Source organism: Salvelinus alpinus, chromosome 10 (genome assembly GCF_045679555.1).
Source record: "Salvelinus alpinus chromosome 10, SLU_Salpinus.1, whole genome shotgun sequence".
Classification (NCBI taxonomy): domain Eukaryota; kingdom Metazoa; phylum Chordata; class Actinopteri; order Salmoniformes; family Salmonidae; genus Salvelinus; species Salvelinus alpinus.
Window position 1 is genome coordinate 23603034 of NC_092095.1, and position 144179 is coordinate 23747212.

The 144179-nt window shown below is 42.4% G+C and overlaps 1 protein-coding gene across 1 annotated transcript; it reads right to left on the reverse strand.

The window, feature by feature from the left end:
• Positions 1-2286: 2286 nt before the first annotated feature.
• LOC139531744 (activin receptor type-2B-like) lies at positions 2287-66092 on the reverse strand. Its single transcript, XM_071328507.1, has 11 exons — positions 65685-66092; positions 16418-16625; positions 14067-14173; positions 12670-12818; positions 11809-11955; positions 11578-11721; positions 10885-11033; positions 9462-9576; positions 9065-9203; positions 8736-8866; positions 2287-2611 (listed from the first exon to the last, which is right to left on the reverse strand). The coding sequence occupies exons 1-11, from the start codon at positions 65731-65733 to the stop codon at positions 2417-2419; spliced, it is 1533 nt and encodes a 510-aa protein (XP_071184608.1). The 5' UTR covers positions 65734-66092; the 3' UTR covers positions 2287-2416.
• Positions 66093-144179: the final 78087 nt, after the last annotated feature.

The window sequence follows — 144179 nt, forward strand, 5'->3', positions numbered from 1 at the left end:
TCATCAATTGAGAACAATTTCATAAAAATATGACTATGCTTTAAAAAGTTAGAACGCTATAAATCGAGAGAGAAACTAATTTGGAGATGCGTTGCTTTGTATAAGGAAATTCAATGGTATCTCATAGTTCTCAATTAGTCTTTTCTGTATAAATGCTTTCTTCTTTTTTTTTTAATAGAGGAATGGGATAAGTCATTAAAATACATTTTAAAAGCAATGACAAACCCAAGGTATATCATGGGATATGCAAAAATATTACAGGTGAGACACGGTGGTGGTGGTTGAATATTAGTTTTTTGGGAGAAAAACCGAATACAAGGTTCAATGTCCCTTTAGGTAACGGAGAGGGAAAAAATAGTTGGGGGGAGCCAGCACAAATCATGAATAATGCCTAGGTGTCATATATTGGGAGAATTCTACAACTGTATACAGCTATTTACACTATTTTCTTTCATTTATACAACATGTTGTGGTAGCACTATTTTTCCAAAACTCCCTAATCATAAAAGCCAAAAAAACTCACATTAAAATATACTTAATACAAGTCAACACAACTAACAAAATATATAACAGAACTCATACACATAGAAAAGTCTGAGGTATTTCTGGTTTGAGGTGGTCTGTGGTTCATTAATGTTTTTTGTTTTTTTTGCGTTTCGTTTTATGTTTTCTCTCTACTAGATGTTATTGTTCACCTCGGAAGCCTTGTACGTTGGTAGACATGACTTTTGCTGTTTTATGCATGTTTCCTTTACTACTGAGAGTTGCACGTGTAATGCACAGAAAAAAAGGAACAGACATATATCATCTTTGAGTTGAAACAGCAGCATTGTGGACATTCACTGTTACATTATGGCATACGGAAATGTGGTTTCTTGCGTGCCACTTTTAAGACAAAAAGAGTTCCATGTTCGTTTTCAGTTAATTTTTTTCCTTCTAATGAACGAGAATGTGTAACTAATCGTAATGAAGTTAAGTTTAAACCGCTTGTTACGCTCAGTGCCCTGTCGAAAACGGTTCTACAATGCAGGACCTACCCGGTCCAAACTAAGTTTGGTCCCTGTGTGAAAGAGGTAAATAACAAAGGGACCAGGCAGTGATGATTCAACTGTATTCCCTCCCGCTCAACACTAGTGAAGGATATAGGCTTTTGCTGAGGCCTAGGATGGGCCTCTGGAGAAGAGTCTAGGTCCTTAGCTCCCAATGTCCAATATACTGACTGAAATAAAGGAGAAGAAAAAAACGGAACAAAAATACATTTAACTCATTTTCAGATGTTTACGGCTGAAACTTTTTATGGTCTTAATCTCCATCCCTCTTCGCTACACACACACACTCAGTCACTCTCACTGCACAAGTAGTCACACGCAAACACACACACACACCCAAAATGCATACATATCTTCACCAGGGTCTTGCACCGATTGTGTTTTTTGTAGTTGTTTGGGCACGTTCCGTGTTGACTCCATTTTGATCTCAGATAAAAAGGCTCTAAACCAAGTCAGAAAAGCCCCTCCCACTAAAGTTTGCCCCCTCCGATCACTCAAGGGCGGCGGTTGTGGCTCTCGCCCTACTTTATGGGACGCGTTGCGATATCACCTCAAATCAACATCTCCTGCCCCTTGAGACTGGTTACCTGAGAAGTAGTTCCATACCAAATGCACTATCCAGATGATGTGATGTCCAATCTCTGAATGTAAGCCATTTCCTTTTGAACTTTTCAACATTCACTCATAAGAATGCTGTAGCCAACCCCATCCATAGTCACCAGTCTGAACACAGAAAAAACCTAAAAGAAATGAGTCCAGTTGTTTTCCACTTTTCCCTGTGTTCTAGAGACACCCGTTAGTTCCGAAGGTTTGTATGGGACACGCTGTCGGAAAGGAAATGTTTTCTGAAAACTAAAATCCCTTGAGGAAGGTTAGTTGTGTGTAACAGTCTTAATGTTCCTACAAGGTTTTTGCAGCATTGTTGTATTGTCCAACGTGGTAGATGGTTGCTTGGTTGGTGGGTGAGTTGGTTGGTTCTGTCACAGGCAATCCTGTCCAGAAGACAGAAAAAGAGGAATAAACTAAACCCAAAGAAACTGAGAGCTGAAAACATCTGAGGTACCTGCACCTTGTCAGCATTCATAAGTCGGCACCTGAATGCGCTTTTGAGATGTCCATTTAGCTTTTTTTGTCCTTTATTGATAAAAAAAAAACAACAGTATCGAAGAAGTGTGCTGGTAATAGTGATCCGATCGGAAATAAAAAATAATAATTAATAGAAAAATAAATGTCAGGATAAAATAGCAGCTGCATTCATGTTTTTTTCTGAGGCTTTTTCTGAGGCTTAAGAAGAAGATGACGACGGTGGTTTTGTATGCTTGCTTGTCGCTCTGCGTTGGGAGGGTTGGTGGTGGTCGGGTTGAGACTCAGATACTGGACTCTTTGGGTGGCAAGTCCACGTTGGTGACAGAGGTCACCATGGAGACCAGGCAGTCCGAGGTAGGGGGGCTGGTCAGCCGGCGGATCTGCGAGATCCGCTCCTCCACGCAGCCAGCAGAGAGGCGCGCCTCCGCGTCATGGTCCCAGCACTCCTCTATCGTCTCACACATCGACTCCAGGCCCTGGGAGACACATCAGTTAGGACAGGAACTCAGCACTTAGCAAAACCAATCTGTTTATTTAGTGTTATTTAAGTGTTTATTACATGTATTAACATCTTATTCAGTGTTTGTTAGATGTATTAAATGTGTATTAACAGGACGGGGGCGTAGTTATGTCGTTGAACTGAGCGGACATGTTTTTAGTGCTCTCCTGCCAATTTCGGCTAAACTTCTTTTAATCTCTTATTTTAAATCCTCGTCACAAACAGCAATTTTCTTGGACAATGTCAGGCATATCTACATCCATTATGAATTGACTTAAACACAGTCCTCCTAAAACAAGAAGAACATATCACATCGACAACGTGGTCCAGGTTAGACCAGTTAGCCCTGCTAATTCAGCCAGCTCTACTAACCCAGTTAGCCCTGCAAGCTCCTCACACCACGTGTCCGACATGACAACCAACGATGTAGACGACCTAAACCAGAACCAAGGGGTTTTGGAAGCAATCTTTGCCATGAGGGCAGACTTTTTAATCAAACTCGAAGGTGTCCTAACAGGGATTGGTGAGGTTAAACGTGACCATCAAGACTACTTCACGCGCATGGACAAATCAGAGGAACGCATTAGCATGGTGGAAGTTACTGTCGTCCCTTTCAAATCAATGACCGTAAAGTTGGATAAACAGGTCGCGTACCTTACTTCAAAACTAAGCTCACTCGAGAACCACCACAGGAGGTCTAATTTGAGACTGGTTAATCTACCCCAAAAAGTGGAAAAAGGTAACGTAGTTGCAAGAGAGAGAGAGAGATGGCTTACCGAGGCATTGGGGCCGGACAACTTTCCGGACCCCCTGCGCATTGAAAGAGCCCATCGCTTCAGGTTCCTACAGGCCCGAGAAACCACCCCTCTGAGTCCTTATCATTAAGTTTCTCAACTTTGTGATGCAGAAAGCCAGGTCTATGTATGGGCAAGGTGATGTACGGGGACCAAGAGATCATGTTCTTCCCTGACCTATCCGCGGACCTGCACCAAAATAGAAAAGGCTACGATGGGGTGAAACGCCAGCTCAGGTCCCTCAACATTGCCTTTGGAATAGCCTTCCCAGCTAAACTACGTCTGACTTACAATCGACGGTCACACGAGTTTGAATCTCCCTCTCAAGCCAAGGCGTTCATCTGTGGCATACAATGTGAATCTTCTTCCTAGTCATGTTGCCGCTGTGAAGTTTACCACCACTCTGGACTACGGAGAATTAAACCACCTTGGATTATGTCTGTTGGCAAGCTAACTAACATTAGCTAATCTATTAGTTGCTACTGTAGTACTGTAGCTAGCAAAACAGTTAAGTGAATAATATGGCGAGCTAGCCCACTCAGTTTCCTTATATTATTTGTAGACTATGTGATCATCAGTTAGCTCAGTTTGTTCTATATGACAGGCGAGATAGCTGTCCATTGAGCATTGGACGTCATGTTAAGTTTAATTATGTTAATCGCTCTCTTCCATTGGATTACATAAAACACTAAAATGTCAGACAAGATGCTTAGCTCCATGTCAACGGACACATCGGGACCTTATTCATCCTGGACCACAGAGAAGCATCGGGACTACTTTATATGATGACTTAAGTTTCAATCATATCCTTGGACTAAAATTATTGATGATCACGTGCAAGCCTGACATCAACATCATGTGCAAGGGTCTTTTGGTAACGTAGCACATATTCAATGGTATCGCTTTATCTCAAGTGTCCTGTTCATTTCTGATCTTTGATACTTTTTGGGGGTTTATAAACTTACTATGGCATACTACGTTAACGCTATATGTATGGGCCATTTTGCTACTTGGTAGCTACTAGCAGCAGACCCTACGTTGTGGATCATCTACAACTATTTTGGACTGTCCATATTGTAACGTTAGTTAGGGTTCACTAACTAGTGTTACTGTTTTAGGTGGAGCTATTCTTCGCTACTTTTCAAACAAATACTACGTGATATTTCACATATCTTCCTAGATATGCCTTTTTGTGTGATATTTCACACAACATCTTGCAAGATATGCCTTTTTTGTTCATGAGGAGTAATGGCCGAGAGAAGGCAGGAGACACTGTTTTGTTAAGCGTCACATTGGTTAGACCGCTCCCTGTAACGGATCAGTCGTCCGTTGGGTGTCTCGGTTAGGGAGACAAGGGAAGACAAGGGAATGGGGTTCAGTATTTTCCTGTTAGGATATATTTATGTTCTTTCCAACAGATCTTTACATATTTTCCTCACTACAAAATATTAAGGCGGTCCTTGTGGTTACTAAACATATTTTAGATATGCCTTTATGCTATAGCTTTTTCCATGTTTACATCTTTGGTTAAATGACTTCAAATGTAAAACTGAAATGTACTTTGTGGAATGTCCATGGAGTAAACTATCCAAGCTTAAAAGGGTTATTACTAGGTTTAAACAACTTCATTCCTGTATTGTGTTTCTACAAGAAACTCACTTGTTGAAGGATGACCTATTTAAAGTACGCAGGAGGTGGCAAGGGCAGGTAATAGTATTCCGTTTCTTTTCTCATTCTCGTGGTGTTATGTTTTTTAAAATTCTGTTCCGTTTCAAGTGGATAATATTATAACTGATACAGCTTGTAGATACATTTTGATACAGGGAACTCTTTTGAATGATCGTATTAATCTGGTTAATGTTTATGGTCCTAATGATGATAATCCCAAATTCTTTGAGAATGTTTTTCTATTGATAGGACTTTACCAGGAAGGGAGTCTAATGGCAGGGGATTTTAATTGCACTTTTGATCCTCATCTAGATCACTCCTCTTCACACTCGCAGAACTCAGAACCCGAGTAAAAAGGCGTATTCATGTTACTCGTTGACATTTAAATCATATTCTCGTATAAACAACTTTTATGTTTCTTGCTGATTGCTTCCCAATGTAGCAGGAAATGGATATGATGGTATTGTTCGGAGTGACCATTCCCCTGTGTCATTATTCTATAGGGATACAAAACTAGTAAAAGGATCTTCTAGATGACGTTTGCATCCCAGATGGTTACAGGACCAAGACTTTTACCAGTTTCAAATCAGATGGACAGCAAAATCTGAAAATTCGAGAGGGAAGCTCTTTTGGATAACTCAGAAGACGTGAACAAGGAATTATTTGTTCTTAAAGCTCAGTATGAAGAACTTCCCCCCTCAAAGGCCACAAACAGCTTAACGAGGCTGAAGCAGTCCTATGATCAAGGTGGAAAACCTGGTAAATTGCTTGCCTGGTGCATTAAGAAGAAGTTAAATTCAGACAGAGCCATTAATGCAATTCATTATTTACAAGGACAATTATCAATGGAGCCTGTAGAAATAAACCAAACATTTGGTTCCTACTACGACACACTTTACAACTCTGAATCTCCTGAGAACTTAACTAATCAGACATAATTTTGGGATGGTCTTGATTTTCCCTCTATTTCAAAAGACACAAAATTAGATCTGGAAAAAGTAATTGGATGGTGTTGAAATATCTGATGCTATTTCAAATATGAATGGAGGTAAAATGGCAGGTCCAGATGGGCTCCCAATAGATATTTAGAAGATATTTAAGGACAAACTTCTAGGTCCACTTTTGGATATGTATGCTGAATCCTTTCAGCAAGGTTGTTTCACCTTTAATCACTCTTATGCTGAAGCGTGATAAAACCCAGACAAAACGTGAAAGTTAGACCAATTTCTCTTCTGAACTCCGACTCAAAAATGATTGCTAAAGCTTTAGCCAGGAGATTGGATAGAGTGCTCCCATATAATACACAAAGACCAAAATGGCTTCGTGAAAAACCATCAAGGTTTTCACAATGTGAGGAGAGTACTAAACATAGTGCAGTCCCCTGATACTGCCATACTCTACCTTGATGCAGAGAAGGCATTCGATAGAGTTGAGTGGTCTTATTTATTTGAAGTGCTTAAGAGATTTGGGTTTGGGAACTACTTCTGTAAATGGATTAAGATATGATATACAGACCCCACTGCAGAAGTTGACACTAACAACTTGATCTCACAACCTTAAGTTTTTTCAGGGGACGAGACAAGGATGTCCAGCCAGTCCAGGATTATTTCCTTTAGCTTTGAACCCTTTGCAATTGCAGTAAGGTCCCACCCGTCAATTAGTGGAATTATAAAATCGGATTTTGAACATCGAGTGGCCCTGTATGCTGATAATACTCTCTTATTCCTAGCAGATCTAAAGAATTCTCTCTTCTCTCTCCAATTTAATTTATAACTTTGGGCAGTTTTCTGGGTTGAAAGTTAGTAAAACCAAATCTTCTATCCTTTTCCTCAACAAGCAAGAAAGACTGCATCCAGTTGTACAGCATCCTTTGGTGAATAGAGAACAAGGTTTCACTTATCTTGGTATTAAAATCACACCAGAAATAAGCTCCTTGAGTTCAACAAATGATGAACCCATGGTAATGAGTGCAACAGAACCCATCAACAGATGGACATCATTGCCTAGATCTATTATTGGTAGAATAAATATCATTAAGATGAATATCCTGCCCAAATGTTTTATCCATTTCAATAAATTCTTCTGGCTCCTCCACCTTTTTATTTCTCCCAAAGTTCAGAAAGATACTTCCAAATTGTATCTGGAACAACAGAAAACCAAGGTTTAGACTTTCTCTTCTTTATTTGACCTATGACAGAGGGGGGTTGCAACTTCAAACCTACAGTGGTATTACTGGGCTGCAATGTTTTGGTTCTCTAAGAAACCATACTTACCCTGGCTGCAGACTGAAATGCTGTACACAAAAGGCTTAATTTTGGATGGATATTTGTACTCTGCTCCATTTAAGAAGCTAAAGAAGAATACTACTAATCCCTTTTTAACAAACACCATAACTATATGGCACGAAGTACAGAAATATCTGGGCCAATCCCCTGTATTATCCAGTTTTACACCAATTTGGTGCAATGACAATTTTACACCTTAAAGAATGGGCAAGAAAAGGTATTGTTAAAGTAATGGATTTATACAATGAAAAGGGGCTCATGTTTGAAGAACTAAAAGGTAAGATTTAACTTAACACGAAAGCATTTTTTCAAATACTGACAATTGAGAAGCTTTATTCTTTCCAGTCTACAACAATCTGCCCTACAACCTCCTTTGACCACTTTAGAAACGCTCTCTGTTAATATGTGTTATGGGAGAGGTCAGATGACATCATTATATGGGAAAATGGTAGCTACACATAAAGACAACTCTGATAGTAAGAGACTTCAGTGGATACAAGATATGCAGGAAGATATTTCAGCAGAGGACTGGGGTATGATATGCTCTAACGCTCAGATACAGAAACACCTGCCTGAGATTGCTGCAATACAATTGGATAATGACAACATATATCCCACCCACGTTAAGCTCCACAAAATTAACCCTAATACCCCAGACCTGTGTGTTAAATGTAACACGCATTTAGGCACCTTGTTTCATTGCCTGTGGGAATGTGCTGAGATACAAATGTTTGAGCTCAGTACTGCACTATATCTCTAAGGTTACCTCTACCCCAATACCATTAAGCTCTCAACTTTGCATCCTAAATCTTTACAGAGGGAATATCTCTTTACATAGGAGAGAGAAGAAAATGGTTGAACTCTGTCTATTACAAGCTAGATGTTCAATTTCTCTCCACTATGTCAGTTCCCCATCACTTGGTCATAATAATTAACGTCAAGCCTAGCTCTTACAAAATGTACTTATATAGTAAAAAAGAAAGCACCAGAGTTTTTGCAAACCAGTGATATTGTAGAAGCATTGAATTATAAACCTGTATATTCTTTATTTTTTAGGTGAATATTGGCTATAGTCTAAGCGCATTCTGCGACTACATATTATACTTATGCATTTTTATTTTTGGAAATGTGATGACTTCATTTTTTTTTATTTGTCTGAATGTTTGGTGGTTATGTTTTTGTCTCTTTGGGTTGGGGGGGTGTGTGTGAAAAAAAGGCAACATGTTTACGCACTCAAGTCATGCCTGGGTGACATATTGTGGGAAATGTGAATCAAACTGTACTGCTTTAAGTACTGTACATCCCAGTATTGACCCACTGCTCTCTGCGTTGGAGACAGAGCTGGCATACTCACAGCGTGTTTGAGCCAGCAGTCCTTGAAGACCGGTCTCATCTTTTTGTGGACCACCACCTCCTGTAAGTCCTCCAGGGACGGGTGCTGGCCGATCTCCTCCTCAAACGGCAGCATGTACTCATCCACTGGGCCTGACCAATCAACACAACAGCAACGTGTCTTAGCACGGAACGCCTTATAGGCTATGCTACATCGTTACCCATAAGCTATGCGTTCTCATTTGTCTATTACACAGCATTAAAAGGTCTCATCCTGATTCCAATGTGGTATGGTTGCTGATAAATCGCAGAGTAGGATCCTGTGTGTGTGTTTGCGTGTATATGACTCACCGTCGGCCGCCTTGCAGCGCGACACCAGCTCCCACAGCACCAGGCCCATGGCGTACATGTCTATCCTGAGAAAGGCGTCCCGCTGGAAGTTGATGGCACCTTCCAGGACCTCCGGCGCCATGTAGCGCCTGGTACCCACCTGGACGACAGAGATAGACGGACAAGATACTGTCAGACTAGGTCCACTACGCACACAAACAAACAAGTGGACGTACACACACACACTTCCTTGTCGTGTGAGTATGTGGAGCTAACTTTAAAACAGTGTCTCCATGATGTTCCTTGTTCATAGTTAGTATGATACATTTTCACAGCTTAAATGGCTCCCTAATTCATGTACACTAGTCAAAAGCAGCTAACCCTTGGGACGCAACCAGACTGATGGTAGCCCACTCACCTGGCCGTGAGTGTCCCCTGGGGGCTTGCCCGGCTCGAACCGCACCGCCAGCCCAAAGTCCCCGATGATGGCCGTCAGGTCCGTCCGCAGCATCACGTTCTTACTCTTGAAGTCCCTGGAGGGGAGAAGGAAGAGAGGACGGGGGTTCATCGACAGTTTTCTTTTTTACCCAATCAATTAACATCGGTGATTGGCCTGAGAGTTTCCCCCCCTGACTTGGGATCAGTTTGCCCTTTGTCAAGCCTGAACTTATCCTGAACTACACACAAATAAAGCCCACCGAGAACGGTCCCGTCTAGACTTATGGCCCGGTTTGATTATAACTGAATTGAAGTGTATTCTCAATGGAATAAACTGTAAACAATTTTGATGTCCTGCAGAAAAATAAAATTGCAGTCCAGAGATTTGAGTGCAATAATAATAATAACAACAGACTCCCTCAGGGTTAGATGCCTCCAGATTGCAGAATGAAGACACAGGGGACCGCAGACAGAACAAAGATTCAGCATAAACATCAATACGCTATAGGATTAACCTCAACTTTACTTAGCCAGATAGGTCATTGAGAAAACAAAAAGCTGCTTGAACCAGGCCAAGTCTAATGTTTCTCTCTCTCTTTTACACACACAGATTTTTGAGTTCGGTTCGGTTTCGTTTTGATTCTTTAAAAAAGAAATCAAGTTTTCGATTTCAATTATTTGTTTAACATTAAATGCACAATGCATTGTGGGTTGAATGCTGTAACACAGAATAAAACAATTAATGGAAGTCCCAAGATGGTAGTGACTGCTCATCCCTTATTAACCATAATTTATTCACATTACTTTAATAAAATATTTCAGTTTTGTATATTACATTTGTTTTACTTGACTATTTCATTCCAAGTCATCTCATCTCTATAGAGCTGCTGCCTATGCCGTCTGACAAAATACCCATTTTGTAGTTCTTCAACATGATTAAGGCATACTTTTTTTATGACAGCGGAATACCAACTATCAATCACTTGGATCATGTATTTTCAGATAGAGATGCCTCGAAGCAACAGCTGCTCTCTATATCCCCTCATAATCTTGCATTCTCCAGCAGCAGTCGTAAAAGAAACAGACCGGACAAGTATATGCGCAATGGATTATGGTCATTGTAGTTAATTATCACAATTTATGTGTTAAACTTCGTAGAATATTGGCCTGTTGGAAACTACAACTCCCTTCTACATCGCACAGTTCAGGCTGGATCTAATTTATCTCTAGAGAAACTGTGCAATGTCTGTATTGAGCTCACAGAAAAGTATCAAAAGAAATCAAATTCAAATAATTGAGCCGACGTCGCTCAAGTAGTTAATTTTTTAAAATAAATAATCAACATTTCTGTTAATCGCTCAGCTCCAAAACACACACCTAAGTGCTGAACTCGTGTGCCTTACCTGTGAGCAATGGCCGGTTTGGGTCCCTCTCCTTTGTAGCGAGGCACGTCTTCGTGCAGGTAGGCCAGCCCGCAGGCCATGGTCTCAGCGATGTGGCACTGCTCAGTCCAGCTGATTGCATTTCCTTTCAGATAGTCCGTCAGGGAGCCCTGGAGCATAGACAGAGAGACACACACGCCGCGCGCATACACAGAAAAAGAGAAAGAGTGAGAAAGTGGCGCTGTTAACAACTAGCTACAGTAAGACATCCCCAGAGCACACTAAATAGCTTGTCAATGATTGAACTGGGAAAAATACAAGTGTACTCGACTGCAGAGACAGGGTTCACATCGTTTATTGTCCGAGAAATGCCAGCCAACCCACTGTGGTCAGTCAAATTGAGTGTTATTAAATTGTAGCAAACAACTTTCACGCTACTGAAAATTAAACAGCGAGGAAAATTAAAAGGCAATAGCTCTCGGAGCAACAAAACGCAGCTTCCTCCGTGCCAATAAATAAATAGTGGATCTCTGTAGCAAGCCTGATACGAAAGCCTAGAGAACATTGCTAAAGCTCAGTGGCGGGACCTTGTGAAGGCTAACTGATATAAACGTATGTCCCAGACCTACAGCTGGTTTAATACTTCTTATACCCCAAACCTAACCTCCCCACACCTCCTAACATCTCTCCCTCCACCCCAGTCTCGCTCCTCACCCTCTCGTGGAACTCAGAGATGAGCCACAGCTCCATCTCCAGGTTGGTCCCGCGCTTCTCGGCGGCGATGTAGCGCAGCAGGTTCACGTGCTTCATCCCCGGTGTTAGGAACACGTCCCGCTCGTTCGTCCACGACTGTTTATCCTGTTGGAGGACACACAAACAAAGAGGTGTTGTTACACCAAGGCTTCAGAGGACACAGACAGTTGAATCAACCTTTCAGCAACTTACCTGAATGGGGAAGACCTTGACAGCCACGTATTCGTTCATCATCTGGGCCTTCCACACACAGCCGAAGCGCCCCCTGGCCTTAATCTCCAGCAACTGCAGGGGTTTGAGACCCACCAGGGGGGAGGGAGGGAGAACTAGGCCAGGATCCTGGTAGATCAAGAGGTCAGAGGTCAGTACAGGTAAACACTGGGTCATTATATTCAACAAGGTTATGAGGATTGATTGCCACTCACAACATACTTACAACTTATATAATAACTGGATCTTTTATATCAATGTAAAATATGAATTATAATACTCCGTTTCAAAACAGTTAAAAAGAAAAACAGATAAGCCTTTATGCACAATGGCTTGTGTAAAGTAGATGTACAGATACTGACAACTGACAGTAGTAAACTAACAATGGTCCTATAGGTGGGACCTATATCACGCCAGTGGCACCCGACTACCTCTAGATGGAGCCAGTCGTTAACAGAGGTCCTGTGTGGCCTACTTTGCAGCTTTGGTGCTACTAACAAGATGGCCTCCGAAAAACAAGGGATGAAAACGGCAAGAGCGAGAGAATACAGGAGTGAGAAACCACAAACTGGAAAGAGGTAGCACCACAGAAGATAAGCAAACAGCTCTACAGACAAAGAGAGTCAACAATACTGACAGACAGGAGGACCACAGTAAGTAGTAACTTTACTTTGATTTTAATCCTCAATTATTTGTTTTCTGTGTGTATTGTTCCACTCAGCTGAGGGAAGTCTACATGCACTTTAAACATGTCAAATAAATTCAGTCATTCAAAGATGAAAACAGAAGAGTGATGGGAAGCAAAAGTGAAAGATACGTAGCTAGGGAGGGGAATTGGCCGACCTCATTGATGTCCACATGGCCATAGGGCGGCTTGCGGTGGCGGTACATCCAGAAGGCCAGCAGCAGGGCCATGGAGAGCATGGTGATGGGCAGCAGTGAGTAGACCAGCACATTGAGTAGTGTGGGCATGGGGGGAGGCGACTTGATCACTGGCGGTAGAGAGAGGGACAGAACACAGTGTTACCCAGCGGCCATCGAGGAGCAAGGGGGGGGGGAGAAAAAGAGAGAGAAAAGATGGGAGGGAGGGAGGGGTGAGAGCAGAGAACGGGAGAGGGGGGGGAAAACAATGAGGGAGGGTAGAAAGAGGAGAGGAGGGAAGGATAGGGAGAGAGAGGTAGATTGAGGGAGGGTAGAAAGAGGAGAGGAGGGAAGGATAGGGAGAGAGAGGTAGATTGAGGGAGGGTAGAAAGAGGAGAGGGAAGGATAGGGAGAGAGAGGTAGATTGAGGGAGGGTAGAAAGAGGAGAGGGGAAACTGGCAGAGATATAGGAATAGTTAGGCACACACTATAGTTTTTTCCACCCTTCTAAGCCAAGCTTTGGCTTTAACACACACAAATACGTTTGCTGCCTGTCTGGATGTCTGTGTGCTCAAGAAAATCTGGAGAGGAAAGGGAGCTGTAAAATATAAGAGGTGCTATTCTCCTGGGCAGAATTGCCCCTAACTTTTGGAGCTTCAGTCTGCAAACAGGCGGTGTAATTCAATACTCGTGTGGCCTCTTGCACATTTCTGTCCATAGTGTTTAAGATCCTACAATACCCCACTGTGAGGACCTTTCGGGGAACAAAGTCAATACTTAACCCTGGGTGAGGCCCGTGGAGCTTCCAACTCGGTTTAAAGCTGGTATAGGTCTTACACGGATGTCAAATATAATATCAACTTACTGGGTTTCACATCACACCAGGCAGGGTTAGAATACCAAGTTAACATACCAAGATGTCACAGCAAAGCAGGTGATATTGGCTCGAGAAACAAATGGAGCGAGCAGTGATTGGGAAAATCAAATATTCCAAAATGACGACAAGCTAATTCAGATATGGGTCAATTTAACATCTACATTTGACTACCCCTTGACATCTGACCCCAGACAGAGAAGTACAGGAGTGATCAGGGGTGCGTTCCAGAAACACAAATTCTACTCAGGTCTGCAAAAGACTATCAGATCTTAACAATGCCTTGAGGTGTTTTAACGTCTCAGGAACCCAATCATATATGGATCTTCTGATCTGCACAGGCCGGAGCAGAATTTGTGTAGAACATTGCAATCGAGGTGTAGCCATAGAAATGTAATTAGTAGCACAGACTTTTCCTTTCGTGCTCTGTGACGGTTGGACCTGCGGCCCCATCTACTTTCTATGGGTGTAAAACAAAGAGGTAGAGTCCTACAGGTTCACTTACTTGGTCCGTTGACATCAGGCAGGTGAGTGAACCTCTCGTTGCAGAAGTTCCCCTCGCAGCAACAGAAGAACACCTGAGGATTCTCCTCTGTCGCCACACACTCTTGCCTGAGAGAAAGAACGGGAGATTACATTTAATTGACCGTCAAAGGGGAAATGTTTTGGTCTAGGGTAGCGCCTCCGCTTTCTATTGACTTCAGTAGTTCAGAGGGAATGTGGTTATACCCTATGACGGGTCGTGTTCAGAACACCATGAAAAGCAGTGAAACAGGAAGGTTCTACCTGAAACTGTCCAATAAGAAACTGTTCTTAGATTTTCCATTGCCAGACGTTTTAAAAAGCTTGGCTACAGTGTGCCCTACTGAACATGACACCAGAGACAGAACTAGAGCCTATATGACCTGCTCAGACACCTAACTAACCCTTAGCTAACCACCCCCCTCCGTTCCCTTCCCTCGCCATGCAACGCTCACACTATTGGCCTTGGTCTCTGATGCGGGGCCCACAGCGAAACGACTTATTGACCTCTGTGGAGGACAGGACTGGAAGGAGGGAGAGGACTGGCGGTGTCGCCATGATTCTGCTGGCGCCAGGCACATCGGCAGCGTCGGGCCATGTCAGCAATGTGGCGGCCTGGCGGGATATTGGGCAGTGTCCTCTCTCCTCAGAGAGCCAGAGCCAATGGCGAGGCCAGCCAGTCGCCCCTGACAACACTGAAAGGAGGCCAGGATTAAGGGCTGCTTAGCCTTGTGAGAGTCTCCTCAAGCTGTCCCGATATGAACTCAAACTCCCACAAGAAACATGCTTGTAATCGTGATGGAATTTTAAGATTGACATTTGAAGACATCATTGTATGTCTAGAGAAGCAGGATCACACTGAGATAACTGTGGCCTCCAGGATCAACTTAAATGCTTTACCATTTCAATGCGTTTATATCAATACATTCGAGGAACCTGGATCTTCGATCCCGCAGGGTATTATGTACACAATTAATTCAGAGCAGGTCGGACCACCTCACTGGTGCCGGCAAAGTAACATCCCTTTACCTAAGTCTAATCTACAACAGTCGTGAGCGTTTAAAAAAAGCTTTCAGACTTAAGCCCGTCACTCAACACACTTCAGTGTTCGGTATTTCAAACATGCACCGGAGACCCTACTCGTCTGCTATTTTAACAAGTGGTGACCTCTAGTTTTAAGCAACCTCGGATTGCTGCCGTTGCGTTTCAAGATCAGTCATTGTTGCTGGCCCACTTTCACATGATGAGGGATCGGGGATTCGTTTCATAGATAGCGTCCCACTATAATAAAGGCTAACACAGCTTTAGAATTGAGCTTTTAGAAAAAGGTCTGGTTAAATACCTCAAAACAAAAGCTCTTAATGCATTGGTACCTTGGCTGTTTTCATTCAACACTACAAAACGTTTTTCAGCTATTATACAAATATCCTGCCGAAACATTTTAGAGTTGATCATTCAAACCGTGTACACATCCACACAACATTTGTCTCGCTCTGTAAACAATGCAGTGGATTGGTCCTAGTCAAAACTTAAGGCACTTTGCTCCTCTCTAATGTGTATCTGGGGAGAAGTGACTGTATTCAAGCTTCTTATCCGGATCCATTTATTCAATGATTTCTCTTGGTCTCGGGAGCAAGGCCGGAAATAGATTGCAATGGCAGCAGGCAAGTGGTAGAAAAATCTAACGCACCACTCCGCCTGACTTCTCCCGAGACGTTATCGAGCACCTACGGGACCCGCCAGGCGCGGGATAATTGAATATTCCAGTTTGACGGAGAGACATTTAATATAGAGTCCAATAAAGCTTCCGATAAATGAAATGAAAACAAAAAAATGACGGTAATGCGAGCAAACGTCAGAGACAACCTTGTGTGAGTTTGCACACACATGCCAACTGTGAAGTCAATGCAGGAATGTGTGAGTGACAATTCCAACTGTGTTTTAATGTTTTATATATGGTGATATCTGATGTTTAGATTAATAGTCATTATCATACTCTAACATTTGTTGAGCCTTTGATCACACTGGGAAAATGAAAACATTTGATACCAACCATAGAGGACACAGATTCTACCTCAGCTCCACACCAGGGCCTGTTTTGATTAAGCGTCTCAGAGTAGGACTGCTGATATAAGATCAGTTGCCACCTTTAGAACTTAATGAATACTGTTATATGGGCAGGGGGGACCTGATGCTAGATCAGCACTCCCATCCCGAGAAACTCTTTGTGAATACAAGGACCCCTAATATTTTAGGCGGAGGAAAGCAGTGTTTACCGAATGTACAATACAGATTTATTAAATAGTTGATAGGCACAATGGTAGGAGATTCTACCTGTCATAACAGTTGAAGTCATCCAGCCAGCAGCCCTTCTTCACCAGCTCTATGGTACCCGAGTTGTTTCGCCATGAGGCGTAGCAGTGCGACCGCTTGTCCTTCTCACCCTCGCAGCGCTCTACCCCACTCTGGTTGGTCTTCTCGATCTCATAGTTGATGTTATAGAACAAGCACTCCTGTGTGTCCACCTCTCCATGGCTTGGTCCTGTCACAGAGACAGAAAGACGAGGTGCGTTAGTTTGGTCAAGTATCATAGTGGCACTGTTAACCCAGGTTAAACACACCCTGTAACTAACTGATGGTTAAACACACCCTGTAACTAACTGATGGTTAAACACACCCTATAACTAACAGATGGTTAAACACACCCTGTAACTAACAGATGGTTAAACACACCCTGTAACTAACAGATGGTTAAACACACCCTGTAACTAACAGATGGTTAAACACACCCTATAACTAACAGATGGTTAAACACACCCTATAACTAACAGATGGTTAAACACACCCTATAACTAACAGATGGTTAAACACACCCTATAACTAACAGATGGTTAAACACACCCTATAACTAACAGATGGTTAAACACACCCTATAACTAACAGATGGTTAAACACACCCTATAACTAACAGATGGTTAAACACACCCTGTAACAAACAGATGGTTAAACACACCCTGTAACAGATGGTTAAACACACCCTGTAACAGATGGTTAAACACACCCTGTAACTGATGGTTAAACACCCCCTGTAACTGATGGTTAAACACCCCCTGTAACTGATGGTTAAACACCCCCTGTAACTGATGGTTAAACACCCCCTGTAACTGATGGTTAAACACCCCCTGTAACTGATGGTTAAACACCCCCTGTAACTGATGGTTAAACACCCCCTGTAACTGATGGTTAAACACCCCCTGTAACTGATGGTTAAACACCCCCTGTAACTGATGGTTAAACACCCCCTGTAACTGATGGTTAAACACCCCCTGTAACTGATGGTTAAACACACCCTGTAACTGATGGTTAAACACACCCTGTAACTGATGGTTAAACACACCCTGTAACTGATGGTTAAACACACCCTGTAACTGATGGTTAAACACACCCTGTAACTGATGGTTAAACACACCCTGTAACTGATGGTTAAACACACCCTGTAACTGATGGTTAAACACACCCTGTAACAGATGGTTAAACACACCCTGTAACAGATGGTTAAACACACCCTGTAACAGATGGTTAAACACACCCTGTAACAGATGGTTAAACACACCCTGTAACTGATGGTTAAACACACCCTGTAACTGATGGTTAAACACACCCTGTAACTGATGGTTAAACACACCCTGTAACTGATGGTTAAACACACCCTGTAACTGATGGTTAAACACACCCTGTAACTGATGGTTAAACACACCCTGTAACTGATGGTTAAACACACCCTGTAACTGATGGTTAAACACACCCTGTAACTGATGGTTAAACACACCCTGTAACTGATGGTTAAACACACCCTGTAACTGATGGTTAAACACACCCTGTAACTGATGGTTAAACACACCCTGTAACTGATGGTTAAACACACCCTGTAACTGATGGTTAAACACACCCTGTAACTGATGGTTAAACACACCCTGTAACTGATGGTTAAACACACCCTGTAACTGATGGTTAAACACACCCTGTAACTGATGGTTAAACACACCCTGTAACTGATGGTTAAACACACCCTGTAACTGATGGTTAAACACACCCTGTAACTGATGGTTAAACACACCCTGTAACTGATGGTTAAACACACCCTGTAACTGATGGTTAAACACACCCTGTAACTGATGGTTAAACACACCCTGTAACTGATGGTTAAACACACCCTGTAACTGATGGTTAAACACACCCTGTAACTGATGGTTAAACACACCCTGTAACTGATGGTTAAACACACCCTGTAACTGATGGTTAAACACACCCTGTAACTGATGGTTAAACACACCCTGTAACTGATGGTTAAATACACCCTGTAACTAACTGATGGTTAAATACACCCTGTAACTAACTGATGGTTAAACACACCCTGTAACTAACTGATGGTTAAACACACCCTGTAACTAACTGATGGTTAAACACACCCTGTAACTAACTGATGGTTAAACACACCCTGTAACTAACTGATGGTTAAACACACCCTGTAACTAACTGATGGTTAAATACACCCTGTAACTGATGGTTAAATACACCCTGTAACTAACTGATGGTTAAATACACCCTGTAACTGATGGTTAAATACACCCTGTAACTAACTGATGGTTAAATACACCCTGTAACTGATGGTTAAACACACCCTGTAACTGATGGTTAAATACACCCTGTAACTGATGGTTAAACACACCCTGTAACTGATGGTTAAACACACCCTGTAACTGATGGTTAAACACACCCTGTAACTGATGGTTAAACACACCCTGTAACTGATGGTTAAACACACCCTGTAACTGATGGTTAAACACACCCTGTAACTGATGGTTAAACACACCCTGTAACTGATGGTTAAACACACCCTGTAACTGATGGTTAAACACACCCTGTAACTAACTGATGGTTAAACACACCCTGTAACTAACTGATGGTGATGGTTAAACACACCCTGTAACTGATGGTTAAATACACCCTGTAACTAACTGATGGTTAAACACACCCTGTAACTAACAGATGGTTAAACACACCCTGTAACAGATGGTTAAACACACCCTGTAACAGATGGTTAAACACACCCTGTAACTGATGGTTAAACACACCCTGTAACTGATGGTTAAACACACCCTGTAACTGATGGTTAAACACACCCTGTAACTGATGGTTAAACACACCCTGTAACTGATGGTTAAACACACCCTGTAACTGATGGTTAAATACACCCTGTAACTAACTGATGGTTAAATACACCCTGTAACTAACTGATGGTTAAATACACCCTGTAACTAACTGATGGTTAAATACACCCTGTAACTAACTGATGGTTAAATACACCCTGTAACTAACTGATGGTTAAATACACCCTGTAACTAACTGATGGTTAAATACACCCTGTAACTAACTGATGGTTAAATACACCCTGTAACTAACTGATGGTTAAACACACCCTGTAACTAACTGATGGTTAAATACACCCTGTAACTAACTGATGGTTAAACACACCCTGTAACTAACTGATGGTTAAACACACCCTGTAACTGATGGTTAAACACACCCTGTAACTGATGGTTAAATACACCCTGTAACTAACTGATGGTTAAATACACCCTGTAACTAACTGATGGTTAAACACACCCTGTAACTAACTGATGGTTAAACACACCCTGTAACTAACTGATGGTTAAATACACCCTGTAACTAACTGATGGTTAAATACACCCTGTAACTAACTGATGGTTAAACACACCCTGTAACTGATGGTTAAATACACCCTGTAACTAACTGATGGTTAAACACACCCTGTAACTAACTGATGGTTAAACACACCCTGTAACTAACTGATGGTTAAACACACCCTGTAACTGATGGTTAAACACACCCTGTAACTGATGGTTAAATACACCCTGTAACTGATGGTTAAATACACCCTGTAACTGATGGTTAAATACACCCTGTAACTGATGGTTAAATACACCCTGTAACTGATGGTTAAATACACCCTGTAACAGGGGTAGGCCACTAGATTCAGCCGCGGGCTTATTTTTGTCGGAGAGGATGGTGGGGGGGGCATACTATAATTATAATAATTTGTACACTGCAAATTGACAACTAAACCCAAAAATAAATCGAATTTGAAAATAATAATTTCATACTTTGATACACAACTCACTTTTGGCTGAATTCCTGGTTATTTTACAGTCCTTTTTTATACCAAAACACATTGCTGTGTTTGGTACAACCTTTTCCGAAGTTCCACATCCAGACATAAACAATCAAAAAGATGCTCTCCCTTTAAATACAACCAAATATGCAAGTCAGGATTCAGATATTATACAAATATCAGGACCCTTCAAAAATCACAGATGACCTGTAAAACCACTCAACCACTGTGTGTCAATGGGTTTTTGTTAAAAGAAAAGTTTGCTACTGAAGCACTCCAACCGAGGCAAGGGATTCTCCGGTATCACGTAGTGTGGTACAGTAGCGGTGATTTCTGTGGCGGTGGTGGGCGTGTTTGATGAGGACATGGCTCCCGGCACGGCGCCACAAATAGAAGCACCGGAGCCACCACCACCCTGCGGCGCAGAGAAACTTGTCTCAATTTCCTCTTTTGTTAAAACAGCACTCGAGACGTTACTCACGCCTTATTTTCATAACGGGGCAGAGGGTTGACATTTTCTGATCATGAAAGCGGAGTACGTGCCGAAAGAGGTAACGAGAGAAGTAGAGTAGTTTAGGGGAGAGAGGAAAAGAGAGTGAGAGTACACAGTAGGCTGCAACAGACTGAAGGCAAGTGCAGCGTTTGCCAGCACACAAAGCAGCATCAACGCGCCTCAGAGAAGAGGGAGGGTTTCATCATCATCATCTAAAGCCACGACTGATCATCAAAGAGCGTGGCCGGGGGAAGTGAAGGGACAGACCTTTGACCTCTGATATTCTCTGCTACCCAGAAAGTGAGGTCATTCAGATACCCTCGTCGGTACAGAAACACAGAGCTGCATTTTTCTTTGACAAAGAAACACCAGGAGAAAAGGGTCCATAATCAGGGGATATCTTTACATTATGTTTTTGATATTGTACAGGATGATTTTATGCATTTGAGTTTTTACCACATGCTCAATAATTTGACAAATATGAAATCCCTAGTTTTCTTGCATGCACTAATCATTTTTGGATTCCCTCCGGATATATTGAATCATTAGTATGTGGACATCTTATTTTCTCTATATAATGACAAATACTGACACTAAGCCTACAAGGTATAGTTTCTCAGCACATACAATGCATATGCACTTGACTGAGGTCCATATCAGGATCTTGATATGCATGTTAGAATATTCTACAAATATGTAAGCGGGTGCATGCGCATCAGGTGCGTATCTCACCCAAGATATATCCCTGCATGTAGAAACTGTCCCATTATAGAGCATATCCTAGCGCCGTATATAAAATGAAGGACATGAGTATCTGGAACATCCTTATATCCTTACTCCTTAGATCTAACAAAAGGCCAGATATCCAGACATATAAATTGAAGATACACCCTGATATTGGCCATTTACACCCAGTGAAAACTGAGCCGTTTTTCATTGATAGAAGAAACTTGCTGAAAGAAGAACACATTAAAAACCTGTTGCAAACCAAATGAGCTTGAGTGGTAAAAGCGACCTTTTTCAGCACCCAAAAGCCATTTTACCAACCTTTTGAGACCATTGTTGACAAATCTTCACTCAGCTCAAATGTTTAACAGCCAGTGGCATTAGCAGCCCATAGCAACAATTTGGGATGTGCATGAGTAATCGAGGACTCAAACAGACATCAAAGCTTGATCTTTAACCAGCAATCATATTTTTTTCACCAAATACTGTAAAACTATTTGGTGGATTGTGCTTTGAGGCTGCCTGAACGGGCAAGTGAAATTGTCTTGAAAACAACATTCCATTTGCTTGGACTCTAGTTTTCCGTTTGTACATGTGCATTTGAGGGGCACAACAAAAAAGAAACCAAGCATCACAGTTCTTCTCCCTAAATTCCCCTTTCCCCGTCTCGCATTCACGTCACTGTGTTCCGACCGTTTCCTCCACACACACACACGCTTGTGCTGATTGCGCACACAAGCTACCGTTAGGCCTACAAAAATAAATGCCTATAAAAACGTATCCGATGGGATACACAAGCTACATTCCTTGCCAAATGACGACAGTTTTATCACAAATTCAAAATGTACTGGTTGACTGAAGTAAGGAAATATGTGTTACAACAATGAGCTGCAGTTTTGGATTCATTGCGTCCGTTCTATTTTCCGCTGAAGCTACTTTGCGAACGGCTAGTGTCTTTTAGAATTGGTTAGCCTAGGCTATAACCCCCCTAAACATAGACATGCAAAAACATTAGTTTGCTAAAGACAAAGAGCGTATTTTCATCAGAATCATTAAGCCTAGGCCTACTCACCAAACAGATGTCATGGTCGTAATTAATCCCCATGCAGTATTCAATGTGGAATTGTTCATCAATTTAGAAAATTCCCAGAATCAAATATCTGTATAATCGAAAAGACAGAGACTATGGTTTGTGACCCAGATTTATTTTTCTTTCAACTCGCCAAATTGAACCCCAATTCAAAAGGTCACTGAGAATAACAGTTCCAGGCAGGAGATGCTCATCACTTCTCACTGGTAACTTCTTTCATTTGGAAAACTATTCTGTTCCATTTTATTCTGTTATATTACTTATTTTAAACTATAAAATAGGTGTATCTTGACTGTGATAAGGGCTCAGAAAATGAGAGCGTCTTGTCTGCTAAATTAATAAAACAAGGCTATGCTATTGCACAGCCATAGGCTTCAACAAGCAAATGCCACTGCTGAGGTTACTGCCAAATATATTTATAACTAACCCATGATAGTTCATCTGTGTCGTTTACAGTGGGAGAAAATGAAGCATAGTGGACAGAACAAGCAAGGTGGGTAAAGCCAAGCATGAGCTCACAAGATCCTATTGGTGTGTTGTAGCATGTATTTGCATATTTCCATTTGGGAATCAATTTGTCCTTGCACTCGATCTAAACAGAATTTTTTTAAACTCTGGCAAAGCGTCTGTGTTCGTAACAGATTTTAGTTTTGGGAAACAGAAAAATGTATTGAGATAAGATCTCAATGAGAAAATTAGCAGAATGTCGGCGCAGTGTCAACTAGGTCCATCCTCTCCCACTACCCGCAACTAGACTTATTTGGTGGTGAGAAAACATTCTAAAAGGATGCTTCAGCTTTGTTGCCCTTGTGATGTGTCTGGGTTACCCTTTCTGTCTGTGTTGCTACCTTTTTGAAGATTATATTCTATCATGGTTATACAACCAGTTGGATTTTACGGTTTCAATAAATGTATCTTAAACGGCACTTGCTTTTTTATTGACTGAATATATGGCAATTTTACAATTAGGAATTGTTATCTGTACTAGTTATGATACATTTGGCACTGTTGCGACCTGTTGGCATATATACTGAACAAAATATACAGGCAACATGTAAAGTGGTCCCATGTTTCATGAGCTGAAATAAAAGATCACTGAAATGTTCCATATGCACAAAAAGTTAATTTCTCTCATATTTTGTGCACAAATTGTTACATCCCTATTTCTCCTTTGCCAAGATAATCCATCCACCTGACACGTGTGGCATATCAAGAAGCTGATTAAACATCATGATCATTACACAGGTGCACCTTGTGCTGGGGGGACAATAAAAGGACACTAAAATGTGCAGTTGTGTCACACAGCACCACAGATGTCTCAAGTTGAGGGAGAGTGCAATTGCAGGAATGTCCACCAGAGCCGTTGCCAGAGAATTGAATGTTCATTTCTCTACCATAAGCCACCTCCAACATCGTTTTAGAGAATTTGGCATTACGTCGAACCGGACTAAAAACTGCAGACCACGTGTAACCACACCAGCCCAGGACCGCCACATCTGAATTCTCCACCTGCGGGATCGTCTGAGACCAGCCACCCGGACAGCTGCTGAAACTGCATATTTTGGTCTGTAATAAAGTCACGCCCACCTCCCCAGTAGGTGGGCTTGGCTCCCAAATGGGTGGGCCTATGCCCTCCCAGGCCCACCCACAGCTGTGTCCCTGCCCAGTCATGTGAAATCCATAGATTAGTGACACATTTATTTCAAAATGACTGATTTCCTTATATGAACTGTAACTCCGTAAAATCTTGAAATTATTGCGTTTATATATTTTTTCCATTATAGATAAATGTGCACATATTTGTTTCACGTGTGGGACTTGTGCTCTAAAAATATATGTATTTTTAATTTGAGTACTCAACCAAAATGTTAGTATTCAAACAGCCACAACATTTCAAATGCTCATCCCAGCAACAATCCCCGCAGGCATAGAGGCCTCATCTCCGCATTTCCTGGAATATTACAATTGGCCGCTTGACAAGGGTGGCGTATCCTTGCCTTGGCAGAGGAGTGAAAGGTCATCAAGGAGGACTACCCCGGTGGTGTGTGTGAATGGAGAGAAAAGAGAAAGAAAACAGTGCTCCTTCCAAAAGAAAACAGTCCAAAAGAACAGCAGGAAGGAGAGCTCCTCTTCCCCTTCCCGCTGGAGCGAGGGAGTGAGAGAGGGTGAACGAGAGAGAGGAGCAGTGTTTACTATACAACACAAATTTGGCATCGCCGACCACGGCAGATGTTCTTGCCAATCTGTGCATTACTGTCGCTAGGCGACGGGAAATGTGGGAGCATACGACGTCGCCCCACTCCCCCAGACAAAGCCCTATTCAACCCCTCATTCACACACACACACACAGAGAGAGAAACACACATACGGTGTACATAAACACTAACGGCAGAAACACACAAACCCCGGGATCAGTGTGAGACTGGAAATGGAGCTCGATGCCAATGTCCTGTTCGTGTTGCTGCACGACGGGTTGAATACTTAAAACCCCGCTGCCTCAGCAATGGACCCTCATCAACATTCAGGAGCTGAATTTACAGGGTTCCATGGGGATATTAAGGCTAATGGCAATAGCAGATGTCAGGAGCAACAAAAGGAAGTATGCACTCAAAATGCCGCTCCAGACACTGGGCCTTTGAGGTGCACGTTACAACCACTGATCTCCCCCTTTACATTATGTGGGCAATATAATTTTACTGTTACCAGTTTTTCTGGCCCGCGTACAGTGGGGCTGGCAACAGAGCTTTGAGCAGGCTAATTCACGACAGTATGACATAACCAAAAGCTAAAAAAAAAAACTATAATATTTAAAGTTAGTGCTGATAATCATTGGTGGTCTTAAAAAGAAGACACTGTAAAATTTGGACGCCGTAAAAGCAAAGTAAACTAAGCCCAGGCCTCACTAGAGAGAGATGCTAGAGAGAGAGGCCTGCTGCTTCCTAGTCAATAGAAAAAGAACAGTGGATCATTAGAGCCAGCCAAACAGCTTCACCCTACTTCAGGAACAAAAGAGAAAACCATCTGTTCTAGCACATCTTCAAAACAGAACATCTTGTTCAGTACTGACTGCCTGAAATGGAGCGACTTAGCAAAAACAATCATTTCCCCAGAAAGACGGTGCAATATGTCAGTACAATGTTCAATCTTAGCTATACAGCAGCATTTTGAAGGGGGTTTGTGGCACCAATCTGAAATGGCCGAACCAAACACTGCTTTTCATCCACAGCAGTTGGCGAACTCTGGAGCGAAATAGCCACTGGTTATAGAGCAAAAACGCAATCAGAAACCAATTCACACTCAACTGAGGCAAATTCCCTTCGAATTCCACACAGTCATGAAGCCAAAGTAGAAGCTCTATATCCAGTTTCCCAGAAGCACAGGGGGCAATTGCAAAATTCTCAGTTAAATTCACTTATTTTCCAGTTCTCTTGTCCACATACCACACTATCAATCATCAAGGCTTGTTGAAACTTAACTACAATAACACAAACGGTTGACTCACTTATAGGTAGATGAGGCATGCCAAAAAATAGATTCATCGGCTTAAATTCACCAAAGTGAATAGTGCCAAATTCAAAGATCACAGTAAAATGATTGCATTCGACTCGGAGGCACAACAATATAGACCTAAACATTTGCCACCCATGCTTACTCGCCATCCAAAGAACTGTTAGAGGGTGAGAAGAACAGCTCAGTCTAGATATCACCATGTGAAATGAACCAAACGTGTTTATCGGAACCAAAAGGCCCGAACTAAGCTGTTTCACATGGGGCTGGGAATTGCCAGGGACCTCACGATATTATCACGATACTTAGGTGCTGATACGATATGTATTGCTATTCGATAATGTGATTTTGTTGCGATTCGATGTTCCAAACGTATTGCTCACCATATGTCTGCTGCAGAAGGACAAGTGGAGCCATGAGAAAATGATCATTCATGGAAATAAAAAAGTGCTGAAAACAAAATCGGCTACCTATTTAAAAAGATGGAGAACAAGCTATGACGGAAAAATACTTGAGTTTTGGTGCAGGTACAGCCAACTAACGCAAAAATAATATTGCGATAGAACGATACGATATAGAGCGTCAAAAATAATAATCCCGATATGTAACTTATACATTTCTCTCCCATCACTAGTTTCTCGGCTACAGGCCTATTCCTAGGAACCCTGTACCATCACAGCAGGGGAAGAAAAAGCAGTGGGTCTCCAACGCAGACTTCCATAAAGACGACTGGGCGGTTTGTGGGGAGGAGGAAAAAAGAACAGGGAAAGTCAAACTCATTTCATATGGCTCATAAACGGCGTCATTCTGCACCACTGTGCACACACACGGGGTCAGAACAGAACGAGGCACAACTGCGAGCAGTGCTCCCGCATTCCTTGCAAGTACCTCAGTGTGTAATTAGAAGCAGAATTTGGCAAACCACAAGGAGACAGCGGCAAACGCTTTATCACACAAAACATATTGAGGTCTTCTCAACTAGGCTCCGAGGCTTGTTTGCTGTATAAACAACAGAGGAATTATATTACGGTGCGTGTTCATTTTGTTGGGGACATCTGTAGCCCCGGAATGCGCTATGACTTGGACGTGGAATTTGTTGGGGGGGGGGGGGGGGGGGGTGGGCGTTACGATGGCTGGGTACTCGAAGCGTTCACCCTAACAGGATAGACTACATGAGTATCACAACACTTGTGAGACAGGGAGCTTAGGCCTACATTTCCCGAACCAACCGGATAACTTTGATAACAGACCTACAAAAAAAGAACATGCTGTATGAAAAATATACGTACAACAAAGCCTATACAAGACACTGACGCATGCTTCCAGGGAAATAGGTCTCAATATCTGTAGCAAAACAGTCATAAACACACCACTAGTTGCTACCAACTTCATTCATACTTAAAATGTCAGTCTTGTTCAACAAGCAAATGTGAGTCATATGTACAAACATCTACAGTTGGACAATAAGCCTTGGGGAACTCAACCATGCTTTGGATGAAAATCTTTTATCAAGCCAATAAATTCCTACAAAGATGGTCATTACCTGCCGTTGAGTTGTTGACTGTGCTAATTGTCTTGCCTCTGGCTAACAGGGAGCCTTGTATGCAGGCCTAATCTTTACTTTTGCGAGAGAGCGAGCGAGAGAGCAGCCCTTTGAATTGAGAGAGAGAGAGAGACAGAGATTATGTTGGATACACAATCTGTCATCACTTCTCTTTCTCTGGCTTGGGGTTTGGCATGGTGGATGGGACCACATGAAAAGCCTGCGGTTCACCCACTATGGTTGAGACTCTTGTCTGCCCGAGTTCATTTCTAGGCCTTGAGCCCAGGCGCGTGGCTAGAGCATTGTCCTCTCACCAGCAGAACGCAAACATTCTTGCAGCTTCACTGAAATAACATTACATTACTCAACAATGTACAAGAGCCAAGGATAATAAAATGTACACAATATTGCTGAGCTAGAATATGAACAAGGTCCTGGGTATTTTGTAAATAAATAATGTATATGCCCAAATATACCCTTATAGTGCACAAATATACCCTTATAGTGCACCATTCCTCTACACTCTCCAATGGGCTTTAAATGTACAAATGAGGCACCTTGATTGATCTTATATAATTTCGGCAGCATTGAAGAGCACAGAATTTGCTTCTGAGGCACATTAGATTCTAACTAAAGTAGCTACAGTGGGACTAGCATAGCTCTACACAGGAATGCCTAGGGCAGGTTTATCACTAATAAGAATGCACATACGTCACAATAAGAATGAGACATTAACAAACCAAGGCGCATCCATATATTCTCATATATTCTCAGCTCAGAATTGAGCTGTGAAGCCTTGACAAAATCCTGGCAAATTCTTGGGTGCCAAAACATGACATTTATTCTCTAACACTATGCTCAAACCAGACGTTCGAAAAGCATTAAACATTTATGGCAATTTAGCTAGCTAGCTTGCAGTTGCTAACTAATTTGTCCTGGGATATAAACATTGAGTTTTTATTTTACCTGAAATGCACAGTTAATCCAAACATAAAACGTTAAACCGAATCGTTTCTAGTCATCTCTCCTCCTTCCAGGCTTTTTCTTCTTTGGACTTCATATGGCGATTGGCAACTAACTTTCATAATAAGGTGTATTACCACAACCTACCTCAGTTCATCTTTCAGTCACCCACGTGGGTATAACCAATGAGGAGATGGCACGTGGGTATATGCTTCTAAAAGCCAATGAGGAGTTGGGAGAGGCAGGACTTGCATCGCGTTCTGCGTCACAAATAGAAGCAACTTCGATTTTAGCGCCTGGCAACGCAGACGCTCGTTGGCACGCGCAAGCTGTGTGGGTGCAATGATTGAATAACATGTATGTGTACATTTATTTTGCAACGCACTTGACGCGTCTGGTTTGGGCAACATGTAAGGCAGTGGTTCCCAAACTGTGGGGCGTGCAAGTGGTATTAATACATTTTTATTAATACAACTCAGTCTGGCTTCAACTTACTCTTGAAAGTTGTAATAGTAAAATGCACAAGGTGCAATTTTGAAATTGGGTAGTGCGCATTATCAATTTCCCTCTTGTCAGTCATTGAATACCGTAGAGCAACATTTCCCAGGACTAAAAACTTGTAGACCCTATAAAACTAAAGCTCCTACTCAACTCTTACTGATAGCTTAGCCGAGGCCTAAATACCAAGGTCATGTTCAGAAGGACACACTTAAGCAAAACATTTTGAAACTGAAAAAGAAAATCTGTGTTATTATGGAACAAGTTCAGTCATTTTCCATACTGAAAACAACCAAATTGTAAAACAGGGAGAGTTTCTGCATCAATCATTGGCTTTATCAAACGCTGATCTGCATATATCATGGAGATTAAGATAAATTAGAAATGTGTTCAGACGAGAAAGCCACATCAATGCAATGCACTATCTGGATGAAAAATGTATACCAAACCAATACAAGCTTTGAACCTTAAAATAGATAATTTTTTGACTTTCATCAGCTTTCTTCGGCACTATTGAAGGCGTGTCAGAACAGTAAAGACTAAAACCTAAGATGTATAGCCTAGTTCCTCTGATCTATAAGGGTACCAGTTGAACGACTAATCAATTAGGACATATATTAAAAAGGATAGTAACCAAAATTATGACATTTACCATGAAAGGAGTTTGAACAAGGAGAGATGGTAATCCACGCTTTGGTTTTGCTTACCTAACCATGGTCACCAACTGCTAACTTTAGCTTTGTTAAGCCAAAGACCAATAAAAGTCAATGTACCCAAAATTAACATGTTTCTTAAGTAGGCCTATCTGAGAGGGATTGTGCAATGCAATGACTTGGTTAGAAGACACACTGAATTGTCTGAAATAGGCCTAGTATAATACTTAAGGCTTCCAAAGGGCAGGCATTGAAATCTAAGGACTCATAAAACAGATATTAACACATTGGCCGCTGTTCTATCCTGCCGAAAAAAGCAGAAATCCCGCTAGCTGCATGTTATTCATGTCGTTGTTCAGCCACGACTCGGTAAAACATAAGTAACTACAGTTTGTAATGTCCCGTTGGTAGGATAGACGTGATCGTAGTTTGTTTATTTTATTATCCATTGATTGTACGTTGGCTAATATGACCGATGGTAGATTACCCACTCGCCATCAGATCCTTACAAGGCACCCAGGCCTTCGTCCCCGATATCTCTGTCTCTTCCTCCTAAAAATGACTGGGATGAGGGCCTTGTGTCGTGTGTCTGGAGTAAATCCTTCGTGCCCGACTCGTTAAAGGAAAAAATTAAGTATTCTTCCAGTATGGGGTGAGTAAGCTCTTTTCGGTCATAAGAGACGGCGGCAGAAACATTATGTACCAAATAAGTTACAAAAAACAATTGGCTAGAGGATCGTAAAATGGCAGCCATCTCCTCCGGCGCCATTACTGGACTTAACACCCTAAGTCGATGTCCATACCCAAACGGAAATCTAATTAGCATAATAAAATACCCATCAATAGCAGTCTGTTTAAGCTAGAGATACCATTGTATTTGCATAAGCTGCGTCTCAAGCCACCACATCCGCCAATGGTGGCCTTCCGGATCTGCGGTGGAAGGTGGCTGAGCTACAGCAGTGTTTGTCAGACAATGAGAAATCCAGAAATTCGGTCTTCTCATGAAAACGACTGTGGCGTCTTAACAGTTTGGCCTACACTCTAATGAGCCCGCTATGGAATGACGACTCACAAACACAATGGTGTTCTCCGTTTTGCTCGGTACTGCCATCTTCTGTCTGTAGCATCCAAACATTTTGGGCTACACACTAATAAGATCCCTCTATGGAAAGGTGAGACTCTCGCGACAACGTACACTACCGGTCAAAGGTTTTAGAAGACCTACTCATTCAAGGGTTTTTCTTTATTTTACTATTTTCTACATTGCAGAATAATAGTGAAGACATCACAAGTATGAAATAACACGTATGGAATCATGTAGTAACCAAAAAAAGTGTTAAACAAATCAAAATATATTATATTTTTTGAGATTCTTCAAAATAGCCACCCTTTGCCTTGATGACAGCTTTGCACACTTGGCATTCTCTCATCCAGCTTCATGAGGTAGTCACCTGGAATGCATTTTAATTAACAAGTGTGCCTTGTTAAGTTAATTTGTGGAATTTATTTTTCTTAATGTGTTTGAGCCAATCAGTTCTCTTGTAACAAGGTAGGGATGGTATACAGAAGTTAGCCTTATTTGGTAAAAGTCCATATTATGGCAAGAACAGCTCAAATGAGCAAAGAGAAATGGCAGTCCATCATTACTTTAAGACATGAAGCTCAGTCAATACGGAACATTTCAAGAACTTTGAAAGTTATTTCAAGTCCAGTCGCAAAAACCAAGCACTATGATGAAACTGACTCTCATGAGTACCGCCAAAGGAATGGAAGACCCAGAGTTACCTCTGCTGCAAATGACAAATTCATTAGAGTTACCAGCCTCAGAAATTGCAGCCCAAATAAATGCTTCACAGAGTTTAAGTAACAGGCAAATCAACTGTTCAGAGGAGACTGTGTGAAATCAGGCCTTCATGGCCAAATTGCTGCAACTAAAAGGACACCAATAAAAAGAAAAGACTTGCTTGGGCCAAGAAACACGAGCAATGGCCATTAGACCGGTCCAAATGTGAGATTTTTGTTCCCAACCGCCATGTCTTTGTGAGACGGTGAACGGATGATCGCTGTATGTGCGGTTCCCACCGTGAAGCATGGAGGAGGTGGTGTGATGGTGTTTGCTGGCAACACCATCATATTTAGAATTCAAGACACACTTAACCAGCATGGTTACCACAGCATTCTGCAGCGATACGCCATCCCATCTGGTTTGCGCTTAGTGGGACTATCATTTGTTTTTCAACAGGACAATGACCCAATATTTGACCAAGGAGAGCTGCATCAGATGACCTGCCCTCCACGATCACCCGACCTCAACCCAATTGAGATGGTTTGGGATGAGTTGGACCGCAGAGTGAAGGAAAAGCAGACAACAAGTGCTCAGCATGTGGAAACTCTTTCAAGACCGTTGGAAAAGCATTCCAGGTCAAGCAGGTTGAGAATGCCAAGAATGTGCAAAGCTGTCATCAAGGCAAAGGATGGCTACTTTGAAGAATCAAAAATATATTTTGATTTGTTAAACACTTTTTTGGTTACTACATGATTTCATATGTTGTATTTCATAGTTTTGATGTCTTCACTATTATTCTACAATGTATAAAATAGTACAAATAAATAAAAACCATTGAATGAGTAGGTGTGTCCAAACTTTCACTGGTACGTTACATATATATTTTATACCTAAAGGGGTCCATAAATTCCATATCAAATAGCTAAATTATCCTTGGTATGAGATTTTTTTTTTTAAATCCATATGTTAGTTTATATAGCTCCACAGAGCACAAAAAAAACCAAGCAGCTCAGAACGAGAGATGGCTCCCATAAGGAAGAGGTATCTGTGCCGTGAAATGCCGACAGGCTACATATTGAAATGCCTGCAGGCTACGTATTGACAAGCCTGAGAAGAGCATTTTTCCAAGCCATTTGCTTACTGTCAGACCATTGAAGAGCTTGGCGAAGTGGGTCTGTCACGTAAGCTGCGCGCTACTGTCATGTAGGTAAGTGCTATGTCCTTACAACCAATGTGACGTAGACATTCAGAATGGTGAAAGCTTATAGCCAGGCTATTATATAAATAAAGCACATATTGTTTGTGCTTATATAAAGCACAAATCGTAAAATGTGCCCTATATCAATCCTGTATATTCTTATTTCCATCCTAATGCTATTGTAAAGCAGGGGGTATGAGGTGCAATAACAAAGCAGTTTTGTCATGTAATCTGACATTGCCACAGGGTCATATTTTCTAGGTCTACGAGGAGAAGCTCAGAGCTGTTTCAGGTGGCTTTTCACAAGGTGAGTTGCAGAAGGGGGGGGGGGGGGGATCTTCCTGCTCCAGTTAGCGGGTCTGCAGGGCGTGATGGGGAGATTTTCCTCTCTCTGTCTTCCCTCCGGCAGTGTAAATAAAGCACTCCATAAACTCCCGGCCTGCCCTGGAATTCCACGCCCACTTAACTCAGCTGCCTCCCACGCCCACCACTCACTCCTTTGTGGTGTTCAGCCTTGCTTAACTGGTCCTGGCCAAGTCCCATCTCTCTCTCACACCAACACACCACACACACACACACACACACACACAGGGTCTATTTCTCAGCCCTGTCTGAGCAACTGGAGAAGTCCAGTGTTGTTCTTGGCAGATGCAGCTACCTGAGCAGAGAACACTTCCTTCTCTGATCCCCACACTGAGCCAGTCACTTCCTGCAGAGGAAACTGGGCCACTGGATGAGGTCAAAGGGTACTCACTTGAGAGTTATGTTTACTTCTGGGTGCCTAGCTAATAAAACAAGACAAGCCTAAGGCAACAATTGCACAGACAAAAAAACAGTGCTGCAAATTGCGTCACTCGATGTATGACACGTCCTCAAAGCACTAACATACAGTTTACATGCGGAAAAGATCACCCACGTTGCAAAATAAATGTACACATACGTTATTCAACAATTTCACCCAAACTGCTCGCATCAGCGTACCCCGGCGCTAAAATACAACTTGGTTCTATTTTAGACGCTTGAAGCGTTGCATGTCCCACCTCTACCATCTACTCATTGGTGTGTAGCCACATGGGTGATTGAAAGATGAACGAGGTCCACACTCCTGTCCAGTCGGTGGCGGTAGTGCACCATAAAGTTGGTTGCCAACCACCATATAAAATTCACAGAAGAAGGACGGACAGATTCATCAAAAGAAAAAACTAACCAGGTTCCCCCTTTTGTATCTGTGGATTAAGTAGAGAACACACTATTTTGTATGACTCGACATGGGTCAAAATTCTACAACTATCCAGCAAAATTTCAGGTAAAATAACAACCCAATGTTTATTTCCCAGGACAAATTAGCTAGCAACAGCAAGCTAGTTAAATGTCCATGTATGTTTCGACCTGTCCCCAAATTAATATATAGTTGACTCACATTTGGTTTTAGTATTTTAACATGAGTGTCATGAACGCGTCTGGTCGGGATAGAAAGAAAATAAACATGTGCACGTGCAGAGCCAGTCTGGTCAGCGTGTTAGACTACACGGAGTGTACAAAAACTTTCACCTTGACTCACCTGGTCAGTCTGTGTCATGGAAAAAGCACAGAGTTTTTGAAACTCACTGTATATGGAAATCAGTAGGGCTTAGTTTCATTTTGCACAAGCAGCAATGCTTTTGGTTCACTTAATTGTAGTCCACTAAGGAGAGATGCAAGTGAAATACCTATTGATTTGATCCTTTAACATGCCAGTGGTCACAATTTAACATCTAGGGGAGGATTGCATTAATACAGCTGTACAAAACTGCTGAAAAAAGGTGAGTGCTAACAGTTACTACACATTAATAGGACAATGCAAGGTAAGAGTGAAGCTAAAATGTAGGTCTACCTGAGAACCAAATGATTAAAATAGACATGGAAATCAGATACCATACCATGCTCACTCTACAATCAGCAGCCTTTGAATTAAACACAGCAAGCAATAAGAACCTGCTTGCATAAGAGTTTTGATAATCATTGACAGTTCCAGCTCTAGTCTTACTACAATGCCTTAACGGCATACAGCGAATCCATTCATCAGCACAGCAGGAGAAGTTCATTACAAACATCTGGCCTTTGAGGGCTGCTCAGAGGAACGACATGGAGCAGGGGAAAGCAAATGTGTAATTGATGAAGAAAAGCAAGAGGAGTTGTGTACACTGGACTGTATTGTCAGCTGGGCAGAAGAGGATGCCACTGTTGCATGGCCACTAGGCACATGCAACAGTCTAATTAGACACAGTCTAATTACTGTTGCAGAGCTGGACCTGTTGTGGTGCCTTCCACAAAAGATGCTGAGACATTCCATTGTTTTATTCTTGAATTTGCCATCAACACTTGTTGTGGGCCATGGTTTTATAGAGTATCCTTGAGCACCATAGGCTATGCATGAGGGACCATATCCATCTGCTGTAAGAACCTTAAGTCTGTGTACAATCAATGAAGAACCACCACTTGGAGACAGTTGTTCATATACAGTGCCTTCGGAAAGTATTCAGACCCCTTGATTTTTTCTACATTTTGTTACAGGCTTATTCTAAAATTTACACCATCTTTTTCCCCCCCCTCAATCTACACACAACACCCCATAACGACAGCATTATGCTACAAGCTTGGCACAGTTGTATTTGGGGAGTTTCTCCCATTCTTCTCTGCAGATCCTCTCAAGCTCTGTCAGGATGGATGGGGAGCGTTGCTGCACAGCTATTTTCAGGTCTCTCCAGAGATGGTCGATCGGGTTCAAGTCCGGGCTCTGGCTGGGCCACTCAAGGACATTCAGATACTTGTCCCAAAGCCACCCTTGTGATGTCTTGGCTGTGCTTAGGGTCATTGTCCTGTTGGAAGATGAACCTTCACCCCAGTCTGAGGACCCAAGTGCTCTAGAGCAGGTTTTCATCAAGGATCTCTCTGTACTTTGCTTCGTTCATCTTTGCCTTGATCCTGACTAGTCTCCCAGTCCCTGCCACTGAATAACATCCCCACAGCATGATGCTGCCACCACCATGCTTCACCGTAGGGATGGTGCCAGCTTTCCTCCAGACTTGACACTTGGCATTCAGATCAAAGAGTTTAATCTTGGTTTCATCAGACCAGAGAATATTGTTTCTCATGGTATGAGAGTCTTTAGGTGCCTTTTGGCAAACTCCAAGTGGGATGTCATGTGCCTTTTACTGAGGAGTGGCTTCCGTCTGGCCTGATTGGTGGAGTGCTGCTGAGATGGTTGTCCTTCTGCAAGATTCTCTCATCTCCACAGAAGAACTCTAGAACTCCTTCAGAGTGACCATCGGGTTCTTGGTCACCTCACTGACCAAGGCGCCTTCTCCCCCAGATTGCTCAGTTTGGCCGGACGGCCAGCTCTAGGAAGAGTCTTGGTGGTTCCAAACTTCTTCCATTTAAGAATGATGGAGGCCACTGTGTTCTTGGGAACCTTCAATGCTGCGGAGACGTTTTTGGTACCCTTCCCCAGATCTGTGCCTCGACACAATCCTGTCGTCTTGGAGCTCTACGCACAATTCCACAGAAGTCCTGTTTTTTGTTATGCACTGTCAACTGTGGGACCTTATATTAGACAGGTGTGTTATTTTCCAAATCATGTCCAAATCATGTCCAATCAATTGAATTTACCACAGGTGGATTCCAATCAAGTTGTAGAAAAATCAAGGATGATCAATAGAAACAGGATGCACCTGAGCTCAATTTCAAAACTCATAGCAAAGGGGCTGAATACTACTGTAAATAAAATTTCAAAAAACCTATTTTCACTTTGTCATTAAGGGGTATTGTGTGTACATTGCTGAGGATTTATATTTATTTAATCCATTTTAGAATAAGGCTGTAAGGTAACAAAATGTTTATAAGTCAAGGGGTCTGAACACTCCCCGAATGCACTGTACTTAGTACAGTATAGACAAGGAGCTCCCCTTGTCTCCCAAAAAATTATTCCAAATTGACTGATCCTCAGAAGCAAGGAAAGAAGACTTTCAGGGTCTTCAAAACTGCAGCACGAAACAAACAGGGAAGCATTTAAAACGGCATTACAGTGGGACTCATTGGGTTAAAGGCAGTGTAGCACTTATTTCTCAATGCCAGAAACACATGTAATAGTAACTTAGAGCACCCCAAAAAGAAATTGCCAAATTACAAATGTTTTAAATCAAATGTTATAATATGTTGTTTTAAAAGTAGGGTTCAAGGTTCTCCAAATCAACTCCACCCACAATGTCCCACATGATGAACAAAACACTTAAATACATTAATGAGAATGAGGCGGGCAAATTCTTATTTCGCCTTTATTTAACCAGATAGGCCAGTTGAGAACAAGTTCTCATTTACAACTGCAACCTGGCCAAGATAAAGCAAAGCAGTGTGACAAAAACAGAGTAACACAGGCTAAACAAACGTACAGTCAATAACACAATAGAAAACTCTATATACAGTGTGTGCAAATGTAAGATTAGGGAGGCAAGGCAATAAATAGGCCATAGTGGCGAAATAATTACAATTTAGCATTAACACTGGAGTGATAGATGTGCAGATGATGTGCAAGTAGAGATGCTGGGGTGCAAAAATAAATAACAATATGGGGATAAGATAGTTGGGTGGGTTATTTACAGATGGGCTGTGTACAGGTGCAATGATCAGTAAGCTGCTTTGACAGCTGGTGCTTAAAGTTAGTGAGGGAGATATGAGTCTCCAGCTTCAGTGATTTTTTCAGTTTGTTCCAGTCATTGGCAGCAGAGAACTGGAAGGAAAGGCAGCCAAAGTAGGAGTTGGCTTTGGCGATGACCAGTGAATTATACCTGCTGGAGCACGTGCTACGGGTGGGTGTTGCTAAGGTGACCAGTGAGCTGGGGGTAGAATTGGGTATCTACTCGATAATCTGCGAGGCACATTTCATCCCTGAGAACTTCGAATATCAATGGAAGGAGGGATTCAGCAATAAGTTGTTTCTCAAAGTGGATGCTGTCCCTACCATCAATGTGGCTTCTAAGAATCTCAAAAGAGCCAGTAGCACACCAACAGAGACCGTGAGATTAGAAGTGAATTGGGTAAGTGAAAGAGCCATTTTTCTACCTAACCTTAGCTAGCTATAGCACATTTAGCTCACATCTTCCATCTAAATAACACTGATAAAACTAAGCAAATGTAAACATGTCTGACAGCTGTTGGTAGCCAACTGCTGATGCTTACATCATTTATTGGAAAGGAAATACAGAAATCTCATTTACATAAGTATTCACACACACACACACACGAGTCAATACTTTGTAGAAGAACCTTTGGCGGTGATTACAGCTTTGAGTCGTCTTTGGTATGTCTGTACAAGCTTTGTACATCTGGATTTGAGGATTTTCTACCATTCTTCCTTGCAGATTTTCTCAAGCGCTGTTCATTTAGATGGGGAGCAGCAGTGAACAGAAATCTTCAAGTCTTTCCACAGATTCAATGGGATTCAAGTCTGGGCTTTGGCTAGGCCAATCAAGGACATTCACATTCCTGTTCTGAAGCTATTCCAGTGTTGCTTTGGCTGTATGCTTGGGGTCATTGTCCTGTTGGAACATAAATCTTCACCCCAGTGAAGGTTCTCATCAAGGATTTGCCTGTATTAGGCTCCATCCATTGTTCCCTCTATCTTTACCAGTCTTCCAGTCCCTGTCGCTGAAAAGCACTCCCATAGCATGATGCTGCCATCATCATGCTTTACGGTAGGGATGTGGTTAGATGGGTGATGCGCTGTACCTGTTTTTCTCCAGACATGGCGGTTTGCGTTCAGGCCAAAGAGTTACATTTTTGTCTCATCGGATCACAGAATCTTATGCTCTCAAGTCTTCCATGTGCCTTTTTGCAAACTCCAGGCGTGCGGTCATGTGCTTTGTTCCCAGGAGTGGCTTTAGTCTGGCCACTCTCCCATAAAGCCCAGATTGGTGAAGTGCTGTAAAGACTGGTGTCCTTCTGGAAGGTTTGCTCATCTCAGCCAAGGAATTCTGTTGTTTTTCCAGAGTGGTCATTTGGGTTCTTGGTTACCTCCTTGAACAAGGTCATTCTTGCCTGGTTAATATGTTGGTTTCACAGGTCAATAGTATTTAATTAATAATGACTTGCTTTGTCTCTAAATCTGGGGGACTTACACAACGAGAAGCATAGTTTTTCCTACTTGTAGAATAGCCTACCTGTACCAAAGGTGATTCGCTGAATACAAAACTTGAAAACATACAATATTAATTTAAAATATTAGAACTCGAGTGGATCTAACAAAACACATCCAAATAAATACAAACTATAAAAGGAGAGGATGATGGTACAAATAGAAAACTATATTTCTAGAGGTTGATAGTTTTACAAAGCATTTCAAGTGAAATTAAAGACCATAACCTGGAAAGAAGTAACAAGAAACTGCCATCCATCCAAGTTTTCAAAATGCTAAGTAAGAGTAGTCTCTTGAGCTAGTTACCAGACACTGCAGAGCTAGGTGGTTAATTAAACTGACCAGAATTTATGCAACACACCTGCAGTGGTGTAAAGTGCTTGAGTAAAAATACTTTAAAGTGCTACTTAAGTAGTTTTTTGGGGTATCTGTAATTTACGGTTTATATTTTTGACAACTTTTACTCCACTACATTCCTGAGGAAAATATGTAATTCTTACTCAAGTACTTTTCCCCGACACCCAAAAGTACTCATGGAATTTTGAATGCTCAGGCAGGACAGCAATATGGTCCAATTCACACACCTATCAATATAACGCATTGTTATCCCTACTGCCACTGATCAGGCGGACTTACCTAACACAAATACTGTGTAAATTATGTCAGAGGGTTGGAGTGTGCCAGTCTGTCCTCACATAAAAAAAAGAACACTGTCGTTTGGTTTGCTTAATATAAGGAATTTGATGTATAGCGTTTACTTTAACTCAAGTATGTCAATGTAGTACTTATACCACCACTGTACATTTAAAACCAGATACTTTTAGACTTTTACTCAAGTGAAGTCATTTTCTATTAAGTTATCTTTACTTTTACTCAAGTATGACAATTTAGTACGTTTTCCACCACTGTAAGGTTCCATATAAGGCAAGGTATAAGAGCTTTTCATCAGGTAGAAGGTTGGCGTTTGTCATTGTGAAAGAAAAGCTAAAACTAGGTCTAGCCTACAACGTGGGCCCAGCAAATGTCAACTGCTTTCTGTACATTAATGTCAAGGCTAGAGTGCAACCTTTCCATGAGCTCCATAGAAAAGGTAAAAGGAGTAGCAAGAAACTACTTTCGACCGGTTTCTATAAATTGATGTCAGCAAGGACCAGTGGAAGGAAAAAGGCCAATGAAAAAGTCATGGGCTTAGGACTTATTGAGCGGGTTGTTTGCGTTGCCTAGAGAGTGCAGGTTTATACTGACATAAAAAAAGGTACAAATAGAACGTTGGAACACTTATCTTTTTGGACCCATTCTTGTCAGGGAAAGCAGGTGACCAAAACAACAGACCTTATAAGATTAAAAAATATCTTAAAGTGTTTCAACCTCATTCTTGCAACATTTGTTCTGAACATTACCAACAGCGCCAAACACATGTTCAACCAAACCATATCTTCATATTCTCTTTTCCAGAAAGATATCACGCAAGTTTTGTATAGGTGCAAGATCGAGTTGTTCTGCTGAGAGAAACTGAATAAGATTGTGAGGTTGGAAAATAACATTGTGGTTCATTTATGAAATAACTGAATCGAAAAGCCGATTTAAGCTCCGCTCACAAAAGCTCCATTCTGTTTTTCAATATCCTCCTAACAGAGAAGGCCTAGGCCCTTCTCATCACTATGGAGATAGGCTTACATTTAAAACACGCAATTTCCCTGAACGGAGGCTTGACTATACCCCTGAATGGAAGCCTATGGCTGTAGAGTTAGGAAAAGTCACCTTTCTCACACGGTGAATAGGCGGTGGTGACAATGACAAGCGATGCAGCTCCGATGTAGACATTAACTACGTGGAGGTTTTTCACACAGAAAAAACGAAGAAGAAAAAAAGGATTCTCCTAACCATGCTATACAAAACCCATCAACGTGTCTGATTCATCTTTGCCAGATGCATTCAAGTAAATAGTCTGAAAACTTGCATTCCTTTCCTTTAAAAAAGACAGAGATGCTCTGTTCTGTCTCAAAAAACCCAGGCCCAGAACAAGGTTTGGGCAATGAGGTTCCATTGAGCAGTTCATCTTCAAATCCATATGATCAAATAGGGTCATTTGCATGTGTGTGTGACCCCACGTCTGATGACAGCAAAGTGTGTTAATGACATGAATATGGTCATTTTGCATGATAATATACACCTCAGACACATACATCTGGCAAACCTACCATACATCTCGACGTTACATGCACCCCAAAGGTTTATCCAAGTAAAATAGTCATGCTTCATATCTTAAACAAAAGTTTCAAGAGATTAAAACTTTGATAAGATATACATATATCTATAAATGGTATTTTCTGATATATTGAGAAGGTATTTTATAATTTTCTATAGCCCTAGTCCTGTGTACAAAAAATTATGAACACTTGCTCTTTCCATTACATAGACTGACCATGTGAAAACTTTGATGCCTTATTGATGTCACTTGTTAAATCCACTTCAAAATCAGTGTAGACGAAGGGGAGAAGACAGGTTAAAGTATTTTTTATTTTAAAGAAGGATTGTGTATGTGTTACATTTAGAGGGTGAATGGGCAAGACAAAATATTTAAGTGCCTTTGAACGGGGTATGGTAGTAGGTAGAGGTTGACCGATTAAATCGGAATGGCCGATTAATTAGGGCCAATTTCAAGTTCATAACAATCGAAAATCAGTAATTTTGAACGCCAATTTTGCCGATTTTTTATTTATTTTTTACACCTTTATTTAACTAGGCAAGTTAGTTAAAAACACATTCTTATTTTCAATGATGGCCTAGGAATGGTGGGTTAACTGCCTTGTTCAGGGGCAGAACGACAGATTTTTACCTTGTCAGCTCAGGGATTCAATCTTGCAATCTTACGGTTAACTTGTCCAACGCTCTAACCACCTGCCTCACGAGGAGCCTGTCTGTTACGTGAATGCAGTAAGAAGCCAAGGTAAGTTGCTAGCTAGCATTAAACTTATCTTATAAAAAACAATCAATCATAATCACTAGTTATAACTACACATGGTTGATGATATTACTAGTTTATCTAGCGTGTCCTGCGTTGCATATAATTGATGTGGTGCGCATTCGCGAAAAAGGACTGTCGTTGCTCCAACGTGTACCTAACCATAAACATCAATGCCTTTCTTAAAATCAATATACAGAAGTATATATTTTTAAACCTGCATATTTAGCTAAAAGAAATCCAGGTTAGCAGGCAATATTAACCAGGTGAAATTGTGTCACTTCTCTTGCATTCACTGCACGCAGAGTCAGGGTATATGCAACAGTTTGGGCCGCCTGGTTCATTGAAAACTAATTTGCCAGAATTTTACGTAATTATGACATAACATTGAAGGTTGTGCAATGTAACAGGAATATTTAGACTTATGGATGCCGCCCGTTAGATAAAATACGGAACGGTTCCGTATTTCACTGAAAGAATAAATGTTTTGTTTTCGAAATTATAGTTTCCGGATTCGACCATATTAATGACCTAAGGCTCGTATTTCTGTGTGTTATTATGTTATAATTAAGTCTATGATTTGATAGAGCAGTCTGAGCGATGGTAGGCACCAGCAGGCTCGTAAGCATTCATTTAAACAGCACTGTCGTGCGTTTTGCCAGCAGCTCTTCGCAATGCTTCAAGCGGTATCGGCGTTGAAAAATCATAGTCGGTCGACCTCTAGTAGTAGGTGCCAGGCGCACCGGTTTGAGTGTGTCAAGAACAGCAACGCTTCTGGGTTTTTCATGCTCAACAGTTTCCCGTGTGTATCAAGAATGGTCCACCACCCAAAAGACATCCAGCCAGCTTGACGACTGTGGGATCCACTGGTCAACATGGGCCAGCATCCCTGTGGAACGCATTTGCCACCTTGTAGTCCATGCCCCGACGAATTAGGCTGTTCGAAGGTTAAAAAAATACAATTTAAAAAAGGGTGGGGTGGTATCAATATTAGGAAGGTGTTAATGTTTTGTACACTCAGTGTATATGAATGGATGAAGGTTCTGAATTAAGCTCACATTGCTGCCTATAATTTTGAGGATACCAGAAGACATTTGTTCTAGCATTGAAGCCCGCCCTAATTTAACTCGCATAACCCTTGGCCTACTCGAGGAAACCCCAAATGATAGCAATTAGCAACCCCAACGTTACTCAATTGCGCTCCGACAATGACTACGCAGGCTAAGGATATACAAAAACAAGACAGCGCCTCTTCCCATTCATAATGCCCCCCGTGTGGTTCAGTTGGTAGGGCACGACGCTTGCAACGCCAGGGTTGTGGGTTCGATTCCTACAGGGGACCAGTACGAAAAAAGTACACACTCCCTACGGTCAGTCACTCTGGATAAGAGTGCCTGCTAAATGACTTAAATAAGTAATTTTTTAAAAAGAAAACACAAGAAAAATGAACCCCCCCCTACCCCCAAAAAGCAGCTCTTTACTACGCCACCTCCAAAAAAAAACACTCCCCCGCCACACTACACTCAGCCAGGCCCTGGCCGGCAGCCAGCTGGATGCCAAAAAGGACTTTTCCTTCTGCGCTGCGCTGCTCCCCCTCATTCAGATACTAACTCCAACACTCTGCTATTTATAGATGCTGGCAAGACACCAACCACAACTCGACCACATAACCACGGACCAAGGCAAAAATAATAATAATCGGGGTCAAGAATACATATTAAGAGAGAGGGACAGGGAACGGGAGTGGGCGGGAGGCCTGCCAATGGAGCAGTGGCACGAGGCGGTGTGAGGGAGACGGTAGGGGAGGGATTCTGAGGCCAGCCTGTTTCCAGAGAGAAGAGAGAGGGGGATACGGGCAGGCTGCAGCCATTGGACCGCACGGTTCCCTCATTCCCGTCAAAAACCAACAGGCATCATGGTCTGCAGAGAGCACCTTCCAGGTGGAATCTCACGTGTGAGTAGTGGGGCTCTGAAACTAGGTCAAGACCAGGCCTGAACCACATACCTTATGCAGAGGTGGCAGCATAGCATAGGTCTGAAGTCTCTGCACAGCACATTCAGTAGACTACAAGGTCTGTTTACAACGTCTGATCTTCTGAATGATGTTTTTGTCACAACATAAACCATTGATATTTCAAGGACAATTAATACAGCTGCCATTGTGTGTGTGTGTGTAATGTGGGAGGGTAAAACACTCAACTGATGTTGAGTTCACCGACAAGGTAAAAATCTGTCGTTCTGCCCCTGAACAAGGCAGTTAACCCACTGTTCCTAGGCCGTCATTGTAAATAAGAATTTGTTATTAACTGACTTGCCTAGTTAAATAAAGGCAAAATAAAATAAAAAAACACAGCTCAAGGCAAGTCAGCTGCACAGTTTTCAAACGAGGATATGATTAACCTCAAAACCTCAATGTTTCAGACTCATTTTGGGTCTGCATGGCTCTGAATACATTTCTGCCCATCTGACAGTGACGGCATAATATCAGCCTCTTGCTCAATGTGTGGCAATCAGTGTTTTCCCTCAGTGACAGTACAAAAGGACCCTAGACAATGGACCCACAATGCACCAACTGAGCCTCAGCAGCATCAGGGAGAGGGGGGGGGGGGGGGACAACTCCCAACGTTCCATTTCAAGGTGTCTCAACTGCTAGACAGAAACGTTAGGGGCTAAATCCTAACTAACTCAAAGGTTTGAGTTGTGTAAATATTTAGTTGTAGGATTTGGCCTTGGGGGACGTTTGCCAGACCTGAGAGTGATCCTAACAAATATAGACAATATGAAAATACTGAGCCCCCTATTGGCCAGCCTGTGGTAGTCTGGCCTACATTTTAGGCTAAATCACACGCACCTTGGAGCATGACCTTCGCTCACTATTTAGTTTTATTAAGCTCAGAGAAAATGTTAGCTCTGTAAATTTAAGCTTCTCAATTCCCCCAAAATAAGCCTCTAATCTTTACATTTCCCCTGGTGGTGTGATAAAGTTTTCAGAGTTAGTCTACATCCTCGGGGGCTGTCCATTTCCCATGCAGCTGTAGACATCTATTGTTGGGGCCTTATGCACAGCAGGTGGTCAAGTTGCTGGGTTTACCATGACAAAGACTCACCCCGTGACCTTCTCACTCTGTTGCTGCTGCCCTTCCCTCCCCGGGCGAGAATCTTGCCCATCAACATGTCTATGGTTCAGCCTGCTACCCTTCTCAGAGCTAGGGGGAATGTGACTCTCTCCCACACTCCTCGAAACCTCATTGTCCATCAATAGTGAATGGCAATTCTCTAGACAGTCGCGGTAGCCATCAATTAAAACAAGGGTAGACCAAAACCAAGGATTCATGCAACGTGTTGGCTGTTGCCTTGTCTTACAATATGATACATATGATGAAGTCGAGTCACAGGCAGCGTCATAAGAGGAATCATTCTAAAGCCACAGAAAAATGGCTTCAAGGTCTGAAATGTTCCCTTTCTGTACAACCAAACATTCTCCACACAACACATGCAGCAGGGTTTGTCAATTTTGCTCACTCTGACCACATCAAGGGCATACTGGAACAGGATGCCGAAGACATCAGAGAAATTGCCAAACAGAAGTTTGTGTAAGTGTGTGTGTGTGTTGACAGTCCGCGACAGATGGGCCAGAGACGCGAGGGTCATCAGAGCAGCCTGGGAGTCAACATGAACCAGCGTACACCTCCATCTGGAGACGGCAGACCAGGAGGAAGCCAGATGAGCAGCTGCCGCCGTCATCTCCATCTCAAAAAAAAAACAAGTGCACGCAAGCAAGGTGAGCTAGCTCCACAGTCCACACACAGAACAGGCATGGGGCGTGAGGTTTGAGGGAGATGGGAGGGGTAGAAGAGTGTTGAACGAAACCAGTCTGCAGCCTGACCAAAGGCCTTCACTCGTCCATCTGAGAGAAAGAAACAACACTGTCTAGATCCAGAGAGCTAAAAGGGATAGGTCAGCCCAGAAAGTTAGTTACATGTTTTCAGAAGTGGTCCAAAAATTAAAAACTGAGCTCATAATAAAAAAACATTTAAATTGTCCAAATCCGCAGGCCTACACACCAACTGAATAGTAAGGATTGGCCCATCTAGATGACGGACACCTATTTTGAGATACAAAAAACAGGTAAGAGGATCTGGGGTGAACAAGCCTAACTGCTTAGGTAGTTGAAAAACGTAGGCCATACGTGGGACAAATGTTACATTTATGTTGCACCTCCGGTTCCCTGACAGAGAACATGTCAAAGGAGGTGTCGATGGAAAGCATTCACAGCAAAGGAGAATTGAAAAGGAAGTAGGCTATGTTGAATGAAACCTGAATGAGCATTGGACGTCATTTCAAGAAGCGGTGACACTTATCATTCATCTTTGAGGTGATTTTCCTAAATGTTTCGCATTCCCTTATTGTTTAAACCTTTGTGGTTTAAGTTAACATCCCTTATACACACACAATTACAGAACGGTCCTTCATGCGCCCTCTTCCTCCAGAGTCCAACACAGAAGTAAGAGGGAATGTTTGTTCTCGTCATTCCCCCCTGACAGGAACAACATGTGGATCTGAGGGAGGTGGTGTCAATATCCTGCTAAACTCAAAGGGGAGTGGGTGACCACCATGCCCCATTCCCCTTCTCCCAGTCCCACGCCCAGCCTCAAATCCCCCAGCATGGGGCACAGGGGCTTGACAAACAGGCCCCAGCAGCAGCCTGCCTGACACATCGCCACACAGAAGTGGGGGGTGGGTCAGAGGGGCCCTCCACAGGGGCTGGATCTAGAGTGGAGAGACACTGTGCAGGTCCTCTGGGGGAAAGGGAGGCTTCTTTCAGACACAGGAGCACGAGGGCCATCAATCCCACCGTGAAAGAAACTTCAAAACCAGTGCCCAACCCCCTTCCCCTCTAGCACTCAGTGAGTGAAAGTTGTTGCAACCACTGCTCTCTGAAATGGGGCGAATGGATGGAGCAGGAAATCAGAGGACAGAGGAAGAGAATTCTAACTAGTGCCGAAACTAACCCCTAGCCTATAGGGCTGGGAATTGCCAGGGACCTCACGATATGATATTATAATGATACTTAGGTGCCGATACAATATGAATTGCGATTCGATACTAAGGCTGTGACAATACCAGTATTGCAATATTTTTGATCAGTCAGGAAAATAAGTGTTGAAAACATGTTGGCTCACTATTTTCAAAAAGATGGAGAACAAGCTATAGGATGAAAAATACTGGAGTTTTGTCGCAGGTCCATCCGACTAGTGTTAGCTAACGCTACCTACATTAATATTTTTATTAACCCCCCCTTAATACTAGCTTCATCCTCTCTAGACACTTCCGGTAGCTCCAGATAGATTAAGTTGGTGAAAGTACTATAAAAAAAATAGTTCCACCTAACCTCTCTGTTGCAGGCCAGGTTGAGTTAACCTTAATTGCTCCTGTAAGTCGCTCTGGATAAGAGCATCTGCTAAATGGCTTTTTAAAATGAGTTTCCACCATATTGCTTACACCCATTTGATTCTTGCAGATCAAAGTGTCTAGCGGTTGGAGCTATAAGGTTGATGTCAGTCTGGCAACTTTAAATGGATAGCGACTGACATGGTACTCCTACTACAGAACAGTTCCAAGGCAGAGAAGACAGCGTCAGTCCTTACAATACATTACTTCAATAACTAGAGGCTTCTGCTGTGCCTCCTAATGGTCAAGCATATCCCATTGTTTTATATTAATGATTTGTTTACAATAAAATAAAAAAAAGAGGCCAAGAGTCAAATTGGAATCTCTTTTACTTTCTGGAGAGAAAAACCATGAAAGTGGATATGGCACGAACATGCAACAATTTCACTGAGTTACAGTTTATACAAGGAAATCAGTCAATTTAAATAAATTCATTAGGACCTAATCTATGTATTTCACAACTGGTCAGGGGCACAACCACTGGGGAGCAAGGCCCAGCCAAAAAATGATTGGAGGCGGCCTTTGGTAGAGAAATGAACATTCAACTGTCTAGCAACAGCTCTGAAGTCAGCATGCCAATTGCACGCTCCCTCAACTTAACATCTGTGGCATTGTGTTGTGACAAAACTACACATTTTAGAGCGGACTTTTTTTGTCCCCAGCACAAGGTGCACCTGTTTAAGGATCATGCTGTTTAAATCAGCTTCTTTATATGCCACACACCTGTCAGGTGGATGGATTATCTTGGCAAAGGAGAAATACTCACTAACAGGGATGTAAACAAATTTGAACACGACATTTTAGCGAAAAACTTTGTACATATGGAACATTTTGGGGATATTTTATTTCAGCTCATGAAACCAACACTTTACATGTCTAATTTATATTTTTGTTTAGCATAGATCATTGGATGTTGTCCATCCATTTCCCAAGAGGGATCTGGAATTTACTCTAAAAGCTTGATCTCTGCGTTTTGTGCTAAACAGTAAACATTGATAATGAATTACCATACTATGAAACGTGGCACGTATCTTCTGGAACTAAACGCTTGGCTAATCCCATCCCACCGCATGTTCAGCAGGACTTTGAGTGCTGCGTATAATGTACGACTCGGCCTACACCAAGATAAGGCCCTGCCGAATATCATTGTTTACGTACCGCATTCCACCCATGCAGCTTTGCCCAGATAAGTGTTATCGGCAAAGGTAAACAAACGCTGGGGCCAGAACAGTGTGGCTTCTCAGCAGCACGCGACTGAGCGGGTACGCTCACAAGCTTCCTCCCTTCCCACTTCAAAAGCTGGAGCTCACACTTAAGAAATAAGAGATTTGGGCATACAAGGATATAGCTATATTGGGACATTATCCAAGGCTTGGCAAGCAATGCCCATTTGTCAGCAAACTCGGCATGTTTCCCAGACCCAAGCAGAGGAAAATAGTTCACAAGGCCGTAGATACTGTGCAAATTAACCTCTTTCACTTAAAAGTAAACCAACATCATCTCTATAGGCTTAAGGGTTGCCCATCCCCAAGCATGAGCATAGTCAATGACAGTTTTCACTTGGTAAACAACTAAGCATGAGGCCTCATTATGGCAGTTAGCTACGGCAGTCAACAGCACCCCACCAGGGAAGGAAAGATAAAGATCTAGGAGCGTTAGGACAAGGTTTAACCTAAAAACTCTGAACCAGCCGGTTCACTTAAGATGTCCCCAAACAACTGCAACCTGCTCTGGCTTATGCATTTCTGTTTCATTTAACAGCCTATATAAAGAATGGATAGGGGAGATTCTATTTATGCTTTAGCTTAGCAAACAGCTGAAACATCTGGCAGACTAACTGTAGTTACATTATCAAGAGTAATCAGTACTAGTGTGCTTTTTCCAATAGGCAGCACATCATCCATTTACCCCTACGCAAATCATCAATTCGGCCGCTGTGTCAAAGCAAACATGCTCTATTTCCTTTCACACGGGGCATTTTCCTTGGGAAAGGAACTGGTATCGCTCACTGGACCACTGTGTCCCATTTATTTAGTGCCTTCAGAACGTATTCACACCCCTTGACTTTTTCCACATTTCGTTATATTACAGCCTGAATTTAAAATGGACTAAATTGAGATTGTGTCACTGACCTACACACAATAACCACGTGGAATTTAGGTTTCGAACATTTTTACCAATTCATTTTAAAATGAAAAAGCACTGAGTTAATAAGGCAAGCCTAAATAAGTTCAGGGGTAAAAATGTGCTTAACAGGTCACAAGTTACATGGACTGTGTGAAACAGTGTTTAACATGATTTTTAAATGACTATTCCTTCTCTGTACCCTACACATAATTGTAAGGTTCCTCAGTTGAGCAGTGAATTTCAAGCACATATTCAACCACAAAGACCAGGGAGGTTTTCCAATGCCTTGCGAAGAGCACCTATTGGTAAAAACTAAGCAGACACTGAATATCCCTTTGAGCATGGTGAAGTTATTAATAACACTTTGGATGGTGTATCAATATATCCAGTCACTACAAAGATACAGGCGTCCTTCCTTACTCAGTTACCGGAGAGGAAGGAAACCACTCAGGGATTTCACCATGAGGCCAATGGTGACTTTAAAACAGTTACAGAGTTTAAATGGCTGTAATAGGAGAAAACTTAGGATGGATCAACAACATTGTAGTTACACCACAAGACTTACCTAAACTAGAATGAAAAGAAATAGAAATATTGCAAAACATCTGTTTGCAATAAGGCACTAAAGTAAAACTGAAAAAAGTGTGGCAAAGAAATGTACTTTATGTCCTGAATACAAGGCAGTATATATGGGGAAAATGCAACACAACATCACTGAGTACCACTTCATATAAGCATGGCGGTGGCTGCATCATGTTATGGCTTGTCAATGGCAAGGACTAGGGAGTTTTTTGGATGGATACAAATTAAACAGAATATAGCTAAGCATAGGCCTCGTCCTAGAGGAAACACTGGTTCAGTCTGCTATCCAACAGACTAGAGGTCGACCGATTATGATTTTTCAACGCCGATACCGATTATTGGAGGACCAAAAAAGCCAATACCGATTAATCGGCCGATTTTTTTAATGTATTTGTAATAATGACAATTACAACAATACTGAATGAACACTTATTTTAACTTAATACATCAATAAAATCAATTTAGCCTCAAATAAATAATGAAACATGTTCAATTTGGTTTAAATAATGCAAAAACAAAGTGTTGGAGAAGAAAGTAAAAGTGCAATATGTGCCATGTAAGAAAGCTAACGTTTAAGTTCCTTGCTCAGAACATGAGAACATATGAAAGCTGCTAGTTCCTTTTAACATGAGTCTTCAATATTCCCAGGTAAGACGTTTTAGGTTGTAGTTATTATAGGAATTATAGGACTATTTCTCTCTATACCATTTGTATTTCATTAACCTTTGACTATTGGGTGTTCTTATAGGCACTTTAGTATTACCAGTGTAACAGTATAGCTTCCGTCCCTCTCCTCGCTCCTACCTGGACTCGAACCAGGAACACATCGACAACAGCCACCCTCGAAGCAGCGTTACCCATGCAGAGCAAGGGGAACAACCACTCCAAGTCTCAGAGCGATTGACGTTTGAAACGCTATTAGCGTGCACCCCGCTAACTAGCTAGCCAATTAACATTGGTTACACCAGCCTAATCTCGGGAGTTGATAGGCTTGAAGTCATAAACAGCGCAATGCTTGAAGAGCTGCTGGCAAAACGTACGAAAGTGCTGTTTGAATGAATGCTTACGAGCATGCTGCTGCCTACCACCTCTCTGTCAGACTGCTCTATCAAATCATAGACTTAGTTATAACATAATAACACACAGAAATACTAATAAGACTTGAAAATGGCTGTCTAGCAATGATCAACAACCAACTTGACAGAGCTCTTAGAGACTTACACAGAAAGACGCACAGCAGTAAATCGCTGCCAAAGACAATTCTAAAAACATGTCCACTTTGTCATTATGGAGTATTGTGTGTAGATGAGTGAGATTATTATTTTTTAGCCCATTTTAATTCAGCTTGTAAAAACAAAATGTAGTGCAAATCAAGGGGTATAAATACTTTGAAGGCACGGTAACTTCGGTTCAAACCTTCCAAAAGGCGCAATTGGCGCCAAGCCGCAGCAGAGTCAAACATGGAAGGCTCATGCTTTCCATACACTGTGAGGGGAGATACAATGACATTCATGTTGCAACCAGTTTTTTTGATCTGCGTTTACCAAATTAGCCCGATTCATACTGTGGGTTTTTGAGATCTGCAGTTAATTAGGAAAGAATCCAGAGTAAAACCGACAGATTAATGGAAGCCACATTTCTCCACTTTCAGGGACCGACGCCAATTACATAATGCAAGCGACCGAGGCCTTGTATACATTTCTTCCTGTGTTTGCACAACATGTTCTGAAGGACCACGCCAAGTCTCACGTTGTGGGCAACATGAGAAGGAAATTTCACAGGCAGTGCTGATCGCACTCGCACCCAAACTATGTCTCTTTCACTCTTTCCCTGCTGGGTGTAATTTCCGATTCTGAACACCGCTATTAAAAAAATGAGACTTTTGCTTGCGAGTCACTGACAGAGGTGTTGATGACGAGAAGAAAGGTCCACCTTCAGCTATTTACATTGTACGGATGCTGAGTGTATTAATTCGGTCATGGTCACAGCCTATTTTGTACAATAGCCCTACAGTGCATTTGGAAAGTATTCAGACCCCTTGACTTGTCCCACATTTTGTTAGTCTTATTTTAATCCATTTTAGAATGTTTTTTCCCCTTATCAATCCACAAACAATACCCCATAATGAAAATAAATATTACATTAGTATTCAGAACCTTTACTCAGAACATTGTTGAAGCACCTTTGGCAGTGATTACAGCCTTAAGCTCGGTCAGGTCGGAAGGGTAGAGTCGCTGCACAGCTATTTTCACGTCTCTCTACCGAGAAGTTCGATCGGTTTCATGTCCAGGCTCTGGCTGGGTCACTCAAGGACATTCAGAGACTTGTCCCGAAGCCACTACTGCGTTGTCTTGGCTGTGTACTTAGAGTTGTTGGAAGGTGAACCTTAACCCCAGTCTGAGCACTCTGGAGCAGGTTTTCATCAAGGATCTCAGTACTTTGCATTGTTTATCTTTCCCTCGATTCAGACTAGTCTCCATGTCCCAGCCTCTGAAAAACATCCCCACAGCATAATGCTGCCATCACCATGCGTCACCGTAGGGATGGTGCCAGGTTTCCTCCAGATGTGACGCTTGGCATTCAGGTTAAAGAGTTCAATCTTGGCTTCATCTCGACCAGAACATTTTGTTTCTCATGGTCAGAGTCCTTTAGATGCCTTTTGGCAAACTCCAAACGGAATGTCATGTGCCTTTTACTGAGGAGTGGCTTCTGTCTGACCACTCTACCATATAGACCTGATTGGTTGAGTGCTGCAGAGATGGTTGACCTTCTGGAAGGTTCTCCCATCTCCACAGAGGAACTCTGGAGCTCTGTCAGAGTGACCATCGGGTTCTTGGTCACATCCCTGACCAAGGCCCTACTCCCCAGATTGCTCAGTTTAGCCGGGCGGACAGCTCTAGGAAGAGTCTTAGTGGTTCTAAACTTCTTCCATTTAAGAATGATGGAGGCCATTGTGTTCTCTGGGACCTTCAATGCTGCAGAAATGTTTTGGTACCCTTCCCCAGATCTGTCTCTTGACAATTCATGGCTTGGTTTTTGCTCTGACATGCAATGTCAACTGTGGTGTGTGCCCTTCCAAATCATGTCCAATCAGTTGTGGAAACAACTCAAGGGTGATCAATGGAAACAGGATGCACCTGAGCTCAATTTTGAGTCTAAAAGAAAATAGCCTGAATGCTTACGTAAATAAGGTCCATTTTATTTGTGATACGTTTGCCAATATTTCTAAAAATATTTGTCATTATGGGGTATCGTGTAGATTGATGAAGGGGAAAATGTATATAATACATTTTAAAATAAGGCTGTAACGTAACAAAATGTGGAAAAGGTACAGGGGTCTGAATCGTTTCAGAAAGAAGTGTGCATGTACTATAGGCTTGCTACTCGACCAATGTTCATTGGTCTCGATGACTCCTCTTCCAAGAACTGAACAATGTGAGATTCGCTTTCAAAACAATCATTGAGAATGATTTTGGTGCCCGATTACTGTAAAACAATTTAACCTTTTACCCCTTTTTCTCCCCAATTTCGTGACATCCAAATTGCTAGTTACAGTCTTGTCCCATCGCTGTAACTCCCGTACGGACTCGCGAGAGGCAAAGGTCGAGAGCCATGCGTCCTCCGAAACACAACCCTGCCAAGCCACACTGCTTCTTGACACATTCCTCGCTTAACCTGGAAGCCAGCCGCACCAATGTGTCAGAAGAAACACTGTACAACTGGCGACGGGTCAGCGTGCATGCGCCCGGCCCACAACAGGAGTCGCTACAGCGCAATGGGACAAGGACATCCCGGCCGGCCACACCCTCCCCTATACTATCATAGGCGACGCTGGGCCAATTGTGCGCCTCCTCATTGGTCTCCTGGTCACGACCGCCTGCGACACAGACTGGGATCGAACCCGGGTCTGTAGTGACGCATCAAGCACTGATGCAGTGCCTTAGACCGCTGAGCTACTCGGGAGGCCGGGGGGGGGACCAGATTTCTATGCAATTTTCTGCTCGTTTTGCTCCATTCTAGGAAATGACTGCACAAACACGATATGAATAGAAGTGTTGATGAATGAAGAGCATGGAGTCAAGCAGAGGTTGGGGTCTTTAGGGAAGAATTCCAGCCTGTCTCTTGTTAAGTGCTCATTAACTTATTGTAGAAAGCAAAGACATGCTACGGAACTTTGGTGACTAGTAAGTATTTTTTTGAAACCTCTCACTTTGGGTTGGATGTGCCGATGTGTACCTCATACATGCATAATATATGAGCAGAATGACTGTCTTACCTCAATTAGCCACGTAATCCCTAGTTTGAAAGCGACTGTTTTCTGGAAGCTGTGCCATGTTCATTTCCCCCCACGTGGACCATCCCCCTAGCAATTCACATTCCAGCCAATGAGCTTTAGTCCCTCGCCATTTGAGTGACAGCTAGCAAGATGCGAACACAGCAGAGTGAGAGAGAGTGCAATGACGTGGTGCACATATGCAACGTAGTAGCAATTTTCAGGGACCACCGTTGGCTCGGGAGTGCTACTTTCAGAACTACTGGATAAAAAGTACACTAAAGTACCAGATCATTTCTTTAAGAGCTTGGGGGAAACTAAGCAAAAACAAGATGGTGTCATTTTTATCAGAAAGATTGATTTATGGCTTTCGGTTTGAGGGAAAAGCTCAAAACAAAACCACACCCTTATCTATGGGTTCATACAGTCATTCTGCTTGAAAAAGCGTCTGAGTGAGATTTTAAAGATGGTATCCTTTGACAAAAGTAGGCCGATGCTGTATGCATGGTCCCAAAAATATGCAAAGAGCTCAAGAAGTCAAAATAGACTGCAATGGGAATGATGTACACCAAAACAAAGCTTATCATTTTAGCTAAATACACTAATATATATATTACACACAAAGGTATGTGGGGACAGCCCTTCAAATGACTGGATTTGGCTATTTCAGCCACACCCATTGCTGACAGATGTATAAATGAGATGTTCGACGAGCAGGTGTACACATACTTTTGGTCATGTAGTGTTTGTATATTACACAAAAAAAACATATATGTTTAATCTACTTCTGTGGAAAAACATCATGCTTCAATACTAGAGCTTAGAATTACAGTACCAGCTGTCCCGACAAACATATCTGGCCTATTCTCACCCAAACAACTATGCAATGAATCTCCTACAGCTCGACATCTTTAATCCACGGCAAGGGGGGGAAATACACACTGTCACTTTAAATCCCTTCTCCTGCTAGAGGCTACCCATCCCCCATTTCCCAGTGTTTTCCCCCCCTCCCCATTTCCTGTCCATGCACTATAGAATGTATCCATATGATAAATGCATTCACCGGTAAATATGGGGACGATATGCAGTAACTAGTAGATATGTTTCTAAGGTAGAGAACAGAGGAGCGGGTTAAGCAGTGGCCATTATAACTCAGGAGTAATCCATCCTAGCAGAGCCACCCCTCCCCCCATTTCCACTACACCATGTGGCCAAACCTTCGAAAATCCAGCACAGCACACACACCATTGTTACGGATTCAGTAAAGCTGCGATGAGAGAGCACTAACAGCATTCCAAGCCCTGCTCTCACAAACACACACACTAACAGATCGGTGGGCAAGGCCAATCTGCACAGGGGGGGGGCCAGCCCCTGCCTCAGCTGACACCGTGCTATCATAGGCGATACCGGGACAGTCGCAAACTCTCCTCCACTCAGCAAAAGCCAATGAATCGACAGGAGTGAGTGAGGAAAGATGCTATGAGTTGGGGTCAGCATCTCCTGCTAGTAGCGAGAGAGCAAGCGAGCCATGGGCAGGGATCCGGCTTCCTTTGTCTCAACAGAGTGGATCATCAGCTGATATGAGCAGAGGACCAGAGCTGCATCCTACTACCTCTGCTGCTAGCCAGGGAGCCACAGAATGCACTCAGTGAGACCATTACACAATACATCCAGCACAGTCAAAACAGCTGGTTTTATGCCCCCCCCCCACCCCCGCAAAAGCATTTACTATTCTGGCTCCCAATGGTCTGGCAGCTGTTATTTGTTTCATTACAATGACTTGTCTCTTGTGATTGACTTGTGCAGAATAGGGAGAATACATTTGAGTGTTCAATAGTAGCCGAAATGTTTTGGTTGTGTATTGACCATACAGCATAGGACTATAATGTTTTTGCTGCTTGCAAGAAACCAAGGGTATTGTCATTGACCTATCAAATAGGGTTGGGCAGTACACCGTATCTCGGGGTATTTTGAAATAAGAGTTAAGACCCAGAGTTACCTCTGTTGCAGAGGATAAGTTCATTAGAGTTACCAGCCTCAGCTTGCAACACAAATAAATGTTTCACAGAGTCCAACCGGCACCTCCGTCCCGACGTTACCTGAACGCTCATCTGAGGCCCGCTAATCGTTAGCTGTCTTATCGGCTGCTATCTGAACAAAACCCCACTACACGGAACCTACCGACGGAAACGCACGAGGTATCTACAAACAGACCTCCATCCTATGCTGCTACCGATAGCCATATACCCGGCCAGCTGTCTGGATCGCCACGACCCCAACCAACCTCTACTCACTGGACCCTTATTGATCACTCGATTAGCATGCCTCTCCTTAATGTAAATATGCCTTGTCCATTGCTGTTCTGGTTAGTGTTTATTGGCTTATTTCACTGTAGAGATTCTAGCCCTGCTCTCTATACCATATCCAACCTCGCAGTTCCACCACCCACATATGCGATGACATCACCTGGTTTCAATGATGTTTCTAGAGACAATATCTCTCTCATCATCACTCAATACCTAGGTTTACCTCCACTGTATTCACATCCTACCATACCTTTGTCTGTACATTATTCCTTTAAACTATTTTATCGCCCCCAGAAACTTCCTTTTACTCTCTGCTCTAGTAGCTCTAGGCGACCAATTCTCATAGCTTTTAGCCGTACCCTTATCCTACTCCTCCTCTGTTCCTCTGGTGATGTAGAGGTGAATCCAGGCCCTGCAGTACCTGGCTCCACTCCTATTCCCCAGGCGCTCTCTTTTGATGACTTCTGTAACCGTAATAGCCTTGGCTTCATGCATGTTAACATTAGAAGCCTCCTCCCTAAGTTTGTTTTGTTCACTGCTTTAGCACACTCTACCAACCCGGATGTTTTAGCCGTGTCTGAATCCTGGCTTAGAAAGACCACCAAAAATTCAGACATTTTCATCCCCAATTACAAGATTTTCAGACAAGATAGAACGGCCAAAGGGGGCGGTGTTGCAATCTACTGCAAAGACTGCCTGCAGAGTTCTGTTATACTATCCAGGTCTGTTCCCAAACAATTTGAACTTCTACTTTTAAAAATCCACCTCTCTAAAAACAAGTCTCTCACCGTTGCCGCCTGCTATAGACCACCCTCTGCCCCCAGCTGTGCTCTGGACACTATATGTGAACTGATTGCCCCCCATCTATCTTCAGAGCTCGTGCTGCTAGGCGACCTAAATTTTAACATGCTCAACACCCCAGCCACCCTACAATCTAAGCTTGATGCCCTCAATCTCACACAAATTATCAATGAACCTACCAGGTACCACCCCAATTCCGTAAACACGGGTACCCTCATAGATATCATCCTAACAAACTTGCCCTCCAAATACACCTCTGCTGTTTTCAACCAAGATCTCAGCGATCACTGCCTCATTGCCTGCATCCGTAATGGGTCAGCGGTCAAACGACCTCCACTCATCACTGTCAAACGCTCCCTGAAACACTTCAGCGAGCAGGCCTTTCTAATCGACCTGGCCGGGGTATCCTGGAAGGATATTGATCTCATCCCGTCAGTAGAGGATGCCTGGTCATTTTTTAAAAATGCCTTCCTCACCATCTTGAATAAGCATGCCCCATTCAAGAAATTTAGAACCAGGAACAGATATAGCCCTTGGTTCTCTCCTGACCTGACTGCCCTTAACCAACAGAAAAACATCCTATGGCGTTCTGCATTAGCATCGAACAGCCCCCGTGATATGCCAACTTTTCAGGGAAGCCAGAAACCAATATACACAGGCAGTTAGAACAGCCAAGGCTAGCTTTTTCAAGCAGAAATTTGCTTCCTGCAACACAAATTCAAAAAAGTTCTGGGACACCGTAAAGTCCATGGAGAATAAGAACACCTCCTCCCAGCTTCCAACCGCTCTGAAGATAGGAAACACTGTCACCACCGACAAATCCACTATAATTGAGAATTTCAATAAGCATTTTTCTACGGCTGGCCATGCTTTCCACCTGGCTACCCCTACCCCGGACAACAGCACTGCCCTCCCCTCTGCTACTCGCCCAAGCCTTCCCCATTTCTCTTTCTCCCAAATACAGTCAGCTGATGTTCTTAATGAGCTGCAAAATCTGGACCCTTACAAATCAGCCGGGCTAGATAATCTGGACCCTTTCTTTCTAAAACTATCTGCTGAAATTGTTGCCACCCCTATTACTAGCCTCTTCAACCTCTCTTTCGTGTCGTCTGAGATCCCCAAAGATTGGAAAGCAGCTGCGGTTATCCCCCTCTTCAAAGGGGGGGACACCCTTGACCCTAACTGCTACAGACCTATATCTATCCTACCCTGCCTTTCTAAGGTCTTCGAAAGCCAAGTCAACAAACAGATTACCGACCATTTCGAATCACACCACACCTTCTCCGCTATGCAATCTGGTTTCAGAGCTGGTCATGGGTGCACCTCAGCCACGCTCAAGGTCATAAACGATATCGTAACCGCCATCGATAGGAAACAATACTGTGCAGCCGTATTCATTGACCTGGCCAAGGCTTTTGACTCTGTCAATCACCACATCCTCATTGGCAGACTCGACAGCCTTGGTTTCTCTAATGATTGCCTCGCCTGGTTCACCAACTACTTCTCTGATCGAGTTCAGTGTGTCAAATCGGAGGGTCTGTTGTCCGGGCCTCTGGCAGTCTCTATGGGGGTGCCACAGGGTTCAATTCTTGGACCGACTCTCTTCTCTGTTTACATCAATGATGTCGCTCTTGCTGCTGGTGATTCTCTGATCCACCTCTACGCAGACGACACTATTCTGTATACTTCTGGCCCTTCTTTTGACACTGTGTTAACAACCCTCCAGGCGAGCTTCAATGCCATACAACTCTCCTTCCGTGGCCTCCAACTGCTCTTAAATACAAGTAAAACCAAATGCATGCTCTTCAACCGATCGCTGCCTGCTCCTGCCCGCCTGTCCAACATCACTACTTTGGACGGCTCTGACTTAGAATATGTGGACAACTACAAATACCTAGGTGTCTGGTTAGACTGTAAACTCTCCTTCCAGACCCACATCAAACATCTCCAATCCAAAGTCAAATCTAGAATTGGCTTCCTATTCCGCAACAAAGCATCCTTTACTCATGCTGCCAAACATACCCTTGTAAAACTGACCATCCTACCAATCCTCGACTTCGGTGATGTCATTTACAAAATAGCCTCCAAAACCCTACTCAATAAATTGGATGCAGTCTATCACAGTGCCATCCGTTTTGTCACCAAAGCCCCATATACTACCCACCACTGCGACCTGTACACTCTCGTTGGCTGGCCCTCGCTTCATACTCGTCGCCAAACCCACTGGTTCCAGGTCATCTACAAGACCCTGCTAGGTAAAGTCCCCCCTTATCTCAGCTCGCTGGTCACCATAGCAGCACCTACCTGTAGCACGCGCTCCAGCAGGTATATCTCTCTAGTCACCCCCAAAACCAATTCTTCCTTTGGACGCCTCTCCTTCCAGTTCTCTGCTGCCAATGACTGGAACGAACTACAAAAATCTCTGAAACTGGAAACACCTATCTCCCTCACTAGCTTTAAGCACCAGCTGTCAGAGCAGCTCATAGATTACTGCACCTGTACATAACCCATCTACAATTTAGCCCAAACAACTACCTCTTTACCTACTGTATTTATTTATTAATTTATTTTGCTCCTTTGCACCCCATTATTTCTGTCTCTACTTTGCACTTTCTTCCACTGCAAACCAACCATTCCAGTGTTTTTTAGTTTTTATTTTACTTGCTGTGTTGTACTCACTTCGCCTCCATGGCCTTTTTATATTTTTATTTATTTATACATATATTTGTTTGCCTTCACCTCCCTTATCTCACCTCACTTGCTCACATTGTATATAGACTTATTCTTTTTCACTGTATTATTGACTATATGTTTGTTTTACTCCATGTGTAACTATGTGTTGTTGTATGTGTCGAACTGCTTTGCTTTATCTTGGCCAGGTCGCAATTGTAAATGAGAACGTGTTCTCAATTTGCCTACCTGGTTAAATAAAGGTTAAATAAAAAATTAAATAAAATAAAAAAATTAACAGACACATCAACATCAACTGTTCAGAGGAGACCGCGTTAAAAATCAGGCCTTCATGGGCAAATTGTTGCAAAGAAACTAGAGGTCGACCGATTAAAATAGGAATGACCGATTATTTAGCGCCGATTTCAAGTTAAATAAAAATCGGAAATCAGTATTTTTGGACACCGATTTGGCCGTTTTTTTTACACCTTTATTTCACTAGGCAAGTCAGTTAAGAACATTCTTATTTTCAATGACGGCCTAGGAACGGTGGGTTAACTGCCTTGTTCAGGGGCAGAACGACAGATTTTTACCTTGTCAGCTCGGGGATTCGTTTTTGCAATCTTCCGGTTACTAGTCCAACGCTCTAACCACCTGCCTTACATTGCACTCCACGAGGAGCATGCTTGGCAGGCTGACTACCTGTTACGCGAGGGCAGCAAGAAGCCAAGGTAAGTTGCTAGCTAGCATTAAACTTATCTTATAAAAAAACAATCAATCTTAACATAATCACTAGTTAACTACACATGGTTGATGATATTACTAGTTTATCTAGTGTCCTGCGTTGCATATAATCGATGCCTGTTAATTTCTCATCGAATCACAGCCTACTTCGCCAAACGGGTGATGTTTTAGCACTGTCGTTGCACCAAACCTAACCATAAATATCAATGCATTTCTTTAAAATCAATACACAAGTATATATTTTTAAACCTGCATATTTAGTTAATATTGCCTGCTAACATGAATTTCTTATAATTAGGGAAATTGTGTCACTTCTCTTGCGTTCCGTGCAAGCAGTCAGGGTATATGCAGCAGTTTGGGCCGCCTGGCTCGTTGCGAACTGTGTGAAGTCCATTTATTCCTAACAAAGACCGTAATTAATTTGCCAGCATTGTACATAATTATGACATAACAGTGAAGGTTGTACAATGTAACAGCAATATTTAGACTTAGGGATGCCACCCGTTAGATAAAATACGGAACGGTTCCGTATTTCACTGAAAGAATAAATGTTTTGTTTTCGAAATGATAGTTACCGGGTTCGACCATATTAATGACTCAAGGCTCGTATTTCTGTGTTATTATGCTATAATTAAGTCTATGATTTGATAGAGCAGTCTGACTGAGCGATGGTAGGCAGCAGCAGGCTCGTACGAATTCATTCAAACAACACTTTTGTGCGTTTTGCCAGCAGCTCTTCGCAATGCTTCAAGCATTGAGCTGTTTATGACTTCAAGCCTATCAACTCCCGAGATTAGGCTGGTGTAACCGATGTGAAATGGCTAGCTAGTTAGCGGGGTGCGCGCTAATAGCGTTTCAATCGGTGACGTCACTCGCTCTGAGACTTGGAGTACTTGTTCCCCTTCCTCTGCAAGGGCCGCGGCTTTTGTGGAGCGATGGGTAACGATGCTTCGAGGGTGGCTGTTGTCGATGTGTTCCTGGTTCGAGCCCAGGTAGGGGCGAGGAGAGGGACGGAAGCTATACTGTTACACTGGCAATACTAAAGTGCCTATAAGAACATCCAATAGTCAAAGGTATATGAAATACAAATCGTATAGAGAGAAAGTGTCCTATAATAACTACAACCTAAGATTTCTTACCTGGGAATATTGAAGACTCATGTTAAAAGGAACCACCAGCTTTCATATGTTCTCATGTTCTGAGCAAGGAACGTTAGCTTTCTTACATGGCACATTGCACTTTTACTTTCTTCTCCAACACTTTGTTTTTGCATTATTTAAACCAAATTGAACATGTTTCATTATTTGTTTGAGGCTAAATTGATTTTATTGATGTATTATATTAAGTTAAAGTGTTCATTCAGTATTGTTGTAATTGGCATTATTACATTTTTTTTTTAAATGGGCCTTTTTTTTTCTTCGGTATCGGCCTTTTTTGGTCCTCCAATAATCGGTATCGGTGTTGAAAAATCACAATGGGTCAACCTCTAAAAGAAACCACTACTAAAGGACACCAATAAGAAGCAGAGACTTGCATGGACCAAGAAACACGAGCAATGGACATTAGACTGGTGGAAATCTGTTTGGTGTGATGAGTCCGAATTTGAGATTTTCGGTTGCAACCGCCGTGTCTTTGTGAGACGCAGAGCAGGTGAATGGATGATCTCCGCATGTATAGTTCCCACGTGAAGTATGGAGGTGGTGGTGTGATGGTGCTTTGTTGGTGACACTGATTTATTTAGAATTCAACGCACACTTAACCAGCATGGCTACCACAGCATTCTGTAGCAATACACCATCCCATCTGGTTTGCGCTTAGTGGGACTACCATTTGTTTTCAACAGCACAATGACCCAACACACCTCCAGGCTGTATAAGGGCTATTTGACCAAGGAGAGTGATGGAGTGCTGCATCAGATGACCTGGCCTCCATAATCACCCGACCTCAACCCAACTGAGATGGTTTGGGATGAGTTGGACCGCAGAGTGACGGAAGGGCGCAGCAGTCGAAGGCACTGCATCTCAGTGCAAGAGGCATCACTACAGTCCCTGGTTTAAATCCAGGCTGTATCACGTCGGCCCGTGATTGGGAGTCCCATAGGGTGGCGCATAATTGGCCCAGCGTCTTCCGAGTTTGGCCGTCATTGTAAATAAGAATTTGTTCTTATCCGACTTGCCTAGTTAAATAAAGGTTAAATGTAAATAAAATAAAATGTAAAAGCAGCCAACAACTGCTCAGCATACGTGGGAACTCCTTCAAGACCGTTGGAAAAGCATTCCATGTGAAGCTGGTTGAGAGACTGCCAAGAGTGTTTAAAGCTGTCATGAAGGCAAAGGGTGGCTACAAGCATTTTGCTACACCTGCAATAACATCGGCTAAACATGTGTATGTGCCAATAAAATTTGATTTGACTTTGAGGAATCTAAAATATATTTTGATTTGTTTAACACTTTTTTGGTTACTACATGATTCCATCTGTGTTATTTCATAGATTTGATGTCTTTACTATTATTCTACAATGTAGAACATAGTAACAATAAATAAAATCTATTTAAGTTGCGCCAGATAAAATTCTCTCCAGCTGGGTTTTGCTAACGTTAACTTTCCAGGATCACGCTTCTTGGTAAGAATGGCAGAGACAATCACCTCCTGGATTAAGATCCTTGCTCCCTCATTTTCTTTTTTGTGAGTGCTGCAAACTGAATTTTGAGATACATGCGCAACTTTATGAGCTGGGTTGTCATCCATCTTAGTAGTGAATGTTTGCATGCTAGCATTTACCTAGCATCCACTATGGGGATTCCATACTTGCTATCATTTTGTTATCGTTCTGGCAAGCAACGTTTTTTGGGCTGTTTTTGTTTTTCGTGCAGGAAAAAAAAGGAAGCCCTGTGTGCAATGCCGGTAATACCGTCTATCCCAGGATGGCACAGGCACAGTATGAAAATCTGAATACTGCCCAACCCTTCTATCAAATAACTAGTGATCTTTACGATTAGATGGTTGAAGGGATTATGATTTTTGACTGGCTTTGCTTTCAGTGTGAAAACCATAGTAAGCAACAGGCGTAGAGGCATTTGAACTGGGTGAGTTAGAACCATATACAAAAATACATCCTTAATCAGTTCAAAGTTATTCAGAAAGAAATGGAACTGACTTCCTTGACTGTATTCAGCTGAAATGTCAAGGAGATACAAAATAGCTGGTCCCACGTGCTGAGAAAAGTCCTGTAGGTTTCCCACAACCACACTTATCAAACGTTCCTTGTATTAAATTGTAGGTTATTGAAAACCTCATGACATAACTGAATCTTGAAACTCATTCATGAATAGAAATAGTAACATTCTCGTTCAGCCGCTATTCTGTCGAATTCTATTTTTGTTTTTAAGCAATAAGCATTTTCCTTTTCAATCAAAGTCTGAAGAGTGCAACAACCATGGCAACATAATCAAATAGCGGACTACGGTCATTCACAACAAATCTTTGAATTAGAAAATTCCAAGAACTACTAAGGTGAAGAGACGGAAAATGAAACATCAGCACTTCAATATGTAGGCTAACCAAGTCACTGTTGAATGCATTGGCTAAGTATCAAGAATTGCCACTTGAACCAATTACCAAAATATCAGAGATGTTAGGATAGTGTTTGACAACAATCATGCAGCCAAATGACAAATCATTTGTGTCTGATTGGGATGAATGATAACCATAACCATACGGATTCATTAACATGATTTCTACATTTCAGGTAAGAGAAATAAATCATTTTATTTCAGCAAAAGCGAAAATAAACACAAGAGCCATTTTCACCCCAACCCCATACGCACCCCTCCCCCAAAGTCGACTAAACAAGGAGGGAACACCACAACAAAGCAGCAGTGATAAACAAATTGCCAAAAACGAAATCTACGAGCCTACAGGTATATAGGCCTAAATGTATGCGTCACTGAACTAGATAATGAGGACATGAACAATCACATTTCGCGTGGAAATCCAGAGTAGAATGCTATATAGATATACACATACACACACACACATACATATATATATATATTTATTTGGAGTACTCGCTCATCCTACTGCTCTGAAAGAATACATGCCAAAGAATACATTAATTAACAATTACGCTACAAGTGATGTGGGCTGTGCGAAATAAGTGGAATTCTAACCATCATTCACATCAATTTCAACACCTCTGTCAGCGCGCTTCAATAGAGATAGATCTTCAATCATGTGGTTTAATTTAGTCTACACAGGTCAAAATACACTGATAAGTCTGATACACGTGTAAACACTTCCAAATGCATCACCTTGTGTCTCTCCATCTATGCATTTCCAAGAGTCACAAACACTTCTAAAGCAACGATATCTTTGCAACATATGAGGCCACATGACTTCATCGTAAGCTTAAAAAAACGGTCCTTCTTTCACATTTCGGCCAAATACGATAAGCTGTCATTCAAATAAATTTGACACTTATATTTTAATGACTAATCATTGAAGATTGTTATGGTAAATGTATCACACTCATTCGAAATTGTATGTTGTCGCTTATTACTTATTGATCTACAGTGAACCAATGCACCGAAAAGCCTAAATAACCTTTCGCATCAATACGCAAAATAACAAACATACAAAATGTTATCCATTTAATTATTGCCTTAGATATTTTAATGCCATTAAATGTCATTTTTGTACCATTCGATAGAGCCAATATCAATAGTCAAGTGACTACCTACAGCACGTTATCCCTGGTTTGGGTACATTAGAATATGTTACAGTGTGAAATCACTGAATACATTCCGATTGCCAATTCAAACCCTAAGAGTAAGCGATAGCCTATTACATAAATAGGGTGCTTACCTGCACAAAAAGTTCCCAGAAGTGCAAAAGTCAGCCAGGAAGCAAACATATTCCTTTAATTAAAAAGAAACACACCAGATGTTCTCCTTTTTAACCTATTTTCCTTTGCGAACATTTAAAAAGATGATAGCACAACACAACGAGCCAAATGTCCCAAGGCCTTCGATGTCCACCGCACCAAGAGTTTGCGTTGCTTTTGTGTGTACAGCCCCCCAATGCAACAAAATTGCACGGGCTAAAAACAAGTTTTAAATATAAACAAATCCATTGGGAAAGGATCGGTCGAATCCAGGATGTAAAATCGACAAGGTAAAATAAACTCGATGTTTCAAAGAAACAATTTTCTCGCTCCGCGGTGCGCGTTAACCTTTTCTACTGTGTAGTGGTGAATGGCTGAGGACAGGGTCCGATATTCACATGCAAGAAACTGAACTGAGTCCAAAATGGCTTCTGAGAGGGGGAGTAAGCCAGAGTAAGCACAGTCAGTGGGAAAACCCGGATGTTTAAATACAAAGACAGGAACACAATCAAAGAGGCATGGGTAGGGAGTGGAGTGCAGCAATGTTGGAGCTTTAACCAATGCTTTAATTTTAGTTAAAATACTAGACAAGAAGTACGACTTAGAAAGGGAATTAAATTGTACACATTGGTAATAAAGGTCAACAGGCAAAACAATAAAATAATAATAATACTATTAATATTGCTGATGCCCACATCTAAACATAAGCCTATTTTGGGCTTTAGAACAACAGTGCTTGGAAAGAAAACCCTGGGTCTTTTTTTCTGGAAAGGCTGTACACTTTTCGTTCTGCTATTAAGGTAAGTCTGCTTTCATTACATGCTTATTTATCTAAGAGATACAACATTCTGGAAAAAAAGGTTCAATTGCTAACAATGCCAGGTAATAATGTAGCCTATAATGTATGTTAGCATTTTAATTATATATAAAGCCATAGGCCTATAGCCTTATATAAAGTAATAGGCCTATAGCCTCAATAAAAGCCATGCATATCTTGATTAGTCTGTAGTTGTAAGAAAGTAGATCAGCTTTATCGAAATATGTCAACCCTTCAAAAAAGTATTGCACACATTAAAGGGTTTTATGTCATAACTTGGAAACGCATGTCTTTGTTTTTACACAGTGTACACATTGGAATTCATCCAAAGATAAATTGCATTCATTGTGAAATTGGTGTAGAAAAGCATTCCTGAACTAAGGAGAATATGTAGGCCAATCCCCAACAGTGGATCTGCTTGGGAGCCTTCTCTTATACACTGAGTGAGACATGGCATTTTAGTTAAAGTTACGCAATGGCATGTTATAAACATTTGCTACCTCAGCAACATATTTTTAACACCCACCGAAATATGTGACTGCCTGTTATTATTTTTATAGTGCATCTCTCTCTCTCATGCTCTCTTTCTCTCCCTCTCTCTTGCCAATCTCTCTTTTTCTCTCACTTGTCCATGGCTATTCTCTCTCTTTCTCTCTCTCTCTCTCTCTCTCTCTCTCTCTCTCTCTCTCTCTCTCTCTCTCTCTCTCTCTCTCTCTCTCTCTCTCTCTCTCTCTCTCTCTCTCTCTCTCTCTCTCTCTCTCTCTGTCTCTCTGTCTCTCTCTCTCTGTCTCTCTGTCTCTCTGTCTCTGTCTCTCTCTGTCTCTCTGTCTCTGTCTCTCTCTGTCTCTCTGTCTCTGTCTCTCTCTGTCTCTCTGTCTCTGTCTCTCTGTCTCTGTCTCTGTCTCTCTGTCTCTGTCTCTGTCTCTGTCTCTGTCTCTCTGAGAAAAGTGAAACTATTGATCTAGATCCTTTCTTGCCAGGAGCTGAAGATTTTGAGAACATTAAAGCCTAACAATGAAATATCTCCTCTTGTCTGGAGCTTCAGCGTGAAGCACTGTGTTTCCCAAACTCGGTCTTGGGGACCCCAAGGGGTGCACGATTCGTTTTTTTGCCCTAAAACCACACAGCTGATTCAAAGCTTGATGATTAATGGATTAATTGAATCCCTTGTCCCTTAACATATGGGCCTTGATAGATATTCTATCGCAGTCATTTTTTTTTATCTCAAAGAAACTTCAGTTTTGGACGTATCGGTAGATTTGTACTGAAGTCCCAGATTTAGTTCATTTCAATTCTACAACGAATTTAATAGAGAGAGAGAGGGAGAGAGGGAGAGACGGATCATGAAATAACACACTTTCAGTTTTAGACATATCCTTGACAAAAAGGATGTTTGGTGTCAAGAGTTAGTTGTATGAGATCAAACCAGTGGAAATTGCATTGGTGATATCAGTAGATGAGATATTCACATGCACTGATTGACCGGCAGTAGTGTGTAAAATGCTCCCTCTTCACGTTTATGTACTTCATATATCCCTCCACCCTTAATGGTTGCCATGGGAACAGCAGAAAAGGTTAACATATCCTTAGGACAGTGGTTGATCCTAGCGACACTTTTTGTTTAACCTGCCGACAGATGCTTTTATAGCCAATGCATCCTTGTGGTTAAACACTATCAGTTTACTCTTTCATGTTTGTATGAAACATTCATCTCACTTAATCAAATGGCATGGTGCACAACAGCTAAGTTTGAAAAAACTCTGTAGCTTTTAGAAAAAGACAAACGGTGTGATACTATCATCAGTCAACACATAGTCCTGATGACCTCCCTCATACAACCCATCCACTACAATTGTAGTGTAATTACTCTGTTTGTTGTATGTCAGGTAGTGATGATGGACCACAAGGAAAGCGGAATAGCAACTGGCCATCAGGAACAATTGTATAGCAACCACTGCCAATATAGAACGACCTGTTCCGTTTAGTGCCAGATTTCATACAACAGTACGAATACAGTGCTTATCAGTTGACAGAAGGCCTATGGTGGCAGTGGGCTCCTTGTGTAGTGCAAAAGACTACTTCATGCACTCCTATGTATGAGCCAGGCAACACGTCTTACAAGGGCTCCTGGACAATGTGGAGTGAGTTATGTCGTTCTGAACATTGTATCAAATCTCAGAGCAGGCTTGTACATGCTACGCACAGGTAAAAAACTAGTCAATCAGCAATGCACATCGCTGAAGGGCTTGTCAGACACACCAGTGAATGGCATGACAGTAGACTGTCCCCCTAACATAACTGTATGTAACTTGACATGTACAGGTTAACCACATGTCAACAGTAGCATACCATACAATGTGTCCTCAAGACCATATGTCCTCAAGACCATATGTCCTCAAGATGAGTGAGAGAGAAATGTATTAATATTTTAATATTTGTATTCAGAATTTTTCTTCCTGCGGCTATGCTCAAGACAGCATGTCACTGAGAGTCATTTTCACACACACAGCCTCAGGTGAATTACACCTAGTTCTTCTGTATGTACAGGACACACACTAATGATATGTATCAGCATACATTACAGAGGAACACCAACACGGCACACAAACGCACAAACACACACAGCCAAAAACACACACAGTCACACACAGGTGACTGGCGTGCTAGCAGTCCTTTCCGGTCAGAGTGTATCGATTTCATGGCGCCCTTGAGGGCAGACCATGACTCAACAGGCAGGACAGGTATTTCATGATTCAGTCATACCATACTGACATGCCGAGCTGGAGGAGGACGTACATGTTGAGCTCCCGAGTGGTGCAGTGGTCTAAGGCACTGCATCTCAGTGCTAGAGGTGTCACTACAGACCTTGGTTAAATTCCAGGCTGTATCACAACCAGCCGTGATTGGGAGTCCCATAGGGCGGCGCACAATTGGCCCAGCGTCGTCGGGGTAGGCTGTCATTGTAAATAAGAATATGTTCTTTACTGACTTGCCTAGTTAAATAAAGGTTACATAAAAATAAAAAATAAATAAAAAATGTAACTGCCAAAATAAAGGAAACACCAACAAAGTGTCTTAATGTGGTGTTGGGCTATACAAGTGTTTCCATTATTTTGGCAGTTACCAGTATCTGGTTATCAATTATGACTACGACAGTTAGCCATGAGATTAGCGGACGGCTAGCTTTCAGACATGGAAACGGGTATACTCATGAGAGGCCAACACGGCAGCGCTCTTTGAGTGGCATGTGGTGTGTGATTGCGTTCTGTTGAAGGAGAGACAATATGATAGAAGTGATGTGAATCTCTGTGTCAACATGTTGTTTGTTTCCTCTTGGTGTTGCTTGTATCACATTACACACGCACACACACACACACTACGGCACATTCAGTTAATGTACTGATAGACGTGTAGTATGTGCACGTAGGCACCAGCATTATGTCTCTGTGAGGCTGGAGGATTTGATGTACGGCCAGGGAACATCACATGACGGCCTTGCATAAGTGCCCCGTCATCAGACGAGCCTAATATATACAGTATATGGCTGTGATCTTAGCAGGCGAATATCATGATGTAAGTCCTCTATGGTCACAATGTGTTCCTAATGTCCATCAATGATTAACGCTCCCCATTATGTTTCATAATGAGAGGTGATCATCATATAGAAGATGGAACTCTCATCCACAGATCTATATGAATCCTTTACCCACATCAAAAATATGATATGTTTCTATACAAATATAGCTCTTGTTTAAGATCTAGGCCATTCTGTCCACTATGTGTTGGAGTGATTGGTACATTTACATTTGCTGTGTGGTGATCTTGAGGGAAGCATCTCGTATGACTCACAGAGCTGGAACTGTGTCAATATTTGACGGAGTGGAGGAAATCATTTTCCAGCAAAACAATATCTCTGGCAAACATAAAATCAATCATAAGCAATTAAGTGGAGGTGAAACATATCCAGCTACTTAATAATGTCCAAAACCTCTTATCTGTAGGTCTATGCACCATTGATGAGACAAATGCATTTTCTTCAGGAAAATCTGTGGGCGAACTGTGAAATGATCTACTCACTCTTTTTAAATTCAGGACATAATTGTCACGCCCTGACCATAGAGAGCCTTTTTATTCTCTATTTTTGGTTGTCGGGGTGTGACTAGGGTGGATGATCTAATGTGTTTATTTCTATGTTGGCCTGGTATGGTTCCCAATCAGAGGCAGCTGTTTATCGTTGTCTCTGATTGGGGATCATATTTAGGCAGCCATTTCCCCAGCCATTTTGTGGGATCTTGCTTCTGTGTAGTTGCCTGTGAGCACTGCATGACATCACGTTTCGGACATTCTTGATTGTTTTTTTTTTTTTGTGCGTTTCACTCAATAAACATGTGGACCACATATCGCGCTGCACTTTGGTCCGAGTAAGCTTACGACGATCGTGACAATAATATTATTTTGACATTTTCGTGGTGCCAATAAGCCAAAATCTGGCAGCAGGATTTACATTGCACACAGTTGGAAAAAAAGTTAAAATAATATCACGCTGCCAGATTAAAATGGGGTTCACTGTATTTTTAGCACAGACGTCTGCTCTTTTGCACCACAAAAATGTTGCCTACAGCGCACGCCACATCCAGTTCTATGGGCACAAGCACTGTTCAAGACACAAACTGTTCACACCCCTCTTGTTGGTGGATACACAGTAAGTTTAAAACTTATTTCCTGCAATTCTACACATTTTGTGAAAGGTTGCAGATAACATTTTGCAGTTTTAAAGCACATTTTCTTGCAATTCTATACATTTTGGCATGTCTAATGTGTATTAATGTGATATTTGAGTGACCTAAAGATTACAACTAAATCTATGTGCTAAAAAACGTAGCTTAAAAACGTTAGCTGACATGGGCTAGTTGATCTGGATATTTCTGACAAGTTATAAAGGTATGCAATGACTGACATGACAAGAGGAAAACTGATGATGCACTAACCAATTAAAACATTTGACCTTGTGCATTCTATTATTACAACTTTTAAGAGTAAGTTGAAAGCCGGACTAAGTTCCTTACTCCGCCCACCCTGCCGACCCTTCACGCCCCACAGTTTGGGAACGACTGACCTAGGGTATCGTGTTTTTGGAAAAGAGAAGGCATTCGTTTAGTAGAAATGGGTTGGTGCTTGTAGTTTAGATGAGGTAACCTGAAGACAAACTAGCAAGATGCACAGACAAAAACACAGTCAATTTAATTCCATTTAACTCATTCTACCATAGTGATATTTTTGGGCCATAAAAATGCATAAATTCACATCAATCACAATGAAATGGATAGCTGGTCTGAAGGGATCCACTACGCTACACCTGATTTACATAAATTCCCCTCAAACGAAAGGTCATGAATTTAAAAATCACACATGATTTATTTCACCATTTGTCAGTAGGTATGGGGCATTATGGAGATGAAGATAGAACAGCAATTATATGCAATAAATCTGTAAATGTAAGTATCCAGTCTGAAATGTACCGTAATAACCTTATGAATGATGGCCTCATGTGAACGCATATTTCTGATCGTATAATTTTGTTTGTAAATGTTGCTCGATCTAATTTTGATATAATTGCATTTTGATATAAAATGATGGTCAATCAAACAAAAAACACAGTTGTTGATACTTCAGAGGATTGTCGTATGTCATCATTATTAACAGAAACATTTTAGTTGAAAACTATTCCCCTATTTGACAATTGATCATGTAAAGAAAGCCCAGAGCAGACATGGGATGGGTAAAGATGACAGCTGACAGAGAGCTGTGGTACTGGGGCTTGAAAACGTAGAGCCATTTATTTCTGGCTGGGGAGTTTAGCAATAGAGAGTGAAAGGCACTTTGGGGTCAACTTCCTCATGAAAAATACTAAATGCTGTCCTGTGGCTACAATTACCAACTGCAGCATTCCTCCAGCGTGTGTGTGTGTGTGTGCATGCGCGCGTGTGTGTGTGTGTATTTGTAAATCAAATCCAATTGTATTGGTCACATACACATATTTAGCAGATGTATGAATTGCGGGTGTAGCTAAATGCTTGTGTTCCTAGCTTCAACAGTGCAGTAGTATCTAACAGTGCAGTAGTATAGAAAAACGATTCACAACAATACACACATCTGAAAGTAAAATAATGGGATTAAGAAATATATAAATATTAGATTGAGCAATGTCGGAGTGGCATTGACTAAAATGCAGTAGAATAGAATACAGTATATACATATGAGATGAGGAAAGCAGTATGTAAACATTATATAAGCATTATTAAAGTGACTAGTGTATGTACAGTTGAAATCGGAAGTTTACATACACTTAGGTTGGATTCATTAAAACTCGTTTTTCAACCACCACACTTTCTTGTTAACAAACTATAGTTTTGGCAAGTCGGTTAGGACATCTAATTTGTGCATGACACAAGTAATTTTTCCAACAATTGTTTACAGACAGATTATTTCACTTATAATTCAGTGTATCACAATTCCAGTGGGTCAGAAGTTTACATACACTAAGTTGACTGTGCCTTTAAACAGCTTGAAAATTCCAGAAAATTATGTCATGGCTTTAGAAGCTTCTGATAGGCTAACTGACATAATTTGAGTCAATTGGAGGTGTACCTGTGGATGTATTTCAAGGCCTACCTTCAAACTCAGTGCCTCTTTGCTTGACATCATGGGAAAATCAAAAGAAATCAGTCAAGACCTCAGAAAAAAATTGTGGACCTCCACAAGTCTGGTTCATCCTTGGGGGCAATTTCCAAACGCCTGAAGGTACCACGTTCATCTGTACAAACAATAGTACGCAAGTATAAACACCATGTGACCACGCAGCCGTCATACCGCTCAGGAAGGAGACGCGTTCTGTCTCCTAGAGATGAACGCACTTTGATGCGAAAAGTGCAAATCAATCCCAGAACAACAGCAAAGGACCTTGTGAAGATGCTGGAGGAAACAGGTACAAAAGTATCTATATCCACAGTAAAACGAGTCCTATATCGACATAACCTGAAAGGCCGCTCAGCAAGAAAGAAGCCACTGCTCCAAAACTGCCATAAAAAAGTCAGACTACGGTTTGCAACTTCACATGGGGACCAAGATCGTACTTTTTGGAGAAATGTCCTCCGGTCTGATGAAACAAAAATAGAACTGTTTGGCCATGATGACCATTGTTATGTTTGGAGGAAAAAGGGTGAGGCTTGCAAGCAGAAGAACACCATCCCAACTGTGAAGCACGGGGGTGGCAGCATCATGTTGTGGGGGTGCTTTGCTGCAGGAGGGACTGGTGCACTTCACAAAATAGATGGCATCACGAGGCGGGAAAATTATGTGGATATATTGAAGCAACATCTCAAGACATCAGTCAGGAAGTTAAAGCTTGGTCGTAAATGGGTCTTCCAAATGGACAATGACCCCAAGCATACTTCCAAAGTTGTGGCAAAATGGCTTAAGGACAACAAAGTCAAGGTATTGGGGTGGCCATCACAACGCCCTGACCTCAATGTGTGGGCAGAACTGAAAAAGCATGTGCGAGCAAGGAGGCCTACAAAACCTGACTCAGTTACACCAGCTCTGTCAGGAAGAATGGGACAACATTTGCCCACAAAGAAGCTTGTGGAAGGCTACCCGAAACGTTTAACCTAAGTTAAATAATTTAAAGGCAATGCTACCAAATACTAATTTAGTGTATGTAAACTTCTGACCCACTGGGAATGTGATGGAAGAAATAAAAGCTGAAATAAATAATTCTCTACTATTATTCTGACATTTCACATTCTTAAAATAAAGTTGTGATCCTAACTGACCTAAGAAAGGACATTTTTACTAGGATTACATGTCAGGAATTGTGAAAAACTGAGTTTAAATGTATTTGGCTAAGGTGTATGTAAACATCCGACTTCAACTTTATGTATGTGCTTGTTTGTGGCTGTGTGTATCAGTCAGCAAGTCATCAGTCTATTTGCTTCTGTATTAATGTGTGTGACTGTGAGCATGCGCGAGGGTTTGTGTGTATGTGGTTGTTTGTGCCATGGGACACCCAGTTTGCTGTCTGTACATCTATGCATGTGTGTGGGTGGGTGTTTGTGGAACTCCAAGCAGGGGCACTGAACATGTTGGTTTATGATGTCTTGAGCCACTCCTCTAATCTTGCCCATAGTTCCTGCTCCCCGCTCAGCCCTTGTCGCTTAGCACTCCCTAGCCGAGGTGACTGTCTTCCAGGTCACCACCTGCATTCTTATGGGCCTGGATGGGCCCCAAGGAGGGGTGGAGAGGTCAGAGAGGGGAGGGCGACTTCGGCCCTTCCCCTCTTCCTTCCTGCAGAGTAGATCACCAGGCAGCGCAGCGACTGATTTATAACCCCACACACTCCTCTCCCATGTCACATCCTCTGGGGCCCACATGCAGCGCCTCAACCGCCGCCTGTAATAGCCAAACCTGATGCCCCTCATCCCCTGCTGCCCTGATGCTCCCCATCCCCTGCTGCCCTGATGCTCCCCATCCCCTGCTGCCCCGATGCTCCCCATCCCCTGCTGCCCCGATGCTCCCCATCCCCTGCTGCCCCGATGCTCCCCATCCCCTGCTGCCCAGATGCTCCTCATCCTTTGCTGCCCAGATGCCCCTCATCCTTTGCTGCCCCGATGCCCCTCATCCTCTGCTGCCCCGATGCTCCCCATCCCCTGCTGCCCCGATGCCCCTCATCCCCTGCTGCCCCGATGCTCCCCATCCCCTGCTGCCCCGATGCCCCTCATCCCCTGCTGCCCCGATGCTCCCCATCCCCTGCTGCCCCGATGCTCCCCATCCCCTGCTGCCCCGATGCTCCCCATGCATTGCTGCCTCTACCACAAAATAATCAACAGCTTACCAATTTATAGAACCCCCATGGAAACAGCAAAACAACTCAGGGGTTTCATGAATTATCATCAGTGCTTTGGTGTATAACACCCCATTAACCATTGGAAAGAGAGAGAGAAAGAGAGAGGACTGGGTCTGTATGCTGTATTTATAGAACACAGCTATAAGCTAAATGTGATAAGCACATAATATATAACAAGTGGGCAAAACTGACGTCTTTTCCGACGTCACATGATGTATTTTGTGATGTAGACCTATTTCCCAGACACCTTTCATTACCTGGTTAAGATTTGAATTTGAATTTGTTTAGATTTTTACAGGGACAGTGCCCATTAATCAATGTTTCAGTAAAAGTGACGGTTTTAGCCAGCCGGCAAATTTTCTACCGCAGTCCCTGGGCAGGATATTAGGTCTGTTTTTTAGTATGACGTCTAATGCCACATTTTCCTTATGGATACATACTGCACGTGTTAACAGGCATGCATTAGCAGCTGGTCTGTATGGAGTCGATGTCTATGTTCACGACAGGGACCAGGCCATTATGGTTGTGTTGTGGCAGTGGTTCCGCATTCACACTTGCATGACACCTTGTAAATCAGAGGTAAGCTAAGGTGAGGCGAGGGCTTAGTGAAGGGCTAACTGCTGCTCTGGCATTTCAGCATGTCGCAGATGGTGTCATAAAATTGAATTAACGGATATTACGCTCATACGAAAGCTTTAAGTTCCTTGGCGTGCACATCACTGACAACCTGAAATGGGTCCTTCACACACACAGTGTGGTGAAGAAGGTGCAACACCACCTCTTCAACCTCAGGAGGCGGAAGAAATTTGGCTTGGCCCTGAAGACCTTTACAAAGTTCTACAGATGCACCATTGAGAGCACCCTGTTGGGCTGTATCACCGCCTGGTAAGGTAATTGCATCGTCCGCAATCGCAGGGCTCTCCAGAGGGTGGTGCGGTCAGCCCATTGCATCACCAGGGACACTGCCTGCCCTCCAGGACATCTACAGCACCCGGTGTCACAGGAAGGCTGAGAAGATCATCGAGAATCTCAGCCATCCGAGCCGCGGCCTGTTCACCCCACTACCATCAAGAAGGCGGAGACAATACAGGTGCAACAAAGCTGAAGCCGAGAGACTGAGAAACAGCTTCTATCTCCAGGCCATCAAAATGTTAAACAGTCACTACTAGCCTTATTCACTGTCCTAGTTGGCTACCACCCGGTACTCTACCCTGCACCTTAGAGACTGCTGCCCTATGTACATAGTCCCTGAACACTGGTCACTTTATTAATGTTTACATGCTGTTTTACCTCTTCAAAAGAATATACTGTATTCTAGTCATGGCTCACCCTATATATATACTGATGTACACACCTTTTCTCTTCACGTACTGTCCATACTATCTTTAAACACCACTTTTTTATATACACACACACATATACATATACATATATATATATATATAATATATATATATATATTATATATATATATATATATATATATATAGTGCCTCCGGAAAGTATTCAGACCCTTTGACTTTCTCCCCATTTTGTTACTTTACAGCCTTATTCTAACATTGACTAAATCGTTTTTTTCATTATCAATCTACACACAATACAACATCATGACAAAACAAAACGTTTTTTGGAAATTTTTGCTAATTTGTAAATAAAAACATATAAAATTTCAAATTTAAATTTCAATCAAGTATTCAGACACTTTACTCAGTAATTTGTTGAAGCACCTTTGGCAGCAATTACAGCCTTGAGTCTTCTTGGGTATGACGCTACAAGGTTGGCACACCTATATTTGGGGAGTTTCTCCCATTCTTCTCTGCAGATCCTCTCAAGCTCTGTCAGGTTGGATGGGAAGTGTTGCTGCACAGCTATTTTCAGGTCTCTCCAGAGATGTCCGATCGGGTTTAAGTCCAGTCTCTGGCTGGGTCACTCAAGGACATTCAGAGACTTGTCCCGATGCCCCTCCTGCATTGTCTTGGCTGTGTGCTTAGGGTCGTTGTCCTGTTGGAAGGTGAACCTTCGCTCTAGTCGGAGGTCCAGAGTGCGCTGGAGCAGGTTTTCATCAAGGATCTCTCTGCACTTTGCTTCGTTCATCGTTGCCTCACTACTGACTAGTGTCCCAGTCCCTACCGCTGAAAAACATCCCCACAGCATGATGCTGCCACCACCATGCTTCACTGTAGGAATGGTGGCAGGTTTCCTCCAGACGTGACGCTTGGCATTCAGGCCAAAAAGTTCAATCTTGGATTCATCAGACCAGAGAATCTTGTTTTAGGCGCCTTTTGGCAAACTCCAAGCAGAATGTCATGTGCCTTTTACTGAGGAGTGGCTTCTGTCTGGCCACTCTACCATAAAGGCCTGATTGGTGGAGTGCTGCAGAGATGGGAGAATCTTCCAGAAGGACAACCATCTCCACAGAGGAACTCTAAAGCTCCGTCAGAGTGACCTTCGGGTTCTTGGTCACATCCCTGACCAAGGCCCTTCTCCCCAGATTGCTCAGTTTAGCCGGGCGGCCAGCTCTAGGAAGATTTTTGGTGGTTCCAAACTTCTTCCATTTAAGAATGGGGATGTTCAATACTGCAGAAATGTTTTGGTGCCTTTCCCCAGATCTGTGCCTCGACACAATCCTGTCTTTGAGGTCTACGGACAATTCCTTCAACCTCATGGCTTGGTTTTTGCTCTGACATGCACTTTCAACTGTGGGAGCTTATATAGACAGGTGTATGCCTCTCCAAATCATGTCCAATCTATTGAATTTACAACAGGTGGATTCCAATCAACTTGTGGAAACAATTCAAGGATGACCAATGGAAACAGGATGCACCTGAGCTAGATTTTGAGTCTCATAGCAAAGGGTCTGAATACGTATGTAAATAAGGTATTTTGTTTTTATATTTTATACATTTGCACAAATTTCTAAAAAACGGTTTTCACTTTGAGAAAATCTTCAAAGTAGCCACCCTTTGCCTTGATGATAGCTTTGCACAATATTGGCATTCTCTCAACCAGCTTCATGAGGGGCCTTGGTCAGGGAGGTGACCAAGAACCCGATGGTCACTCTGACAAAGATCTAGAGTTTCTTTGTGGAGATAGGAGAACCTTTCAGAAGGACAACCATCTCTGCAGCACTCCACCAATGTAGAAAATAGTACAAATAAAGAAAAACCTTGGAATGAGTAGGTGTGTCCAAACTTTTGACTGGTACTCCTATATCTATATCTATATAATGATGTTTAAAGACAGAATGGACAGTGCGTGAATTTAAACTCCGTTTTTCACAATCACTGATATTTAATCCTAGTAACAATTCCTTGTCTTAGGTCAGTTTGGATCACCACTTTATTTTAAGAATGTGAAATGTCAGAATAATATTAGAGAGAATGATTTATTTCAGCTTTTATTTTTTTCATCACATTCCCAGTGGGTCAGAAGTTTACATACACTCAATTAGTATTTGGTAGCATTGGCCACTCCAATACCTTGACTTTGTTGTCCTTAAGCCATTTTGCCACAACTTTAGAAGTATGCTTGGGGTCATTGTCCATCTGGAAGACCCATTTGCGACCAAGCTGTAACTTCCTGACTGATGTCTTGAGATGTTGCTTCAATATATCCAAATCATTTTCCTGCCTCATGATGCCATCTATTTTGTGAAGTGCACCAGTCCCTCCTGCAGCAAAGCACCCCCACAACATGATGCTGCTACCCCATGCTTTACGGTTGGGATGGTGTTCTTCGGCTTGCAAGCCTCCCCCTTTTCCCTCCAAACATAACGATGGTCATTATGGCCAAACAGTTCTATTATTGTTTCACCAGACCAGAGGACATTTCTTCAGAAAGTACGATCTTGGTCCCCATGTGCAGTTGCAAACCGTAGTCTGGCTTTTTTATGGCAGTTTTGGAGCAGATCGTACTTTTACTTCCTTGCTGAGCGGCCTTTGAGGTCGATATAGGACTTGTTTTACTGTGGATATAGATACTTTTGTGCCTGTTTCCTCCAGCATCTTCACAAGGTCCTTTGCTGTTGTTCTGGGATTGATGTGCACTTTTCGCACCAAAGTACGTTCATCTCTAGGAGACAGAACACGTCTCTTTCCTGAGCGGTATGACGGCTGCGTGGTCCCATGGTGTTTATACCTGTGTACTATTGTTTGTACAGATGAACATGGTACCTTCAGGCATTTGGAAATTGCTCCCAATGATGAACCAGACTTGTGGAGGTCCATAACTTTTTTCTGAGGTCTTGACTGATTTCTTTTGATTTTCCCATGATGTCAAGTAAAGAGGCACTGAGTTTGAAGGTAGGCCTTGAAATACATCCACAGGTACACCTCCAATTGACTCAAATTATGTCAATTAGCCTATCAGAAGCTTCTAAAGCCATGACATCATTTTCTGGAATTTTCTAAGCTGTTTAAAGGCACAGCCACAGTATGTAAACTTCTGTAATTGGAATTCTGGAATTGTGATACAGTCAATTATAAGTGAAATAATCTGTCTGTAAACAATTGTTGGAGAAATTACTTGTGTCATGTATAAAGTAGATGTCCTAACCGACTTGCCAAAACTATAGTTTGATAACAAGACATTTGTGGAGTGGTTGAAAAACACATTTTAATGACTCCAACCTAAGTGTATGTAAACTTCCGACTTCAACTGTATATATTTATATTCCGGTCTCTGACATTGCTTATTGCTCATATTACTGCACTGTTGGAGCTAGAAACACAAGCATTTCGCTGCACCTGCGATAGCATCTGCAAATTTGTGCAAGCGACCAATCAACTTTGATTAGTACTTCATCAAATGAATCTGCAATTTGGCCCTGGAGGCAATATGTTATTACCCACTCCCTGATAGGATATGATTGACTCCTCACACCAAAGACTCATATGCATATACATAGCTGGTGTTTCAACTTTTGTCCCAGTGTATGGCCTTTTTCCTAATTGTTCATGTTTATTTAATCTGATTCATCAGTTGAGGAAAGAGACCGGAACAGCAGACCAGAACGGTCGATAGCAACTGGGTGCATTTTCAGTGTATGGTGTGTGTGTGTATAGGGAGAGTGAGAGAGAGAAAGACAGAGAAAGAGGGAACAGAGGGAGAGCGAGGGAAAATAGGGAGAGAGAAAGAGAGAGCGGTAACAGACAAGAAGGAGAGCGAACAACAGAGAGACCAAAGGGAGAGCGAAGAAGAGATAAAGAGCGAGAGAGGGCAAGCGAGAGAGAGAGAGAGAGAGAGAGAGAGAAAGAGGGCGCATGAGCAAGCGACTGACAGAGGGAGAGAGAGATAATCGAGAGAGAAAGAAAAAGAGAGTGAGGGGAAGGAGGGAGGCAACACTACGTGTGGCTACTTTCAAAACTGCACGGCTTCTCCGGTGAGAGGAACAAAGGAGCACGAAGCACGAAGGAGAAAGATCTATACGCAGCTCAAGGATGAACTTCATATGGCGAGAAAATATCATAGACTCTTTAGAAAAGACAGCATACAAATGTCGGATCTTAATTTGATCACCCTGTTGTTGCAGGACACTCGTAGTGTCTTCAAGGTTTAGAAAGGCTTATAAAGTTTGTGATTTCCATTTTAAAATTTCACTCTTGATTTGCCCTAACGAAAAATGTATCGACCCCGACAATGTCCATTAAATATAATCCACACAATAATTAACATTTCCTGTGGCTGCAGGATACTTTTTCCTGCTGTGAGAAACTTTCAATTTCAAATTGAAATCCTGTATACAGTAGGTCACAATGGAGCCATTGTGTGAGTGTCCTTGTTGAAACAATGGAGAAATGTTTCACCTTTCAATTGTTTACCAGTCACAAACATTTTCTCAGTAATGTTTTCCCTATGAGCTAAAGGTCTTGTATATGACTCATGAGCACACTTAATGTAGCAAAATGAAACCTGAGGGAAACAAAATAATGTAGCAAAATGAAACCTGAGGGAAACAAAATAATGTAGCAAAATGAAACCTGAGGGAAACAAAATAATACAATTGAATTGCCTATATAGCCAGTATGGCTATCATAAATCATCCTGTCTTTACCTGGACATGCAAAGAGTCACAGACTCTACAGCCTTGACCTGACATTGCATTTGTATTGTCTTTGGGTTGGGGGGGGTTGTAGTTTAGAGAGAGGGAGAGCAACCCTGCCAAATTTGACAGCTGTGTGTGTGTGTGTGTGCGTGCGCATGTGTTTGTGTGCGTGTGTGAGTGTGTATTCCCCCAGGTGGCATAGCTCTGTTCTATCTGTCAACCCTGTGGCAGCAAATTAGCTCCCAAGCTGAGGCAGAGGGTTCCTCCAGCACTGCAGGTTTGTGTGCCTCCATCTTCATGCCTCCATTCCAGTAAACATATGCACACAAACAATGCATTCGCTTTTGATGAAGGTGATTCAGCCTCACAAACGTATCAGATGCATATCTCCTACAAGAAGTCTCACTCCTGCAGGAGGAACATGTATCACGGTGGCCTTTGTTTAAAAAAAAACTGTCTTGTTTTATTTATATCCGGAGCAGATTTTTATCTGGGTTAATTTGAGTTGGCTTTACACTTATAGGATCGTAAATCAGGGGGAAGAAAACGAAAACCGATAAAAACGACTTAATTCATCTTTAATTATATGATAGGGAAACATTTCAAACACTAAAAGATGGGGGAAGAACCTGACAGTTGGTTTCTTTCCCTTCCCTGGCTCTGTGTTTAGCAGAAATATACTGTACTCTGACAAATTTGAGATAAGATCAGAACGGCGTTCGCACGGCGTTATCGGGTTGGTCTAAGAGATCCATTATTATGAGGAGTCAGAAGAGATTTGATCAAGCCCGCATCAATCTCCAATGGCAATTGGGGGAAAGTATTTACATTCTCTTACAGTAATATTAGTGTAATTTGACTTAAAACATCCACTGCAATACAGGCCGCAACACTTATTGTACATTTCATGAAAGTTGTTGAGTATGATGAAGTAATTTATAACTGTATCTGAAAGACCAGTGGTCTCCTGTGTGGATATGTATGTTTCTTTGTTGTCTGTTTTTGTGAGTGTACATGTGTAGGATCTTGATTTGACCTATATTGTCATAGCTAAATAATCCTGCAGCCACAGGATTTGAATATTTTAATGTTGCTTGATCGGTGGTTAGTCTATTAGCTGGCCAAAAGTAGGCTACATGAAAAGTGCAATACTGTTAATATAACCCTGTGTTATTGTCGGATTTCAGTGAATTTATGTAAATCACAAATCACATCTGCATTTCGTGAGGCTCAGGAAAATTCTCAGCAACTAAAGGTCAAATTATGATCCTACACCTGTAGGTATAATCATCTGAGGTAAAATCAACACCACTGGCAAGGGAGAGGGAAAAATGGAGAGGGAGAGGGAGAGAGAGAGAGAGAGAGAAGCGTCTGTCCAGTCCAGTATGAAGCCTCTAATCTAACCCAGCAGTGTGGTGTGCCCGGGCAGAGGCAGATGTTCAAATACTGTTGCCGAGGCGATGGGAAGGGTAGGCATGCCAGCATGGAGACAAGGGTCATAAAAGCTGTGAGGGAAAAAAATTCCCACAAACTGGCAAATGCACAGAGGACAGAACATAGGAAAATAGTTAGGTAAACCAAAAAAACAGCTTCAATGAAGCAATTGTGAAGTCTGGTCTACTCTTGACTACACCTTTGACTGAACTGCAGGCCTATCAGGATCAGAACCGTAGAGATACAATATAATGTTCTACTGTAATTCTGTGATCAGAACGTTGCCGATCTCGCTTAAAAATGTAATATGTTCGAATCCGACCTTCATATTACTTATTAACAATCACATTCTCGAGGGGAACAGCTCAAATGAAGTGGATCCACAATGACACCATTCCACCACTGGCCATTTGAAAACGAGTAGAGCTAACAATAGAGGGTTAAAGTCGCTTGAGTGAAGTCAAGCAGTTCCAACGGCCCTTCTCTCTCCAACGAGGCAGCAGAAAAGGATGAATATCCTCAATCATCATTGTTTCTTTCACCACTTATTTTCCATTACCATTCCGCTTGGCCCGGTGTTGCCATTTCCTGAACTCCTAAATGACGGATGATCAGTACAGCTTCTCTCTCTCTCTCTCCCCCCCCCCCCCCCTGCCATCGAGAAGATGAACTCACAATTGGACTATGGTCGGTTGCTCCACTCTTCTCTGAAACCAAACAGGGTAATTAATTTGCAGTCCAGAAATAAAGGTGCATGCATAATTGACGCTGCTTTGTTAAAATGAACAAATTGGAGTCATCGGTATCATCTCAATAAATCATGGGCTAGCCGGCCATGCTACGGACCCAGCAGCCGTTTCATCACATCTTCAAGCCCAGGGAGAACAGAGGTTTGTTGGGCCAAGGGGAAGAAATGTATCATACTCTGACTTCTGATCCTCTACCCTACAAATCATTAGCCCATCCTTTACAATACCTTTTGATATACATTGCCAGTCAAAGGTTTGGACACACCCATTCATTCAAGGGTGTTTATTTATTTGTACTATTTTCTAAATTGTAGAATAATAGTGAAGACATCAGAATGATGAAATAACACATATGGAATCATGTAGTTCCCAGTAACCAAAAAAAACAAAAAAGTGTAAAACAAATTAAAATACATTTTATATTTGAGTTTCTTCAAAGTAGCCACCCTTTGCCTTGATGACAGCTTTGCACCCTCGTGGCATTCTCTCAACCAGCTTCATTAGGTAGTCAACTGGAATGCATTTCAATTAACAGGTGTGCCTTGTTAAAAGTTAATTTGTGGAATGTCTTTCCTTCTTAATGTGTTTGAGCCAATCAGTTGTGTTGTGACAAGGTAGGGGTGGTATACAGAAGATACCCCTATTTGGTAAAAGACCAAGTCCATATTATGGCAAGAACAGCTCAAATAAGCAAAGAGAAATGACAGTCCATCATTCATTTAAGACATGGATGTCAATCAATCCAGAAAATGTCAAGAACTTTGGCAGTCGCAAAAACCATCAAGAGCTATGATGAAAATGAGGACCGCCACAGAAAGGAAGACCCAGAGTTACCTCTGCTGCAGAAATTACCTCAGAAATTGCAGCCCAAAGAAATACTTCACAGAGTTCAAGTATCAGACACATCTCAACATCAACTGTTCAGAGGAGTCTGCGGGAATCAGGCCCAAAGAAACCACTACTAAAAGACACCAATAAGAAGAAGAAACTTGCTTTGCCCAAGAAACACGAGAAATGGACATTAGACCGGTGGAAATCTGTCCCTTGGTCTGATGAGTCCAAATTTGAGATGTCTTTGTGAGAGGGAGAGTAGAATAATGGATTATCTCCGCATGTGTGGTTCCCACCATGAAGCATGGAGGAGGAGGTGTGATGGTGTGGGGGTGCTTTGCTGGTGACACTGTCAGTGATTTATTTAGAATTCAAGGCACACTTAACCAGCATGGCTACCACAGCATTCTGCAGCGATACGCCATCCCATCTGGTTTGCGTTTAGTGGGACTATCATTTGTTTTTCAACAGGACAATGACCCAACACACCTCTAGGCTGTGTATGGGCTATTAGACCAAGAAGGAGAGTGATGGAGTGCTGCATCAGATGACCTGGCCTCCACAATCACCCGACCTCAACACAATTGAGATGGTTTGGGATATGTTGGACCGCAGAGTGAAAGAAAAGCAGCCAACAAGTGCTCAGAATATGTGGGAACTCCTTCAAGACTGTTGGAAAGCATTCCAGATGAAACTGGTTGAGAGAATTCCAAGATGGCGTAGCAGTCAGACATCTTTGTCCTCGTCTTTGTCGTGTCCCATTTATATATCTTTTATCTTCTATATATTTTTTCTTTGCATATCTTTTAATATTTTTTTCTAAACCTCAACTTCAAAATAATCACCTGCAACCCGCCTCACCCAATGTGGTGTGGATCTGCTTTTATCTAAATTATTTTCTTTACTCCTGAATCGGTACCCCAACAGAAGCTAGCCAGCTGACTAGCTACTAGCTAGTAGTCAGCTAACCACTGCTAGAGGTCATCAGCTAACCTTTAGCTCAGAAAACTCTCGCCAGTTTGCACAACGCGATTCAAACCAGAGCATACCAGACCTATTTTCTCTCCATATCCCCGGACTCCCACCGCAAGCTCTGAACCTTTTCACCTGGATCATCGCAGCTGACTAGCTGCAATCCGAGTGTCTACTCCTTGCTAACGTCTCTGTTCCGAAGCAAGCATCAACTAGCCCATGCTAGGCCCATCTCCTGGCTAGCTGAAGAGTTGCATCAGCTACTCCTGGGCTACTATACATATTTTGCCAATTGGCCTGGACCCATTTTACTGCCGGTGCAGAGCCGGTCCTTCACGACTGGACTACCGACGGAATCTGCCCGAGGGGGTTATTCAACTGGCCCCTCCGTCGAGACGTCCCCTGAATGCCCATCTGCTAGCCTGCTAGCTGTCTAGAACATATTGGCAGTTAGCTGAATAGGTCCATCGAACAATTTCTTGGGCCACTATACCTATTCTGCCAATTGGACTGGTCCCCTTTACCACACGGAACCCTACTAATCCATCACGACTGGTCTACCGACGTAAACGCACGAGGAGGCTATAAACAGACTTCCCCCGCTGCGACGTTCCTCTGAGGCCCTTCTGCTAGCTTGCTAGCCCCGGCCTGCTAGCTGTCTGAATCGCCGTGTCTCCAACCAGCCTCACTGCTCACTGGACCCTTATGAACACTCGGCTACACATGCCTCTCCTTAATGTCAATATGCCTTGCCCATTGCTGTTCTGGTTAGTGATATTGTCTTATTTCACTGTAGAGCCTCTAGCCCTGCTCAATATGCCTTAGCTAACCCTTCAGTTCCACCTCCCACACATGCGATGACATCACCTGGTTTAAATGATGTTTCTAGAGACAATATATCTCTCATCATCGCTCAATGCCTAGGCCTACCTCTACTGTATTCACATCCTACCATACCTTTGTCTGTACATTATGCCATGAATCTACTCTATCGCGCCCAGAAACCTGCTCCTTTTACTCTTTTGTTCCGGACGTACTAGACGACCAGTTCTTATAGCCTTTAGCCGTACCCTTATCCTACTCCTCCTCTGTTCTTCTGGTGATGTAGAGGTTAATCCAGGCCCTGCTGTACCTAGCTCCACTCCTATTCCCCAGGTGCTCTCATTTGTTGACTTCTGTAACTGTAAAAGCCTTCATGCATGTTAACATTAGAAGCCTCCTCCCTAAGTTTGTTTTATTCACTGCTTTAGCACACTCTGCCAACCCGGATGTCCTAGCCGTGTCTGAATCCTGGCTTAGGAAGACCACCAAAAGCCCTGAAATTTCCATCCCTAACTATAACATTTTCCGACAAGATAGAACTGCAAAAGGGGGCGGTGTTGCAATCTACTGCAGAGATAGCCTGCAGAGTTCTGTCTTACTATCCAGGTCTGTACCTAAACAATTCGAGCTTCTACTTTTAAAAATCCACCTTTCCAGAAACAAGTCTCTCACTGTTGCCACTTGCTATAGACCACCCTCTGCCCCCAGCTGTGCTCTAGACACCATATGTGAACTGATTTCCCCCATCTATCTTCAGAGCTTGTGCTGCTAGGTGACATAAACAGGGACATGCTTAACACCCCAGCCATCCTACAATCTAAGCTTGATGCCCTCAATCTCACACAAATTATCAATGAACCTACCAGGTACCACCCCAAAGCCGTAAACACGGGCACCCTCATAGATATCATCCTAACCAACGTGCCCTCCAAATACACCTCTGCTGTTTTCAACCAAGATCTCAGCGATCACTGCCTCATTGCCTGCATCACTTCAGCGAGCAGGCCTTTCTAATCGACCTGGCCCGGGTATCCTGGAAGGATATTGACCTCATCCCGTCAGTAGAGGATGCCTGGTTATTCTTCAAAAAAGACTTCCTCACCATCTTAAATAAGCATGCCCCATTCAAAAAATTGAACCAGGAACAGATGGTTCTCTCTAGACCTGACTGCCCTTGACCAGCACAAAAACATCCTGTGGCGTTCTGCATTAGCATCAAATATCCCCCGTGATATGCAACTTTTCAGGGAAGTTAGGAACCAATATACACAGGCAGTTAGGAAAGCTAAGGCTAGCTTTTTCAAGCAGAAATTTGCACCCTGTAGCACAAACCCAAAAAAGTTCTGGGACACTGTAAAGTCAATGGAGAATAAGAGCGCCTCCTCCCAGCTGCCCACTGCACTGAGGCTAGGAAACACTGTCACCACCGATAAATCCATTATAATTGAGAATTTCAATAAGCATTTTTTTACGGCTGGCCATGCTTTCCACCTGGCTTCCCCGGTCAACTGCCCTGCACCCCCACAGCAACTCGCTCAAGCCTCCCCCATTTCTCCTTCTCCCAAATCCAGTCAGCTGATGTTCTGAAAGAGCTCCAAAATTTGGACCCCTACAAATCAGCCGGGCTAGACAATCTGGACCCTCTCTTTCTAAAATGATCTGCCGAAATTGTTGCAGCCCCTATTACTAGCCTGTTCAACCTCTCTTTCGTATCGTCTGAGATTCCCAAAGATTGGAAAGCAGCCGTGGTCATCCCCCTCTTCAAAGGGGGAGACACTCTAGACCCAAACTGCTACAGACCTTTATATATCCTACCCTGCCTTTCTAAGGTCTTAGAAAGCCAAGTTAGCAAACAGATTACCGACCATTTCGAATCCCACTGTACCTTCTCCGCTATGCAATCTGGTTTCAGAGCTGGTCATGGATGCACCTCAGCCATGCTCAAGGTCCTAAACGATATCACAACCGCCATCGATAAGAGACAATACTGTGCAGCCGTATTCATCGACCTGGCCAAGGCTTTCGACGCTGTCATTCACCACATTCTTATCGGCAGACTCAACAGCCTTGGTTTCTCAAATGATTGCCTCGCCTGGTTCACCAACTACTTCTCAGATAGAGTTCAGTGTGTCAAATCGGAGGGCCTGTTGTCCGGACCTCTGGCAGTCTCTATTGGGGTGCCACAGGGTTCAATTCTCGGGCCGACTCTCTTCTCTGTATACATCAATGATGTCGCTCTTGCTGCTGGTGATTCTCTGATCCACCTCTACGCAGACGACGACACCATTCTGTACACTTCTGGACCGTCTTTGGACACTGTGCTAACTAACCTTCAGACGAGCTTCAATGCCATTACAACTCTCTTTCTGTGGCCTCCAACTGCTCTTAAATGCAAGTAAAACTAAATGCATGCTCTTCAACCGATCGCTGCCCGCACCTGCCCACCCTTCCAGCATCACTACTCTGGACGGTTCTGACTTAGAATATGTGGACAACTACAAATACCTAGGTGTCTGGTTAGACTGTAAACTCTCCTTCCAGACTCACATTAAGAATCTCCAATACAAAATTAAATCTAGAATCGGCTTCCTATTTCGCAACAAAGCATCCTTCACTCATGCAGTCAAACATACCCTCGTAAAACTGACCACCCTACTGATCCTCGACTTCGGCGATGTCATTTACAAAATAGCCTCCAACACTCTACTCAACAAATTGGACGCAGTCTATCACAGTGCCAACCGTTTTGTCACCAAAGCCCCATATACTACCCACCACTGCGACCTGTACGCTCTCGTTGGCTGGCCCTCACTTCATACTCGTCGCCAAACCCACTGGCTCCGGGTCATCTACAAGTCTTTGCTAGGTAAAGCCCCACCTTATCTCAGCTCACTGGTCACCATAGCAGCACCCACCCGTAGCACGCGCTCCAGCAGGTATATCTCACTGGTCACTCCCAAAGCCAGTTCCTCGTTTGGCCACCTTTCCTTCTAGTTCTCTGCTGCCAATGACTGGAACGAACTGCAAAAATCACTGAAGCTGGAGACACATATCTCCCTCACTAGCTTTAAGCACCAGCTGTCAGAGCAGCTCACAGATCACTGCACCTGTACATAGCCCATCTGTAAATAGCCCATCCAACTACCTCATCCCCATACTGTATTTATTTATTTATCTTGCTCCTTTTCACCCCAGTATCTCTACTTGCACATTCATCTTCTGCACATCTACCATTCCAGTGTTTAATTGCTATATAGTAATTACTTCGCCACCATGGACTATTTATTGCCTTGCCTCCCTTATCTTACCTCATATGCACACACTGTATATAGACTTTTTCTACTGTATTATTCACTGTATGTTTGTTTATTCCATGTGTAACTCTGCGTTATTGTATGTGTCGAACTGCTTTGCTTTATCTTGGCCAGGTCGCAGTTGTAAATGAGAACTTGTTCTCAACTAGCCTACCTGGTTAAATAAAGGTGAAATAAAAAATGAATAAATAAAGAAAGAATGCCAAGAGTGTAGAAAGCTGTCATCAAGGCAAAGGGTGGCTACTTTGAAGAATCTCAAATCTAAAATATATTTTTATTTGTTAAACACTTTATTTGTTAAACACAGAAAACCCTTGAATGAGTGGGTGTGTCCAAACTTTTGACTGGTACTGTATATTTGATGTCCAGTTATATGTTATGCTGTCATTTCTCTCTCCACACTTATCTATTTTGGCAGACTGGGCTCTGGGAGTGAGGGTGTTGCAGGAGTTGTGAAGGTAGGTGTGGGGTCGGGCCAGGACGATACTAGTATCGTGATAATCATTAGTATTGTGGCAAGGAAACAAAGCACAAAGCAGATTTAACTTCTTTAGGAAAACAGACATGATGTTGGAAGCAAACATCATTATGTTGTCATCCAGAATCACATTTATATATTTTCCAAACTATAGCACACAATATTTGACCAAACAGTTTGGTCTGCTTTGTGTTTACATTGTTGCCATGGAAAAATATTGAAATACTGGTATCTTCACAGACCTAGTGTGGGGTGGTGCCTCTTCTTGTGTGTGTGTGTGTGTGTGTGTGTGTGTGTGTGTGTGTGTGTGTGTGTGTGTGTGTGTGTGTGTGTGTGTGTGTGTGTGTGTGTGTGTGTGTGTGTGTGTGTGTGTGTGTGTGTGTGTGTGTGTGTGTGTGTGATAAGAATAATACATCTGTATAGTCTGCTGCTCATCAATAACGTACACAGAAACACCTGGATGAGATGGTCATTCATTTCAGTGTGTTAAATCAATGGTAGAATTACACCGCTGCTTATATCCCCATCTGACAGCCAAGGGACCCCTGTTTAGCCCGTCCAGCCTGCTTGACTGGGTAAAGTAGCCATGGTGAAGCCATCAAGCTATGTGACACAATATACTGAGAGGCATATTGAATGCGACGCTAACTGCTTACACAATTCGGGCAAGTTTCAGGGGAAATAAAGATTTTCACAATGGTACAATCAGTCCTGACTGGTATGAGAATGAATGGATAAAGCTCAATTAAGCGCAGCCCAAACTCCAAAGGATTAGGTTGCAGTGAGCGAAAGTAGTTGAAATAAATAATATACTTTTGAACCCAGGGCTCGTAGAATGGTTTCTGGTGTCCCTGCACAATTGCTTATGATATATTGGAGAAATACATTGATGACTTGATTTCCGGAAAACAATACTTCAACTGGTATTTTATTCCTGTTGTCACTGTTGAGCGTTATTTTATTATATTGATATGATATATTTAACCAATAAGGCCCGAGGGGGTGTGGTATTTGGCCAATATACCATGGCTAAGGATGTTCTTTACCACAACGCAACGCGGAGTGCCTGGATTACAGCCCTTAGCCGTGGTATATTGGCCATATACCATAAACCCCCGAGGTGCCTTATTGCTATCATAAACATTTTGCCAACGTAATTAGAACAGTCCAAATAAATGTTTTGTCATACCCGTGGTATACGGTCTGATATACCATGGCTTTCAGCCAATCAGCATTCAGGGCTCGAACCACCCAGTTTATAATGAAGTTTATAGTGAACCAGGTTATATCTTGGAGCTATGCCAAGAGAGTCTTGAAAAAATAATAGCCCACTGGGCAAAAACTGGTTAAATTAATGTTGTTTCCACGAATTTCAATCATAAAATTCAATGTTATGACATTGAATCAACATGGAAAACTGATTGGATTTGAACAAAGTCATAATTTTAAGGGAATTTCACCCAAATTTAAACCTAAATCCAATGACATGGTGATTTAAAAAAAATTGATTTCACATTGAATTCATGTTATTTGACGACTAAACCAAATGTAAATCAAAACTAGACGTTGAACGGACGTCTGTGCCCACCCAGTGGAAGATTATTCAGCCAGTTTCTTACTCCATTTTCAGCTTGATTTGGTCCTTATTTCTGCAGTGGCGACAAAACACTCAACAACACTCCATCATGTGCAACGTTGATTTTATTTAACCTTTGTCTTAACAGGGAGTCATGCTGACACCAAGGTCTCTTATTAAAGATGAGCCCTGTAATTACAAAAACTATACACATCAATAGAAAAATGGTTCTCAATCAGCCGTCTGATGAATACGTATTGACAAGAATAAGTAACTTCCTTTCTTCCTACTGTCTGGTTGTCACAAACATCACCTTAAAGAATATTTGTGTTTATGATATTTTTTTATTCTCTAACACAATGGAATAAATATATATCTAATATCATAAATATCATTAATCAGGTAAATCTGATTTACTGATGATATTTTTATATTTTTGCGGGTGTCTTAGAGAATGAAAAAAGGTCCAAAAGGAAAAAAGAAAGTGAAAAAATGTATTGGATGAAGTATAAAAGAGAAGATATTCTGCTGTATAGCTTGGACGTCATCATCAGCATATCCTTTACATTGAGTCAGTAATCATTCTTCTTTCAGGTGGTTTGTGACGACCAGACAGACTTGCCATGGCAGCAGTAGAAAGAAAAGCCAGTCATCTGTTCTTTTTCAGCTTGTCAATAAGTATTCATCCGTTCTTTCGCCAGAGCCAACGTTTCCTTTGTCAGGAGGAATGAGAAGACCTGTTATAGATGTTTATTAAAGGCCTCCTATGCACCCTGTTGTCCACATTCATCTGCTAAGGAGAACAAAAGGAGAAAGGGCTGCCAATCAATGATCCGTTGCTATGATAAATGCAATTATTTCGGTGGTATGACATTCTCTGGAGATGCAGTACGCTCCTTGTTCTCCTTTGGAGACAGTATCAGCCTCCGGCCTTTATTGATAAGATACCACAGCTACAAAGTCCCAAGGGCATGGTTGACAGGGAGACACAACCAATTCTTTAACTGATAGTTAGTTCTCAGAATCAGAGAATTGTGACATTCTTAAATAATTGATGCTGGATATTGTTGTTTAGTCCAATGTAGTTAGTTGTTTTTAAGAATGTTTGGCTATATGTATTACTTAAACGCTTACTAAAGAGATGTTTCTTTGAATATCCTTTCTTTGGTAATGGCAGTTAATGACCGAGGATGAATGTATATATCTTCATATGCAGTTTGCATGTTTTCCACAGCAGAGAAGGACTGAGATACACAGCGTTTTTGTGGTAAACACACACACATCTGGCTCTCTCCCACCAGGCTGTCCAATCCATCTCTCCTCAGCAGAAGGTGGAAATCAGCTGAGACCGCTGCCAATACATCATCCATTTGGAGGCTGAGAGGAAGAGCGAGAGAGAGAGAGAGAGAGAGAGAGAGGGAGAGATAGTAAAGGATCTCCAGCAACCCACACAACAGTCATAATTTCACTAATCATCCATGTGTCCTCCATGACAGCTTATCTGGTAGGGGAGAGACCATTAGCTAGGAGAAATTGCCCGTCTGTCCTCAACGACAGTTCACCTCCTAGGTAACACCATCACCATCAGAACAGAGATAAACACACCACGCCACACACCATCCCTCCCATCTAAACCATTCTAACAGGGGAAAATGGTGTCCGATATATTGCTTCTTCCGCAATGTCAACGAGGAACACCACATGATGACAGAGTCATCTTTCATCCTTCCATGACTTATGTGACAGCTGTCGTCAAGGAGACTTGTCACATTATATACTTTACGTAGGGCGGTGGCAGGAACGTGTGTGTATGTGTGTGTCCTAGCAGCCATATGCTCATATATCAATGCAAACACGAAATGATCATGCTCTGTGTGTGTGTGTGTGTGTGTGTGTGTGTGTGTGTGTGTGTGTGTGTGTGTGTGTGTGTGTGTGTGTGTGTGTGTGTGTGTGTGTGTGTTGTGTGTGTGTGTGTTGTGTGTGTTGTGTTGTGTGTGTTGTGTGTGTTGTGTGTGTTGTGTGTGTTGTGTGTGTGTGTGTGTGTGTGTGTGTGTGTGTGTGTGTGTGTATAATCTTGAGGAAATCATTTTAACATTCTTCCACATTCGATGAGACAGCTTCCTCATCCTTGTGAGAAGCTATGAAGCTTTGCAATTTTAATAAAAATCTGTCCTGAAACTCATATGGGAGTGTGTTTATTTGGCCTGGCCTGTCTTGTGAAATAATGCCTTCTCCAGTTCTCCTTGTCCTTCTCCTAATCCCGGTTGGGAGAACATACTTTCTGCCCGACTGCCTGATAGATTGAATCTTTAATAATACTGGGGAGGTTTAAGGAATTGGGAGCCGCTTTGCATCCTCCAGGCACCTTTTTAGTAGGCCTTTGAAACGGGGAAGAATAATTCTATATACACAAGGCCCTATTCAGTCAATCAGCGGTGCTGGACTTCGGGGGAAAAGTCCATGTCATACAGTCCTTCAGAAAGTATCCATACCCCTTGATTTTTCCACATTTTGTGGTGTTACAGCCTGAATTCAAAATGGATTAAATAGATGTTTTTCTCTCACCCATCTACACACTATACCCCATAATGACAAAGAGAAAATATGTTTTTAGAAATGTTTGGAAATGTATTAAAAATGAAATACAGAAATGTCTCATTTACATAAGTATTCACACCCCTGAGTCAATCATTTGTAGAAGCAGCTTTGGCGGAGATTACAGATGTGAGTCTTTTTGGGCAAGTCTCTAAGATACATCTGGATTGTACAATATTTGGCTATTATTATTTTGACAATTTTTCAAGCTTTGTCAAGTTGATTGTTGATCATTGCTAGACAACCATTTTCAAGTCTTGCCATAGATTTTCAAGCAAATTTAAGTCATAACTGTAACTAGGCCATTCAATGTCGTCTTGGTAAGCAATTCCAGTGGATTTGGCCTTGTGTTTTAGGTTATTGTCCTGCTGAAAGGTGAATTTGTCTACCGGTGTCTGTTGGAAAGCAGACTGAACCAGGTTTTCCTCTAGGATTTTGCTTATTTCGTTTCATTTTATCCTAAAAAAAACTCCCTAGTCCATGCCGATGATAATCATACCCATAACATGATGCAGCCACAACCATAATTGAAAATATGAAGAGTGGTACTCAGTGATGTGTTATGTTGGATTGGCCACAAACATAACGCTTTGTATTCAGGACAAAAATGTCATTTCTTTGCCACATATTTTGCAGTATTACTTAAGTTCCTTGTTGCGAACAGGATGTATGTTTTGGAATATTTTTTATTCTGTACAGGCTTCCTTCTTTTCACTCTGTCATTTAGGCTAGCCTTGTGGAGTAACTACAATGTTGTTGTTTTAAAATCATTATTGGCCTCATGGTAAAATCCCTGAGTGGTTCCCTTCCTCTCCGTCAACTGAATTAGGAAGGACACCTGTATCTTTGTAGTGACTGAGTGTATTGATACACCATTCAAAACCTAATGAATAACTTCACCATGCTCAAAGGGATATTCAGCATCTGTTTTTTTTGTTGTTTTTTTACACATCTACCAATCGGTGCCCTTCTTTGTGAGGCATTGAAAAACCTCCCTGGTCTTTTTGGTTGAATCTATGCTTAAAATGCACTACTTGATCAAGGGACCTTACAGATAGTTGTATGTGTGGGGTACAGAGACGGGGTAGTTATTCAAAAATCTTGTTAACAACTGTTATTGAACACGGAATGAGTCCATTCAACTTATTATGCAATTTGTTAAGGACATTTTTACTCCACACAACAAAATGTGGGAAAAGTAAATGGGTGTGAATCCTTTCTGAGAGCACTGTATTTCTTCAAGCGCTGCAGGGGAGCGCTGGTTTGAATTCATGTTTTCTACAAAACAATGTTAACTCAACCTCATATCAATTCACACGAGTTCCCGCTGCACCGGGTAAATATTATTGTTGACTTAATCCTGCTTTTTATTGAATAGGGTCTATTGTATCCTAGCAACCATATAGGCTACTACTTTCGAACCCATCGTTTTGGTCATATATCAATGCAAATATGACATTATAGTTCTCTGTCGTCTGTGACACCTTGGGTTTAACTGTTCCAGTAAAATGTCATACCGATGCACCGACAAACACATGAACATATTGATATCACCTCGTTCATATTATGGCAGGGTCAGATATTCCCTACGCACTGGGCACAAACTGGTTGAATCAATGTTGTTTCAACATCATTTGTTAACGTATTTTGATGTGGAAAACACATTGGATTTGCAAAAAGACAGCAACGTTATCTCGTGACTTTGGGACTATAAAGTTTTATCTGCACAAAGCATAGTTCTGAGAACTTGAGCATCAAAGTTTTCAGATCTCAGAACTGCTTTGTAGTGAATTCTTCTTTCATAACCCAGTAAGGTCCTCACCTTAAAGGTACCTAAAGTGCAGATTATCAAAATACTGAGACATTTGTAAATTGTACATTTATTGGGGGCGGTGCAAACACAGATAGAACCTCGTGGTTCTGAAATGTCAATCTGGGTTCAGCCATAAGGTTCAGCCATAAGGTTCAATCTGGGTTCAGCCATAAGGTTCAATCTGGGTTCAGCCATAAGGTTCAATCTGGGTTCAGCCATAAGGTTCTATCTGGGTTCAGCCATAAGGTTCAATCTGGCACAGAAGTTTACAATGACTTCAATTTCAATAAAAAAGTACAAACATTTAATGATTAAATAAACCCTTCTTTCTAATCACATTATCAAATATATTAATTAATGTTCATCACACATTTGTTAAAGCGATAGTTAACTAAAATGACAAATACACTATATCCTATGGAGAACTAGCAACATTGCTAAAGCTTAGCTCTGGATGAGTAAACTGATATATTTTTCTGGTCTCTGACACCCAAAGTCAGTAAACTACCTGCTAGTTATCAATACAATCTGGTATGTTTGTAAATGTAGTGAAATACTTCTTCCATGAAGGTTTTCAAAATGATATAGAACAAGACAAAAACAGCAATTCCTCTCCAATGGGCCTAAGGCACCTGTATTTATTAGTTGTTACCATAAAGAGCTTAAGTGTGTGTGTGTGTGTGTGTGTGTGTGTGTGTGTGTGTGTGTGTGTGTGTGTGTGTGTGTGTGTGTGTGTGTGTGTGTGTGTGTGTGTGTGTGTGTGTGTGTGTGTGTGTGTGTGTGTGTGTGTGTGTGTGTGTGTGTGTGTGTGTGTGTGTGTGTGTGTGTGTGTGTGTGTGTGTACCACAGAGACGCTGTGTATCTCAAAAATTGTGAGGACCAGAACCTATGATATGAATAATCAAAGATTTGGGACTATAAGGTTCTATCTGCAAAATGTATGGTTTTGAGATTACTATTTTCCAAAGTAAATTGACAGAGAACATATTCTCATTTCTCATGGGGATGATTAGGTGGCCATGAGGGCCAGATTGGGAAATTAGCCAGTACACCAGGGTTAACATCCCTACTCTTATTTATTTGATTTATTTAACCTTTATTTAACTAGGCAAGTCAGTTAAGAACAAATTCTTACTTCACAATGACAGCCTACCCTGGCCAAACCCTAACCCGGATGACATTGGGCCAATTGTGCGCCGCCCTATGGGACTCCCAATCAAGGCCTGTTGTGATAATGCCCGGGATCGAACCAGGGTCTGTAGTGACACCTCTAGCACTGAGAGGCAGTGCCTTAGACCGCTGCACCTCTCGGGAACACATGGGATCTTTTAGTGACCACAGCGAGTCAGGACACCTGTTTAACATCCCATCCGAAAGACAGCACTCGACACAGGGCAATGTCTGTGCCTCCTACTGGCCCTCCAACACCACTTACAGCAGCATCTGGTCTCCCATCCAGGGACTGACCACAACCAACCCTGCTCAGCAGCAAGCCAGCAGTGGGATGCAGGGTGGTATGCTGCTTGCCAGATCTTAGAACTGTTTTGTGATGTCTTCCTCTTTCATGACTCAAGAGGTACATCGCCTTACATTCAGTACATTTTTATTGACAACCCAACATTGTATGATTGGATTGCAGATAGAATCTTATAGCGCCAAGTTCAAAGGTGTTTACACAGATAGAATTTTCCGATTGTTTTATTTACATGTTTTTTTATGGAATTTTTCACAAATTTGACATATATCACGTGAAGGACATCCTAAAGAGAAACTCTATGTGAATAACTCCTTTTCTACCAAAATGTCAGATAGAACCTCATAGTTCCAAGGTCTGAAACTGTTGTTTTTGAGGATAACATTTCGACCACAGGATTATGTCATCATGGTAACCAATTTTCAACATAGACAAACCTTGTATAGCATTTGATTAATTTGTACCTTTGAAAAAATGTCAGATCTTCAATGTTATATCCACTATCCAAAATAAAGGTAAGCTGGGCAGCACCTCCTACTGAAGAGTTGATCTATCGACAGCTATCCCTTCATTCTCCCATCCAGGTTTGTAACGAAGGCTAATCCTGCTTGGCTTTGATATTTGTCACTGACTACAACCAATGTGCTATCGCGATAATGATTATTGAGAAGTCTCTCATTAACTATGTAAATAGATTCACTGTTGCGCTCGAAGTCATTCCAAAGGGAAGGTTTAACAGAACAAATAAAATTTAACCATACTTTATAAGTCACATATCATCAATTATACTATTTAGACCTACAGTATATAGCATTTGCAAGTCATCAACAGCTATTGTTTCAAATCAACCCAGGGTTCAACTAAACTTTGAAAATACATACAGTTGAAGTCGGAAGTTTACATACACTTAGGTTGGAGTCATTAAAACTCGTTCTTCAACCACTCCACACGTTTCTTGTTGACAAACTATAGATTTGGCAAGTCAGTTAGGACATGTACTTTGTGCATGATACAAGTAATGTTTCCAACAATTGTTTACAGACAGATTATTTCACTTATAATTCACTGTATCACAATTCCAGTTGGTCAGAAGTTTACATACACAAAGTTGACTGTGCCTTTAAACAGCTTGGAAAATTCCCGAAAATGATGTAATGGATTTAGAAGCTTCTGATAGGCTAATTGACATCATTTGAGTCACTTGGAGGTGTACCTGTGGATGTATTTCAAGGCCTACCTTCAAACTCAGTGCCTCTTTGCTTGACATCATGGGAAAATCAGAAGAAATCAGCCAAGACCTCAGAAAAATAATTGTAGACCTCCACAAGTCTGGTTCATCCTTGGGAGCAATATCCAAACACCTGAAGGTACCACGTTCATCTGTACAAACAATAGTACGCAACACCATGGGACCACACAGCCGTCATACCTCTCAGGAAGGAGATGCGCTCTGTCTCCTAGAGATGAACGTAGTTTGGTGCAAATAGTGCAAATCAATCCCAGAACAACAGCAAAGGACCTTGTAAAAATGCTGGAGGAAACATGTACAAAAGTATCTATATCCACAGTAAAACGAGTCCTATATCGACATAACCTGAAAGGCCGCTCAGCAAGGAAGAAGCCATTGCTCCAAAACCGCCATAAAAAAGCCAGACTACAGTTTGCAACTGCACATGGGGATAAAGATCGTACATTTTGGAGAAATGTCCTCTGGTCTGATGAAACAAAATAGAACTGTTTGGCCATAATGACCATCGTTGTGTTTGGAGGAAAAAGGGGGAGGCTTGCAAGCCGAAGAACACCATCCCAACCATGAAGCACGGGGGTGGCAGCATCATGTTGTGAGGGTGCTTTGCTGCAGGAGGGACTGGTGCACTTAACAAAATAGATGGCATCATGAGGCAGGAAAATGATTGGGATATATTGAAGCAACATCTCAAGACATCAGCCAGGAAGTTAAAGCTTGGTTGCAAATGGGTCTTTCAGATGGAAAATGACCTCAAGCATACTTCCAAAGTTGTGGCAAAATGGCTTAAGGACAACAAAGTCAAGGTATTGGAGTGGCCACAAAACCCTGACCTCAATCCTATAGAAAATTTGTGGGCAGAACTGAAAAAGTGTGTGCGAGCAAGGAGGCCTACAAACCTGACTCAGTTACACAATTTCTGTCAGGAGGAATGGGCCAAAATTTCCCCAACTTATTGTGGGAAGCTTTTGGAAGGCTACCCGAAACGTTTGACCCAAGTTAAACAATTTAAAGGCAATGCTACCAAATACAAATTGAGTGTATGTAAACTTCTGACCCTCTGCAAATGTGATGAAAGAAATAAAAGCTGAAATAAATCATTCTCTCTACTATTATTCTGACATTTCACATTCTTAAAATAAAGTGGTGATCCTAACTGACCCAATACAGGGAATTGTTACTAGGATTAAATGTCAGGAATTGTGAAAAACTGAGTTTAAAAGTATTTGGCTAAGGTGTATGTAAACTTCCAACTTCAACTGTATATAAGGTTTCAAGCTTTTGTTGATTTCAAATGGAATCTTAAAGTGAATGAATAATTTATATGTTGGATTTCATCATGAGTCCATCTCAACCAAAAATACAAGTTAAAGAATAAGAGTAAAATCAAACATTTTTTTATTTTGTCGTTTTCTTTAACTTGATTTTTGGTTGAGGTGAACACATGAACGCAACATGCAGGTAGCCTAGTGGTTAGAGCGTTGGGCCAGTAACTGAAAGGTTGCTGGATCAAATCCCCAAGGTGAAAATCTGTTGTTTTGCCCCTCAACAAGTTAACCCACTGTTTCCTGGTAGGCTGTCATTGTAAATAAGAATTTGTTCTTAACGTACTTGCCTAGTTAAATAAAGGTTAAAAAAATATTTATTTGCAAACAAACTGGATATTGTGTTTGGTTATCAACACAACCAAATATCACCAGATGTATTTTCTGCTTGGATAATTCCATGTGTGCCACTGACTTAGTCTGGCTTTAAATTAACTTTGTCTACAAATTAACAATTGATATGATGGATTCACATCTCCATTTCAACCAAAAATCGAACTTAAAGAAAAGGATTAAATCAAATCAAAGCACTTTAAAAGATAGCTGCGAGCAGCAATGAACGGGGTTCAGATGACAGATAGTTCCTACATGATAGAGTGCTTGATTTGTGTCCTATCTTCCTTTATGTGCAATCAGGGCTCCTGAGTGGCGCAGCGGTCTAATGCACTGCATCTCAGTGCTAGAGGCATCACTACAAACCCTGGTTTGATTCCAGGCTGTATCACAACCGGCCATGATTGGGAAACAAACCCAGCGTCGTTAGGGTTTGGCCGGGTTAGGCCATCATTGTAAATAAGATTACCATGTTTATCCCGCAATACCACACGGATGACACAAGTTTAGTCTAGTGCTGTAGATTGGTTATCTTTGAATGCAGCAGTTAATAATTCTTAAAGGTATTGCTTAATGTATTGAGTTTATACACCAATTCTAGTATTCATTTGACTAAAGGTTGATAACGCTTGTCGGATGTGTCAGGGCTTACAAACTATCGCGGATCATAAAGGGAAACCCAGCTGCGAGCTGCCCAGTGACGCAAGCCTACCAGACGAGCTAGATGCCTTCTATGATCATGTTGAGGCAAGCAACACCGAACCATGCATGAGAGCACCAGCTGTTACGGACAACTGTGTGATCATGCGTTTCGTAGCCGATGTGAGTAAAACCTTTAAACAAGTTAACATTCACAAGGTAGCAGGGCCAGACGGATTACCAAGACGCGTACTCAGAGCATATGCTGACCAAGTGGCAAGTGTCTTCACAGACATTTTCAAACTCTCCCTGACCTAGTCTGTAATACCTACATGTTTCAAGGAGACCACCATTGTTCCTGTGCCCAAGAACGCCAAGGTAACCTGTTTGACTATCGCCCCGTAGCACTCACAACTGAAGCCATGAAATGCTTTGAAAGGATGGTCATGGCTCATATCAACACCATCATCCCAGACACCCTGGACCAGCACCAATTCGCATATCACCCCAAAAGATCCACAAATGAAGCAATCTCTATTGCACTCCACACTGCCCTTTCCCACCTGGACAAAAATAACACCTACGTGAGAATGCTGTTCATTGACTACAGCTCAGTGTTCAACACCATAGTGCCCTCCAAGCTCATCACTAAGCTAAGGACCCTGGGACTGAACACCTCCCTCTGCAACTGGAACCTGGACTTCCTGACGGGCCGCCCCCAGGTGGTGAGGGTAGTCAACAACACATCCACCGTGCTAACCCTCAACACGGGGGCCCCTCAGGGTTACGTGCTTAGTCCCCTCCTGTACTCCCTGTTCACCCACGACTGTGTGGCTGTGCACGACTCCAACACTATTATTAAGGTTGCCGACAACACGACAGGGATAGGCCTGATCACTAACAACGATAAGTGTGAATACTTTCTGAAGGCACTATATTACCTCAATTAGCTCAACTACCTAATACCCCTATGTAACGGATGTGAAATGGCTAGCTAGTTAGCGGGTACGCGCTAATAGCGTTTCAATCGGTTACGTCACTTGCTCTGAGACTTGAAGTAGGGTTTCCCCTTGCTCTGCAAGGGCCGCGGCTTTTGTGGAGCGATGGGTAACGACGCTTCGTGGGTGACTGTTGTTGATGTGTGCAGAGAGTCCCTGGTTCGCGCCCGAGGTCGGGGCGAGGGGACGTACTAAAGTTATACTGTTACACCTACACATTGCCACGTTACCAGTACTCCTTGTATATTGTATAGCCTCGTTATTGTTATTTTATTGTGTTACTAATTAATTTTTTATTTAGCAAATGTGTCTTACTTTCTTAACTGTGCATTGTTGGGAAAGGGCACGTAAGTAAGCATTTCGCGGTAAGGTCTACACCTGTTGTATTCGGCGCATGTAACAAATACAATTTGATTTGAATTGTTAAGATTTGTGAAACATTTTCAGCGTTATTTTCACGATATTTCACATTGTTTGTCTGTATAATTCTTATCTGACATTAATTTGCATGAGACAAAGTCCACCTGGTCTGGTCCAGCCATCTAAGGTTGCAGTGACTTTATCTTCACAAAGCTTCTAAGGACATATACACCCTTATCTACCGGTTCAGTTCTTATAGCCCAGGTGTGATATAGTACCATCTAGTAGTGTAGTGTGGCCGACTTTGAATGCAGCATCTAATCATTCTCAAATTCATTAGAGGCTTAATCATTGAGTCTATATACCAAATCTGGAGTCAATCTGACTTATGGTTCATGAGAAGAACATTTGTTAAGTATGTTTAGCATTAGCATACTGTATGTACAGTACGAGTCAAACGTTTGGACACACCTATTCATTCCAGGATTTTTCTGAATTTGTTTCTATTTTCTAAATTGTAGAATAATAGTGAAGACATCAAAACTATGAAATAACACATATGGATTCATGTAGTAACCAAAAAAGTGTTAAACAAATATATCAAAATATATTTTATATTTGAGATGGTTCCAAGTAGCCACCCTTTGCCTTGATGACAGCTTTGCACACTCTTGGCCTTCTCTCAAACAACTTCATGAGGTAGTCACCTGGAATGCATTTCAATTAACAGGTGTGCCTTGGTAAAAGTGAATTTCTGAAATTTCTTTCCTTCTTAATATTTTTGAGCCAATCAGTTGTGTTGTGACAAGATAGGTGTGGTATACAGAAGATAGCCATATTTGGTAAAAGATCAAGTCCATATTATGGCAAGAACAGCTCAAATAAGGAAAGAGGAATGTCAGTCCATCATTCATTTAAGACAGGAAGGTCAGTCAATCCTGAAAATTTCAAGAACTTTGAAAGTTTCTTCAAGTGCAGTCGCGAAAACCATTAAGCGCTATGATGAAACTGACTCTCATGAGGACCGCCACAGGAAAGGAAGACTGAGAGTTACCTCTGCTGCAGAGGATAAGTTCATTAGAGTTACCTGTACCTCAGATTGCAGCCCAAATAAATGCTTTCCAGAGTTCAAGTAACAGACACATCTCAACATCAACTGTTCAGAGGAGACAGGCCTTCATGGTCGAATTGCTACAAAGAAACCACTACTAAAGGACACCAATAAGAAGAAGTGACTTGCTTGGGCCAAGAAACACGAGCAATGGACATTAGACCGGTGGAAATCTGTCCTTTGGTCTGATGAGTCCAAATTTGAGATTTTTGGTTCCAACCGCAGTGTCTTTGTAAGACGCAGTGTAGGTGAATGGATGATCTCCGCATGTGTGGGTCCCACCAAGAAGCATGGAGGAGGAGGTGTGATGGTGTGGAGGTGCTTTGCTGGTGACACTGTCAGTGATTTATTTAGAATTCAAAGCAGCGATACACTATCCCATCTGGTTTGCGCTTAGTGAGACTATCATTTGTTAACCAGCATGGCTACCACAGCATTCTGCAGCGATACACTATCCCATCTGGTTTGCGCTTAGTGGGACTATCATTTGTTTTTCAACAGGACAATGACCCAACACACCTCCAGGCTGTGTAAAGGCTATTAGACCAGGAAGGAGAGTGATGGAGTGCTGCATCAGATGACCTGGCCTCCACAATCACCCGACCAGCATGGCTACCACAGCATTCTGCAGCGATACACTATCCCATCTGGTTTGCGCTTAGTGGGACTATCATTTGTTTTTCAACAGGACAATGACCCAACACACCTCCAGGCTATGTAAAGGCTATTAGACCAGGAAGGAGAGTGATGGAGTGCTGCATCAGATGACCTGGCCTCCACAATCACCCGACCTCAACCCAATTGAGATGGTTTGGGATGTGTTGGACCGCAGAGTGAAGAATAAGCAGCCAACAAGTGCTCAGCATATGTGGGAACTCCTTCAAGACTGTTGGAAAAGCATTCCAGGTGAAACTGGTTGAGAGAATGCCAAGAGTGTGCAAAGCTGTCATCAAGGCAAAGGGTGGCTACTTTGAAGAATCTAAAATCTAAAAACACTTTTTGTTATTTCATAGTTTTAATCTCTTCACTATTATTCTACAATGTGGAAAATAGTAAAAATGAAGAAAAACCCTTGAATGAGTAGGTGTGTCCCAAACTTTTGACTGGTACTGTATGTGCTAACGTGCATCTATAGGTACAGTGTGGCCATATTTGAATGTAGCATCTATTTTTCTCAAAACCATTAAAGACTGATGAGTCTAAATACAAAATCTGGATTGAATCTGACGTATGGTCCATGAGAAGATTTCTGCAGATGATTAGCATTGCATTTGCAAAGAATCCGTTTCCTTGTTTTTGAGATATCGATACCAAATTCAGTGAGGCGATGACAAGTGATAGGACACTGTGGAGTGGATTTACAGTGGTTTAAATAGACACGTAAAATCATATTTATTTTTCGCAAACTAAGTTAAAGGTCCCAATCAGTCATTCTGATTCCCATATAAAATAGCCTTTTGAATGACTCAAATATCACCCATTATATTTTTGGGAGATAGAAATGACATTTTTTTGGCAAAAAATGCTTTTTCTCTCATAGCTAACTACCAGGAAGTTTGAAAAGACAGGCTCAGTGGGCTGGGATCTTATATTATATTCAACAAGTCAGTCACATATTTTATTTATGCAGATTTGAGAATATCCGCATGAAAATCTGTCACCAATTGGATGGAAACCTAGCTAATGATGTAAAAATGTTTTATGATGCAGTTCACAGCAGTACTGACAGATGTGTTGACATGACAACTGTGTCAGAGGGGAAATATATAAGTATCTTTGCCATAGATCAATAGTGTAAACTTTGAATTAAATTTGCTGACAACCTACAGTCAAATGTTGGGACCTGTAGAGTAACTATCTAGTTATATAAACTGTGCCCCTGTTGCAAACACACCTTCTCCGATGTTGCTAACAAGGCAGTACTTTTTAAAATTAGGTGAGAGAATTTCATGCTACCATTGGTGTATTAAAATGAGAGCTAGGGTGATGTCACCATATCCCCTTAATAATTCCGCCTCCTGAATCCAGGTGTTTGACATGGGGGAGGGGACCAGCAACTTTATGATCAAACTTTATCAATGTAGACGCAACATTCAGTTTTCATACTTTGGTCTTCATACTTTGATCTGGTTTCATCCAAACATCCTCAAATTTCATAAAAAAATATGATTTAGACTTTTCATGACCTTTTAAGGCCTACAATCCCGAATTTGGTGTCATTTGGTCCTATGGTTTATGAGAGCATATGTGCTAATATGCATATACTGGTATAGTGTGGCCATCTTTGAATGTATCAATGTTATTTTCTCAAACTTTAGGGACTATTGTGATGAGTCCAAAGACCAAATTTAGAGTGAATCTGACTTTTAGGATTATTTTAATCATTAGCATTAAATAGTTAAACAAGTGAATTGTTACTAGTTTCATAATTTTTTAAAATATCAATGCCAAACAACATGGTTCATCATGGTAATGGCTTTGATGACCCTTAAAAAGTTGATAGGCCATAGTGGAGTGGATTTACGAAGGATTTAAAAGTACACGTAAAATCAGATTTCCTGATTTATCAATAACTCAGCCATCTCTTAACCAATATTTTAGCTTTTCTCAAACTAAGTTAACATATGTACAATCGGGGATTGACGAATACAGTATCTATTCTGGCGGACCTTATGGGTCCTTGAGGCAAATATGTTCGGAATAAGGAAAGACGCCTACATACAAAGTTTCAAGACTCTAAGTCAAAAGGGAAGACGGATATGAGGGTTTAAGTGAGACTGCTTATAACTGCGCCACCCATAGGCCAATCGATGACATTCTTTTTGACCAAGTTACTCATGGCCTCTAGTTTGATTTCGTCCTAAACTTAACTTTGATTTTCGATTTGAAATGGAGATGTGAATCCACCATATAAATGATTAATTTGTAGACAAACTGGAATTAAAGCCAGACTCAGTCAGTGGTACAAAAGATACATCCCCTTCAAATGTTGATATTTGGTTGCGTTGACAACCAAACACAATTCAATAGCATTTTTGCAATACAGTAAATAGCCTATTAACTTGTCGACACGTTAACAAATGATATGTTGGATGCACGTCTCCAACTAAACCAAAAATTTAAGTTGAAGAATAGGATTAACCCAGTGGCTCAGATGAAACTATCCAAGCATTAGATACATCTCCTTTAAAGGGATACTTTGGGATTTTTCTCTACTTCCCCAGAGTCAGATGGACTTGGTGATACCAGTTCTATGTCTCTGTGTCCAGTATGAACGAAGTTAGAGGTAGTTATGCAAACCATTGTTCCATAGCGTTAGCACAATGACTGGAAGTCTATGGGTATCTACTAGCAGTGATAACACAGTTAGATGACAAAACACTCTGGCTGTCTTTTTGAGTGGGTGAAAAAAGGTTTATATCTCATTGATCAACGTCTCAACCAAATATTACCCACATTTAGACATTGAAATGAGGTAGTGTGCCCAGTGGGTATTCTTTATATATCCTGATGCATATAGTTTGCCCATATGGATTTACATGTGTTTACACCGCAGGGGTGGATCAGGATGCTTGATATTGTCTTCACTCCTTCCTTCCTCCTTCATACCAACGTATCAGAGATTCCCGGTAAGACCCAGATTGCCAGAGCATCGCACAGGGCTCTTAGATGGGCTGCAGCCGGAAACCCCTAAGTGCCACTTCTCTGAATTGTTACATAACCGCATTATTGTGTAACATGTTTAAGATGTATGCTAGGATGTAAGCGATGGAGAGTGGCCTACTTCCTGGGGCTATAAATACAATGTTAGCCATGCAGGTTCTGCCTTTTGCGACATCACGATGCTGGAGAAAACGGCGGTTGGCTTTTTCTGAGGCGTTTGTGTGTGGGTCTAGCTAGTCAAATATTCCCAGAGGTCTTCGAGCACTGACGATGTGAATATTTAGATTATAATTACCATTTCACTGCATTCATGTGACATAGAGCATTTTCTCACATTACAGGTTTATCCGACATACAATATGCGATTCCAATGGGCAAATAGTTTTGATACATATCATTAGGATTCAGTTAGGATGTCAAGAAGTGAAGAGACAGCAATATTCCTGTTACGAGATTTCTTGCCAGGTCTCTCTTAAAACATATGTTTTCAAGCTCAATTGACATGCCTGGTTAAATGCAAGATAAATACTGGCTAGAATAACATAAAACAAAAGGACATTCCTTACTCATTCCGTTTCCTCTATAAGCAATCCTCGGCCGTAATGGTTCCTAACAGGTTCTTGACAGGTTTATAAGGACACAAATGAGAACCATCCGTTAATCCATTAAACTAGCAAGGGCCCCTCTAATCCAACCTTTTACAAAGTGCTCCCTCCTCCCTCAATACACCTGCCTTTCAGATTACAACTTCAATAAAGGCATTATGTAAACAAGTGTGTGTGTGTGTGTGTGTGTGTGTGTGTGTGTGTGTGTGTGTGTGTGTGTGTGTGTGTGTGTGTGTGTGTGTGTGTGTGTGTGTGTGTGTGTGTGTGTGTGTGTGTGTGTGTGTGTGTGTGTGTGTGTGTGCAGTGCACTTCATTAAGGTGCATTCCTCCCTCTGAGCAGATAAAGGTTTCAGGGGATGGCTTATCTTCCCATAGAGAGATAGCAACACTCCACCGAAATGAGCTAGAGTTGAGGAGTCTACGCGATAGCACTTCAGACGTGTAATGGAAGGGGGAAAAACTCCTTCAATATAGATATTGGAGTGGTACTAGGGATCAGAGAACTCATTCATGTTCATATCATCCTGGTTACATTTGTGACAGAAAAAAAAAATCCATCAGAGAAATATGAAATATTGGTACATATCATTCTCCCGGCTTCTAGTGAGACTTCAAGTAACAATAACAGCATGCCTGCCACAGATCAGTCGCAGTCAATCATGGCCACATTGTTATTATGCTTTTGAAATGTCATCCATTTTAATCGCTGTCCTCATTCGCTCAAAATTAACAATCAGGTTTTATGGGGAAGATCTCCGTTTCTCCTCCTCAGAAGAGAGGCCTAGAACAGCCCCTTAGGGAAATCATGGCCCTCCCATCATTCGCTTAAACCAAGCAGGAAACTATTGGTCATGTGCTTTTTCCTGCAAACCGCCTCTATTGTGACTGTATACATAATTAATAAGGCAGGGGGATAGGGCTTGCTTGGGTGTGTAAGTGCAGGCATGTGTGTGTGTGTGTGTGTGTGTGTGTGTGTGTGTGTGTGTGTGTGTGTGTGTGTGTGTGTGTGTGTGTGTGTGTGTGTGTGTGTGTGTGTGTGCGCACAAACCCACATGTGTGTGCTCCCTCTCCTTGGTTTGACACATGAAGGATCACGCGGTTGGGGGGCATGTGGAAAGCTATAAGACTGCAAACACAGGAACCGAGGCTGGCTCTATTAAGAGAAGGGGGTGATGTACTGTTGCTCTTGGCTATCTATAAGCCGCCGGACTTGTACACTAATGTGTTATCCAGGAGTACATAGACAGACCTTGAGAGCTCTCTTTCCTAATAGTGCTGCTGGATATGCCTCTGGCAACCACGGTCTGATGTCACCAAGGGCGACATGATGAAAAAAATCTGGAAAAAAGGATTCCCGACCCCGAGTTTCTCCGAGCAAAAGCCTAGTATATCGAATAGCTGTGGCAACACCCACATTTCAAGTCCAAACATGCAACCACTATTATAAATCCTATATAAATTCATAGGGGGTTTTCTCAGAATATGACTGGCATCCTACAACTGTGAAGTATATTGGATGTGTGTATTTTGAACACAGAAATATTGTCTAGGACCAGTGTTGGACAGATGAATGGGGTGGGGTGTGAATGGGGTGGGGTGTCATTGTGGAGGGTTGAGGTGGGTGTCTGTGGGGACATTTAATAAGCACAAACATTCTACACTTTCACTTCCACGTTCCCAGGCAACTTTACCATGGCAACAGGGGAACACGCCCACCACCATGGAGAGAAACTTCCTGCTAATATGTCATGGCAACGTGTCACCACACTCCTCCCCTCCGACCCAACACCTCCCCTCTCATCCACCAATCAATAACAACACTGCATGTGTTAAAGAGCAAGGGTGCCAAAACCATGGTCGTAGTCATTCGAGCATGCAATAGACAACATTTTGCAACAGAAAACGTTTTGTGACAAATCTAGGTAGTACATTTGTGTTTTAGTGCATTTTCGTCCATCTGGGGCCTAATGAATAGCACCCAGATGTGCTGCTGGGGTCCAATGACAGTGACAGAGACATGGACAACATTTACAGTACAGTGTGCATTGAGCGCAGAGGCGAGGAGGAGGCACAGACAGATCTATGTTGTTAACAGCTCAGCTCATGCTGTATGTAAGGACTGGATGGAGGGTGGGGTGCATATCCCTGCATTCACATTCGTCTCAAGCACATGATTGAAAATTCATTATTTATCCCGCCTTGAAGGGGAAAGGAAAACTTGTGAGTGGCTACAACATTCGCTGACGCAGGAAACCTAAATGGGGAGAATGTATATCGGGGCTAGTTTGCTGTTTCATAAGCATGGAGGAGCTACTTGACTTTCCCTCCTCCCACTCTTCATATGTAATACAAATATTTATCTTTCTACCCACCTCTCTTTCTCCTCCCCTCTTCCTCTCTCTATCTTACTCTCTCTCTCTCTTTTACCTCTAATCTCCTACCTATGTCCAATCCCAAACCAACCCCTAACCCCTATCCTTTACTCACTTGTGGTGATCTGGGAGGAATGGATAGGTAATAGGTTAGGGGGACTTTTTACCATATTGCTTACACCTACAGTATGAAACCCTGTCAGATCTTCTAGGAGCTATAGGGGTTGCTTTGGGATTGGTCGGTAGAGTCTCCAAATGGGTTTTGCTCTCAAATATGGTCCTAGGATTCCTTTATAGATAGAACAACAGTGTCTACTGTCTATGAATGGTGCTCTTCCCCCAATCGGGTGCTTTAATTCAGCAGTCAAATATAAACTGAGTATTCAAAACATTAAGAACACCTGTTCTTTCCATGACAGAGACTGACCAGGTCAATCCAGGTGAAAGCTATGATCCCTTATTGATGTCAATTGTTAAATCCACTTCAATCAGTGTAGATGAAGGGGAGGAGACAAGAAGGATTGCTAATCCTTGAGACATTTGAGACATGGATTGTGTGTGTGTGCCATTCAGAGGGTGAATGGGCAAGACAAAAAATGCCTTTGAACGGGGTATGTTAGTAGGTGCACCAGTTTGTGTAATGCTGCTATGCTGCAAGATTTTTCTCGCTCAACTGTTTCCCGTGTGTATCAAGAATGGTCCGTCACCCAAATGACATCCAGCCAACTTGACACAACTGTGCGAAGCATTGGAGTGAACATGGGCCAGCATCCCTGTGGAATGCAGAGTCCGTGCCGCAATGAATTGAGGCTGTTCTGAGGGTAAAAGGGAGGGGGATTGACTAACACAGATAGCCCTCAGGGATCGCTTTACTCTGGGGTGAGTGTGCGATGGAAACCTGATCATAGATTAATGCTGATGGCATGAAATTAAGTGCAATTCACTGCGTTTCAGCTCCGGCGTGCCCGCTGCGCGAGAGTCATGACACAACATTGTTGACTCATAAAAAGAAGGAGCTACGGTGAAACACAGAACCGTAGACTGTAATGAAGAAGATTTAGATACACGACAATCGTTGGCGCGTTGGAGAACCAGCGGCCATTCCTACATGTTAAGGGCCCGTTATATGACAGGGGTGTCATGCCTGTACATATCAGCCAGGCGGCGGAGCCGTTCGACACGAGTGACAGACATGCTCCGTTAATGGGTGCAAATGATGAGGAATGAGCCATAGCTTCACTAAACCTGGGTCATCACTCATGGAAATGTCATTCGTAACTATTGTTGGTGTCTCTCCCCACATAAGAAGACCCCATAACTTCATATGATGTGATAGTCCATATGAGAAGCACATGGCTACTGGTTCATGGTCGATGACTCCACATCAGTCCCGTGTGTAATTATGGGTCCCGTGTGGCTTAGTTGGTAGCGCATGGTGCTTGCAATGCCAGGGTTGTGGGTTCAATTCCCATGTGGGACCAGTACAACAACAACAAAATGTATGAACTCATTACTGCATGTCACTCTGGATAGGAGGGTCTACTAAAATGTAAATTGGAGGAGGTGCTCAGGGGGTTGGGATAATGGCTCCAGTGTCCACCATTGCTATTATCTCCTCTGGAGGTTTTCCACACATACTTTCACAATACCACTCTGTCTTTTTATTAGGTGGCTTCAAATGATCGTTAATGAAGATGATCTATGAGATGGAGAGATTATATCACTGCTGTAAACCTGATATAATATTATGATTTATACAGATAAATGAGAAATTAATTAAAACAGAACCTGTTTAATAATTCGACTAAAAATATGTTATTAGCGTTATTGTGTTATTTCTATCTTATGAGAAAATGCATTTGGACAAGGATTGCAGCACACAAAGAATGTTAATGTGACTTCCTATAACTTGTTGTTGATGACATGTATATTTAACTATGTCTGTGTTAAAGGCTTACATTCATTCTGTCAGAGTTGTGCTTCATATGCCATAAACATTGTTTGTATGACAATTCTCTCAATATTCACTTAGCATACAAAATACCAAATCATATACATTGTAAAATGGCTGAATGCACCGTCAACCCCAAACTGCTATTGAAATGTATAAGAGCAGCAGTTGAAGGGTTAGCATGCCATAAACACAAGACAAGACATGAATAAGGATTCATATTTAAACAAGTGGTAACAGAACACAATTAGCAAGCTGGGTGTAGCTGCTCTTACCGACATCATCACATGTCACGTATAAGAGCTGGGCAGTGTTCAGGCAAAGACATTTTGAAATGTCCTCCCCTACCACCTAAACATGTCCAATTAAAACACAGATGTTATTTTCCCATTGCAAACCATTTGACTATGACATGCCCTACTGAACAAGGTTCTGTTTGGGTGTGTTGTTGGATCTGTTATGGAGCCACCCTCCACTCCTGGTCAGTTTGACTGTCCTTTTGTCCTCCGGCATTTACAACCTGTTTTATGGCTCCTGTGGCCATGCCTCTTTATGAGCTCCTTCAAAGGAATCATTACAAACGCAGCCCACCTAAAGATCAGCCATTCAGAATCACATGCTAATAGCATCTCATCTCTGGCTCATAAAGCGATGATCCCAAAGCTGTGATACAGCGGATTGGTCTGCCTGCTCTGATCATGGCTATAACATTTATGTTAATGAGGTGAAGAGTTTTCAATGACACACGTGTTGACCTATCTGATTAAATTGGAATGTGTAATATGCTAATGTCATAGCAAGCATGATACCTTGTATTTATTTAACCTTTATTTTTTCTAGTTCAAGTCAGTTAAGAACAAATTCTTATTTACAATGACAGCCGACCCCGGCCATACCTGGATGACGCTGGACCAAGTGCGTCGCCGTATGGGACTTCCAATCACGGCCGGATGTGATACAGCCTGGATTCGAACCAAGGATTGTTGTGACACCTCTTGCACTGAGATGCAGTGCCTTAGACCGCTGCACCACTCAATAGCCCATGGGGGAGTATGGGGGTTTTGGTTCCGTAGCTTCAGTACACAATAACACAATGTTAACACAATATGAAGACGACAGGGACTTCCATAGCTGGAGCTATGGAAGTCCTCTAATGCTACAATACACATTTTTGTGCTCGCAGATTCTGAAACACCTCATGTCATGACAACAGACAACGGCAAAAACTTTATCGCTCCTCAATTCAAACTTTTCCATGAACTGTGTGTGAATCTTGTGCTTACCTCACAGTAATGGACACATAAATCAGAGAGGAAGCTCTACACTCCAACAACAAATGATTAATAACATAAACATAATTATAACAGAGTATTAGAGTCAGTGACCGTAGTCACGTTGTCTGCATCGTCCTTGCATGATTTAGTCCTCCAGGCTCCCATGTTCGCTACTGGAAACTGGCCTTGCCCCATCTCTACACTCTTTAATCTGCCGTGCCAAGTGTACAGACTTACGGGGATGTTAGGAGCAGGCATGGAGGCACTAATCGACCACGGCTTGACACCCACCATTCCAGGGTGTAAAATTAGACTGCAATCAATAGACACTCGTGGGCGGTGATAAGCATAAAGTGCCTTCAGAAAGTATTCACACCCCTTGACTTTTTCCACATTTTGTAGTTACAGCCTGAATTTAATACCCCATAATGTTTTTTAAAATGTTTACCAATTAATAAAAAATGTAAAGCTGAAATGTCTTGACTCAATACGTATTCAACCCCTTTGTTATGGCAAGCCTAAATAAGTTCAGGAGTAAACATTTGCTTAACAAGTCACATGATAAGTTGCATGGACTCACTCTGTGTGCAATAATAGTGTTTAACATGATTTTTGAATTACTACCTCATCTCTGTACCCCACACATGCAATTATCTGTAAGGTCCCTCAGTCAAGCAGTGAATTTCAAACACCGATTCAACCACAAAGAGCAGGGAGGTTTTCAAATGTCTCGCAAAGACGGGCACCTATTGGTAGATGGGTAAAAATGTAAAAGCAGACAATAAATAGCCCTTTGAGCATAGTGAAGTTATTCATTACACTTTGGATGGTGTATCAATGAACCCAGTCACTACAAAGATACAGGTGTCCTTCCTAATTCAGTTGAAGGAGAGGAAGGAAACAGCTCAGGGATTTCACCATGAGACCAATGGTGACTTTAAAACAGTTATAGAGTTTAATGGCTGTGATAAGAGAAAGCTGAGGATGGATCAATAGCATTACAGTTACTCCACAATACTAACCTAAATGACAGAGTGAAAAGAAGGAAGCCTGTACAGAATAAAAATATTCCAAAACGTTCATCCTGTTTGCCACAAGGCACAAAAGTAATACTGCAAAAGAATTGGCAAAATAATTAACTTTTTCTCCTGAATAGAAAGTGTTATGTTTGGAGCAAATCCAATACAACACATTACTGAGTACCACTCTCCATATTTTCAAGCATAGTGGTGGCTGCATCATGTTATGGGTATGCTTGTAATCGTTAAGGACTGGGGAGATTTTCAGGATAAACATTTTTACGGAATGGAGCTAAGCACAGGCAAAATCCGAGTGGAAAATCTGGTTCAGTCTGCTTTCCACCAAACACTGGGAGATGAATTCACCTTTCAGCAGGACAAATAACCTAAAACACAAGGCCAAATCTACACTGGAGTTCAAATCAAATTGTTTTTGTCATATGCAACGAATACAACAGGTATACCTTACCATGAAATGTTTACTTACAAGCCCTTAACCAATAATGCAGTTTTAAGAAAATAGAGTTAAGAAAATATTTACTAAATAAACTAAAGTTGAAAAAGTAACACAATAAAATAATAAAAACAAGGCTATATACAGTGGGTACTTGTAAGTTGAGGTAATTGACGTCATTTGTACATGTAGGTAGGGGTAAAGTGACTATGCATAGATAATAAACAGCGAGGGGGGGTCAATGCAAATAGTCTGTGTGACCATTTGATTAATTGTTCAGCAGTCTTATGGCTTGGGTGTAGAAGCTTATTAGGGGCCTTTTGAACCCAGACTTGGTGCTCCGGTACCGCTTGCCGTGCAGTAGCAGATAGAACAGTCTATGACTTGGGTGACTGGAGTCCTTGACTATTTTTTGGGCATTCCTCTGACACCACCTTGTATAGAGGTCGGGATGCTCTCGATGGTGCAGCTGTAGAACTTTGTGAGGATCTGGGGACCCATGCCAAATCTTTTCAGTCTCCTTTAGGGAGAAGAGGCTTTGTCATGCCCTTTTCACGACTGTCTTAGTGTGTTTGGACCATGATAGTTTGTTGATGATGTGGACACCAAGGAACTTGAAGCTCTTGACCTGCTCCACTACAACCCACGTCGATGTGAATGGGGACATGTTCGGCCCTCCTTTTCCTGTAGTCCACGATCAGCTCCTTAGTCTTGCTCATGTTGTGGGAGAGGTTGTTGTCCTGGCACCACACTGCCAGGTCTCTGACCTCCTCCCTATAGGCTGTCTCATTGTTGTCGTGATTAGGCCTACCACTGTTGTGTCGTCAGCAAACTTAATGATGCTTGGCCACACAGTCATGGGTGAACAGGGAGGACAGGAGGGGACAATGCACGCACCCCTGAGGAAAAGGGAAAGGGGGATACTTAGTCAGTTGTACAACTGAATGCATCCAACTGAAATGTGTCTTCCACATTTAACCCAACTGCTATGAATCAGAGAGGTGTGGGGGGCTGCCATAATCGACATCCTCGTCTTTGGCTCCCGGGGAACAGTGGGTTAACTGCCTTGCTTAGGGGCAGAATGACAGATTTTTACCTTGTCAGCTTGGGGATTTGATCCAGAAACCTTTTGGTTACTTGGCCCCCGTGTTGAGGATCAGCATGGCAGATATGTTGTTGCCTACCCTTACCACCTGGGGGTGGCCCGTCAGGAAGTCCAGGATACAGTTGCAGAGGGAGGTGTTTAGTTACAGGGTCCTTAACTTAGTGGTGAACACTGAGCTGTAGTCAATGAGCAGCGTTCTCACATAGGTGTTCATTTTGTCCAGGTGGGAAAGGGCAGTGTGGAGTGCAAATGAGATTGCGTCATCTGTGGATCTGTTGGGGCAGTATGCAAATTGGAGGCGGTTCAGGGTTTCCGGGATGATGGTGTTGATGTGAGCCATGACCATCCTTTCAAAGCACTTCATGGTAACAGACGTGAGTGCTACGGAGCGGTAGTCATTTAGGCAGGTTACCTTCACTTTCTTGGGCACAGAGACTATGGTGGTCTGCTTGAAACATGTAGACATTACAGACTCGGTCAGGGAGAGGTTGAAAATGTCAGTGAAGATACTTGCCAGCTGGTCCGCGCATGCTCTGAGTACACGTCCTGGTAATCTGTCTGGCCCCGTGGCCTTGTGAATGTTGACCTGTTTAAAGGTCTTGCTCACATTGGCTACGGAGAGCGTGATTAAACAATTGTCTGGAACATCTGGTGCCCTCATGCATGCTTCAGTGTTGCTTGCCTCGAAGCGAGCATAAAAGGCATTTAGCCTGTCTGGTAGACTTGCGTCACTGGGCAGCTTGCGGGTGGGTTTCCCTTTGTTGTCCGTAATAGTTTTCAAGTCCTGCCACTTCTGACGTTTGTCATAGCCGTTGAAGTAGCATTCAATCTTAGTCCTGTATTAACGCTTTCCCTGTTTGATGGTTTGTCGGAGGGCATAGCGGGATTTCTTATAAGCGTCCGGTTAGTGTCCTGCTCCTTGAAAGCGGCAGCTCTAGCCTTTGGCTTGGTGCAGATGTGGCCTGTAATCCATGGCTTCTGGTTGGGATATTTACGTATGGTCACCGTGGGGACGACGTCGTCGATGCACTTATTGATGAAGCCGGCGACTGAGGTGGTATACTCCTCAATGCCATAGGATGAATCCCAGAACATATTCCAGTCTGTGCTAGCAAAACAATCCTGTAGCGTAGCATCCGCGTCATCTGACCACTTCTGTATTGAGCGAGTCACTGGTACTTCCTGCTTTGGTTTTTGCTTGTAAGCAGGAATCAGGATAGAATTATGGTCAGATTTGCCAAATGGAGGGCGAGGGAGAGCTTTGAATGCGTCTCTTTGTGTGGAGTAAAGGTGGTATAAGTTTTTTTTTCTCTGGTTGCACATGTGACATGCTGGTAGAAATTAGGTCTAACGGATTTAAGTTCACCTGCATTAAAGTCCCCGGCCACTTCTGGATCAGCATGTCACATGTGTGCTGCTTCTGGATCAGCGTTTTCTTGTTTGCTTATGACCTTATACTCGTTGAGTGCAGTTGAGTGCGGTCTTAGTGCCAGCATTGGTTTGTGGTGGGAAATAGTGTCGTCTACAGCTTATCATGAGGTACTCTACCTCAGGCGAGCAATACCTTGAGACTGTCTTGCCAATGCAAGGAAAACCCAGCCAACTGTATATTATCTGTGTTACCGTTCAGCCACGACTCGTGAAACATAAGATATTACAGTTTTTAATGTTCTGTTGGTAGGATAGTCTCGAACGGAGCTCATCCAGATTATTCTCAGTGATTGCACGTTGGCCAAAAGAACAGATGGTAAAGGCGGGTTACACTCTCACCGACTAATTTTCATAAGGCACCTGGATCTGCGCCCCCTGTATCTCTATCTTTTCTTCATGCGAAGGACAGGGATTTGGGCCTGCTCCGGGAGCAACAGTATATCCTTTGCGTCAGACTCATTAAAGAAAAAAGCTTTGTCCTGTTCGAGGTGAGTAATCGCTGTTCTGATATCCAGAAGCTCTTTTCGGTCATAGGAGACGGTGGCAGAAACATTATGTACAAAATAAATTACAAACAGTGCGAAAAAACACACAAAATAGCATAATTGGTTAGGAGCCCGTAAAACAGCAGCCATCCCCTCCGGCGCCGTTATACACAGTTGCTTACCAAGAATGTGAGTGAGTGGCCGAGTTACAGTTTTGACTTAAATCTACTTGAAAATCTATAACAAGACTTGAAAAAGGTTGTCTAGCAATGATCAACAACCAATTTGACACAGCTTGAAGAATTTTGAAAAGAATAATGAGCAAATGTTGCATAATCCAGGTGTGGAAAGCTCTCAGACACTAAAGACTCACAGCTGTAATCGCTGCCAAAGGGGATTCTACTAAGTATTACTTAGGGGTGTGAATACTAATGTAAATTAGATATTTCTGTATTTCATTTGAAATAAATTTGCTAAAAGTTCTGCAAACATGTTTTTACTTTGTCATTATGGAGTATTTAATTAATTTTGAATTCTAAAACACAATAAAATGTGGAATAAGTCAAGGTGTATGAATATTTTCTGAAGGCACTGTATATCGATTCACTGCACACAGCAACTGTTACTTGATGGGGCGGAGGGGATTTTTCTCAGTTTTTTTCCTACCAATGTCATACAACCCAAGAACCAATTTCCTAGCTGTTTGTTAGCCGCATAAAAGTTTAATGCTGCACACTTCGAGCACAAATAGAGAGGAGGTGAGAGAAGGGGAAGAGAATACAGAAATGCTGCAGTCTTATGTAATTTTAATGCCTTCATTCTTGGGAGTGACAGAAGATACAGAATGTCACTTTGGTTCCTTTTCGATTACTCTCCAAGGATTTGCTCCCTGTCTGTCTCTCCCGCTCTCCCTCCTCCACATAGATCGTAGGAACTGCGGTAAGTTAATTTGTATCGAAAGCATTTAATGATTACAAGCGTTCAATAAAGCTATGCGCTTTATCTAGATATATCAACGAGCGGAGGGTGGAGATGAGAGATGAATCGCCCTTTGAGGCAAGTTATCTCAGATTGATTAATGTATCCCAAATTGCCTAGCTTCTTATCTTTCATTCCATCAAAGTGTTGATTTCACCATGTTTTTTTTCACTTCCCAGAACCCCAGTAGCAATCACAGTGATTGAGTTGTCCATTTATTACACTGTTTTTTCTGGGCTAGGGCCCTGGAAGAAACACAACTTTCTCTCAGTATGGGATAGCGGGTGAAGGCTATTCGCTCTCCAGGCTTTACACCCTTGATGAAAACTATTGGTTCCTCCGGGGTCATAAATCTTCAGTCTTCTCACAATCATCCGATTGACCATCCCAAAATCAATGGAGAGAAAAGAAAAAGGTGCTTACCCATCATAAATCCCACCCACTCCTTGGCTAGGGCTTGGTGGGGAGAGTAATGTTCTGTTCTTCTGGACAGATCGTCCAGATTTTATTAGGCGGGGTCCAATACATACACCATCGTTTATCTGGCGCTCGGGAACTATTAATTTTCGCCTGGTGAGGCCATTGAAGGCCGTTGCTAAAAAGTGCCGTGGCATGTATCGCTAGACCTGAGCCAACAACGCATCACTCAACCCTCACCTGCTTGTATTTGTTTATGGGTGTCTCTGCTGTAGGTTTATATGGGTAGCGTAGACATATTAAATGATCCAATGTCACAGGATCAGAAATAATGCCATGTAGAGATTCCAGCTGATTTGTCAGAGGTAAAAAGGGCGCCAGTGTAAGCAGCCTCAATATGATTCAGTATAATATTGTTTTATGAGGCAGAAATACACTGATATGAGCTATCCAGCTATCCTAGCGGACTGTCCTCCCCTCTGTCTTCCTCTGTAGCTTACACATACACTCAGTCTTCCCTCGCCATCCTACTGTCAGTCATCTTTCACCTCCCCCTTCACAGGTTCTATGTAGAATTCAATAGTCGATTCATAGCAATCTATCAATGTACGAAACATCAACTAATCAAATATCCAAAAGTCACTCATATTTATTTATCTATTTATTTATCTATTTTGTTTAATGTATTAGTGTCAACTGCATGGCCCTTGGCTTGTAACATTGCTGCATTTGTAGATGCTCAATCAATTAACAATATTTTGCAGTCTATTGATTACCAATGGCTGCTCTCATGTTGTTGGCCCAGTGGTATGAATATTTTTATGCCAAAGATCTACCTACCTCAACTAGAGCCGCATGTCATACTGGCTACATTCTTTCATCTCTCAGAACAAGAACATGTCGGCCATCTTGGCTAAACTCTCCAGCCTCTCACCTAACAGTGGCCCATAGTCTGGACTGGCTGGTGAGAGAGAGAGGACAGCTTTATCTGCTCTAAGATTGATGAACAGCTGTCCATGAGAGGGTAAGGGGGAAGGGAGTCGTGAGCAGCTACAAAGGACATAGTTTAGCCATGTGGAAATCATGTGGCCCTGTAAATCAGGCTGTAAAAGCGTCTGTCTGAAATGCAGTTAGCACAGCAGCAGGCCAGGCCATGGGGTCCAGGAGGGGAACCGATGGTTGGCTCCCAGTCAGGGGTGAGATTCTTGGGGTTGCCCTGGTTCTCTTGGTTCAGTCTTTCCTAGACCCTAGCTACTCCATCTGAGAGGATTGGCTAGGTGGAGGCAATTTGGTGATGTTTGTGGTTTCATACTGTGTGAAAGAAAAGTACAGGACTAGACATAAATCTAAGTGTGTAATAGAACCCTGCACTGATATCAGTGAGACAGTGTTGATTCAATACTGTTGTTTCCAAGAGGACAGCTCCCTTTTTGAATAGCCCTAATTCTCTAACAGGTTGTTGAGTCTGACCTTTGCCAGTCTTATTTTACCATCAGGATTCCTCTGAGGTAAACACTCTATGATAGTGAGTGAAAAATCTAAGCCATCCAGAACTCTCTTCTCTTCAATTGAGTTTCTTCTTCTCTTTTGTTCGTCCCTTTATGTCTCCTCTCCTCTTTCTTTTTGTCTTCTATTTTCCTCTCATCCCATCTCCTCTTTCTTTTATTTTTCTCTCACTCTCACATTTTCTCTATTTTTTTCCCTCTCCCTCGTTCGTCCTCTCCCTCTCTCTTACTCTCACATCACCTCTGTCCTCTCTTCTCTCTTCCCGCTGTTCGATCCGGTCATCTTGGGTAATTGCTACAGCACCAGGCTCTCTCAGACGCTCTGAAGTCCTGGAGTTACCTCCTTCCTGGTAATGGTCTTCTATTTGTCATCAGTCTTGCCCAGGCGAACGATAGAAGCTTTTCCGCCCGCGTCGGGGAGCCAGACAGCAGGGTTAAGGGGCCCGTCTTAATTGTCTTAATGCGCCTGTCTGTCCACTGACCTCATGTGATGTGGAATGGAGGGAGGAGGAGGGGTAGCGGGGTAGTAATGGCAGATGTTATGATCCAGGGCTGTGGAGAACCATACGTCATGTAATGGAATATACAGGCACTGTTGGAGGGATTATGCAAAGCATGGACCTTGTCCTCAGAGCTGATGAAAACAAACTTGATTCACCTCACATTCGCCTGACTGCTGAGTTTTAACAAAGAGGCTGCCATTGATCTTTTTGGATATGTCAGCCTGGCCTCAGAGCCTTGCGAAACACACTTTACTTATTTCTGAGCACCTCCAAGACATGACACCTACTAATGGTGTAGTTACTTTAGACAGAAATAAAAGAAGGGAGGTTGGTCGGGGAGGATGGGTTGGGGTAATCCGTCACCGTCTAGCAGTCCAAAGGTTTTGGTGTTCGAGTAAGCCATTTTACCTAACCTGTGTCATTTTAGTTCTCCTAACCTTTCACACAAATTATCCTACTTTTGTCATTAGTTCACCTAACCAAATCAAATCAAATGTTATTAGTCACATACACGTGATTACCAGATGTTATTGCGCGTGTGGCAAAATGCTTGTGCTTCTAGCTCTGACAGTGCAGTAATGTCTAACAAGTAATATCTAACAAATTACACAACATATACCCAAAATACACGTAAATCTAAGTAAGGAATGAATTAAGACTATATACATATATGGACAAGAAATGTCAGAGCGGAATGTACTAAGATACAGTAGAATAGTATAGAATACAGTATATACTACATTATATAATGTTTACATACCCTACATTACTCATCTCATATGTATATACTGTACTCTATACCATCTACTGCATCTTGCCATCTTAATGTAAAAAATGTATCACTAGCCACTTTAAACAATGTCACTTTATATAATGTTTACATACCCTACATTACTCATCTCATATGTATATACTGTACTCTATACCATCTACTGCATCTTGCCTATGCCGTTCGGCCATCACTCATTCATATATTTTTATGTACATAGTTTTATTCATTCCTTTACACTTGTGTGTATAAGGTAGTTATTGTGAAATTGTAAGGTTAGATTACTTGTTAGATATTACTGCATGGTCAGAACTAGAAGAGCAAGCATTTCGCTACACTCGCATTAACATCTGCTAACCATGTGTATGTGACAAATAAAATTTGATTTGATATGAAATGAGTAATGCAAGATGTGTAAACATTATTAAGTGACTAAGATACCGTAGAATAGTATAGAAAACAGTATATACATATGAGATGAGTAATGCCAGATATGTAAACATTATTAAGTGACTAAGATACCGTAGAATAGTATAGAATACAGTACATACATATTAGATGAGTAATGTCAGATATGTAAACATTATTAAAGTGACTAGTGTTCCATTCCTTAGAGTGGCCAGTGATTTCTAGTCTATGCCTATAGGCAGCAGCCTCTAATGTGCTAGTGATGGCTGTTTAACAGTCTAATGGCCTTGAGATAGCTGTTTTTCAGTCTCTCGGTCCCAGCTTTGATGCACCTGTACTGACCTCGCCTTCAGGATGATAGCGGGGTGAACAGGCAGTGGCTTGGGTGGTTGATGTCCTTGATGATATTTTTGGCTTTCCTGTGACATCAGGTGCTGTAGGTGTCCTTGAGGGCGGGTAGTTTGCCCCCGGTAATGTGTTTGGCAGACCGCACCCCCCTCTGGAGAGGTGGTGCGGTCCACCAATGTAAATTCTCCACTAATTCTCCTTTGTTGTCATTGGGCGCAACAAGAAACCTGGTCTCAGAGAAATATGTATAATAATACACTATACATTCTATAATGTGTATGATATTGTACAACTGCTATGCCATTCATAATGTAACCCAACATAACATAATATATCATAGTAAATGGAGTGTACCAGATTTATGTACAGAATTATACCAATTGCCCTGAGAACACGTTGGATATGCATGCCCATAACATGTTTGTATACATTGGTGGAAAAATTACCCAATTGTCATTCTTGAGTAAAAGGACAGATACCCTAATAGAAAGTTACTCAAGTAAAAGTGAAAGTCACCCAGTAAAATAGTACTTGAGTAAAAGTCTAAAGGTATTTGGTTTGAATTATTCTTAAGTATCAAAAGTAAATGTAATTGCTAAAATATACTTACGTATCAAAAGTAGAAGTAAAAGTATAAATAATTTAAAATTCCTTATATTAAGTGTCGTGTCTTTGCTATCATTAAATTGAAGACTTATAGTTTTTATCAAAGATTCCTGTAATTAGGGATTACGCGATCAACTGAGTAATAACGTAACTAATTAACTATGAATTTGGGAAAGTAGTCAGATTACAAAGTTATAATTTCCCAATATAACCTTTCAGATATTTTCATATCTGATCAATAGTCTTCTAATTAATGATTTATTTACTTTACCTCACGTTAGTCTCATTCCAAACGTCGTAAATTGTTGATTATCTGCACGAACCCAGTCTTCACTATGAGTCATCCATACATCAATTGTCTTAAATCATTTATTTATTACTAACTAATTAATTCACAGAAATGCACAAACAAACAAACAAACTTAAAATGGTTATATGAAAATTATGGGAGAAATATTCCCTAGGGGGCTAAACCGGCATAATCAACAATTTACAATTTACGATAATCAACAGTTTACAAACAGATGTAAACCTCATATCTGAGGTTATTATATAAACAGCGGTATGGTAATGTAGTTAGACAAAGGAAAAATTGTGGTTCGACTAAGAAGTCACTAGAGTTCATAATTATAACAATTGACATGCTAATCCTTTACACATGAACGCTCACTCATTCGGGAACAATTGCAATCAATATATATATAGTTACGCTCGGTGTGTGTCGTCTTGATTGTTGGAGTGAAGTTAGTTTCTGTTGGAGTTCCTTCTGTCTCGGTTATTGTGGATAGTTCAGAGTGACATTCGTTATAGAATGGATGTTTCGGCGGTTGTCTTTCTTCGCGTTCAAATGATACCGAATTCCTAGCTGCAGACTAGTAGTCAATATCAAGGACTTGTTCTTGATCGTCTAAGAGTTTAACCACGTGGTATGGTTAAAGATTCAGCAATGTTACTTAACCTTCGTTCTCCTCCTAATGGAGAAAAACATGGTCTAATGGTAATTTCTCAGAGTTGACTTTTATTCAGATAGCAGGAAGGGGCTGTCCTTGGATGTCTGACCCAACTGGCTCAGGGGCGGGTCCTCGGGTTTAGTTCAAATCAAAAAGGGATTTGTATTTTTCTTCATTAAACAGTCCAAAATCATATTACACAATTATACAAACAGTATCATACTCACTCATTCATTTTATACAACAAACAGATGTAAACCTCATATCTGAGGTTATTATATAAACAGCGGTATGGTAATGTAGTCCCACAGTCTCTCATGAGTTTCCCACATGGGGACAAACGGGCATGTTAATAGCTGGACTCTCCACCGATCTTTTATACTTTTGCAGGAATATGAAATATGTTCGTACCTCAAGTTCTGTGAGGTGGAAGAGAATTCCTTTGTCCTGAAAGTTTACCCTCTCTCTTAATACTGTTTGGCCATGAGGAGATTCTCAGGAATTTACGACGTCTCTCTGTGATCACCGCATGGGTTGTGGTAGGAAAGGGAGAGGCAGGGAGAGGGCGGTGGGGTTTTGCAATACCCAAGCAGGCAACGTCATGACATAAGCAAAGCAGACGGCACCATTTTCTTGTTTTTTAAATTTACAGATTTTTACACTCCAGCACTCAGCCATTATCGACAGAAGATGCATTTGTGTTAAGTGAGTCCGTCAGACTATAGTCCGTCAGACTATTGGATTGTCATGGAAAATGTATGTAATAAAAAGTACAATATTTTATTTAGCAATGTAGTGAAGTAAAAGTAAAAGTTGTCAAAACTATAAATAGTAAAGAAAAGTACAGATACCACAAATAATTACTGAAGTAGTACTTTAAAGTGTTTTTACTTCAGTACTTTACACCACTGTTTGTATACATCTATGTATGCCCCCAGAAACCTCCTTTTACTCTCTGTTCCGGATGTTCTAGACGACCAATTCTCCCCCAAAAAATTCTCAAAGCTTTTAGCCGTATCCTTATCCTACTCCTCCTCTGTTCCTCTGGTGATGTAGAGGTGAATCCAGGCCCTGCAGTGCCTAGCTCCACTCCTATTCCCCAGGCGCTCTCTTTTGATGACTTCTGTAACCGTAAAAGCCTTGGTTTCATGCATGTTAACACTAGAAGACTCCTCCCTAAGTTTGTTTTATTCACTGCTTTAGCACACTCTGCCAACCCGGATGTTCTAGCCGTGTCTGAATCCTGGCTTAGGAAGACCACCAAAAATTCTGAAATCTCCATCCCTAACTACAACATTTTCAGACAATATAGAACGGCCAAAGGGGGCGGTGTTGCAATGTACTGCAAAGATAGCCTGCAGAGTTCTGTCCTACTACCCAGGTCTGTACCCAAACAATTTGAACTTCTACTTTTAAAAATCCACCTCTCTAAAAACAAGTCTCTCACCGTTGTCGCCTGCTATAGACCACCCTCTGCCCCCAGCTGTGCTCTGGACACCATATGTGAACTGATTGCCCCCCATCTATCTTCAGAGCTCGTGCTGCTAGGCGACCTAAACTGGAACATGCTTAACAACCCAGCCATCCTACAATCTAAGCTCGATGCCCTCAATCTCACACAAATTATCAATGAACCTACCAGGTACCACCCCAAAGCCGTAAACACGGGCACCCTCATAGATATCATCCTAACCAACTTGTCCTCTAAATACACCTCTGCTGTTTTCAACCAAGATCTCAGCGATCACTGCCTCATTGCCTGCATCCGTAATGGGTCAGCGGTCAAACAACCTCCACTCATCACTGTCAAACGCTCCCTGAAACACTTCAGCGAGCAGGCCTTTCTAATCGACCTGGCCGGGGTATCCTGGAAGGATATTGATCTCATCCCGTCAGTTGAGGATGCCTGTTTTTTTAAATGCCTTCCTCACCATCTTAAATAAGCATGCCCAATTCAAGAAATTTAGAACCAAAGGTCTCTCCAGACCTGACTGCCCTTAACCAACACAAAAACATCCTATGGCGTTCTGCATTAGCATCGAACAGCCCCCGTGATAGGCAACTTTTCAGGGAAGCTAGAAACCAATATACACAGGCAGTTAGAAAAGCCAAGGCTAGCTTTTTCAAGCAGAAATTTGCTTCCTGCAACACAAACTCAAAAATGTTCTGGGACACTGTAAAGTCCATGGAGAATAAGAACACCTCCTCCCAGCTGCCCACTGCACTGAGGATAGGAAACGCTGTCACATACCGATAAATCCACTATAATTGAGAATTTCAATAAGCATTTTTCTACAGCTGGCCATGCTTTCCACCTGGCTACCCCTACCCCGGTCAACAGCACTGCACCCCCCCACAGCAACTCGCCCAAGCCTTCCCCATTTCTCCTTCTCCCAAATCCAATCAGCTGATGTTCTGAAAGATCTGCAAAATCTGGACCCCTACAAATCAGCCGGGCTAGACAATCTGGACCCTTTCTTTCTAAAATTATCTGCCGAAATTGTTGCAACCCCTATTACTAGCCTGTTCAAACTCTCTTTCGTGTCGTCTGAGATTCCCAAAGATTGGAAAGCAGCTGCGGTCATCCCCCTCTTCAAAGGGGGGGACACTCTTGACCCAAACTGCTACAGACCTATATCTATCCTTCCCTGCCTTTCTAAGATCTTCGAAAGCCAAGTCAACTAACAGATGCCATGCAATCTGGTTTCAGAGCTGGTCATGGGTGCACCTCAGCCACGCTCTAGGTCCTAAACAATATCTTAACCGCCATCGATAAGAAACAATACTGTGCAGCCGTCTTCATTGACCTGGCCAAGGCTTTCAACTCTGTCAATCACCACATCATCGGCAGACTCGATAGCCTTGGTTTCTCAAATGATTGCCTCGCCTGGTTCACCAACTACTTCTCAGATAGAGTTCAGTGTGTCAAATCGGAGGTCCTGTTGTCCGGACCTCTGGCAGTCTCTATGGGGGTGCCACAGGGTTTAATTCTCGGGACGACTCTCTTCTCTGTATACGTCAATGATGTCGCTCTTGCTGCTGGTGATTCTCTAATCCACCTCTACGCAGACGACACCATTCTGTATACTTCTGGTCCTTCTTTGGACACTGTGCTAACTAACCTCCAGACGAGCTTCAATGCCATACAACTCTCCTTCCGTGGCCTCCAATTGCTCTTAAATACAATTCATTCATTTGTATGCAGTCAATCACAGTGCCATCCGTTTTGTCACCAAAGCCCCATATACTACCCACCACTGCGACCTGTACGCTCTCGTTGGCTGGCCCTCGCTTCATACTCATCGCCAAACCCACTGGCTCCAGGTCATCTACAAGACCCTGCTAGGTAAAGTCCCCCCTTATCTCAGCTCGCTGGTCACCATAGCAGCACCCACCTGTAGCACGCGCTCAAGCAGGTATATCTCTCTGGTCACCCCCAAAACCAATTCTTCCTTTGGCCGCCTCTCCTTCCAGTTCTCTGCTGCCAATGACTGGAACGAACTACAAAAATCTCTGAAACTGGAAACACTTATCTCCCTCACTAGCTTTAAGCACCAGCTGTCAGAGCAGCTCACAGATTACTGCACCTGTACATAGCCCATCTATAATTTAGCCCAAACAACTACCTCTCCCCCTACTGTATTTATTTATTTATTTTGCTCCTTTGCACCCCATTATTTCAATCTCTACTTTGCACATTCTTCCACTGCAAATCTACCATTCCAGTCTTTTACTTGCTATATTGTATTTACTTCGCCACCATGACCTTTTTTTTGCCTTTACCTCCCTTATCTCACCTCATTTGCTCACATTGTATATAGACTTATTTTTCTACTGTATTATTGACTGTATGTTTGTTTTACTCCATGTGTAACTCTGTGTTGTTGTATGTGTTGAACTGCTTTGCTTTATTTTGGCCAGGTCGCAATTGTAAATGAGAAGTTGTTCTCAACTAGCCTACCTGGTTAAATAAAGGTGAAATAAAAATAAATAAATTGATTGGATGAATCGTGAAAGAAAACATGTATGATCCGTTCAAAACTGTGTCTATGTCTCAGTGCTGTATTCATTGAAGCCATGCTTCCCCAAATATTTGACCAATCTTTTTGTTTTGTTAAGTATCTTTCGTCTCTCTGTTTTCAGAATTTTTTGTCAATTCGCAAATAGCTGAATCTCACCGGATAAATAATCTGAGCAAGGGAAACAGCGTCCCTCTGTCTCAGTATGTGTTGCCCATGTACAGTATCTGATGCTGTCTGGATCAAAAGAGTATGCCGTTTGCGTCTGTAGCATTTGATTGTTACCAGCAAGCATTTGCCCTCCCTTAATAAAAAAATATATAAAATGATTTGCCAATCAGCATTGAGCTGAGTTCAACTATGGGTTGTCCTGGTGAAGCAGTTTGGATTTGACCCCATCATATCATATCCTAAGCAAAACGTCATTTTCCTTTCTTGTCTGCTTGTGATCATGTCCTGCAGTATGTATCTATACCTTATGTCATGCCTTATTGGAATGGATTTATTGATAATATCTGTTGGAAAAAAGTTTGGATGTTGCCACACACATACCTACTGGTTAACAAAATTAAGGAGGTTTCCTTTAAAATTATTCATAAATATTACCCTGCCAACCACTATATGAAGAAGTTTAAGGAAAACATAAATTCAAATTGCTCCTTTTGTAATGACCACCCAGAAACAGTGTTGCATCTTTTTTGGCATTGTATACATGTAAGAAAACTGTGGCAAGACATCAGTAGATTTATAATTGAACACATTTATGAAGATTTTACACTATTTTGGAGAGATGTACTGCTTGGATTCTTTACATACGATAAAAATAAGCTGAAACATTTTTATGTAATTCATTTCATTATTCTTTTGGCCAAATTTCATATACACAAATGTAAATTTACTAACAAAAAAACACATTTTCTTACCCTACAAAAAGAAATTGAACTGTATTTTAAGACTATTAAATACTCTACTAACAAAAAAGCTGTTAGAATTGTAAGTGTATGTATGTCCCTTAAGGTCCTTGTGTAATTGTAATGTGATATTTGTACCCCCTAGCTCGATTGTCCATTATATATAATCTATATATACTTGTGTTCCCTTATGTACGTTCTGTATTGATTTGTTGTTAATAAAAATAAAAAATAAAAATAAAGTTCATGTCCTGCAGTATAGCTTGCTAAATCGGCACTTTCCTTAGCCCTGGATGGAGATGGAGATTTGAACTTGTGATTTTGACTTAATTCTCTGTACAGGCCAATGATTATGAAGGCGATTCTGATCGAAGCATAAATTCATATGTTGTGCCACTGTCCTGAGACGATTGAAGTTTAATATGTAGCCTAGATGTAGCCTAGCCCTTTTAGGCTCACGTTAACTAGCTAGCTAACTTAGCTGGTTCATTGTTGGCTGTGTGAGGAAGTTAGGGCTAGCAAGCATTTTAGCTAGATAGATATGACAACCAAAAACTAAAAGCGTACTGTATCACTGTCACGATCGTCTTTGTGTGAAAGAGAGGACCAAGGCGCAGCGTGATATAAATACATCTTCACTTTATTTGAAGATGAAACGAACACTAATACAAACTAAACAAAAGTGAAGCTACAAACGAAAGTGCAGACACAAGCTACTAACGTCAAACATAGACAATTACCCACAACCTACCTAATGCCTATGGCTGCCTTAAATATGGCTCCCAATCAGAGACAACGATAGACAGCTGTCTCTGATTGAGAACCAATCCAGGCAACCATAGACTTACATAAACACCTACACTGAACACAACCCCATGAACTCTACAAAACCCCCTAGACAATACAAACACCCTAGACTAAACAAAAACACACAAACATCCCCCATGTCACACCCTGAACTAACTAAAATAATAAGAAAAACAAAGATAACTAAGGCCAGGGCGTGACAATCACAGAGTCATAGACCGTTTTGCTAACATGAAAGAGAGGAGGATGGCATTGACATTCAACAGTCTACAAGTAGTGTGACTCCCAAAAAATGTTTTAATGGCACTCACACGCACAAGCACACACACATCAGTACAATGGCCAGCCACATGATATTAAACAACATTGATTGGACTAAATTGTTTTGGTATCTTTAAGTTTGTTTTTCATTGTATAAATTAATCATATATTGTCTTGTTGATTTGATGATGTTTAAGTTGAAATGGTGCTGGAATAGCAGAGGCAGTGCTCCTGTTGTGTTTGTGCTGACTTGCGGTAACGCCTTGGTTCTAAATCAGTAGTAGTTTAGTAAACTGTCTAAAAAATATACTTCCTTGACCATGCTACAGGTGATATAACTGTTTGTTACATGCAATATTGGCTTTATGGACTTCACTGAACAGATGTTGCTCTTCAATTTTGTGATGAAACAAACATGTGTGTAGTTTAATTTATTCCACCACTGTGTGACTGTTGTCTTTTTGTTGTCACTGCCTTATTAAGAACAAATTCTTATTTACAATGACGGCCTACTGGGGAACAGTGGGTTAACTGCCTTGTTCAGGGGCAGAATTACATATTTTTACCTTGTCAGCTCAGGGATTCGATTCAGCAACCTTTCGGTTACTAGTCCAATGCTCTAACCACTAGGCTACCTCACAGTGGTGTATGAACAAATGGGTTAGAGAGCAAACAATGCAATTATCACAACATAGGTTGTAATATGTCTTTTTTACTGGCTTGGCTTATTTTCCTTAGTGATTTTACCACACACCACTACTGGTGTCGTACCCCACATCAAAGAGCCAACATTCATTATTTTCTCATATTCCTTTATCCCCTGAAAGCCTAATGCAGGAAATCAACACATCTCTCACAAAATAAATGGTAGTGTCATCTTGCCGGATCTTGCCATGTGCTATGCAACCGCTAATTGCATCAGCCTTGTACTCTTGATGATCTCTTATGGGATAAACAAACTACATTTCATACATCGACTTTTCTGACTATCACTGCTGAACTCGAAGCAAAACATTTAAAGAAAATGGATGTGGCTATTCGTAACAGGGTTTTGAACCTATAACTTACTTGAGTGGTGTGTTACTAACTCCAGAGAAGATTGATCTGCTTCTCTCATGGGCCCCAGCAAACAAAAGGTGGAGCAGCTGCCATTTGCCAGAGATCACTACTATCACGACTGCTGCGGAGCCAACAGCTGATTCCCAGAACTCGACTAGACCTCATGGCCTCTCTCCTATAGAAACTATTCTTATTTTTCTATTACATCTATTGCCTTTGTTCCACGGTTTTCTATGGTATAACTAGTCACAGGATATATAAATATTTCTTATTCCACAACACCCTTGGTGTGTTTTCTAAAGAGTTAGAAACAGTGACATTGGCCTGCAGTTAGAATATTGTAAACGTTGTTCTACATCCAAGATAGTGATTCCACTTGAGAAGTGCTTGAATCGGAAAGGTTAAAAGTCATGAGACTGATAATCTCCATCTGGCTATTGAAGAACAAACGATCAAGTTTGATACTTGATTAAATCTGAATCCTTCAGGACATCTTTTCAATTTCTTTAGATACATTTATGTACGTTTTTACATTTCTCTTCCGAGGTGTTTCTTCTTATCATTGCATTCATGTATTCCACCTTTATACTTCCAATTCAACAGAATTCAATAGTCACTCATACACACACATAAATACATGTAAAAACACATAAACACACACACACACAATCACCATACACCATTCATCGCTGCTACTTTTTATTATATTTATTCTTTACACTTCACCTACTATCATCGCATTCCTGCAAAAAATGCCATTGTTTTGTATATAAGGGCAAATGACCTTGTCTTGTTTAGCGATTGTTCTGCTCTGTTCTGCTCTGTTCTGCTGTTCTGCTCTGTTCTGCTCTGTTCTGCTCTGTTCTGCTTGTTGTCTGTTGATTAGCTTTGCTACTGGATGTTGATTTTGCACTGTTGAGTAAGAGCTGCAAGTAAGCATTTCACTTTACCGTTTACACCCGCTGTATCCTGTGCATGTGACTAATAAACTTTGATTTTATCTAATTTAATATTCACGGCCAGTTATTTGACATTATTTAACAAAACGTTCTTTGATATGCTTATAATGGAATACTTTGTTGGAGGATACGATGTCCTGGAGTGAAACACTGCAACCAAGTGGTCCAATACAAGGTCTTCATGTTACCACATGGTCCAATACAAGGTCTTCATGTTACCACATGGTCCAATACAAGGTCTTCATGTTACCACGTGGTCCAATACAAGGTCTTCATGTTACCACGTGGTCCAATACAAGGTCTTCATGTTACCACGTGGTCCAATACAAGGTATTCATATTACCACTTGGTCCAATACAACGTCTTCATGTTACCACATGGTTCAATACAAGGTCTTCATGTTATCATGTGGTCCAATACAAGGTCTTCATGATCCGGTGTCAACTTCTTTGTGACCGGAATTCTGCATTGTGGTTCAGAGACGTTTGTGGTCATCTTAGTAGTACATGACCACATGTGGTTTAGTCTCAGCTTCAGTTGAATAGGAATTCAAATACACTCCTAGAAAAAAGGGTTCAAAATGGTTCTGCGGATGTCCTTATCGGAGAACCCTTTTTGGTTCCACGTAGAACCTTTTCTAAAAAAGGTTCTACCTAGAACCAAAATGGGTTCTTCAAAGGGTTCTCCTATAGGGACAGCTGAAGAACTACTTTTGGTTCTAGATAGCACCTTTTTTTCTAAGAGTGTAGCCAAGAAACCTGCTATCTGTATGTCATCATTCACCATGTTGATTCCAGGGTCCATCCTCTCCATGAGAGAGTTTAGTCCTACAGTGATTTTATTACACTGTCAAAAGCACTGAACACTGACAATTCTAATAAGCACAATCTTTGACATTGTTAGTTTCACACTCTTACCAATTGAGCCAAACAGGACCACACAGTGTTTTTCATATCTTGTGACAATATCACTGTTCCATCCAAGATGCCATTATCTCAAAAATGTTTTTGGCGGATGCAACTGAATCTGGTATAGGTCAAAGCGTCGTGGTTACTTGAAACAAATTATAGAAATAAAGTATGTTGTGTCATCGCCTTCTTGTCATATTTCAGGTTCTAAATAAAAGTGTATAGTCCCAACCAGCTTTCAAATCGCCAAAAGAGGTCGGGCTCCAAAATATTTATTTGTTTGTCTGAGTAAGCACAATGTTGTGCCGTAATTATTTTATAAGGACTGTGCACTGGCATCACTGAAAGCCCTTGGCACAAGCATGAATTAAACAACATGCATTATTTATATATCTGCCCCCAAGAAGGCAAATGCAAATTCACAGACTTCAGATAGCATTTTATAGCATTATCTGGGTTTTAACTCAATGACAAGAGCACACAGGTCGGCCAGGATTAATTGTTATTCCGCCGTCTTGAGTGTGTGATCTACGCCGCGAGACTGTAACACACACACACACACACACGTATAGGCAAACACACACACACACAAGCTTGCTCTTTCTCACACACACACCATCCCACCCACACAGCCTGGAGCTTGCCAACCTATTCTTATCTAAACACTCTCTCCAGCCCCCTCCAGTGGCACTTAGATGTTTTACATTATTTAGTGCACAATGTATTTCTGCACTCAAGTCATTTCCAACATTTTCAGTAATTCTTTTTTTATACTCTAGAAAAGCCTGCAGGCAGATACCAGAAGTAGCGAATGCTATGTTCGGCGGGTTTCAACCTACGCACCCCATTGAGGTCCATGTTCATTTGTTGTATCTTTCGTATATTTCTACAGATAGAGCAGGTTAGGTATGAGTTTGTAACATCGTCAGTTGGTCGGATTTGAACCCACACCGACACTGGTTGGACTGATTTGCAGTCGGCGGCTCTAACCGCCAGGCTAGACCATCCAAGACACAAGATCCACATGGATGCTAACGGACACTACTGACAGCATAGACATCAGCACGACTGTAGTCCATACTAACTCCTCCACCAATGGCTCTGGAGAAATGATGTCGCTTAAGGAAAGTAAGAAATTGCATTCATTTAAGCACAGTGGCCATGAGTAAGGTATGCAAGAGGCTAGCGGGCTAAGTACACTGTTGTACAGACCTATTTAGAGAGCATGATAGTGGAGGCAGTTAAGCAGTAATGCTTTCTCACTAGTAGTCGTATTTGTTTTATAAAGTGCTGTGGAGTGGTCTGGTTCCAATCATTGGAAGGTGTCCATTAGCGTTCAGTTCGGAGAAATCTGTGTTATGTACCATAACTACCTTGTTGAAGAGCCTAATGCCATGTGGAAATAACAGAACATCCACTGGAATACACTTCGTTACCACAGTTCGTCTGTATGAAGCATAAGATTTTGGGTTATCACAAAACAGGCTAATAAAAATCTGAAATAATTTGATAATCATAACATAACCCACTGGGCCCCAACGTCTATTCAACTTGTATTCCACATTGGTTCAACATAATTTCTTTGGAAACAACATTGATTCAACCAGTGTGTGCCCAGTGGGAATATACTCCATGTTGTTCATTTTAAAGTACTTAATAGCGTTTTAGGAGAAAGTCAACAGTCATACACAATTGGGATTTATCTCAATTTTGTATCCATATCAAACTTATTACACCCACATTAAAAAATACTACAGTTTACTATAGAATACTACAGTACTTACTATAGAATTCTGTAGTAAACTGCAGTATTGTCACGCCCTGGCCTTAGTATTCTTTGTTTTCTTTATTATTTTAGTTAGGTCAGGGTGTGACATGGGGTATGTTTGTGTTTTGGGTGTTTATTATGGTAAAGGGGGTGTTGGTTTTAGTGTATGGGTTTGTGTTGAGTGTATGTGTCTAGGATTGTCTATGGTTGAGTGTAGGTGTTTAGGAAAGTCTATGGTTACCTGATTTGGTTCTCAATCAGAGACAGCTGGTTATTGTTGTCTCTGATTGGGAGCCATATTTAAGGTAGCCATGGGCTTTAGGGTTTTGTGGGTAATTGTCTATGTTGAACGTTTGTAGCCTGTGTGTGTGTGTGTGTGTGTGTGTGTGTGTGTGTGTGTGTGTGTGTGTGTGTGTGTGTGTGTGTGTGTGTGTGTGTGTGTGTGTGTGTGTGTGTGTGTGTGTGTGTGTGTGCACACAACGTTTATAGCTTCACGGTCGGTCGTTTGTTTAGTTTTGTGTATAGTGTTCGTTTCATGTTGTTTCTCTCTTCTGAATAAAAGAAGATGTTCTTTTCACGCGCTGCGCCTTGGTCCTCACTCTCTTCAGTAGACGATCGTGACAGAATTACCCACCAACGGACCAAGCAGCGTCACAAGCGGCAACAGGAGCAAGGCATCAAGGATTCTTGGACATGGGAGGAGATATTGGAAGGAAAGGGACCTTGGGCACAACCGGGAGAATATCGCCTCCCTCGTGAAGAGCTGGAGGCAGCGAAAGCCGAGAGGAGGCGATATGAGGAGGCAGCACGGAGGCAAGGCTGGAAGCCCGTGAGTACTACCCAAAAATTTATTGGGGGGGGGCTAGGAGGTAGTGGGCCGAGGGCAGGTAGGAGACCTGCGCCCACTTCCCAGGCTTACCGTGGAGAGCGAGAGTACGGGCAGACACCGTGTTACGCAGTAGAGCGCACGGTGCACGGTGTCTCCTGTACGTGTGCATAGCCCGGTGCGGGTTATTCCACCTCCCCGCACTGGTAGGGCTAGATTGGGCATTGAGCCAGGTGCCATGAAGCCGGCTCAACGCGTCTGGTCTCCAGTGCGTCTCCTCGGGCCGGCTTACATGGCACCAGCCTTACGCATGGTGTCCCCGGTTCGCCTACATAGCCCGGTGCGGGTTATTCCACCTCCCCGCACTGGTCGGGCGACGGGGAGCATTCAACCAGGTAAGGTTGGGCAGGCTCGGTGCTCAAGGGAGCCAGTACGCCTGCACGGTCCGGTATTTCCGGCGCCACCTCCCCGCCCCAGTCCAGTTCCACCAGTGCCTACACCACGCACCAGGCTTCCAGTGTGTCTCCAGAGCCCTGTTCCTCCTCCACGCACTCGTCCAATGGTGCGTGTCTCCAGCCCATTACCACCAGTGCCTACGCCACGCACCAAGCCTCCTGTGCGTCTCCAGAGTCCTGTGCATCCTGTTGCTGCTCCCCGCACTAGCCTTGAAGTGCATGTCCCCAGCCCGGTACCACCAGTGCCGGCACCACGCACTAGGCCTAATGTGCGTATCCAGGGTCCAGTATGCCCTGTTCCTGCTCCCCGCACTAGCCTTGAAGTGCGTGTCCCCAGCCCGGTACCACCAGTGCCGGCACCACGCACTAGGCCTAATGTGCGTATCCAGGGTCCAGTATGCCCTGTTCCTTCTCCCCGCACTAGCCTGAAGGTGCGTGTCCTTAGCCCGGTGCCTCCAGTTCCGGCACCACGCACCAGGTCTACAGTGCGCCTTATCCGGCCAGAGCCATCCGTCTCCCCAGCGCCATCTGAGCCATCCGTCTCCCCAGCGCCATCTGAGCCATCCGTCTCCCCAGCGCCATCTGAGCCATCCGTCTCCCCAGCGCCATCTGAGCCATCCGTCTGCCCAGTGCCGTTAGAGCCGCCCGTCTGTCCCGAGCCGTCAGAGCCGATCGTCAGTCAGGAGCCGCTAGAGCCATTCGTCAGTCAGGATCTGCCAGAGCCGCCAACCAGACAGGATCTGCCAGAGCCGCCAACCAGACAGGATCTGCCAGAGCCGCCAACCAGACAGGATCTGCCAGAGCCGCCAACCAGACAGGATCTGCCAGAGCCGCCAACCAGACAGGATCTGCCAGAGCCGCCAGCCAGCCATGAGCGTCCAGAGCCGCCAGCCAGCCATGAGCGTCCAGAGCCGCCAGCCATGAGCGTCCAGAGCCGCCAGCCATGAGCGTCCAGAGCCGCCAGCCATGAGCGTCCAGAGCCGTCAGCCAGCCATGAGCGTCCAGAGCCGTCAGCCAGCCATGAGCGTCCAGAGCCGTCAGCCAGCCATGAGCGTCCAGAGCCGTCAGCCGGCCATGAGCGTCCAGAGCCGTCAGCCGGCCATGAGCAGCCAGAGCCGTCAGCCGGCCATGAGCAGCCAGATCCGTCAGCCGGCCATGAGCAGCCAGATCCGTCAGCCGGCCATGAGCAGCCAGATCCGTCAGCCGGCCATGAGCAGCCAGATCCGTCAGCCGGCCATGAGCAGCCATATCCGTCAGCCGGCCATGAGCAGCCAGATCCGTCAGCCGGCCATGAGCAGCCAGATCCGTCAGCCAGCCATGAGCAGCCAGATCCGTCAGCCAGCCATGAGCCGTACAGCCAGGATCCGCCAGAGCCGTCCAGCCAGGATCCGTTCCTCAGTCCGGAGCTGCTCCTTAGCCTGGTGCTGCCCCTTATCCTGGTGCTGCCCCTTATCCTGGTACTGCCCCTTATCCTGGTGCTGTCCCTTATCCTGGTGCTGTCCCTTATCCTGGTGCTGTCCCTTATCCTGGTGCTGCCCCTTAGTCCGGTACTGCCCCTTAGTCCGGTGCTGCCCCTTAGTCCGGTGCTGCCTCTTAGTCCGGTGCTGCCCCTTATTCCAGTGGGTTTAAGAAAGCGGGTAGTGACTATGGTGGGGTGGGGACCACGACCAGTGCCGGAGCCGCCGCCGTGGACGGACGCCCACCCAGACCCTCCCCTAGACTATGTGCTGGTGCGCCCGGAGTTCGCACCTTAAGGGGGGGGTTATGTCACGCCCTGGCCTTAGTATTCTTTGTTTTCTTTATTATTTTAGTTAGGTCAGGGTGTGACATGGGGTATGTTTGTGTTTTGGGTGTTTATTATGGTAAAGGGGGTGTTGGTTTTAGTGTATGGGTTTGTGTTGAGTGTATGTGTCTAGGATTGTCTATGGTTGAGTGTAGGTGTTTAGGAAAGTCTATGGTTACCTGATTTGGTTCTCAATCAGAGACAGCTGGTTATTGTTGTCTCTGATTGGGAGCCATATTTAAGGTAGCCATGGGCTTTAGGGTTTTGTGGGTAATTGTCTATGTTGAACGTGTGTGTGTGTGTGTGTGTGTGTGTGTGTGTGTGTGTGTGTGTGTGTGTGTGTGTGTGTGTGTGTGTGTGTGTGTGTGTGTGTGTGTGTGTGTGTGTGTGTGTGTGTGTGTGTGTGTGCACAACGTTTATAGCTTCACGGTCGGTCGTTTGTTTAGTTTTGTGTATAGTGTTCGTTTCATGTTGTTTCTCTCTTCTGAATAAAAGAAGATGTTCTTTTCACGCGCTGCGCCTTGGTCCTCACTCTCTTCAGTAGACGATCGTGACAAGTATACTGTAGAATACTATACTACACGCTGTAGTATCACTCGATCATGGGAATTACTTACTATAGAATGTTGTATTATACTGTAGAATACTATAGTAAATACTACAGTATTGTACAGAAAAAAACCATGTCTGTAAAAACACTATACTTTTTAAAATATAGTAAATACTACAGTATTTAATTTGCATATAGAAACCTAACCTCAGCAAAAAAAGAAACGTCCCTTTTTCAGGACCTTGTCTTTCAAAGATAATTCGTAAAAATCCAAATAATCCACTGTTTCCCATGCTTGTTCAATGAACCATAAACAATTAATGAACATGCACCTGTGTAACGGTCGTTAAAACACTAACAGCTTACAGACGGTAGGCAATTAAGGTTACAGTTATGAAAACTTAGGACACTACAGAGGCCTATCTACTGACTCTGAAAAACACCAAAAGAAAGATGCCCAGGGTCCCTTCTCATCTGCGTGAATGTGCCTTAGGCATGCTGCAAGGAGGCATGAGGACTGCAGATGTGGCCAGGGCAATAAATTGCAATGTCCGTACTGTGAGATGCCTAAGACAGCGCCACAGGGTGACAGGACGGACAGATGATTGTCCTCGCAGTGGCAGACCGACCACGTGTAACAACATCTGCACAGGATCGGTACATCCAAACATCACACCTGCGGGACAGGTACAGGATGGCAACAACAACTGCCCGAGTTACACCAGGAACGCACAATCCCTCCATTAGTGCTCCGACTGTCCGCAATAGGCTGAGAGAGGCTGGAATGAGGGCTTGTAGGCCTGTTGTAAGGCACAGTACATCACCTGCAACAACATATCATATGGGCACAAACCCACCGTTGCTGGACCAGACAGGAATGGCAAAAAGTGCTCTTCACTGACGAGTAGCGGTTTTGTCTCACCACGGGTGATGATCGGATTTGCGTTTATTGTCGAAGGAATGAACGTTACACCGAGGCCTGTACTCTGGAGCGGGATCGATTTGGAGGTGGAGTGTCCGTCATGGTCTGGGGCGGTGTGTTACAGGATCATCGGACTGAGCTTGTTGTCATTGCAGGCAATCTCAACACTGTGCGTTACAGGGTAGACATCCTCCTCCCTCATGTGGTACCCTTCCTGCAGGCTCATCCTGACATGACCCTCCAGCATGACAATGCCACCAGCCATACTGCTCGTTCTGTGCGGGATTTCCTGCAAGACAGGAATGTCAGTGTTCTGCCATGGCCAGCGAAGAGCCCGGATCTCAATCCCATTGAGCATGTCTGGGACCTGTTGGATCGGAGGGTGAGGGCTAGGGCTATTCCCCCACAGAAAGATCCGGGAACTTGCAGGTGCCTTGGTGGAAGAGGGGGGGAACATCTCACAGCAAGAACTGGCAAATCTGATGCAGTCCATGAGGAGGAGATGCACTGCAGTACTTAATGCAGCTGGTGGCCAAACCAGATACTGACTGTTAATTTTGACCCCCCCTTTGTTCAGGGACACATTATTCAATTTCTGTTAGTCACATGTCTGTGGAACTTGTTCAGTTTGTGTCTCAGTTGTTGAATTTTGTTATGTTCATACAAATATTTACACATGTTAAGTTTGCTGAAAGTAAACGCAGTTGACAGTGAGAGGACATTTATTTTTTTGCTGAGTTTAAATACCATGTATAGACCATATTGCGTTCCATAAAGGCTATAGAAAAGAGCAGAAGTTCTGAACTAGCTGTTAGCCTCCACTTCTACAGTGCCTTCGGAAAGTATTTAGACCCCTTGACTTTTTCCACATTTTGTTACGTTACAGCCTTATTCAAAAATATATTAAATATACTTTTTTCCTTATCAATCTACACACAATGCCCCGTAATGACAAAGCAAAAAAAGGTATAAAAACATTTTCACAATTTACATAAGTATTCAGACCCTTTACTCAGTACTTTGATGATGCACATTTGGCAGCAATTACAGCCTTGAGTCTTCTTGGGTATGACGCTACAAGCTTGGCACACCTGTATTTGGGGACTTTCTCCCATTCTTCTCTGCAGATCCTCTCAAATTTTGTCAGATTGAATGGGGAGCGTTGCTGCACAGCTATTTTCAGGTCTCTCCAGAGATATTCAATCCGGTTCAATTCTGGGCTCTGACTGGGCCACTCAATGACATTCAGAGACTTGTCCCGAAGCCACTCCTGCATTATCTTGGCTGTGTGCTTTGGGTCATTGTCCTGTTGGAAGGTGAACCTTCGTCCCAGTCTGAGGTCCTGAGCGCTCTGGAGCAGGTTTTCATCAAGGATCTCTCTGTACTTTGCTCCGTTCATCTTTGCCTCGATTAAGACTAGTCACCCTGCCTCTGAAAAACATCCCCACAGCATGATGCTGCCACCACCATGCTTCACCGTAGGAATGGTGCCAGGTTTCTTCCAGACGTGACGCTTGGCACTGAGGCCAAATAATTCAATCTTGGTTTCATCAGACCAGAGAATCTTGTTTCTCATGGTCTGAGAGTCTTTAGGTGCCTTTTGGCAAACTTCAAGCGGGGTGTCATGTGCCTTTTACTGAGGAGTGGCTTCCGTCTGGCCACTCTACCATAAAGGCTTGATTGGTGGAGTGCTGCAGAGATGCTTCTCCTTCTGGAAGTTTCTCCCATCTCCACAGAGGAACTCTAGAGCTCTGTCAGTGACTATTGAGTACTTGGTCACCACCTTGACCAAGGCCCTTCTCCCCCAATTGCTCAGTTTGGCTGGGCGGCCAGCTCTAGGAAGGGTCTTGGTGGCTCCAAACTTATTCCATTTAAGAATGATGGAGGCCACTGTGTTCTTGGGGACCTTCAATGCTGCAGATATTTTTTGGTACCCTTCCCCAAATCTGTGCCTCTGTGGGACCTTATATAATCAAGTGTGTGCCTTTCCAAATCATGTCCAATCAATTGAATTTACCATAGGTGGACTCCAATCAAGTTGTAGAAACATCTCAAGGATGATCAATGGATGCACCTGAGCTCAATTTCGAGTCTCATAGAAAAGGGTCTGAATACTTATGGAAATAAGGTATTTCTGTTTTTTATTTTTAATACACTTGCAAACATTTCTACAGACTTGTTTTCGCCTTTTCATTATGGAATATTGTGTGTAGATTGATGAGGAATGTTGTTTATTTTGTACATTGTAGAATAAGGTTGTAACGTAACAAAATGTGAAAAAAGTCAAGGGGTCTGAATACTTTCCGAAGGCACTGTACGTAAAAGATAAATATAACGTAAATACTACAGTAATGGTTGAAAAAACACTACAATAATTACTACGGAATACTACAATCCACAAAAACAATACATTAATTACTATAGTATATACTACAGTTTTCTTTCACTACAGTATTTATACTGTAGTTAACTGTACACACTACAATTAATGCTACAGTTAAGTCAGCAAAAACACTACAATGAATACTATTGTATATAAATATAGTAATACTACAGTATTTAGACCATAGTATAATGTAGTATTTTTTATATGGGCAGTAGTGGCACATACAGTGGGGAGAACAAGTATTTGATACACTGACGATTTTGCAGGTTTTCCTACTTACAAAGCATGTAGAGGTCTGTAATTTTTATCATAGGTACACTTCAACTGTGAGAGAAGGAATCTAAAACAAAAATCCAGAAAATCACATTGTATGATTTTTAAGTAATTAATTTGCATTTTATTGCATGACGTAAGTATTTGATACATCAGAAAAGCAGAACTTAATATTTGGTACAGAAACCTTAGTTTGCAATTACAGAGATCATACGTTTCCTGTAGTTCTTGACCAGGTTTGCACACACTGCAGCAGGGATTTTGGCCCACTCCTCCATACAGACCTTCTCCAGATCCTTCAGGTTTTGGGGCTGTCGCTGGGCAATACGGACTTTCGGCTCCCTCCAAAGATTTTCTATTGGGTTCAGGTCTGGAGACTGGCAAGGCCACTCCAGGACCTTGAGATGCTTCTTACGGAGCCACTCCTTAGTTGCCCTGGCTGTGTGTTTCGGGTCGTTGTCATGCTGGAAGACCCAGCCACGACCCATCTTCAATGCTCTTACTGAGGGAAGGAGGTTGTTGGTCAAGATCTCGCGATACATGGCCCCATCCATCCTCCCCTCAATACGGTGCAGTCGTCCTGTCCCCTTTGCAGAAAAGCATCCCCAAAGAATGATGTTTCCACCTCCATGCTTCACGGTTGGGATGGTGTTCATGGGGTTGTACTCATCCTTCTTCTTCCTCCAAACACGGCGAGTGGAGTTTAGAGCAAAAAGCTCTATTTTTGTCTCATCAGACCACATGACCTTCTCCCATTCCTCCTCTGGATCATCCAGATGGTCATTGGCAAACTTCAGACGGGCCTGGACATGCGCTGGCTTGAGCAGGGGGACCTTGCGTGCGCTGCAGGATTTTAATCCATGACGGCGTAGTGTGTTACTAATGGTTTTCTTTGAGACTGTGGTCCCAGCTCTCTTCAGGTCATTGACCAGGTCCTGCCGTGTAGTTCTGGGCTGATCCCTCACATTCCTCATGATCATTGATGCCCCACAAGGTGAGATCTTGCATGGAGCCCCAGACCGAGGGTGATTGACCGTCATCTTGAACTTCTTCTATTTTCTTCTATTTTCTAATAATTGCGCCAACAGTTGTTGCCTTCTCACCAAGCTGCTTGCCTATTGTCCTGTAGCCCATCCCAGCCTTGTACAGGTCTACAATTTATCCCTGATGTCCTTACACAGCTCTCTGGTCTTGGCCATTGTGGAGAGGTTGGAGTCTGTTTGATTGAGTGTGTGGACAGGTGTCTTTTATACAGGTAACGAGTTCAAACAGGTGCAGTTAATACAGGTAATGAGTGGAGAACAGGAGGGCTTCTTAAAGAAAAACTAACAGGTCTGTGAGAGCCGGAATTCTTACTGGTTGGTAGGTGATCAAATACTTATGTCATGCAATAAAATGCAAATTAATTACTTAAAAATCATACAATGTGATTTTCTGGATTTTTGTTTTAGATTCCGTCTCTCACAGTTGAAGTGTACCTATGATAAAAATGACAGACCTCTACATGCTTTGTAAGTAGGAAAACCTGCAAAATCGGCAGTGTATCAAATACTTGTTCTCCCCACTGTATGACATACATAGAGTATTTTCTGAAGTTAGTTTAGAGTCCGTTTTTCCACATCACACAGAGTTTAATGTGCTTTTTTACTCTGTCTTCAGGTGCTTGTTTGAATTCCTACCATGTTCTGTTTCCCTGCTTTGTTTCTGACAGCAGTGATGCACAGGCTCTACTGGTAAAGCTACTTCCATGTAGGCACAACCTGCAATTTAAAGTGGTCATTCCTGTAATCTCTGTCTCTCCATTTCTCATCTCTTCCTCTCTCTCATTATGTGTGTGTGTCTCTCTCTGTCTCACACACCCTTCTATTTACCTCAGTTTCTCTCTATTTTTCTCCCTCCTCTATTCACACACAC

Bases quoted from the DNA above. Each gene is read 5' to 3' on its own strand.
- LOC139531744 (XM_071328507.1), bottom strand. From the start codon at position 65,733: ATGTTTGCTTCCTGGCTGACTTTTGCACTTCTGGGAACTTTTTGTGCA. The intron at 16,626-65,684 runs GTAAGCACCCTA...TCTCTGTGACAG, and splicing joins TCTGGGAACTTTTTGTGCAG to GACCAAGCCATGGAGAGGTG. The intron at 9,204-9,461 runs GTGAGTGGGCTA...TCTGTCGTCCAG, and splicing joins CAGGGGACACTCACGGCCAG to GTGGGTACCAGGCGCTACAT.